This window comes from Microcaecilia unicolor, chromosome 5, assembly GCF_901765095.1.
Source record: "Microcaecilia unicolor chromosome 5, aMicUni1.1, whole genome shotgun sequence".
NCBI classification, from domain to species: Eukaryota; Metazoa; Chordata; class Amphibia; order Gymnophiona; family Siphonopidae; genus Microcaecilia; species Microcaecilia unicolor.
The window spans coordinates 334,768,300-334,912,478 of NC_044035.1; positions in this window are offsets into that span (position 1 = coordinate 334,768,300).

Here is a 144,179-nt window from a genome sequence, read left to right on the forward strand (position 1 = left end):
GTGTAGAGAAAAGGGCTATGAGGTCACTAGCTACATTACTCTTGATGTGAAGCCAACTGGAAGGTGGTTCTGTCGTTTTAATGTTATTGCTATAGAAAATAAAGTTCTTTAGCTACCACTTTTCTCTGTTCTATATCATTTATCTAATCTAGTCTAGACATTTATATTCCGCTTTACCTATAATACTCTGGGCGCATCCCATAGCTATGAAGTAAGTGAGTAGCTCCCACCAAATTACAATAAATTGACCAAACCAAATCCATCAACCAACGGGTCAATTGAATATTGGTGAAACAAAAAAGTTCTTATTACCTTTCTGAAACTATAATAACTAGTGATCTCTCTAAAGGGCCCTTTTACTAAGCAGTGGTGAGCCCACCGTGGGCTTACCATGTGCCAATCTCGAGCTACCGCTGGCCCAACAAGGGCACCAGTGGTAGCTCCACCCCCAGTGCATGACATTTCCAGCGGTAGCAGAAATATGTAAAAATATATTTCTGCAGGAGGTTATCCAGTGGTAATCGGGCAGCACCATGCGCTATCCAGTTACCGCAGGGTTAGTGCGGGAGCCCTTACTGCCGCCTCAATGGTTGGCGGTAAGTGCTCCACCCCCCCACCCCCCGCGTGGCCATGCAGTAACATCAATCTGACCACATGGCCATGTCTTTCAGCAAAAACAGCCCCCACCGCTAGCACAGGGCCCTTTTTACCCCAGCTTAATAAAAGGACCCCTAAGCTCCTTGGGTAAGGACCTCAGCCAATGATAGACCTATTTCTGATAAACATCCAATGATGCTTCAGCATAGGCTGAGAGGAGAACTATAGATGGTTGAGTAGAGGTAAAGGTGTGAATGACTTTGTTATATGCAGGGGCGTAGCTAGGTGGGGCCACGGGGGCATGGGCCCCTGCAGATTTAGAGCTGCCCCCCCTGCTTTCACCCCCCTGTCGCTGACCCTCCCCCACCACATTCGACCCTCCCTCCCGCCGCCGCCAACCCTCCCCTACCACCGCCATCAGGTACCTTTGCTGACAGGGGTCTATCAACCCCCGCCAGCCGAAGTCCTCTTCAGCGCCGGTCTCCAGTGCGTTGATGATCTGGATTCTGTTTCTGTGAGTCCTGACGTCCCGCACGTCAGGACTCACTGAAACAGAATCCAGATCAGCGAAAGCGCCGGACTCGGAGACCGGCGCTGAAGGGGACTTCGGCTGGCGGGGGTTGGGGACCCCCACCAACAAAGGTACCTAGCGGTGGCGGGGGAGGGTTGTTGGCGGCGGAAGGGGAGTCAAAAGGGACGGGGAAGGGCAGTGGTGCCGGGGGGGGGGGTCAAATTTGGCAGGGTGGGGGTCGGCGGTGCCAGGGGGGGGGCTAACATGTAGTCATTTGCATAAACAACACAGCACCACTCTAACACGTTTTTAGTTATAGTTTTATTTCCTATTTTGTGTATATACAGTATTCTCTACGGTGCTTTTCAATGCTTTATGAATACAACATGCTGCAGTGTATTAATTCAAAGATTTCCAAGGCAGGTATATTTTAGTGAAATGTTGGCAGATCTGTTGTCTGATATATCTGCAATTTTGTAGAGAAGCATAAACCCGATTAGAGAAAAGGAAAGGAACATCTACTTCAAGTCATGAATCTGTTTACGCATTTCACGAGGAATAATTTATAAGAGTGCTAGAAAGAGACTGTAAATACTGTTCAGTACATGCAAGCACTCTAAATTCAGATGTAATGGATAAATCATCTGGATCCTATCAATGAATTAATACCTTCAGTGACTATACAACCACCTTCACATACCCCACAATTTTACCTACTGCAAAATAGATGTATTAGGAGAATGAATTCATGGCAAGCATTCACTGGAAGAAAGAGAAAGTTCAGCCCATAGGCACCTCAGTCTCTTAAGAATACTCCATCACTTCCAGTCCTCAGGACTCTGTAGACAACTGTTGGTATTCAAAGAATACATAGGATTCATTGGCATGCATTGGATAAATATTGAAAAGACAGATACGCCATAAGAAATAGAGGAATTGCCTAGTTGTTAGAGCGCTGGGCTGACCTAACCAGGGAATTCTGGTTCAAATCCTATTGCTGCTTCTTGTGATCTTGAGTAAGTCAGTTACCTCTCAATTGACTCCGATTCAACTATGAAATGCAATTCTATAACTGAGTATGTGCAGGGCACATAACCACACCATAAAGCACCATTCCCCTAATTCTAAAAAGTTGCACACTTAAGTTATAGAATAAGGGGTCCTCAAATCCAGTCCTCGAGGTCCATAACCCAGCCTGGTTTTCAGGATTTCCACAATGACTATCTATGTGTCTATTCACATGCAATGGAAGCAGTGAATGCAAATAGATCTCATACATATTCACGGTGAAAATCCTGAAAACCAGGCTGGGTTGTGGACCCTGAGGACTGAATTTGAGGTCTCCTGGAAAAAGGTCAGTTGTACATAGAGGAGTGACCTAGTAGTTAGAGCACTGGGATGACAACCACAGGAGGAATAAGGTCAGTTGAGCATGGAGGAGTAGACTTGGAAGTATCTTCTGACATTACAGACCACTGTAAAAAAAAAGACCAGAGAACAAAGAGGAATGCGCTGACACAAACATTAACAAAAAGATACTTGGAAAGTGACAAAAATAAAGAGAATCATGTTTTGTATGCAATATAAAAAAAATACTGAAATAGGATACTACTGTTACCCTTTCTGTAAGTAAAGATTTCTAAGGGTTAAAAAATACCTATAAATTATAATAAGATCATGTGACTATGCTCTCGCTCCTGCCAGTTATATCATCTTTGAGCAAGAATAAATATAGTCATGCCTCAAGGCTTCGTGAAACAAATAAAAAGTATGTATGTATTTGAATGAATACATTTTTGTGGATATATCTGTGAATAGTATAGGAAATAGAACAGAGCATCTGCAGTGACTCTTCCTGAATTCTCCAAATATCAGGCAGTGAAGAAATGTATAAATTATGAACATCTCCACATATTAATCTAAGCATGTTCAGACTGGTCTCTGACACTCTTCAGGCTCAGGTTGCTTCCTTCTGAATAGATTAGATTTATTTATTTATTTATTTATTTTGTTTGTTTGTTTGTTGCATTTGTATCCCACATTTTCCCACCTATTTGCAGGCTCAATGTGGCTTACAATGCTCCATTATAGCATTCACCATTCCAGAGTAGAAGTTATAATTGGTTTTACATAGAGAATGGGTTGACATGATAAAATTAAGCATAGAGGAATAGAAAGGAATCAATCAAAATGGAGGTTGAGTGGTAATGTGTTGTGGTTACGGTTATTGAACGTTGTGGTATGCCTTTTTGAAGAGATATGTCTTCAGAGACTTTTCAAAAGGAAAAGAGACTTTTTTTTTGTAGAAAATGACCTTTCCTGTTCTGATTTTGGACATTTTACAAAAAATGTCCAAATTCAGACTTAGATGTCATATCCAAAAATGCCCCTTGTGCATTTGACTTGCCGAAAGTCACAAGGAGCAGCAGTGGGAATTGAGCCCATGTTGCCAGGATCAAAGCCACCTGCACTAACCATTAAGCCACTCCTTCTCTGTTTAGGACGTTTTGCATTTGGACGTTTTTTGTTCGAAAATGGACCAAAAAAAAAGCCTCCAAATCACAAAATGTCCAAATCATAAAATGTCCACAGTATTTTCGAACACAAAAGATAGACATCTATTTTTTTTTGAAAATGACCTTCTTTCCTGTTCAGAATTTGCACGTTTTTGTAAAACGGCCAAATTCTGATTTAGTCGTTCTATTGAAAATGCCCCTTCAAATAGCCTAATATATAAGTTCTGTATAGCTCAACTGCAATGAATCACAAAAAGCCAAAGGTCACTACAAAAAGAGAGATAACAATATAACTAAAGAAAAACAGACAATGCCTAAAAGACAATATGATTGAAATGGTGAAAAAAATGGGTAAAGTATAGTGAATCAAATACTGAAAGTGCTGTGCATTAATTAGGAATGAACACTTAAGTGAAATAAAGTGTTACTGATGCTCTATACTGTTTTCTAATTATAAAACATTACTGTAATTTCTCCTAACTGTTAACTGTAAGCCACATTGAACCAAAAATTGTTTTTGGATAATTGTGGGATATAAGAATGAATGAATGAAATAGTGAGATGAAGGTACAGAACAATTACTGTCAGTGAGGATACACATAGCACAAAACAAACCGAGAACCAAAGCAACAATAAGGAAAACAGCTGTGTCAGAAAAAATGTAAGCTGGATGATAAAAATGGACTATAAAGGACCGCATTAGAAAATTGACTGAGGGACACTGATCACCACAAGGAAGCACAAATAGCATTTATTACTAAAGATAATGCTTGTAGCAGGGATCCAGCAAGGGTGCACAAGCAAGCATTACTTAAAAGAATACTTTGAGAGCTGTGTCAGAAAAAAAGGTGCACCGGAAAAAAAGTGCCTGGAAACTGAATATAAAGCTCAAGCAGTGACCACTGCATTCTAATTAAATGACAACTACGAAAGAAAGACTTACCATAATTGTGAAACAATAATTCATGATGATATTCACACGCCAAAGTGTGGGAAAAGTCCGAGTGAATGGCATCACATCATTTAAAGTGAGACATGCACGAAAATGAGGTAAAGAGTGTAATGCAAGAAGAGTTGAAAATGAGACTAAGGATGAAGATGACACGCATGTGGGTAAAACAAAACTGTATGTGGAAGACAATGGAGATGCTATAAAAGGCTGGAATAACAAGTGTATTATTAGCAAAAAATCGTGTGAAGAAAGCAATTAGTATAGGCATCATTGAAGTGGTGAAATATAAAGAAGCATAAGAGATCCAAAAAGAACTAGTTACAAATTATTACTGTCATAAATGTCTAGATATCTTTATAAAATAGTTTAAAATAGATGCACACTTGGCCTGTCTACCTAAGCAACCTATTCTAAAATTAACTACATAGAGTGAACACACAAATTGACATCTTCTTCAGAGGAGGAACACATTTTATGTAAGAACATTTCTGTGACTGCTTCCAGTTGTCAATATTTTTGTTGCATTTATTAAATTGGCACCATTTGGATTTTTAACATAGACACCCTGTTACAAAATTAGCCTCACAGGGTGTATGTTACTTGTCTCACGTTCTAAACACTTGAAATTAATATATTGAATACACCTTATCAATTATCATGCATAGTGTAGCATATTTGCATCAATACAATATGTAGAGTGTTGATGACATTATAATGTGTTCTCTGTTAGCTGGGGAAATAATTTACATGGTATAATGATCTTTTATTTCATTCACTTGGGCAATATAATAAGTTTCTAAAGGATTTTATTCAATCTTTCCTGCCTTAGGGTACAAGAGGGATTTTGATTCTGGTTATACTTGACAGAGAGATGTCATTATGATATTCTTATCATTCAGGAGATACTTCATGAGCATTCAGTTAGGCTAAGAGTACTCCAGAGAGAAGAACAAATTCAGAGCTCATCTTAGGAGTCATTTGTTAGCAAAAGCAACCAGCTGGTTTTAGACAAACTCAACTTTTTCTCTTACAAACAGTAATACATTTGTAAAGCATTGTGGGTAATAAATGGTGATGCCAACTAAAAGAAAGAGAAGTCAGTTCTCTGTAACAGCTTTAAGCATAAACACGCACCATCTGCTGGCCAAACAGGAGAAATACACTTCAGAACATAATGCACGAAAATATCCAATACATTTTACAGGCATAAAAGACACAGGACCCCTTTTACTAAGGCGCGCTCACGTTTTTAGCGTGCTCTAAAATTGTGGGCACGCTAAATGTTAGAGATGCCAATGCATTCCTATGGGCGTCTCTAACGTTTAGCGCACCCACAATTTTAGCGCACACTAAAAACGTGAGCGCGCCTTATTAAAAGGGGGCTACTGTTTCTTCACAAGGACTTTATAAGACTGGAAGACTGAGCACCCAAATGACAGATGATGTTTAATGTTAGCAAGTGCAAAGTGATACATGTGGGAAAGGGGAACCCAAACCATAGCTATGTGATACAAGGTTCCACATTAGAAGTCACCACCCAGGAAGAGGATCTAAGTGTTAATGTTGATGATATGTTGAAACCCTCTGCTCAGTGCACAGTGGTAGCTGAGAAAGCAAATAGAATGTTAGAAATTATAAGGAAAGTAATGGAAAACAAAAATGAGGGTGTTCCAATGCCTTTGTATCGCTTCATGGTGTGACCATACCACAAATACTTTGTGCAATTCTGTCACTGCTTCTCAAAAAAGATATAGCAGAATTAGAAAAGGTACAGAGAAGGGCAACAAAAATGATAAAGGTGATGGGATGACTTTCCTATGAGGAAAGGTGAAAGCAGCTAGGGCTCTTCAGCTTGGAGAAGAGATGACTGAGGGGTGATATGATAGAGGTCTATAAAATACTGAGTGTAGTGGAACAGGTAGATGTGAATTGCTTGTTTACTCTTTCCAATAATACTAGGAATAGGGGGCACGCAATGAAGCTTCTAAGTAGTAAATTTAAAACAAATCAGAGCAAATATTTCTTCATCCATTGAGTAATTAAACTCTGGAATTCATTGCCAGAGAATGTGGTTAAAAACAGTTAGCTTAGCAGGGTAAACGTTTAGGATAATTTCCTAAAAGAAACGTTCATAAGCCATTATTAGGATGGACTTGGGAAAATCCATCGTTTATTCCTAGGATAAGCAGAATAAAATCTGTTTTACTGTTCTACTACTACTACTATTACTACTTATCACTTCTATAGTGCTACAAGGCATACGCATCGCTGTACATCATACACGAAAAGACAGTCCCTGCTCAAAGAGCTCACAATCTAAATAAGACAGACAAACAGACAGAACAACTAAGAGGTAAGAGATAAAAGGTACAGGGCAAGTGAGTAGTGGTTAGGAGTCAAATGCACCACTGATGTATACTGGGTTTGATGAAACTTCAGTCTGTCCCAGTATGGCAACACTTATGTTCTTATGTAAAGATCTGCCCATGATACTGCAGCATGTTATCAGACCTCTGTTCACAGTATAGAGTGCTATTAAAAAAAAAGTGGGACTTTTAGTTTTTTTAACTCTAAAACTTACTTTATTTTGAGAACAAACACTTGACAAATTGTTTCTTTTTTAAAGAATAAAGGTACATTACATCTGACATTTAATCTATCAAAATGGTAGAACTTTCCATTTTCTTTCCTGCTAGGGGATTATGCCTTCCAGCAATCTTCGTTAGCAATATTCTTTTGACTCCATTTGTTTGAGGACTCCATTGTTCTATTTGAAAGGAAAATGTAGACAACTAGACTCTCCAGCAAGATTTGAACTAGCCTCTGTCTTACTGTATTTTTGGAAAGAGTAAACAAGGGATTTACCTCTACTCATTCCACTCCACTTAGTATTTTATACACCTCTATCATATCTTTCCTCAACTGAAGAGCCATGGGGGGGGGGGGGGGGCATTTTCGAGAGGGACGTCCACATTTTGATTTGGACGTCCTTGCAAAATGTCCTGATCCAGGGGCGGGGAAACCCGTATTTTCGAAACAAGATGGACGTTGATCTTTCATTTCGAAATACCATCCGGGATGTCCAAATCCTTAAATTTGGTCATCCTTAGAGATGGATGTCCCTAGACATGGTTGTTTCTGATTTTTAGCGATTTTTGAAACCAAGGACGTCCATTTCAGAAATGACCAAATGCAAGCCATTTGGTCATGGGAGGAGCCAGCATTTGTAGTGCACTGGTCCCCCTGACATCCCAGGACACCAACCGGGCACCCTAGGGGGCACTACAGTGGACTTCATAAATTGCTCCCAGGTACATAGCTCCCTTACCTTGTGTGGTGAGCCCCCCAACCCCCCCCCCCAAAACCCACTACCCATAACTGTACACCACTACCATAGCCCTTACGGGTGAAGGGGGCACCTAGATATGGGTACAGTGGGTTTCTGGTGGGTTTTGGAGGGCTCACTGTTTCCTCCACAAGCTTAACAGGTAGGTGGGAGATGGGTCTGGGTCCGCCTGTCTGAAGTCCACTCACTCACTAAAATTGCTCAAGGGACCTGCATACTGCTGTCATGAACGAGTATGACATCTGAGGCTGGCATAGACGCTGGCATGAAATATTTTAATGATGTTTTTTGATGGTGGGAAGGGGGTTAGTGACCACTGGGGGAGTAACGGGAGTTTATCCCCTATTCTTTCCGGTGGTCATCTGGTCAGTTCGGGCACCTTTTGTGCCTTAGTCATAATAAAAACAGGTCTGGGTGAAAACGTCCAAGTGTTCATTAGGGACGTCCTTCTTTTTTTCGATTGTGGGTCAAGGACGCCCAAGTGTTAGGGACGTCCAAGTCCCGCCTTCGCTATGCCTCCGATATGCCCCCTTGAACTTTGGCCGTACCTGCGAAAGAGTGCAGTTGGGGACATCCAAAATCGGCTTTCGATTATACCAATTTGGACAACCTTGTGAGAAGGATGTCCATCTTTCGATTTATGTCAAAAGATGGGCGTCCTTCTCCTTTGAAAATGAGCCCACTAGCCACTTTAGCTTTTCCTCATAGGGAAGCTATCTCATCCCCTTTATCTCTTTCATCTCCCTTCTTTGTACCTTTTCTAATTCTGCTATATCTTTTTTGAGATGTGATGACTAGAATTGCACAGAGTATACAAGGTGCGATTGCAGCAAAAAGTGATGCAAAGGCATTATAATATTCTCAGTTTTGTTTTCCATTCCTTTCCTTATAATTTCTAATATTCTATTTGCTTTCTCCCATTCTCATAAGCTCCTGGACACATGAAGGAGGCAAGAAAGATCCTCTTCAAGAGCTGGATTAATGTCTGAAAATTTCACTTTCCTGAGCACTGTTTGTGAAACACTGCTCTAGATGAGGAAAGGTACAGCTGGGTTGAAATAGATTCATGGAAACAGTATTTTTTTGAAGGGCAAATTTCTCATTTAGGGGCATATGGATTTGCTTTAAAGTGGCTGGACACTTACACCATTACCTTTTTCAAAAGATGATAGAAGAGGACAAATTGATTTGCTAGCCAAAGAAAGAGAATAGAATAAACCCTTATGTTTTTCATCTTCTGTATACTTAGTGGACAGGTAAGTACAGTATATAACATCTCTGTTATTTATTCTGTAATAACAGGTTTGATCTTTGTTGTGATGGTCAGCTATTAACAAACACCCCTTCTTTGAAGGGGAAAGAAAATAGCTAAATTAATGTGTTATCCACTTTGCAGGGAGCCAGCATTCTTTTGCTTAATATCATGCACCATGTTGGTCTTGGTGCCAGAGATCTGAAGTATATAAATCTTGTTTGTTTTGCTTTCATATGTTTTCACTTAGAACATCAAACTATGCTCTCTCTCTTCCAAACTGGGTAAACATTTAGGGTTTCTTTTCAAAGAAAGTAGTTTGATATACTGAAATGAAAGGAACAAATTCATTGACTGACAGATCTTAAGAATAGCCATACTAGGTCAGACCCATGGTCCATCTAGCCCAGTATCCTGTTCCAAACAGTGACCAATCCAGGTCACAAGTACCTCACAGAAACCCAAATAGTAGGATTTCCATGCTACCAAATCCATGTCAGGCAGTGGCTTTCCCATGTCTGTCTCAATAGCAGACTATGGACTTTTCCTCCAGGAACGTATCCAAAAAATGTTTAAACCTAGATACATTAGCTGCCATTACCACATTCTCCGGCAGTGAAGTTCAGAGATTAACTATTTGTTGAGTGAAAAAATATTTCCTTCTATTTGTCTTTGTACTTTTTGAAAGAGTACAAAATCAATTCACTTTTACTTGTTCTACAGAAACCCAAATAGTAGCATTTCCATGCTACCAATTCCATGTCAAGAAGTGGCTTCCCCATGTCTGTCTCAATAGCAGACTATGGACTTTTCCTCCAGGAACGTATCCAAAAAATGTTTAAGCCCAGATACATTAGCTGCCATTACCACATCCTCCGGCAATGAAGTTCAGAGCTTAACTATTTGTTAAGTGAAAAATATTTCCTTCTATTTGTCTTTGTACTTTTTGAAAGAGTAAAAAATCAATTCACTTTTACTTGTTCTACACCACTTAGGATTTTGTAGACCTCAATCATTTCTCCTTCTCTCTTTTCCAAGCTGAAGAGCCCTAACCTTTTTAACCTTTCCTTATATGAAAAGAGTTCCATCCCCTTTATCACTTTGGTCACTCTTCTTTGAACCTTTTCAAATTCTGCTATATCTTTTTGGAGATACGGCAACCAGAACTGAATGCAATATCCAAGGCGTGGTCACACTATGGAGCAATACAGGGGCATTATAGTCTTCATGGTCTTATACCATCCTCTTTCTAATAATTCCTAGCATGCTGTTTGTTTTCTTGGCTGCCACTGCACACTGGGGAGACGATTTCAGCATATTGTCTACAACTTGCCCACATGATTCTTATTGACAATAGTCATATAGAGGGGCATAATCGAAAGGCATCGGCGCCGCAAGCAGGCGGAGCCAACCGTATTTTCGAAAAAGATGGCCAGCCATCTTTTTCTTCGCTAATATGTTTGGGCCCGGCCAAATGTCGGAGTTTGCCGGGGTTGAGATGACCGGCCTTGGTTTTCGGCCATAATGGAAAAAAATTCTGGCGATCTCAAACCCAGTGAAATCCAAGGCATTTGGTTGTGGGAGGAGCCAGCATTTGTAGTGCACTGGCCCCCCTTACATGCCAGGACACCAACCAGGCACCCTAGGGAGGCACTTCTAAAAATTAAAAAAAAAAAATAGCTCCCAGGTGCATAGCTCCCTTACCTTAGGTGCTGAGCCCCCCCAAATCCTCCCCACTCCCCACAACTCTACACCACTAGCATAGCCTTAAGGGGTGAAGGGGGGCACCTACATGTGGGTACAGTGGGTTTTGAGGGGTTTTGGAGGGCTCCCATTTACCACCACAAATGTAACAGGTGGGGATGGGGGGGGAGATGGACCTGGGTCCACCTGCCTGAAGTGCACTGCACCCACAAAAAACTGCTCCAGGTACCTGCATACTGCTGTCATGGAGCTGGGTATGACATTTCAGGCTGGCAGAGAGGCTGGCAAAAAAATGTTTTTTAATTTTTTTTTTGGGGGGGTGGGAGGGGGTTGGTGACCACTGGGGGAGTAAGGGGAGGTCATCCCCGATTCCCTCCAGTGGTCATTTGGTGAGTTGGGGCTCCTTTTTGAAGCTTGGTTGTGAAAGAAAAGGGACCATGTACAGCTGGCGAAATGCTCTACAAGCCTAGGGGGGTTGTTATTGGGCGAAGCCGGCCATCTCATAAGCACGCCCCCGTCCCGCCTTCACTACCCTACTGACATGCCCCCTTGATATTTCACCGGCTCCTCGACGGAAAGCAGTTGAACCCGGCCAAAATCGGCTTTCGATTATACCGATTTGGCCGGGTTCAGGAGATCGCCAGCCATCTCCCGATTTATGTCAGAAGATGGCCGGCGATCATGTTTGAAAATGAGCTGGACATTGACCATGTTTCCCATTATCCTTTTGCTACCCCATATCCATTCCTCTCCATCTTTCTATGCCTACCTCCCAACCTCCCAACGCTCATTTCCTTCTGAACTCAATTCCTCCTATGTTCAACTTACTTATCCGTTAACCCCATTAATTTTGCATTTACCACAAACTATATATTCTTCTTATGACTTTGTAATTCTTTATATTGTTACTATGTAAGCCGCATTGAGCCTGCCATGTGTGGGAAAGCGTGGGGTACAAATGTAATAAATAAATAAATAAATGACTCCTAGATTTTTTCCTTGGGTGCTGACCCCTAAGGTGGATCCTGGCATCAGTCAATTATGATTTGGATTATTCTTCTCAATGTGTATCACTTTGTATTTGTCTACATTAAATTTCATCTGACATTTGGGTGCCCAGTCTTCAAATTTTCTAAGGTCTTCCTGCAATTTTTCACATTTCATATGTGCTTTACAACCTTGAATAGTTGTGTGTCATTTAATCACCTTACTTGCGATTTCCAGATCATGTATAAATAAGTTAAATTGCACCAGTCCCAGTACAGATCCCTGTGGCACTCTCTACCCTCTGTTTTCTGTCCAATAAACAATTTCTAATCCACAACAGAACATTGCTTTCTATCCCATGACTCTTTAATTTTCTCAGGAGTCTCTCATGATGAACTTTGTCAAAAGCTTTCTGAAAATCTAGATACATTACATCAACTGGCTCACCTGTATAGTTGCGTTTATTCACACCTTCAAAGAAATGAAGCAAATTGATTAGGCTTATTTTCGAAAGAGAAGGACACCCATTTTTGACACAAATCGGAAGATGGGCGTCATTCTTACAGGGTCGCCCAAATCGGCATAATCGAAAGCCGATTTTGGGCGTCCCCAACTGCTTTCCATCGCGGGGATGACCAAAGTTCATGGGGGCATGTCGGAAGCGTAGCGAAGGCAGGACTGGGGCATGCCTAACACATGGGCGTCCTCGACCGATAATGGAAAAAAGAAGGGCATCCCTGATGAGCACTTACTTGGTCCATTTTTTGTTACACCCAAGCCTCAAAAAGGTGCCCAAATTGACCAGATTACCACTGGAGGGAATCGGGGATGACCTCCCCTTACTCTCCCAGTGGTCACCAACCCCCTCCCACCCTAAAAAACTTTTTAAATATTTTTTGTCAGCCTCAAGTATCATACCCAGCTCCCTGACAGAAGTATGCAGGTCTCTGGAGCAGATTTAATGGGTGCAGTGCACTTCAGGCAGTTGGACCCAGGCCCACCCCCCTCCCCCCTGTTACACTTGTGGTGGTAAATGTGAGTCCTTTAAAAATCACCATAAATCCACTGTACCCACCCTAAGGGGTGCCCCCCTTCACCCCTTAGGGCTATGGTAGTGGTGTACAGTTGTGGGGAGTGGGATTTGTGGGGCTCAGCACCCAAGGTAAGGGAGCTATGCACCTGGGAGCTTTTTCTGAAGTCCACTGCAGTGCCCCCTAGGGTGCCCGGTTGGTTTCCTGGCATGTCAGTGGGACCAGTGCACTACGAATGCTGGCTCATCCCATGACCAAATGGTTTGGTTTTGTTTGTTTCTGAGATGGGCATCCTCGGTTTCCATTATCGCCAAAAATCGGGGACAACCATCTCTAAGGATGACCATCTCTAAGGTAGATCTAAATGTTGAGATTTAGGGCGTCCCCGACCGTATTATCGAAATGAAAGATGGCCGCCTGTCTTGTTTCGATAATGCGGGTTTCCCCGCCCCTTCGCGAGAACGCCCTGCGAGGACGTCCTCAGGAAAACTTGGGCACCCCGTTCGATTATGCTCCTCTAGGTGGATCAAAACATTACAGGATCAATATTGAGCTAGCAGCAGTGAACGTTTTTTTTTAACCATCGCCAGTGTTTGTACTCAGATATTCAATGCTGGGCAATGTCCATATTCTGGCATTGAATATCCGGGTTTATGTGGCCAACTATCTCTTATGTAGTTAAATACGATATTCAGCACATAACCTCATAAGTGACTTCGCAAAAAAGATAGGACTGAATTTTATGCAATCTGATTTGATACCTAAACCTAGCTAGTTAAGTGTTGAATATCATCTGGAGCCATTTCTGACCAGTTAAATTGCTTGGAATATTAATCCCTACATGGTATATTTAGGGCCACCGAGAGACTGGTCACCGCCGCCGCTCCCCCCCCCCCCCCCCGTCCGCCACTGTGCTGGCCCCCCTGCATTGAAATCAGCCCTCCTTTCCTCCTTGTGTCCCGCCCTCGTGGAAGTTACGTCAGACGAGGGCGGGACACAGGGAGGGAAGGAGGGCCGAAGGGAGGTGTCCTGCTGCCTGCAGTGCTGCTTTCATAGAGGTGAGACTAGAATTTCAATGCAGGGGGCAGACGGTTGACGACGGAGGGCAGGTGGGACTGTGGCGCCAGGCCCCCCTTGGAGGCCCGGGCCTGGGGAATTTTGTCCCCCCTGCCCCCCCTCTCGGCGGCTATGGGTATATTCCAAATGTCATAAAGGGAATATATGGGTATGACCCAGTATTTGAACATTGAAATTTATGGCAGATCCCTTCCATGTATAGGTTTTTCTAAAGCGATTGTTTGGGTTAGCCCTTTATAGGAGGGATTAAGGAAATTTAAGTCCTCAATTCCCCATTGTTTATTTCGCCCTCCAAGTGAAAAATAAGTAAGAATTGCAGCATCTGTTGACAATTAGTTGTGCATCTACGTTTAGGATGCTAATATGGCAGGCATGCAAATGTAAGTGCCGGCACACGTGCAAAATATGAACTTACATTTCTCTATGTATTCTGCTGAGTTTTCTTTGTTCAATATTTTAACATGCGTCATTGTGAAATGGCTGCTTCCACTGCATGGGCAGGCAAATAAATGGATACTCCTGCATGCATTAAAAAAAAAAGGCTCTGGGGCATATTTTCAAAGCACTTAGACATACAAAGTTACTTGGAGGGGCATTTTCAATATGACATCTAAGTCCAACTTTGGACGTTTTGCTAAAAATGTCCAGAATTCAAGTGGGGAATATAGCCATTTTCAAAACAGAAAAACTTCTAGCTAGATGTTTTTGTGCTCTGTGCATTTATCTTTTTGGTCCATTTTTGAAAAAAAAAAAATAAAAGTCCAAGTGAAAAACACACAAAATCAAGTAATTGAGACATAGGAGAATCCAACATTCTTAGTAGACTGATCACACTGACATCCTAGGAGAGCAATGGGGCACCCTAAGGGGAACTGTAGTAGACTTCAAATAAATGCTCCAAGGTACACATCTCATCATTGCTCCCTTATCTTGTCTGCTGAGCCCCCCCAAAACCCACTACCTCTAACTGTGCACCACTACAATAGCCCTTAGGGGTGAAGGGGGCACCTATATGTGGGTACACTGGGTTTCCGGTGAGTGTAATCACATTTTTTGGGGGGGCGGTGCTTAGTGACCACTGGGAGAGTAAGGAAAGGCATCCCTGATTCCCTCTAGTGGTAATCTGGTCAAATAGGGCACTTCTTTGCAGCTTATCCGTTAATAGAACAGGTCTAGACCAAAACATCCAACTTATACCCTGGAAAGTTTTGTTTTGTGCCATTATAGCTGAAAAACATCCAAGTGCTAGGAACACCCTGATCCCATCCTTAACATGCCTCTGACATGCACCCTCGCGATTTGAACACATTTCTGATGGAATTCATAGAAAAACATCTAAAAATTGGTTTTGAAAATATCAATTTGGATATTTTTATGAGAAAAAACATCCAAATGCAGATTTATGTCAATTTTTGGATGTTTTTTCTCTTTTGAATATGGAACTTTGTAAGTCTAGGTGCTTTGAAAATGAGCCCCTTCTATGTCGGTAGATCCTATTCTAATACTACCGAAACTGCATATGTCCCAACCTAGACTAATTCTGATTTCTAAGTTCTTTTAAATATGGGGCTTCACCTGTTTTAAATGGGGGTCTTTTGCCCTGTAATATGATATTACCTTTGCCCAACTTGTTTTAGTTAGAATGAATATACTGCTCAATTATGACATATCTATCTAGTGTTAATGCATTACCAAAGGAATGTCATTAGTTTTTTGAACATCCAGTACTACAGCATAGAATTATTCTATTGGAATTCAACAAACTCCAGTTATTTGACCAAGGGCTTGGTATGTTTTAAATATCTATTATTTATTAGGGATTGTAATAATAAATTATCAAGTGTCATATCACTGGCTTTATACATAGAAGTACAATGTCTAGCATTCACTAGCTAGGTATATGAAATCAATTCCTTGATTACAATTTATTTCCACTAGGTTTTAACAGACTGGTTTATGAGTAAAAACAATTCAGACACTGTAAAATGTTGTTGTCACAATCTATCTGAGAGACAGATCTGGCTATGGATCTTAGATACAAATACCAAGGAAGAAATACATAAATCCACGTCTGCAATGATTGTTTCATCTAAAAGAAATATGCAGGCTAAAGTTTGTTGTGTATATCCCGTTCCATACTGATGTCCAATTATGGTGCTACAAGAAACCTTTCTAAATTAATAAATCATCCTTCATTAGTGTCAATAACTAAATCTAATGGTGCAGCTGTTTCATATCAGATAAGGGTGTTGTAAATTACCAGCAAAGAATCTTAGCAAAGGATAACTGTTTACGTTTGCTGTTCATTTATTCTAAGCCCCTTTTGCATCCATTGAATGTTAGAATTTTATCATGTGCAGGCAAAATATTTCTAATAAACATCCCTCCACACCTGAGTTTTGGCAGGTTTGCAATTGAACCCATTTTGTTTCTCGTGGCTTTTCTTCTCTCTTTTATGCAAGTAAAGGCTGAAAAGTAGTTATTAAGGGGCCCTTTGACTAAGCCGCGTAAGGGCCTATGCACGCCCAATGCATGACAATTCTGAGTTACCCCCCCCCCCCCGGCTACCGCATAGCCCGGGTGGTAATTTCATTTTTGACGCGCATCCACTATGCACGTCAGAAAATAATTTTTAAGTCAATGGCACTGAAAAATGGATCTGCGCACGTCCAAAACACACGCTTACACTAGTGCGGGCCAAAGGACCCTTAAACGGCTTACCTTCTGTTGAGCTATTGCACCATCACTAGGAATACATCATAATTTATTTATTTATATTTTTATTTATTTGTATTTTGCTGACACCTTTTTCAGTAGTAGCTCAAGGTGAGTTACATAAGAATGACTGACACATTTCTAGTGGGAGGAGATGGTTATGATCAAGGATCATCATGTTCCTGGCTTTAAAGAGACAATATCAAACATGCTATTGACATTAGAAATCCCAAAGAGATAAAAGAACACTTCATATTTCAGAAAGACATTCCTCGAGCACCATATCTGTCCATCCATTCATCTAATAAGGCAAGCAACTACAGACCTATTAGTCAGTCTTCAGATGAATCTGTGGAGACTTTGAGGTTCTTCATCACTGCTCAGCTATTTGGCCTTAAGGAAACAACTATTAGACATGACTGGGCTGGACTGGACAATTTTTCAGAAATATTTGCTTACAAAAATTATTATGAAAACTGCCCATCCTAAACATGGATAGAGATATGAACATTGTTCCACAACTTATGCCTGTTTATCTGCATTGTGTGGAGGCATTTCAAGAGGCAAGGTTAGGTAAGGAAAGGCAATAACGTATATAGTTTCTTTTGCATATCCAAAAATATGTGCATTGTTTTGTGTACCTGCAGAAAAAAAAAGAGAGGGGCATTTCTATGAGAGGTCTTTTCCTAGGCATTTATTAAATGGACTGCATATTTATTTAGCTATTAGAATGTTCTAATGCGTACTTATTAGATGTTTCAGTAGTATTGTGCTGATATCACATTATATCTCTATTTGAATTTCAGTGTTGTTAAATGTGTATATTTTTGTACTGTTTCATGGTAGACCTATTATTAATTTTAATTTGCTGTTCCCAGGTTTACCTCATTTACTTTATTTATATTTGTTCATTTTTACTATTGTTATGCTGTTAAAATTGTAAGTTTTTTTTATGTTAAACTGTAACTACTATACACAACCATGGGTGAATCTCTTCATAAAGATGGTTAATAAATCCCAATAAATTAATAAATACATAAAACAAATTGTCCTTTACCATTAAAAACTAGTATAAGATATACAGATAAAAACACTCTAGGCATTTCACAAATGAAGGAACTTTAAAAATTCACCCCTCCTCCCCAAAAGCAACAACCTGTGGACCACTCTGCCTAGCCCTCTGCCAGAAAGGGATATAGCCAAGCTTAGTGCAGGCTCAAGGACGACTAAGGCCCAGATGCACTAAACGTTTTTCATCATTAAATGAGCCCTCAAAGAAGAATTTCCTATCCTTTCCATGCACTAAAGCCTATTTTCCGACGACAGCAGCAGCTAATGAAAACTGAATGCAGATGAGCAATTCTTCTACAAATCCCATTGAAATGACATGCACTAACCTTTTCCGATTCGTTTAACGCAGGAGAACACCGTGAAATCTAACGAGAGTCTGTACTTCTCGTTAGGGCTGTCTGTCTGCTAGAAGTTTACAAAATCCAATAAAAAAAATAACTGAGGGGGGCGAAAATGCACCAGGGGCATCCTTTATTGATGCCCCAGGTCGCCGCTGCTCCCCTCTCCCTTAGCACCAAAAAAGAAAACAAAAAAAAGGATCGGGAGGGGGCAAAGGCACTCGTCATGAGTGTCCTGTATGGATGCCTTACCCCCCCCCCCCCACTGCTCCCCGCTTCCCCCCCCCCCGCACGAAAATTCTCCAATTTTAGCAGCCCCGGGCCAGCCCTCCTCCCTTCCTGTATTCTCCTACACTAGCTCCGCCTCCTAACATGCTCCGGTCCCGTGCCCTGCCCCCGCCGCCCCCCCCCTTTGGTCATGGCTGGAAGAGGGCTGGCCCGGGGCTGCTAAAATTGGAGATTTTTCGTGCAGGGGGGGGAAGCGGGGAGCAGCGGGGGAGGGGGGCAAGGCGTCCATACACGACGCTCATGACGAGTGCCTTTGCCCCCTCCCGAAACACACGTGTTTGTGGGTTTTTTTTTTTGTTTTGACGGCTGGGCCTTTGTGGCATGCGCAGAGCAGCCCAAGCGTTATGCTTTAGGCTTTAGGCGCTGATTAACGACGGGTTTAACGATTCTGTGATACATCCTACTTTGCAATACCGATCCGAACATTTCTGGAATGTTTTTGTAGTGCATTCCTCATTTTTTAAAAATCGTTAAGCACTTTTACGATTCTTATTTTTTAACGTTTGGTTGATGCATCTGGGCCTAAGACTGTAAATCAGACCTCTGCTGTATCCTCTTCTAGTACAATAACAAAGATTGGGAAAAGTAAATGGATTCCTTCTCATCATTGGCAAAAAACCCTTAAATTCTTTAATGCAAAATGCTAAAACTTCACAGAACATTTTTTTATCATTTTGCATTAAATAATTTAAGGGTTTTTTGCCAATGATGAGAAGGAATCCATTTACTTTTCCCAACCTTTGTTATTGAAAACAATTATTTGGGTTGGAGGTTGGGTCGGTTTCAGAGGCTTTTTTCCATTTTCTTACTTTTAAAACTTAATGCACTTCACAGAACTTTAGTTTCCTTAAAGTACTATTTTGCCATTATTTCAGAGAGATTATTGTGTCATACTATATGTAGTATTCTCTTTTCCTTGTTGGGATATATTCCTCTTCCAGTAGAAACAAGCAGTCAGATGCTTGTCCTGCAAAAAATCATCCCTGGGACAGGATTAAAGTTAATAAGGAAGCCTTATGAAAGATGACAGAAGCTCTCCCTCCCAAAATTCTGCCTAGGGATTCCCTAACAAAGGGAAAGATTTGGAATTTATAACTGGGCCTGTGCTATTACACATACAGTACCTTATGCATGTAAATGCATTAAATAGCACCACTTATGTGCCCAAATGCACTGCTTGTTTTTTTTTTGTTTGTTTTTCTATAATGTAGCATGAGCTATGGTGCATAACTTTAAGGGGATATACATGTGGGTGGAGCATGGGCAGGCCATGGGCACAGTGCCAACTTAGGGGTCATTTTACTAAGCTGTGGTAAAAAGTAGCCTACTCTAGTGCGAACATATGTTTTTGGCGTACACTGGGACATTTTTTTTAATGCGGCTGGGTAAAAAGGCTTTTTTCAATGGCTGTGCACTAGAATACAAGGAGGTGCAAGGCTATTAACTTTGAAAAGCCCTTACCATCACCCATTGACCTAGCAGTAAAGGCTCACACGCATACATACAGCATGTCAATGTGGCCGCACTGCTGATTACCGAAGGGAATACACCCACAGTAGAAAATATTTTCTACCATAGGAAAAAGCGCATACCAACTTCGACATTACCAACAGGTGAGCGCACTAACTGGGCCGTAGTGTCGATTTGGCGCCTGCTACATGTGCAGTAGTCCTACCACTGCTTTGTAAAATGGCCCCTTATGGAATAATATAAGCTACATGCACTGCATGGCACAATCAAGCATGTCAACTTATGCCAGCCATAGAGATGGTCACACCTAGCACATATGAACTCCTACTGCAGATGACTGAGGAGTGAAAGGGACACTCAGGGAAAACAAAGCCAAAGTGGAGAGAATAAATTAATTCTTTGTTTCGGCCTTCACCGAGGAAGATTTTGGAGAAATACCAGTGCCAGAAATGGTATTCAAAGTTGATGAGTCAGAGAAACCTAACTTAATCTCTATAAACCTGAAAAATGTTATGGCACAATTTGACAAATTTAAGAATAGCAAATCACCTGGACCAGATGGTATTCATCCCAGAGTACTGATAGAATTGAAAAATGAACTTGTGGAACTACTGTGAGTAATATGTAATTTATCTTTAAAATGAAGCATGGTACCGGAAGATTGGAGGGTGGTCAATGTAACGCCGGGTTTTAAAAAAAATGTTCCAGAGGTGATCTGGGAAATTACAGACCGGTGAACCTGATGTTTCTGCCAGGCAAAATGATGGAGGTTATTATAAAAAAAAACAAAATTACAGAACATATTCAAAAGCATGGATTAATGAGACACAGCCAACATGGATTTAGTGAAGGGAAATCTTGCCTCACCTATCTACTACATTTCTCTGAAAGGTTGAACAAAGATGTGGATAAAGGTAAGCCGGTTGATATTGTGTATCTAGATTTTCAAAAGGCATTTGACAAAGTGCTTCATGAAAGACTCCAGAGGAAATTGGAGAGTCATGGGATAGGAGGTAGTGTTCTATTGTAGATTAAAAGCTGGTTAAAATAAAACAGAGAGTAGGGTTAAATGGTCAATATTCTCAATGGAGAAGGGTAGATAGTGGGGCTCTGCAGGGGTCTGTGTTGGGACCACTGCTTTTTAACATTTATTTTATTAATATTTTTATTTAAAGCCTTTTTGAAGGAATTCACTCAAGGCGGTGTATAATTGATCATATTTATAAAAGATCTAGAGATGGGAGTAACTAGTGAGGTAATTAAATTTGCTGACTACACAAAGTTATTCAAAGTTGTTAAATCACAAGAAGATTGTAAAAAAAAAATTAGAAGAGGGCCTTACAAAACTGGGAGACTGGACATCCAAATGGCAGGTACTTCCCCGGACTCCTTTTGTGTCTTGGTATGTGGCAGATAAGTGTAGAGAGAGTTGGAAATGCTTGATGTACTGGTGTGTCCTGATCAGTAGTAAATTTAAAACAAATCAGAGAAAATATTTCTATACTCGATGTGTAATTAAACTGTAGAATTTTTAGCCAGTGAATGTAACATAGTAACATAGTAGATGACGGCAGAAAAAGACCTGTGCGGTCCATCCAGTCTGCCCAACAAGATAAACTCACATGTGCTACTTTTTGTGTATACCTTACCTTGATTTGTACCTGTCCTTTTCCGGGCACAGACCGTATAAGTCTGCCCAGCACTATCCCCGCCTCCCAACCACCAGCCCCGCCTCCCACCACCGGTTCTGGCACAGACCATATAAGTCTGCCCAGCACTATCCCCGCCTCCAACCACCAGTCCCGCCTCCCACCATCGGCTCTGGCACAGACCGTATAAGTCTGCCCAGCACCATCTCCGTCTCCCGCCACCGGCTTTGCCACCCAATCTCGTCTAAGCTCCTTAGGATCCATTCCTTCTGAGCAGGATTCCTTTATGTTTATCCCATGCATGTTTGAATTCCGTTACCATTTTCATTTCCACCACCTCCCGCGGGAGGGCATTCCAAGCATCCACTACTCTCTCCGTGAAAAAATACTTCCTGACATTTTTCTTGAGTCTGCCCCCCTTCAATCTCATTTCATGTCCTCTCGTTCTACTGCCTTCGCATCTCCGGAAAAGGTTCGTTTGCAGATTAATACCTTTCAAATATTTGAACGTCTGTATCATATCACCCCTGTTTCTCCTTTCCTCCAGAGTGTACATGTTCAGGTCCACAAGTCTCTCCTCATACGTCTTGTAACGCAAATCCCATACCATTCTCGTAGCTTTTCTTTGCACCGCTTCAATTCTTTTTACATCCTTAACAAGATACGGCCTCTAGAACTGAACACAATACTCCAGGTGGGGCCTGACCAACGACTTATACAGGGGCATCAACACCCCCTTTCTTCTGCTGGTCACACCTCTCTCTATACAGCCTAACAACCTTCTAGCTAGGGCCACCGCCTTGTCACACTGTTTCGTCGCCTTCAAATCCTCAGATACTATCACCCCAAGATCCCTCTCCCCATCCGTACCTATCAGACTCTCCGCGCCTAACACATACGTCTCCCGTGGATTTCTACTCCCTAAGTGCATCACTTTGCATTTCTTCACATTCAATTTTAATTGCCAAACCTTAGACCATTCTTCTAGCTTCCGTAGGTTCTTTTTCATGTTTTCCACTCCCTCCGGGGTGTCCACTCTGTTACAGATCTTAGTATCATCTGCAAATAGGTAAACTTTACCTTCTAACTCTTCAGCAATGTCACTCACAAATATATTGAACAGAATCGGCCCCAGCACCGATCCTTGAGGCACTACACTACTCACCTTTCGCTCCTCCGAGCGAATTCCATTCACCACCACCCTCTGGCGTCTGTCCGTCAACCAGTTCCTAATCCAGTTCACCACTTCGGGTCCTATCTTCAGCCCATCCAGTTTATTTAAGAGCCTCCTGTGGGGAACCGTGTCAAAAGCTTTGCTGAAATCTAGGTAGATTACGTCCATAGCTTGTCCCTGATTCAATTCTCCTGTCACCCAATCAAAGAATTCAATGAGGTTCGTTTGGCATGATTTCCCTTTGGTAAAACCATGATGTCTCGGATCTTGCAACTTATTGACTTCCAGGAAATTCACTATCCTTTCCTTCAGCATTGCTTCCATTACTTTTCCAATAACCGAAGTGAGGCTTACCGGCCTGTAGTTTCCAGCTTCTTCCCTATCACCACTTTTGTGAAGAGGGGCCACCTCCGCCGTTCTCCAATCCTTCGGAACCTCTCCCGTCTCCAAGGATTTATTAAACAAATCTTTAAGAGGACCACCAGAACCTCTCTGAGCTCCCTCAATATCCTAGGGTGGATCCCATCCGGTCCCATGGCTTTGTCCACCTTTAGCTTTTCAAGTTGTTCATACACACTCTCTTCCGTGAACGGTGCTCTATCCACTTCAATCTCATTTGTACTTTTTGCAGTCCATCGCGGTCCTTCTCCAGGATTTTCTTCTGTGAAAACAGAACAGAAGTAAAATGGTAGTAAAAGCAGTTAGCTTAGAAGGATTTAAAAAAAAAAAAGGTTTGGATAGCTTCCTAAAAGAAAAGTCCATAAGCCATTATTAAGATGGACTTGGGGGAAAAACACTGCTTATTTCTAGGATAAGCAGCATAAAATGTATTGTACTGTTTCGGGATCTTGACAGATACTTGTAACGTGGATTGGCCACTGTTGGAAACAGGATGCTGAGCTTGATCTGTCCCAGCATGGAAACACTTATGTATTTATGTAGCATGCTAACAGCTACTGCAGTGTGCACATTAATTCACTCATAAACAGCAGATTCTGTAAGGGGGCTGGACCTAGACAGGTCATGGGCAGTAAATGCCTGTAGATTGCATAATGAGGTATGTGTATGTTAACTACCATGCATTATCTTTCATTTGTGCATTTAGTGTGACTTCATTTAACACCTCCTCAATAGCAAGTGCTAAATGCAGCTGCTCTAATTACATCTAGGTTTTACATGCGCTCATGCATACAGTATGTCCATGTGTTAATTCCATAGGACATGCTGGTTATGCCCCCAACAATTAATGCACAACCTTTGCACCTAATACATGCTGTTTTTTTTTTCATGTTAGGATGCCTTAAGTGCAAAAAACTTAACATTCTTTAGTAAAGACCCCCTTAGACATAGTTACCATTATGAGAATGCATTGGAAAAAAATCTTTTTTTTTTTAAATTTCAAATGAACAAAAACAAGAGAAGAACATACAAAATGAAAATAAATAGTGCTTGGTCAGTCCCCTCCCCTTCACTTGCTAACCTCCAAAAACAAATCATTTTCCTCAACCTTGGATTATCACAGACCTTTTCCTCTGCCCCTGCCCTCAGCTTCTTAACCAACAAATGGGCTTAAGTTGGGCAGGAGGGATTCCAAGTCATTTTTGATCTGACGGTTTTAGGCACCATGTTACTAAGCTGCATAGGTGCGTACGTGCATCCAACATGCACTAATTCGGAACTACCACCCTGCTACCACGTGGCCCGGACAATAATTTTATTTCTACACGCACCCACTACACGTGATGGAAAATTTACGGTGCGCGGCACTAACTGGGCGGTAATCGGCATTGTATGCACGCTGACAATTGCCACCTGGTTAATGCATGAGACCTTACCACTAAGTCAATGGGTGGTGGTAAGTTCTCAGGCCTAAAATGGACGCACGCCAATTTTCATTTAGCTGCACATCCATTTTCGGCCAAAATAAAAGGTCCTTTCTGCAGATGTGCTGAAAAATGAACCTAAGTGTGTCCAATACATGTGTCTACACTAGCGCAGGTCACTTTTCAGCACACCTTAGTAAAAGGGCGCCCTTAATTTCTAAAATAGAATTGATGCAAGGTCACACATCTTCATCCGATAAAGATATCAGCTTCAAATCAGAAGGGAAGCAGTGACTGAGAACCAATTATGCCCCATTCTGACACATGGAAGGAAGTCTGAGGTAGGCCAGGAGATGGGGAGGGGGCAAGGTGGCAACTCTCTTTTATTTTGGGCAAAGAGAAAATTGATTTGGACCAGGAGATTTTTGTAATTGAAGTAGCTTGATTTCTTGCAGTAGCACTGGAACATTACTTCAGGGGCGACTAAGGATCACTTTTACTCGCTGGTAGAGCCAAGGGAAACCCACAGTAAAAGCCAAGGTAATACTGGGTATATATCTTAAGCAGTGTTGGGGGTGGGAGGAGAGTTCTGTAACATGGTGGACCCTCAGTAACTGCATTACAGGTTGCAGAGGCATACTTACCACTTCCTGCTGAGGCCACAAGTGCAGACATGCGTGCCTCTTCTCTTCCTCTTTCCCGTCCCCTGCCAAGTGCAAGTAGTTATCGCTTGAATTACTGCATGGTGTCATAGCCATCTAGTAACTGTCACTGTGATCATGCTGTACCTGTTAATATATGCTAATTTATGCAGTAACTACTTACCGCAGTTTAGTAAACTGGCCTCTTAGTGTACTGCAAATTATGACTGCATGTGACCATCCCAGACTATAATCTCTTCAGAAAAAAAAAATAATAATAAGAGGTTGGGGATAAAGTGTTCTTGGTATTAGGAGCACAGAAATAGCAACTAAAATAAAAAGAAGGTAATTTGCAAAAGCATCAAAACAATATTATATAATTAACTTTTTTTTAATTCCTTACCTGTACAGCTATGTGCAATGTATTAATATATATATATAGCTTCTCCTACATGAGCACGCAACTATGGAATGCACTACCAACTGACTTGAAGACGATTAATGAAATAACTAACTTTCGTGAATAACTGAAAACCCACCTCTTCAACAAGGCCTACAATGGGAATCCATAGCTTATTATAACACTTCACCACTTCACGACTTCATCCTATTCTGATAGTCATCTTTCGATAATGTGGTTCAGCTCTTTTTCTCCTCATCCATGATCTTGTTGTAACTCCAAGTGTATGTGTCTCCTGGAATGGCGATGCCATAACAGGTTTCTGTAAGCCACATTGAGCCTGCAAATAGGTGGGAAAATGTGGGATACAAATGCAATAAATAAATAAATATGTGTGCATGTGTGTGTGTGTATGGTGGGGGTCAGGGGGAGCTCCCAATAGCTAGGATTGGGTAGAAAGTACACTTATATGCATGTGTATTTCCAAAAGGATGTGCTTAAGGATACACGGGGAAAATATCCACACAAATAGGTCCAAATCTGTACACTTTCCCCTTGATTCTATAAAGGCTGCCAAAAATTGTTCTTGCAAATTTAGGCGCGGTTCCAATTAGTGAATACAATTTAAAAGAATAAGAAGCCAATTCATGTTATTACTTGACTTTTTAACAAGCAATTATTGACACTAATTAGATTTAATTGGGTGTTACATGCGTAAAGTTAGGCGTGAGATCCACACTTAAAATGTATGTGGGTTGCAGAACTGGGGCGTCATGGCCATTTTGGGGCAGAGCAGGCACATGGTTTTGAGGTATGGACACAATTACAGGGTTCTCACTTGTAAATTTAGGCATGGGCATTTGCATCACATTTTCGTTGGTGTAAATCATATCATATAAACACATGACTTACAATATTATAAATAAGGCCTAATATACACCTAAACTAAGAGGCGAATGTTCAGACAAGAATATCATAAAAGTGTTTACCTTTAGTATAAGGCTCCTGTTGTGTTTTTAAGTGAAAATACGATATTTTCATTGCGTAAAAGTTTGAGAAACGAGCCTTCAATGTTCCTTCCACACTAGCAGGAGACATTTGTAACATACTATTTGTAACGTATCTTGGTGCTTATGCATAGCACAAATATGTTCAGATTCTACTGCTCAGACATTACTGACAATCATGTGCACAGCATGAGTTCCCTTCCGAAATCAACTTCTCACAAGTTCACAAGGTGCATAATCAGGGCCCCCATTTTGACTGTATCCTCTTTTTTTTTTAACAATATGCTTTTCTGAAATATTGTGGATCTATTTTACAACAGTTTCTCTCTCTATCTCTCTCTCGTTTATACAAAGAGAGACAGAAAGACTGATTCAATATATTATTGTATCTGTGTTATGTGAACTTTCTTAATGGAATGTCCCATGTGATCATGCATTCATATTCTGATTACATTTATCAAATTGATTTATTTGTTACATTTGTATCCCACATTTTCCCACCTATTTGCAGGATCAATGTGGCTTACGTGGAGGGGCATAATCGAATGTCGCCGGCGAAATAGGTCGCCGGCGATCTATTTTGGCGGTGGCACAACAGCTGGCCGGAACCGTATTTTCAAAAAAGATGTCGGCCATCTTTTTTTTGATAATACGGTTTAGCCCGGCCAAATGCCAGAGTTCACCGGTTTTGTTTTTCAGCGATAATGGAAAAAACTGCCGGCCATCTCAAACCCGGCAAAATCCAAGGCATTTGGTCATGGGAGGAGCCAGCATTTGTAGTGCACTGGTCCCCAGGACACCAACCGGGCACCCTAGGGGGCACTTCTAAAAATGTTCAAAAAATACACAAATAGCTCCCAGGTGCATAGCTTCCTTCCCTTGGGTGCTGAGCCCCCCCAAATCCCCCCAAACCACTCCCCAGAACTCTACACCATTACCATAGCCCTTATGGGTGAAGGGAGGCACCTACATGTGGGTACAGTGGGTTTGGGGGAGGGGTTGGAGGGCTCAACACTTAGCACCACAAGTGTAACAGGTAGGGGGGATGGACCTGGGTCTGCCTGCCTGAAGTGCACTGCACCCATTAAAACCTGCTCCAGGGACTTGCATACTGCTGTCAGGGAGCTGGGTATGACATTTGAGGCTGGCATACAGGCTGGTAAAAAAAGATTTTTATTTGTATTGTTTTACTGTGGGAGGGGGTTGGTGACCACTGGTGGACTACGGGGAAGTCATCCCCCATTCCCTCCGGTGGTCATCTGGTCAGTTGGGGCACCTTTTTTAGGCTTGGTCATGAAAATAAAAGGACCAAGTAAACCCAGCAAAATACTGATGAACGCCGCTTTCTTTTTTCCATTATCCACGAAAGTCGGCCATCTGGTAGCCACACCCATGCCCGCCCATGTCCCACCTTCGCTACGCCACCGACATACCACCTTGAACTTTCACCGGTGCGGCGACGGGAAAGCAGTGATGGTGTCAAAAAAGCCGCTTTCAAATTTTTTTTTTTAAATTTGTACTCCGCACTTTCCCACTCATGGCAGGCTCAACGCGGCAGGCAATAGAGGGTTAAGTGACTTGCCCAGAGTCACAAGGAGCTGCCTGTGCTGGGAATCGAACTCAGTTCCTCAGTTCCCCAGGACCAAAGTCCACCACCCTAACCACTAGGCCACTCCTCCACCGATTTCGCTGCTTTTGAGAGATCGCCGGCCATCTCCCGATTTATGTCAGAAGATTGCCGGCGATCACTTTCGAAAATAAGCCTGATAGTATCGTAAAGGCGATCGCCAAGTCCGGTGTGGAAACAAATACAATTTGATGTTAGGTCGGGTAGTTTGGTATATTCAGGTACATAGGGATCGAGGGTAGGAAGGAATATATAGTGTCCAGTACAGTCTAAGGTCTTGCTGTGTTGCAGAGTTGATGCATCTAATTTATGTCGGTGGGGAATGCTTTTCTGAATAAGTACGTCTTTAATGATCTCCTGAAGTTTAGATGGTCGTAGATTGTTTTCACAGATTTTGGCTGTTATTCCTGTTATATAATTGTTTTACATTGCTGTTAATTGTTTATGTTTCTGATACTGTTTTATATTAGTCCTACTACTAGGATTCCATTTGCCATCTCCAAGTTTACATCATTGATTGTATTCATGCTCATTTTTGTTCATTTTACTATTGTTTATAATTTTAAGAACAGTTTAAGCCTTATATCAAGCTGTATACTACCTTGGCTGAACCTGCTAATAAAGGTGGTTAATAAATCCCAATAAATAAATATGCTAGACACTGATGCAGAAAACTACCACAAGGCTAACCATGCAGTTACCGCCGGTTTAATGTGAAGGTTACTTTGCATGCATGTGACTTGAAATACATCAGAAAATATTTCTGAATCTTTTTGACACATTTCCGTGGTCTCTAACTGCATTTCTTGGTATTTAAGGATCTTCAACCTCTCAACCGGATTCAGAGTAGTCATTTGGAACTGACACCTCTATAATCAATGCCTTTCTAAAGTTTTCTCCTTTACCACAGTGTCTGGTTTTCTTGCATCAAGCTTCTTATTGGTTGGAATTGGAATGTCCCAGGTGATCAAAATCTGCACCTTAACTCATAAAATCATTCATGGAGAGGCCCCACCATATATGTCAGACCTAATTGACTTATCAACACAAAATACCAAAGGTTCATCACGTACTTTCCTAAACCTGCACTACCCCAATTGCAGAGGTCTTAAACACAAATCAATACATGCATCTAGCTTCGCCTACCTCTGCACACAATTATGGAATAAACTACCGAATACTATAAAAACTACGCACGACTTGACAACCTACCGGAAGTTATTGAAGACGTACCTGTTCAAAGAGACTTACAAAAAGAATCTTCCTTAATGACTTGTTTCCTAATCTATACCAGAACCAACCAATATTGATCCCTTCTGATTTGATTATTTTATCATATAATAATTATTGAACATTACACCCTACCTACCTGTTATTCTTGTACATTAATTGTAACAATATGCTGAACCTCTTACTCTGTTAATGGTGATACCATTGCTATATAATGTAAGCTACATTGAGCCTGCAAATAGGTGGGAAAATGTGGGATACAAATGCAGCAAATAAATAAAATAAATAAATAACCTCTTTAATTCTTACAATTATTTTAGGGTGGTGATCCCAGTGCTTCTCTGGGACAACAATGTCATGTTTACAAAGGGGCCCTTTTATCAAACTGCAGCAAAAAGTGGCTTGTGCTAGTTTGGATGAGTGAAATTGGTGCACTGGGACATTTTTTTACCACGGCTGGGAAAAGGGCCTTTTTTTAATGGGGCAGTAAATGGGCAAGCACTAATATGAAAAGTTGCATGCGACTATTTACTGCCTGAGCTCTTGACGCCCCCTATTATTTAGGCAGAAAGGGTTCACGTGCTACTCGTACGATAATCAAGCAGTGTATGGCAATGTAGCTGCACTGCTCAGGGGCGGAGCCAGACTTCGGCGGGAGGGGGGTCCAGAGCCTGAGGTGAGGGGCACATTTTAGCCGCCCCCCCCCCCGTTGCTGCTGACCCCCCCCCCAATCATTTTTGGCCACCACCACCATTGACCACCCACGTCAACCATTTCGACTATCCTTCCCGCCGCCGCAAACCCTCCCCCGCCACCACCGTCGGGTACCTTTGCTGGCGGGGGTCCCCAACCCCCACCAGCCGAAGTCCTCTTCACCGGCGCAGCCGCATTGCTGATCTTCAAGCAAGGCTTCTGTTTCTGTGAGTCGGACATCCTGCACATTGTACGTGCAGGACGTCACAGAAACAGATGCCTTGCTTGCATATCAGCAACGCGGCCGCGCCGGTGAAGAGGACTTCGGCTGGTGGGGTGACCTCCGCCAGCAAAGATACCCGATGATGGCGGCGGAGGAGGGTTGGCAGCGGGAGGGGGGGTCGAGAGGGTCTGTGGTGGGGGGGCAGGACCAAATCTATGGGTGCCCATGCCCCCCCCCCCGTGGCCCCACATAGCTACGCCCCTGGCGCTGCCTCTTACCACTAGGAGCAACCTCGCAGTAGAACATAGAAAATGATTTCCTATCACATGCGCCAACTTCAGAATTATCACTGGGTGCCTGCGCTACCCTGGTGGTAGTATCAATTTTGTTGCATACTGCCCACACTTTAGCCCTACCATGGCTTAGTAACAGGGTCCCCAAAGTTTTTAATGGATGAGACGTGCCACCTTATTGTGCCTTTCTTTAGAGAGGATTTCTGCATCAGAATTTTGCAGTCAACCACAAGATAAGTAACTGTTTCCAGCTCTTTCTTACAGAATCTCTCTCTCTCTATATATATATATATATATTTAGATTTTGCTCACACCTTTTTCAGTAGTAGCTCAAGATGAGTTACATTCAGGTATACTGGATATTTCTCTGTCCCAGGAGGGCTCACAATCTAAGTTTATACCTGAGGCACTTGAGGTATAAGTGACTTGCCCAAGATCACAAGGAGCAGCAGTGGAATTTGAACCAGCCACCTCTGGATTGCAAGACCGGTGCTCTAACCACTAGGCCACTTCTCCACTTTGTTTCCCAGCTTTTTCTGTGCTTTCTATGATTTGCTTTGTGGAAGACCTAGGTTCCCAGCTCAAATCCTCCGTTCAACAGGGCGACTGGAGACGGTTATGCTGGGAAAAAGAGAGTCCCTCTCCATGCACAATGGCAACCCCTCAAGATGCACCAATCAGTATCGCCATCCCAGAAGACAACTACAAAAACATCCCATCAAGAAATCTTACTGGTTAACCACCACTGATATAAAATGTTTTCAATCTGATTGTAAATGTCTAATAACAATGTAATCCACCAGACGAATGAATGTAAGCCACATTGAAGAAAATAATTCCTGGGTAGTTAATAGCGCTGGAACGCAGTCCCTGTTCCAAGTGACCTGGAAGCCCTAAGAAGCAGGAAAAAACGGTTGCCCCCCTCCTCACCTACTCGCTCTCTCCACATACTTCATCTGATTATGGTTTTTCCAAATGCCTTAAGACTTTATTGTTCCAAACATTTCTTGAATGTTAAATTTGTTATTTTCTAATTGTAGTTCAGTTGCTTTATTGCAAAGCCTTCGGGGGAGAAAATGGTCTATAAATGCAGGATTAGATTAGATACTCAAGTATCAAGAGCTCAATATGATCACTCAGTCTCTTCATGTCAGATGCTGTAAAGGTGTCTCAAGGAGGCTGTATGGATTTCTTCTTTATCAAGTATGATTAACCTATTAATAACTGTCATATATTTTTCTGCCCGGCAGTTTGCCTGTGAGTTTTAAGATTATAAGATTTGTTTTAAAATAAACCTGTCCAATATGTTCATTAAGGTTCCAACTAGCAGAAACGTTGACAGTTTTTTATTGGCAGAAAGAATATAATAAGGAGCAACTTATAATAAATCAGTAGCTTGACATTGACTTGATTTACAGTAGCATTCAAAAATCCTTGAGGTTGATACAGATTGTGAGCCTGTGCTATTTCACATTATTCTTCCACTGTACCATGAATAAGATATGGTCTCCAACTGAGAGTTAAAACTACAGTAGACAATAACACTTTACAGTATTTTCACTTTAAATATGATTATCATCATTGTGTGATACATTTGTAAGGATGTCACAAAAATGCATCTTATCAGTTGCATCAATGTCCCTACTAACATCACCCTCCCACCCCCCCACCCCCGTTTATAAAGCTGCGCTAGCGGCTGCCACGCAGCGATGCCGACACAGCAAAGTGAATGGGCTGTGTCGGCAGTACCGCACCGCTAGCCAGTAGCATGGCTTTGTAAACAGGGGCCTCAGTGTTGAGGCCAGAAACATAGGAACATAGAAAAGGATGGCACAATATTCAAAATGATTTAGGGCTACTCAGGCATTTTCTGCAACAATTAACTGGATAGTTCTGCTGAAAATGCTGATTAGCACTCAAGCTGAAACTGGCTATTTTAGGGCACTCCGTGGCTGGAGTGGACACTCAGAGGCCCTTTTACTAAGCCACATAAGCGTCTATGCGGGCCCAACGTGCACCAAAATGGATTTACTGCCTGACTATCGCATAGCTCTTGCGGTAGTTTCATTTTTGGCGTGCATCCGATACGCACATCTGAAAAATATTTTTTCTTTTCGGGCGCACGTAATGGATGCATACCAAGTGGCATCTGGTGCGCATAGGTCATTACCACATGAGTCTTTACCACTAGCTCAATGGCTGGCGGTAAGGTCTCAGACCCCAAAATGGACACGCGGCAATTTTCATTTTGTCACTCGGCCATTTTCAGCAAAAAAAAGGGCCATTTTTACAGGGGTGCTAAAAAATGGATCGGCGCACAGCCAAAACCCGTGCCTACACTACCGCAAGTCATTTTTCAGCTCACCTTTGTAAAAGGACCCCTTAGACGGTTGTGTCAATATTCAGCAACTGGTTAAGATATCTGCATAAATAGGACCACATAAAATGTAGACCTATCTTTATGCGGTTCTTCATAACCTATTAAGTACTGAATATCACACTTGCCCAACTATATTTTAGCCAGCTATCTATACCCAGAAATTCAATGCCTGAACCCAGACATGGTCCAACATTAAATTTCCAGATTTAACACTGATATTGGGCTCTATATGGCCTGTCCAGACAGCCCATCTATCCTATTTAATATGTCTAGAGAAGGAATGTGTTATATTTCAGACATTTCTCATTGAGAGGGATCTTCAGATGAGTGTGCTTCTGTAAAACTTATATCCACTTTGACTTAGGTTTTTTTTTTTAGTAGCCTAGTGGTTAGTGCAGTAGACCTTGATCCTGGGGAACTGAGTTCGATTCCCACTGCAGCTCCTTGTGACTCTGGGCAAATCACTTAACCCTCCATTGCCCCTGGTACAAAATAAGTACCTGAATATATGTAAACCACTTTGAATGTAGTTGCAAAAAACCTCAGAAAGACGGTATACCAAGTCCCATTTCCCTTTCCCTTCCCTTTCTCTTTCTTCATGTCCTAGATGCGTGCTAACCTTATTTATTTATGAACCAATTTATAAAACACATTTCCAGGCAGAGTTGATTGGAGCAGTTAACAAAAAAATGTCATTACCCCTCCCCATAAAACATAAGAACAAGACACCTTTCCCACCCTTCCCTCCATTCCTATCACACCACCCAAAGATCTCTTTTCCAAATAGAGGTCCTCTAATTTAAAGCCTAGCCTAGTTTTAATAATGCACATTTATGTACTTACAAAATTTCAAACAGTCCCCTTCCATCTTAGCTGTCACTGATAGGGTTTACCCAAGGCTATCTGATGCCCTAGGTGAATCTACAGCTATACTTCTCTCCTCCCCCCACCCCAGGGTGACTAAAGCAATATGCTGCCTGATGCAAGGGAAACGATGGTGTCCCCTCCCTACCAAAGGTATCCAAAAGAGAAAGCCCCCTCATAGATCTGGTTAGGGAGCAAAGAACCTTTCACCTGACTGGCTGGGATGCCTCTAGGATCAGATTTGAGATTCACTATTCTACTACTACTACTACTACAAGTATTTTTAAGATCCATCTCTCCAGGTCTTGTATTTCCGTGGTCAAACATCCTCTTCCATACCTGTGTTCTCCCGTGGGATGTTCGAGTTCTCCGCTGAACAGCGGATATTTTTTGAACACATAGGTGTGATGCAAACATCAGAACTTTGAGACCACCATGTGTGTCTGCATGCATTCTAAAATCTTGTGTCATGACCAGAGATGTTGTTGATACTGGGACTTACCTAAAAACCATGCATCCCTCAGGAGACCGTTGGCAAGTCCTGCCCCAGCCTGGACTGATCCAGGATGAAGGCATTGTGGCAGGGCTGGGGAATCGGGTGCACACATCAGTGATGAGGAGTCTTCCATTATAGACTACCTGCATGTTCATTGAATGGAACATCTTTCTGTTCCGGTAGGCTTGCTCATCCTGTACAGGTGGTTTTAGGGCAAAGTGTGTGTATTCTATCACCCCTAACACTGAGGGAAGCCCAGTGATGCCATAAAACTCCCTCGTGGTCTGCCTCTGCTCAGGGGTGCATGGAAAGGCGATACTCACGAAGGTGGCTGAGCAGAGCTCGCAGAAAGAAGTCTATACAATGGCACCAAGGACGTGCTGGAAACTGCCAGTGGGAGTGTTCAGGGGAAGGCGAAAAGTTGGAGATTTACTTTCAGACACAAGGAGATAATGGACACAGCATAAAAGTAACGCGGATACAGCATGACTCAGATAAGTGTTCATTAAATATTTTAACATTAATTGCCTTAAGATATCACTGATATTGACGAACATTGGGGCAGGTTACACTTTTTTGAATTGCACGTAAGGCTGGTAGGACATTGTTATTATATCAATAGAAGAATTATACCAGTCTGCTAGCACTTATTCAGTGATTCACCATGAAAAAATGAGTAACCCGATGAAAGAAGTGCTACACCACTAAGCAACAGAAATCTGTTGTGCTTTCTATAGTGGGAATATCTGAGGGTGCTCTCAAAAAAATTACAAAAGAAATGATACAATTATTAGGTTTATTACAGCCTGGTTATAGCAGTTTGTCATCTTTGATTTAACTACCATAGATTAGAGGATACCTAGTATTGGTTGGAAACTGCCAGTAGCCAGAAAGGTCAGGGCTGCAGTAACCCTAACAGTTTCCGGCAAAGGCACAGCTCCTCAAAGTGAATATTAGCTTTAGCTGCCAAACTCATAAACATACCCCCGTCACACCTCCAATCTTAGCTGGCTTGTGAAAGCCAGTCTTCGCAAATATCCGCTTGTGTGTCAGTGTCGGTTTTGGCCGCTAATCTGTCAGCTAAATTTTTCAATATCGAGCGGACAGAAAATAAGGTGAAACCATTTTATTGGACTAAATACCTTTTAAAACTAGATTTTGGAGATCAAAACCTCTTCCTTCAGGTCGGAACACTATTCTGCTATTTTAGTCTGTTTGTCCTGATTTAAGGAAGGAGGTTTTGGCCTCCGAAAACTGGTTAAAAAATGTAATGTTAGTCCAATGTAAAGGTATCACCTTATTTTTTTTTGTTTTTGTTTTATTTGATAATTTTAAATGTAACAATCGGAATATGTCAGTTTTTGAAATTTACATCCGCTATCTTTATATTTTGTCCAGTACAGAGGGATATGTGCCACTAATTCTGTCTGGCTTCTTGGGGGTTCAGTTTAATTTTTGTCTACATACTTCTATTTTCCATTTGTGGTTATTTATTCTGTACTTGATGAGGGTCTACCTGTGTTCATGTGTGAAGAGGCAGGTTTTCTGGTAAGCATTGAATATCTATGCAGGGTTGATTTGTACTAATCCAGCTTATTTAGTTTTTCCATACAGTGGGGGAAATAAGTATTTGATCCCTTGCTGATTTTGTAAGTTTGCCCACTGACAAAGACATGAGCAGCCCATAATTGAAGGGTAGGTTATTGGTAACAGTGAGAGATAGCACATCACAAATTAAATCCGGAAAATCACATTGTGGAAAGTATATGAATTTATTTGCATTCTGCAGAGGGAAATAAGTATTTAATCCCTCTGGCAAACAAGACCTAATACTTGGTGGCAAAACCCTTGTTGGCAAGCACAGCGGTCAGACGTCTTCTGTAGTTGATGATGAGGTTTGCACACATGTCAGGAGGAATTTTGGTCCACTCCTCTTTGCAGATCATCTCTAAATCATTAAGAGTTCTGGGCTGTCGCTTGGCAACTCGCATCTTCAGCTCCCTCCATAAGTTTTCAATGGGATTAAGGTCTGGTGACTGGCTAGGCCACTCCATGACCCTAATGTGCTTCTTCCTGAGCCACTCCTTTGTTGCCTTGGCTGTATGTTTTGGGTCATTGTCGTGCTGGAAGACCCAGCCACGACCCATTTTTAAGGCCCTGGCGGAGGGAAGGAGGTTGTCACTCAGAATTGTACGGTACATGGCCCCATCCATTCTCCCATTGATGCGGTGAAGTAGTCCTGTGCCCTTAGCAGAGAAACACCCCCAAAACATAACATTTCCACCTCCATGCTTGACAGTGGGGACGGTGTTCTTTGGGTCATAGGCAGCATTTCTCTTCCTCCAAACACGGCGAGTTGAGTTCATGCCAAAGAGCTCAATTTTTGTCTCATCTGACCACAGCACCTTCTCCCAATCACTCTCGGCATCATCCAGGTGTTCACTGGCAAACTTCAGACGGGCCGTCACATGTGCCTTCCGGAGCAGGGGGACCTTGCGGGCACTGCAGGATTGCAATCCGTTATATCGTAATGTGTTACCAATGGTTTTCGTGGTGACAGTGGTCCCAGCTGCCTTGAGATCATTGACAAGTTCCCCCCTTGTAGTTGTAGGCTGATTTCTAACCTTCCTCATGATCAAGGATACCCCACGAGGTGAGATTTTGCGTGGAGCCCCAGATCTTTGTCGATTGACAGTCATTTTGTACTTCTTCCATTTTCTTACTATGGCACCAACAGTTGTCTCCTTCTCGCCCAGCGTCTTACTGATGGTTTTGTAGCCCATTCCAGCCTTGTGCAGGTGTATGATCTTGTCCCTGACATCCTTAGACAGCTCCTTGCTCTTGGCCATTTTGTAGAGGTTAGAGTCTGACTGATTCACTGAGTCTGTGGACAGGTGTCTTTCATACAGGTGACCATTGCCGACAGCTGTCTGTCATGAAGGTAACGAGTTGATTTGGAGCATCTACCTGGTCTGTAGGGGCCAGATCTCTTACTGGTTGGTGGGGGATCAAATACTTATTTCCCTCTGCAGAATGCAAATAAATTCATATACTTTCCACAATGTGATTTTCCGGATTTAATTTGTGATGTGCTATCTCTCACTGTTACCAATAACCTACCCTTCAATTATGGGCTGCTCATGTCTTTGTCAGTGGGCAAACTTACAAAATCAGCAAGGGATCAAATACTTATTTCCCCCACTGTATGTGTATTGATGTTCTAGTGCCCAATACAATGTTTACAGTACAGCCTTTCCTAGGAAGACCACTGGAAGTCAATTATGTTATGGTATGGTATGGTATGGTAGAATTGCTTTATAGACCCTGAGTGATTTTGTAGGATTTTGTATTACTTCATAGTATGCCTGGTACTAGATTTAGCTCATGCCTCTTTCAATTGTAGCTCAACTGCCAGTTACATTCAGGTACATTAGTTATTTTCCTATCTCTGAAGGACTTGCAATCTGTTTGTACCCTGAGGCAGTAGAAGGTTAAGCGACTTATCCAAGATCTCAAGCAGAGGTATTGGGACTTGAACCTTGGCTTCCTTGGCTCTCAGACTATTGGTCTGAGGATTAGGTACAGCTAATACATATAAAACATAAGAACATAAGTATTTTCTCTGATTGATTGAATATTTTAACACCCAACAGACAGGACTTAATAAGGATCTGGGTTTTCTAACCCATTATAAACCATAAAGTTGTATTTCTCTGTTTATTTCTCTGTTTGTTACCCTCCTCTCACCTACCAACACTCATCCTGTTATAATATCAATGAAATGCTTTGATGTCCCCTTGCATACCTCCTACCCACCCCCACCCTCCCACTCTGTCAGAATGTCAAAGTAATGCTTTGATGTTTCTCTTATATATACTATCTGCTACCACATTTGCTTATTTCCGATCTGACGAAGAAGGGCAACCTTCGAAAGCTAATCAAGAAATGTATTAAGTTATGTCCAATAAAAAAGGTATCATCTTATTTTCTTTTCCATGTTTTCTTTTGTTTGATTTCTATTTGTTTTAAATTTACTACTTTGTTGCTTCATTGTGTGCCCCCTAGTCTTAGTATTCCAAACACGTTTGGTAACTCAACAATAAAGGCCAGCAGAGCTGAAGTCTAGCAGCCATTTAGCAACTTATCAAAAAAAAAAAAAAAAAACCCTAATAGGAAAATTATTTTATAGTTGCTATTAAGCACGAAATTTCTGTTACAGTGCTGCTGAACACCACTGTTCACATGGCCAACAGTAAGATGCTGGACTAGAGAGCTAGGGCTGACTGGGAGCCAAGTGTTGAAGTACCTGGATAGATTTCTAGAGTACTACAAATATTAGTCTGTTTAATATGCTGTATTATTTTGGTGCATTATTTTTTGGCATATGAATCCTGAAGTGTATTCAGTGTGCGCATAACCACCAGTAACAGTGGAACTGGGGAGACAGCTGATATAAGTACATAAGTAGATAAGCACCGCCATACTGGGAAAAGACCAAGGGTCCATCAAGCCCAGCACCCCGTCCCCGACAGTGGCCAATCCAGGCCTCAAGAACCCGGCACCCCCCCCCCCCCAAAATAAAATAAATAAAATAAAATTCTTAATAATGTTCAATGGACTTTTCTCCTCAGGAATCTGTCCAAATCCCCTTTAAATTCCGTAATGCCAGCTGCTGTCACTACATTTTCCGGCAATGAGTTCCAGAGTCTAACTACACGCTGAGTAAAGAAAGACTTTCTCCTATTTGTTTTAAATCTACAATATTCTAGCTTCATCTTGTGTCCCTTGGTTTTCTTGTTGTTTGAAAGTGTAAACAAACACTTCACATCTGTCCGCTCTATTCCGCTCATTATCTTGTAGACTTCTATCATATTATCCCTCAGCCGCCTTTTCTCCAAGCTGAAGAGCCCTAACCTTCTCAGCCTTTCCTCATAGGGAAGTTGTTCCATTCCCTTTATCATTTTCGTCGCTGCACCAGAACCATGAAGTGAAGGCCTCCTTCCTTATTGTGCCCCCCACTCAAAAGATTTTAATTTGCTCCATTTTCATTCACTTTGCCCCACACCCCACCCTAGCTCTTCCCTATAACCTCTCCCTAGCCCTACCACCTTTGGCCTCCCCAGTGCCGTAGCGAGGGCGGCTGACACCCGGGGCTGGTCGCATGGCGCCCCCCCCCTCGGTGTGCACCCCCCCTCCGGAACACACCCTCCCCCCCGGAGCGCATTCTTAATTGATTTAGAAGTGAGGGGTGGGCGGCAGGGCCGATCTGCCCCCAAGTCCACGTCGCTGGGAGCTGCGTCGGCTCCGTTGGTTCCTTGCTCTCTCTGCCCCGGAACAGTAAGCAACCTGTTCCGGGGCAGAGGGAGCAAGGAACCAATGGAGCCAACACCCCCCCCCCCCCCAGTGGCGTGCTCCCAGGGCGGACCGCCCCACCGCCCCCCCTCTTCCTATGCCACTGGGCCTCAACAAATAGTGGGGTCACTGACTGCCTATCACACTTTCCTTCTGCCATGGTCCACCTAAGCAGAAACATGAAGTTACATCAGAAGGGGCATACAACAGCAGAGGGGAAGTGCTGAGGGGGCCACAAGCAACATATCAGAATCCCTGCCTTGCTTGTGACCCTATGTGAAGAACAATGCATTTTAAAGGTAGTCCTGGAAGGCAAGGGAGACGTTGGATGAGGGTAGAGGAAAAGGGAATAAACGCCGGTCCACAGAGGGTCCTCTGGAGCTGAGGGACCCAAGGCAGCTGTCCTGTTTGCTCCCCTTCCCCCAAATGCCATCCCCGGTTGTCTCAATGACCGTGTCCTGCCAGGTTTCAATGACCATGTCCTTGCCTTCTCTTTTTCAAATTGCCTTTTTTTCACACTTTAATGTCTTGAATTCCCTTTCCTCCTATTTCCTTTGTGTTAACATTTTCAGTTTTCCTTCTTCTCTCCCCAGGTTCCACTGTCCTTTTTAGCAGCCTAAAGCAATTAAATATGGTATAATTCATACTTTAAAAAAAAGTGCAAATGCGATGAAAGTAAATTTGCTGGAAGATATTTTGGTATCGCAGACTTTTGCATTTGCACTGCTTGATTTTTCAGTAGAGGTCATAGTAGAGAAGAATGGGAACCTGGCTCCCAAGAGGGAAAGCAATATCCCACTGATTCTATAAAGAGCATTCAAATTTGGGTGTGATCCTGAGACGTGTGCACAACTAAATTGGCAAATGAGACAATTAAGAGCAACAACTGGGGGCTAACTATCAATTATTGAAAATTAATTGGCAGCAATTTGGACTTGCAGATGCATCTTGCAAGGTGCTATTCTATAACATTGCACACTCATATCCCATAGTGCGCAACCCAAAAGGGAGTGCAGCCACAGGAGGGGCATTGGTGGGTCAAGGGTGATCCAGAAATTGTGGGCAGATTTATAGAATACAGCAGACGAATGCCAGGAATTACACTTACTTTCAGCAGGTGTAAGTCCTGCTGCCCAAATTTGGGTGTGAAATTGGAACTATGCGTTATTATATAAAGGGCACTCAACCCAGAGTGCCCTTTATAGAATAGCACTGGGCAATATATTTTTTTCCAGTGCCCAAATTTGGGTGCCATTTATTCAGGGCTTTTTTTGAGGGGGTATTAGGTGTACTCAGTACCAGCACCTTTTTGATTGTCTGCTAAAATTGACCCATGGTCCCCAAGTTTTAATGAAAGAGCTCAGGCTCTACACACACCAATTCTGCCTTGTCATAGGTTCTGTGATTGGTTGTAGGGGGTCTGGCTATTGTGGGCTGGGTCCCTCAGTGATCACCCCACCCCTGAAGGATGGCCTGGCATTTGAGTACCGGCCCCTTTTTTGCAAGAAAAAAATGCACTACGTTTATTCAGTCTGGTCCTATGTGACCATGGTTGGAGAAAAGTGTGCATTCATCTGTTCAGAAAGAACAAGGATGTAAAAAGTATGTGTAGATATGACTTTTCAGAGCTACGCTGGTGCCACGGATATAACGCCACCTATCTACAATAGCGTCAGGCACAGGACCATTATTGACCTTCACTCGGGGCGTCTTTTACTAAGGCGCTTTAGTAAAAGACCCTCTCAAATTTTAAAGACAGCCTTTTTTTTTTTTTAATGAGTTAACATGCCAACAAAGAGATGGACAGTTTGAATCACCACTGTCACACTTTCAGCCCTGCTTGAACAGTGCGATAAAGTATAAGCCAGAAACAATACATAAAATGCACGTGAAAGACTCAGAGAGACAAAAAAAGATAAAAGAAATAGGAGAGATGCTGTTAGTAAAGGAGGAGGGGTGGAGAGAGATGGGGAATTGGAAGCCAGTCTGAGTTTGACAGGCAGGAACACACAAGGTGAACTTGAGTAGAGGAAAATGTTTACAGCTGCTGATAACAGTGAAACTAAGCCAGCTGCACGTAGTGAAAATCAACTCTTAATATGTATTCAGGCAGTGTGACGGTGTCTACAGGGAACGGTAGTGGCAGACAGACTATGTCTCTGTGTGCATGTGAATGTGTGTGTCTCTAAATGGGTATACATGTGTGTGCATGTGTAAGTGTATAGATAGATACGATCTTATCTGTAGGTGAAATCATGCCCATAGTAATAGTATAAATTGCAAAATCTTGGTAAATTTATTCCCAAGGGAGAAGTTTTTGTCATCTCACGTCTCTTTCATTTATCTCGGCATGTGAAGAGGCTCTCTGACCCAATTTAGCACAGATAAATGACCCACAATGTGAAATTTCCCCCAACAGTTTAATAATGCATTTAACTCAAAGTGACACTTGCTTGCAGTTGCCTTAAAGCGCTTTCCAGGCTATATATGTTTCTTTATAATGATGTACGACAAGCAGGCAAACCTTACTGAACAGAACCCCAAACCCCATGGGTAAGTCACAAGAAAATCCTTTTAGATTGCCAGCAGCAAATTCATAATTTAGTGGGTCTTTATTTAATTTTGTCTCTGTTTCCATATTATTTACAGCTATGGCTATCAGTCTAACTCTTGTCTAAACTCTGAAGTGATTCCAAGCTTTCTTCTTTTTTTTTTTTCTTTCATTTTAATCGAAATATAGTTTAAGGCTCTTATTGATTGTATTTTTCTTCTCCTTATGCATTCAAAGAATCGCAAGCCTGGGATTATCGGTTTAAATGTTTCCACAATCTGTGTGATAATTCAAAAGTGGCTCATTTTTGGTTTGCATTACATTCAAAATCCATGCAACAGAAGAGAATAATTTCGATGATGCTTCTTCAAAGAGAGCTACTGCAGGCAGATATTAGATTAATATCGTGTTGATGAGTTTTGATATTTGTATTACTGCATTTATCTGTGACATTTGTGAGCCCTTGTCCCAGAGGTTGCCGCGTGAGGATCACTCAACCACCTCTGGGTAGACGGAGTCCCAAGAGTATCCCAAAGAACTGGACTGGATTGCAAGCGAGGGTGAACTAAGGTAGCTTTAATGGCAGCAAGAGAAATACAAAGCAAAAAGTAAACTAATGGCACAGCAACAGTGGCGTTCCTAGGGGGGCGGACACCCGGGGCGGCGCCCCGCCCCCTCGGGTGCAGCACCCCCCCCCCCCCCGATGCACACACCCCCCCCCCCCCGATGCAGCGCGTTCGCTGCATCTCCCTCTGGCCCGGAACAGGAAGTAACCTGTTCCAGGGCAGAGGGAGCTGCAGCGAACGCGCAAAGTAAGCGAACTCAGAGCAGGCGCGCGCTGCGGCACCCCCCAGCGACGTGCACCCGGGGCGGACCGCACCCACCGCCCCCCCCCCCCTTGGTATGCCACTGCACAGCAATAATGTAAGAGAAGAGAGGACAATAAGCAGCCTAGCTGCACATCCTAACACTAGCTAAAGCAAAACAAAACCTTAAACATACAATATTGGCAAATAGTAAGACAGCCTAGCTGTACAAGAGAAGCAAACATAAGAGCACAAAGACCTGCCCTGGCGGGCAACAGAAAACAGTAGCACTTAGCAGGAAGTGGTGAGACCGCTGGCAGTCAGATAAAGGTTCATTCTGTCAGGACTCTCATGTAAGCCGCGGGACCTCTGCGGCAAGCTCTCTCAGATGCAGAAGGTGAACAGAAGAAAAGCAACAGAACTCAAAACAGTCTCATGTAGAAACAGACAGTCTCTCAATCAGTGGCGATCCTAGGTCGGCAACCACCTGGGGCGGATCGCCGCTGCACACCCCCCCCGGGTGCAGCGGGGTCCGTCCCCCCAGGGTGTAGAATGACACACACCCCTGGCGCAATGACACCCCCCTCCACGGCGCATCAAGCCCCCTCCCCCAGGTGCATTCTTGGCTGCTGGAGGGTGCACAGGGAAGCCGCGTGCCTGTTGGCTCTATGGGGTCCCTGCTCCCTCTGCCCCGGAACAGGAAGTGACCTGTTCCGGGTAGAGGAAACACGGAACCAGCGGAGCCGACAGGCGCGTGGCTGCTCTCTGCACTCTCCAGCAGCGTGCACCTGGGGCAGACCGCCCCCACCGCCCCGCCCTTGCTATGCCACTGCTCTCAAGTACCTGAGCCAAGTACTCCCAAGGCAAGCATATCAATAACAGTCTCTGAAGTACCTGAGCTGAATGCTCTCAAGGCTTGGAAGCAGGCTTCATTGGAACAGAGCAAGAAGGAGACAGCTGCAGCAATGCTTCAGGCCACGGCCTGACAGTGAAACAGCAGATGGAACTAGTAGAGCCTCAGACAGGCCTGAGCTCAATTAGGGGTTTTTGCCAGAACACTGAGTGCACACAGAGGCCAGCTAAAGAAGGGCTCAGCACTGATGACATCACCAGCTTGGCTTTCACCACTCTTCAGTGACCCTACTGACTAGAACTGCAGGTAAAACTAATGGGTCTAGAAAGAACAGAGCACTGATCAGCAAGGCACAGACGTCGACGACCATTACATTATCTAGGGGAGAGCTACCGTTATACAAAGAGGGCTGCATTGAATTTCAGTGCTACCCCTAGTGGGCTGCAACATTATGCAATGTCAGATTTGGAAATGCACAGAGTTCCATAGACCTTCTGTGATAAATAAATAAGTAACCTTCTACCCCAATATACAAAAGCATTTAACTGCCCAGGATCGGCACCTGGTCGTTAAATGCCTCATAAGCTATCCAGTGATATTCAGCATGGGATAGCCGGATATCTCCTGCTGAATACCGTTGGTTAGCGACTAGCTGGTTATATCAGTAGATATAACCAGCTATCCGCCAATTTTCAACCCCACTTTAGCAGCTATGGGCTCCTTTTACTAAGCAGCAGTAAGCCCAATGCAGGCTTTCCACTTGCTATACATGAAGCATTGTCGGGCTACCACAGCAGCCTAGCAGTACTTCACACCCCTAGCATGCTGTCATTTCCGGCGCTACAAAAATGTATTTATTTTTGTAGCACTAGAGTGTACCCAGCGGTAATCGTGCAGTGCCATGTGCTGCCCAGTTACCACCGGGTTGACGTGGTAGCCCTTACCACCACCTCAATTGGTGGTGGTAAGGGCCCCCCTCCAAAAAAAAAAAAATGGCTGTGTGGCTAGTGCTTTACTTGCCATATGGCCATTTCCTGTAGGAAAGTGAGACTTCCCTTTTACCAGCTGCGGTAAAAGGGGGCCTTGACGCATGTGTAAAACACGCACTGATGGTAGCACCAGTCTCCTTTTGCCGCAGCTTGGTAAAAGGGAAGTCTTGCTTTCCTACAGGAAATGGCCACACGGCAAGTAAAGCACTTGCCGCACAGCCATTTCGGGGGGGGGGGGGAGCCCTTACCAACACCCATTGAGGTGGAATATCTTTGGCCAGCTTGAACATAACTGCCTAAGCATGAATATCAACTTAGCCGGCTATGTTCAAACTGGCCAAAAATAAATCGGATATTCAATGCCGGTCACCGAAAATGGCCTAGCATTGAATATTCAGGTTTAGCGCATGATCATGAGATTTAGTCGGGCTAACTCCTGCTGTCTGAAAATCGGCCCCTAAAATTTTAACAAAAAATGAATCAAACTGCTGTAGTGACTATTCTGAAAATATTTACAAAATGCAGTATTTTAAATCATCAAAACTCTGATTAATGATGTTTACTGAGTATACTTCCTATGGCCTTGGAGGCCCACATAAAATTCAGTGGCGGGTCGCAGGTTGCCTAATCCTGATCTAGCTAAAGCAGGATGAGAAATAACCCAATGCATTGGAGCCGTCTCTGTGGGGGGTGCTGTGGGTGCTTGAGCACCCCCAATATTGAGAAAATTCCTTGCTCAATATTGAGAAAATGCCCTTGCTTGCTGTGCTGTATGTGTCCAAGGAGGGGTTATTTTCATTGGGCTTAGCACCCCCAATCATTTTGAAAAGTTGGCTCCTATGACCCAATGAGTTGGATTAGGACCTCCAAACAGGGAATGACCAAAGGCTCTCTTTAGAACTTGGGTGATGTGGCAGTTCTGGAGAAATGTTACAAGGTTAGAATAAATTCAGGGGCCCTTTTACTAAGATGCATAGGTGCCTCAATGTGTATAAAATTAGAACTACCGCCCAGCTATCGCATGCCTCGGGCGGTAATTGTAATTTTGACGCGCACCCAAAACACGTGGCAGAAAATAATTTCTATTTTCTCCTGCGTGGTGCTAACCAGATGGTAATTGGAAGTGTACGTGTGCTGACGATTACTTCCTGGTTAATGTGTGAGACCTTACCGCTAAGTCAATGGGTGGCGGTAAGGTCTCAGGCCTAAAATGGATGTGCGCTGATTTTTAATTTGTTGCACATCCATTTTCGGCAAAAAAAGGGCCTTTTTTGAAGTCGCGCTGAAATATACTACTACTACTACTACTGCTTAACATTTCTAGAGCACTACTAGGGTTACACAACGCTGTACAATTTAACAAAGAAGGATATTCCCTGCTCAAAGGAGCTTACAATCTAAAGGACGAAATGTCAAGTTGGGGTAGACTAGATTCCCTGAGTAGAGGTATAGTGGTTATGTGCCGAATGCGACATTGAAGAGGTGGGCTTTGTGTAAGGATTTGAAGATGGGGAGGGAGGGGACTTGGTGTATGTGCTCTGGGAGTTTATTCCATGCATAGGGTGAGGCGAGGCAGAAAGGGAGGAGCCTGGAGTTGGCGGTGGTGGAGAAGGGTACTGAGAGGAGGGATTTGACCTGTGAGCGAAGGTTTCGGGTAGGGACGTAAGGGGAGATGAGAGTAGAAAGGTAATGAGGGGCTGCAGATCGATTGCATTTGTAGGTAAGTAGGAGAAGCTTGAATTGAATGCAGTACCTGATCGGAAGCCAGTGAAGTGACTTGAGGAGAGGGGTGATATGGGTATATCGGTCCAGACGGAAGATGAGACATGCAGCAGAATTCTGAACGGATTGAAAGGGGGATAGATGGCTAAGTGGGAGGCCAGTGAGGAGTAGGTTGCAGTAGTCAAGGCGAGAGGTAATGAGAGAGTGGATGAGAGTTCGGGTGGTGTGCTCAGAGAGGAAAGGGCGAATTTTGCTGATGTTATAGAGAAAGAAGCGACAGGTCTTGGCTATCTGCTGGATATGCGCAGAGAAGGAGAGGGAGGAGTCGAAGATGACTCCGAGGTTGCGGGCAGATGAGACGGGGAGGATGAGGGTATTATCAACTGAGATAGAGAGTGGAGGGAGAGGAGCGGTGGGTTTGGGTGGAAAGACAATAAGCTTGGTCTTGGCCATGTTCAGTTTCAGGTGGCGGTTGGACATCCAGGCAGCAATGTCAGATAAGCAGGCCAAAACTTTGGCCTGGGTTTCAGCAGTGATGTCTGGTGTGGAGAGATAGAGCTGGGTGTCGTCAGCATAAAGATGATATTGGAAACCATGAGATGAGATCAGCAAGCCCAGGGAAGAGGTGTAGATTGAAAAAAGAAGGGGTCCAAGGACAGACCTGTGCACGTCCAATACACGCATCTACACCAGAGCAGGCCATTTTTTGGTGTGCCTTATTAAAAGGGCCCCACAGTTCTTTATAAGTGATAATATTACAGCGTGGTATACAACCCTAATAATTCACTACTGTATGCAGCATAGGTGAAACATAATGAGTCCTCTGATACTTGAAGACTAGGCTTCTGTTATTAGTTTTAATGCATGTGCAAATCAGAAAATCCTCACTAAAAGATTACAGACTGTGCAGGCAAGAATCTGTAAGGTGCTTCCTGCTGTGCTGAGCTACTGCTCAGGATAAAATCCTTATTTAATAGCAGCTTAAGTATTCAACTACAAATTAAAAATGCATTTCTGTGGAACTTATGACAGTCTACATTTCCATTTTTCCTCTGTTTTAAATTTCTTTTGCGAAGCAAATCAGAATAATTTAGACTTATATTAATTTCAGCACACCTGCACTATCAGATTCTTTATCGTGGCGGCATCCACACTTTCATTATTAAATTGTTAATTATCTTAGTGTTTGAGAGTATACTTTCATTTAGTATTTGCATATTCCTTGCATTTCATTAAGACAGATTTACAGATAATGCAGTTTACACCTCTGTGACCTATTCAATCAGATTTCTAGTATATTAAATTTCTAGTATGAAGTGTTTTTTCCTGTTACAGTATTATTCAGCATCAGAGCTATGTTGGCATACATATGATTAATTTGGCATTGGTATTTGTATTAGTCTGTGCATTTTTTTTATAAAATCACCAATGTTATTTACCCCGACCCCATCATTTATTCCCCCCGTTTTTCTCTAACCCATAAGCATATTTGATACCTAAAATATTATGGAAGGGGAGTTTTAATAAAGAATAGAAAAGCTGTATCAAGGGTTAGGATGCCTTTCCTATCAGCACCAGTGACCAGGCAATATTCAGCTAAAGGTTTGCTGAATTGTGATGCTAATACAGCAACATGAATGAATGACATAAACTGCTTTGCCTGAGTTCCATGATATAAGAGTAATAGCCATGTTACAGATACTGGGGAAAATTCTATATATGGCGCTTTAAAAAATTGGTACCGTAAAATCATGTGGTTAGTGTGATTCTATAAACTTTCACTAAAGTTACACGTATTTTACAGAATATGCTCACGCATTGTCCTTGTGATTAAAATTTAGGCGCACCCACTTAGGCCACCTAAAACCAGGCATAACCACCTGTATCTAAGTAGGCGCAGATCGGGTGTATTCAACAATAGTGCGCATAGTTTTTTGAAATGCCCACAACCTGCCCCTTCCATGCCCTTGGCCACGCCCCCTTTTGACTGTGTGCATTAGAATTTATGCACACCGTGTTATAGAATACATCTAGAAAGTTGTGCGTGTAAATGCTAATTAAAGCCAATAAGTGCCACTAATTGGTTGTTAAATACCAATTACCAGCACTGAGTGGCTTGTTAATTAAGTTGTGCGTGACCAAATTAGCACGCACAACTTAAGGCACCCTATATAGAATTTGGGGGATTGTTTATACCTGACACCTATTGAAAATTGAAGGGAGAATATGTGAAATAGGAGGAGTTCAGCATGCTCTGTCCACCCAAAATTCCAGTTCTTTCTTGCCTTTAGCCTAATAGTCTCTGCTCTACCTCTGCAGTTCAATCCGCATTTGCTCCTACCACCTCAACACTCATCCCCCACTTTTTTCAAGCTTTCCATAGCTCTAGTCCCTGCTTCACCAATTTAACTTGAGCACCACTCCCATCCACCAGTCTGAACCTAGAAGTCTATTGTCCAAGTATCCTTCCCCTTGCCCTCCTCTTAAATCTCAGGATATGGAAGTTCCAGCACTCCCTAGTCTAACCCCAGCACTTTCCCTCCTCTACCCCAGCCTGATCCCAATACTTTCACCCTCTCCAGCTTGATTCACCACCTCATCATTCTCTCCAGTTCTACCACTCTTTTCCTTTTCCTCCTTCCCCCAGCCCAACTCTACCACCATCTATTTATACATAAGGTCTTATGGTCCCATTGTTGCCCTGCTTGAGCCTGGAGAAAGAATGGGGAGAGGAGAATAGAAAAGGCATGCTGCCATGTTCCTCATATTAAAGATCATGGTCTTTTAATTCCACAGAGAATCAGTTTGATTAAGCTTTATCTCCCAGCTTCATCTATTCACACTCTTTTACTCTCTCTCATTATCACTCACCTGGATTACTGCAATGTACGCATTTCTAGACTACCTCTATCTTCACTGAAACAGTTACAACTTCTGCAGTCTCCTTCCGCATCACTTACAAACTTCTCCTTTTGGTTCATAAAGACCTCTGTCCATCAGATCCAACTTATCTCTCTAACTTGTTTATTCCTTACTCCCTTTCCTGATCTTTACATTCCTCTCAGCAAGCTCTCCTTCACCTTCCTGCTCCTTCAGTCACCCGCACCACAGTTTTTGCCTATGCCAGACCCAGATTCTGGAACACCCTACCTTCTTACCTGAAATTGGAAACCTCACACAACACTTTCAAAAAGCTTCTTAAATCATGACTTTGTAGCCAGGCCTTTCGCACATAATGCATGGCACTCTTCACCTTTCCTATTATTTATTTCTTTTCTTTTCTTTTTTCTCTTCCCTTTCTCCCTTTCACTCTTTGAGCATTTTATTGTACAACGCTTAACTGCCATTTGGCACCTCTCTTCCAACGTATACATGTTGAGGTCCATGAGTCTGTCCCTGTATGTTTTATGACTGAGGCCACTGACCAATTTTGTAACCACCCTCTGGTTTATATCTTTCCATAAGTACAGTCTCCAAAAATTGCACACGGTATACTAAATGGGGCCTCACCAGAGGCTTGTACAAGGGCACTATCACCTCTTTTTCCCTGCTGGTCATCCTTCTCCTTATGCACCCGAGCATCCTTCTGACTTTGAGCATTACCTTTTCTATCTGTTTAGCCACCTTAAGGTCATCAGACATAATCACCCCCAAGTACCTATCTTCTTTCGTACACAGAGCTCTTCACCCCCTATACTGTACCGTTCCCTCGGGTTTTTGTGACCCAAGTTCATGACCCTGCATTTCTTAGCATTAAATCTTAGTTGCTGATTTTTGGACCATTCTTCAAGCTTCACCAGATCCTTTCTCATGCTATCCACACCCTCCAGGGTGTCTACCTAATTACAGAGTTTGATATCATTCGCAAAGAGACAAATCTTATCAGACAGCCCTTCCGTAATATCACTCGCAAACATGTTAAAAAGAGAGTGGAGAGGTACTGAGGAGCTGCAGAGTGAATGCACTTATAAGTCAATAAGAGGAGTTTGAACTGTATGCGGAAACGGATAGGCACCATATGCCTGGAATAGACTTCCTGAGCCGGTACGTCAAGCTCCATCTCTGGCCATCTTCAAATCTAAACTAAAAGCCCACCTTTTTGATGCTGCTTTTAACTCCTAACTTTTATTCACTTGTTCAGAACCCTTATTTTATTATCCTCACTTTTATATTCCCTTATCTCTTGTTTGTCCTGTTTGTCTGTCCTAATTAGATTGTAAGCTCTGTCGAGCAGGGACTGTCTCTTCATGTTCAAGTGTACAGCACTGCGTACGTCTAGTAGCGCTACAGAAATGATGAGTAGTAGTAGTAGTAGTAAAAAGAGCCAGCACAAGGACCCATCCCTGAGGTACATCACTTGTAACATCCTTTTCCTCGAAGCAAACTCCATTTACCACTATCCTCTGTCTCCTTCTGTTTAACTAGTTTTTAACCTAGTCAGTCAGTTTAGGTTCCATAAATAAATAAAATAATATAAAAGGGTCTGTAAAATTAAGTGCCAATCAAGAAAATTAGCAACTAAGATATTACTTTTATTTGCAATTTGTTTTCTGGTATATTCATTTTTCTTCCTGAAGTTTAATGAATGGAATCTATAGTGAGATGATCCCCTATTCTCAAACTGTTTAAGCGAACATAGTTCTGAACTTGTAATGTTTCATTTACCTGGTCCTTAAGTGCAGCCTGAAGGAGCCATGTCACATACCATAATTACCCAGATTTCAGATTTGTAATAAATAAACAAGAGAGCTTACCTCTTTCGTTCATGTCTTATATTTCATGTGTTCCATTCTAATTACAGAGTAATTAAATAAGAGATTATGAGCTGTATGAAAACATCAATAAACCACTTTTTAATTCCCTTTTCATATATTATTTCATTAAATGCTAATACAGGGGGTTTATGCTATAATTAGAAAAAGGTTGTGTGAAAATAAATAAAGGTACAGACATCTTTAAGTAGTACAGGCTGTTGACAATTTTCTAAAAGTAAAAATTTGATGTTCATAGGCCCATATTTTTAGGTATATATTTCTTGAAACTCTTACGGGTCAATATTAAAAAAAAAAAAAACTTATCCTGATCACAACACCAGCTATCTGGATAAGTGTTACTGCCGGAGATGTTCAGAGGCACTATCTGGATAGTGCCTCTGAATACCCTAAAGACAGTCTCTATAACAGGTCCCTTAGAATTAGGTGCCCAGAAGGTTCCTGGAAGGAGCCTATTCTCTAAAGGAACATAGGGGCCTAGTTCTCTTTTAAGAATATTAGCTTAACCAAGTATATACATGTTTAATATTTACAGTAGGTTTGAGCACTAACGCCAGCCATAGAGTTGGTGTTTTAAAGGCCAATAATCAAACTGCAGGAGGCAGTCCGGTTAGCTCTCACGGTCAGTGGTGAGCCCAGATATTCAATGCTGGGGTGTTTCCAGTGACCTGCATTGAATATCCAGTATATTTTTGGCCAGTTTAAAGTTATCTGGCCAAGTCAATATTCAGCGCTAGCCAGTTAAGGTTATAGCACCCAAAGATAGGCCTGCTATTTGGGTGGCCCGATTTGACTGCCAAACTTAGACGACAATGTTTTGTATATTTGGAGATAGCTAGCTATATTGTGCAATATAGCTGGTTAGCCGCTATGCTCTGACTGTGAATATTCAGCAGGAAATAGCAGGTTATCTCCTGCTGAATATTGGCAGATAGCCAGTTAAGTGCTATTTAACTGACCAGGAGCCGTTCCTGTATAGTTAAATAGTGCTGAATATCGTCCAGTTAGTGTATAAGTCAGGGGTGGGCAAATTCTGAATCTTGACTGAGTTGCAGCCCTCAAGGACTGAGGTTGCCCACCCCAGGTCTAAGTGATGCAGAAACTCATGTAACTTACAGTATCGTATAAATTATGAGTGAGTCTGAAACCCACCCACATAAGAACATTAGAGTAGCCATACTGGGTCAGACCAGTGATCCATGTAGCCCAGTATCCTATTTCCAACAGTGGCCAAGCCAGGTCACAAGTACCTGTCAGAAACCCAAATCGTGGTAACATTCCATGCTACAAATGCCAGGGCAAAAAGTTGCTTTCCCTTGTCTGACTCAATAGCAGACTATGGACTTTTCCTCTAGGAACTTTTCCAAACATTTTTTAAACCCGGATATGCTAACTGTTGTTACCACACCCTCCAGCAATGAGTTCCAGAGCTTAACTATTGGTTGAGTGAAAAAAATATTTCCTTTTATTTGGTTAAAAGTATTTCCATGTAACTTTCTCGAGGGTACCCTAGTCTTTGTACTTTTGGAATGAGTAAAAAATCGATTTACTTCTACTCGTTCTGTTACAAGAAATTATTTAATTTGGGGAAAATAGCTCTAGAGCAACTCGCCACTGCTTATAATTTAAGAGCAGGTGCTGTATTTATATTGATTTCTCCACCAATCACCAAAGGTGATAATTGCAATAAATTAAATAAATTAAGTATACTCAGAACACAAAGAGACCGTATTTTTAGCTTCAAAAAGATTGATTTAATATACAATTGCACACGAGAGGTAGGTTTTAAGAGATCTTTACAGGTAATCTGTGCATAAAATAGAACAAAGTAGCAGGTAGGTTAACTTACAAGTCCTTGTTACAAGCATGCTGTGGTCCAGCTGGTTGATGAGCACATGTTTCAGGAGCAAGGCATCAGCAGACCCCAAAGAGAGCAGCAGGTCCCAAGAGAGGCAGGTCCGAAGAGGAGGCAGGTTCCAAGAGAACGAGCTGGGCTGTTTCCAGGCCTTTTATAATGTTAGCAGAGAAGCATGGTGTGTGCATGTCTTGGATATTTTGCAAGGCATTATGGTTAATGTAGTCTGTTCACATGACCACATTATAAGTCCTTCCTTTCTGCACATGTCTGAAAGCTGATGGGAGGGGCAGGTATACCTTTGACAAGCAAATGTCCTGTTTATGGCCTCCCCTCTGAAGTCTTTGTCTTCAATGGGCTCTTCACACCTTTCCCACCTGTCTGTCTCTTTGCATCCTCTGGTTAGGTCCAATCTTTGTTGTGTTGATCAGAGGAATAGAGTCAATTTAAAACTTTAAAGCAGTCTTGAGTCTTTTGTTTAAGGAATGAGAAAAGGCAAGGTGAGGCCCCAAAGGGAGAGGGAAGAGGGCTTTTGGAATGAGACTATTTTCTCTGCTGCAGTGTCAGATATATATTTTTAAAAGATACACAAATATATTGGTGTATATATAATCCAGCAAATATGCTACATATTTCAGTAATAAACTGATACCATTACAGTTCTACACCATGCAGGATTTTGTAGACCTCAATCTTTTCTCCACTCATCCATCTCTTTTCCAAGTTGAAGAGCCCTAACCTTTTTAGCCTTTCCTTGTATGAGAGGAGTTCCATCCCCTTTATCATTTTGGTCGCTCTTCTTTGAACTTTTTCTAATTCCGCTGTATCTTTTCTGATATATGGTGACCAGAACTGAAAGCAATACTCAAGGTGTGGTTGCACCATGGAGTGATACAAAGGCATTATAGTATTTTCAGTCTTATTCACCATCTCTTACCTAATAATTCCTCGCATCCTATTTGCTGTTTTGACCACCACCACAGACTTTCAGAAGATTTAGTGTATTATCTACAATAACACTTAGATCTTTTTCTTCAGTGCTGACCCCCAAGGTGGACTCTAGCATCAGGTAACTGTGATTCAGATTATTCTTTCCAATGTGCATCACCTTGTATTTGTCCACATTAAACTTCATCTGCCATTTGGATGCCCATTCTTCCAATTTCCTAAGGTCTTCCTGCAATATTTCACAGTCCGCAAGTGTTTTAACAACCTTGAGTGATTTCTATCATCTGCAAATGTAATCACCTCACTCATCATTCCGATTTCTATATCATTTATAAATGTGTTAAATACCACCGGTCCCAATACAGATCCATGCAGCACTCCACTGTTCACCCTACTCCACTGAGAGAAATGACCATTTAAACCTACCCTCTGTTTTCTGTCCAATAGCCAATTCCTAATGCACACCAGAACATTGCCTCCCATCCCATGACTCTTTTATTTTCTTAGAAGTCTCTCATGAGGAGCTTTATCAAATGTTTTCTGAAAATCTAGATACACTACATCAACCGGCTTACGTTTATCCATATGTTTATTCATGTCTTTAAAGAAATGAAGCAAATTGGTGAGGCAAGACTTCCCTTGGCTGAACCCATGCTGACTCTGTCCCTTTATATCATATTTGTCTATGTGTTCTGTAATTTTATTCTTTATAATAGTTTCCACTATTTTGTCCGGCACCGACATCAGGATTACCAGTCTGTAATTTCCCGGATCACCCCTGGAACCTTTTTTAAAAATCGGCGTCACATTGGCCACCTTCCAATCTTCAAGTACTATGGACAATTTTAACAACAGGCTGCATATTACTAACAGCACATCAGCAATTTCATGCTTGAGTTCTTTGAGTACCCTTGGATGTATACCATCCGGTCCAGTTGATCTACTACTTTTTGATCTGTCAATTTAGCTCAGTACATCTTCCAGGTTCACCGAGATTTCTTCCAAGTCCTTCTTAACTTCACCCTTTGAAAACCATTTCTGGTACAGGCAGATCTCTTACATCTTTTTTCCATAAAGACCAAAGCAAAGAATTAATTCCGTTTCTCCACTATGGCCTTGCCTCCCTGAGCGCCCCTTTTGCTCCTTCATGATCTAACAATTCCAAGGATTCCCTCGCAGGTTGTTACTGAAGCTTCACCCATTTATACAGCCCCTTACAAATATGCACTCTGGGGTTCTTTTACAAAGGCCTGCTAGTGTTTTTAGCGTGTGCTAATAATTAGCGTGTAGTAAACGCTAGAGACACTCAAATTCCTATGGGCACCTCTAGCATTTAATGTGTGCTTATTTTTTGCACACACTTAAAATGCCAGTGCGCCTTTGTAAAAGGACCCCTAAATAAGTTAAGCGACTGTTTACAGATGAGCGCTTAGGTGGAAATTTTGTCACTCCACATGTGTGTAAATGTCATTATGCTAAACATTTTGCAAATAATTGGTTAACAATGAGGGTAATTCTATGACAATGCACCAATTTAGGCACTAAGGAAGTGCTCAAATACCTACCAGACAATATTTAAAATTATCTAACCAGATAGAAATGGCCACTGACCCGGTTAAGTTGCTTGATCACGGATATCTGGTCATTTTCGGTGGCATTTAACCAGTTATCTCCACTGAAAACGACCGGTTAGTGCTGAATTCAAAGCTCATGGTTAACTCATGGGTTTTCCAGATGGTTAACTCATGGGTTTTCCAGGGGTGCAGTAGCCCCTGATTATATGAGTAAACTGTTTAAATTGTGCCACATAAATAGCAGTCCCATCTTTAAGCAGTTTGGCTTATGTGGTGAGGGGCTGAAGGCTCCAAGAAAAAATGTTTTTTGAGCGCTGAAGCTTGGACAGGGCCCAGCATTGAATATCCATGAATGACGCTAGCAACGGAAAACAAAATGTGCACCGCTGTCGGCTGAATACTGAGAGGCTACTTTTCGTGATAGAATATAGGTGCCTGGAGGAGTAGCCTAGTGGTTAGTGCAGTGGGACTTTGATCCTGGGGAACTGGGTCCAATTCCCCCTGCAGCTCCTTGTGACTGGGCAAGTCACTTAATCATCCATTGCCCAAGGCACAAATAAGTACCTGTATATACAATGTAAACTGCTTTGAATGTAGTTGCAAAACACAGAAAGGTGGTATATAAAATCCCATTCCCCCCTTTACAAGGAAACCTTTCAATGACATGCAGAAGTCTTCACATATATATATAAATGACTTTACAAGATGAGGCAGCACTGGAAGAAAGTAGTGCTTTGGTAACAGGATTATTGTCCTGATGTAGCAATGGCAAAATGTGGCCATGTTGACGCAGGTCATGATTTTCTGAAAATAAAAAGGGTTTCTGGAAAAGTATCCTGTGTCTAAGTGATTTCTGAATTGAGTTGTGCACTGGTATAAGAAAACATTGATTGTGAGCCCCCACCAAGTCGGAGTGAGACTGTTTGATTTATGATGGAAAAAAACAGCACACTAGTTGTGCATATTTATTTATTTATTAGGATTTTATTTACCGCCTTTTTGAAAGAATTCACTCAAGGCAGTGTACAGTAAGAATAAATCAAACATAAGCAGTAGACAATTACAGCAACAAAAATATTCAAATAGGAATACAAAGCATGGCATAGTATACTACTTACAATGTCAACACTATGTAATAAAACATTTTAATAGACAGCGTAGGGTATAAGCAAATATTTAACATATAGATAGGTAAGAGAGTTAGAGGAGTTAGAAAATAAGGTGACTAATTTAAAGAAAATTGCACATTAGATCAGAGAGTAAATGTTATCTCAGCTGCAGTATGTGCAGCCTGTGTTACTCCGTTTGTGTGTGTGTGTGTGTGTGTGTGTGTGAAAGACTAAAAAGGTAGTTACTTCTTCCAATATATGACCTACCAAATGTCCGGAAATCACTAAAAACTAACTTGTTCAAAAAGGCATAACCTAACGATCCAACTTAAATGCCTGATTCCTGCAACACAATGAAACTAATACTCAAAATGGACATAACTTAACTCTTCCTCCTTTCGATTCCCTAATGTGTCTGTTACACATGAACTTTACTATACCATAACTAGCTGTTAAACCCATTAAAACGGGCGAGATTTCCAGCTACCCTCCTCGCTGCCGCTCCCTCCCCCCTCTGTGCCGGGCCCCCTGCACTGACCTGACAGTGCCTCTCACCTCCCTGTGAAAGCGCTGCAGGCAGCAGCAGATCGCTCTACTGCTGCCTGCAGCACTTCCACATGGAGGTGAGAGGCGCTGTCAGGTCAGTGCAGGGGGCCCGATATGGAGGGGGGTGGGGGCGGCGGCGGGGATGAGGGGGGAGGTTGGTGTGCGCAATGTTCTTTTTGAGGCTTCAGCTCCAGCGGCAGCGGCCGACTCCGTTTCCCTCTCTGTTCCGCCCTCTGACATCATCACGTCTTGAAGAAAGGGCAGAGAGGGAAGTCTCTACTGCGCATTTGCAGGTGAGTCGGTCACTTGCCATTTATATGTTTGATATCAACTCTGTATTTGTCATACCGGAATGGCGATTGCCTCACGGTACTATGTAAGCCACATTGAGCCTGCAAATAGATAGGAAAATGTGGGATACAAATGCAACAAATAAAAAAAAATAAAATTAATAAAATTAAAGGCCTGGTTGAAGAGCCAAGACGTCATCTGCTTCTTGAAGTAGAGATAGTCTTGTGTTAAGCTGAGCCTTCAGGCAGTGTATTCCAGAGTGTAGGGGCTACTCTGGAGAAAGCTCACTTGTGGGCATCATATCATGTAATGTCTTTTGGAGAGGGTGTGGTTAGAGATGCCCCTTGGGAGGACCTTAGTGTCCTTGGAGGTGTGTAGAGGGTCATCCTATTCATCAAGTACTCAGGGCCATTTCCTTTAAGGCCCTTGAAGAGTTTTGTATTTAGCCCTGTATTGTACTGGTAGCCAATGAAGTTTTTGCAAATATGGTGTGATGTGGTCACATCGCTTGCAACCTTCTATAAGTCTTGCTGCAGCATTCTGAATCAATTGGAGCTGCTACAGACCCTTTGTAGTCAGAACATTGTAGAGTGCATTACAGTAATCCAGCGATTGAAGCTGAACTATGGGTTGGATGATTTTCCTCTGTTGAAGTAGCTTTAGCTAGTTCAGACCTAGTTTGGAGGATCTTATTGGTGAAATGATCAGCTAGGTCTTAGGTTATCTGTGAATGTTCATCATCGTTAGTGGAAGTTAGTTTTTTTTATCTAAGGATAAAAGTTTTTTCTTGTCAATATCATCGTGACCTATTAGGCTGCTATAGTACTGACATTTTGAATCAGCTACCTTCTTTTTATAGCGTAGGAAGGCTGACTTCCATTTGGATTTATCAGAAGTATCTTTGTTCTTTCTCTATTGCTTTTCAAAGCATCAGCATTCCCTTTTAGGATGGATAGTACCTCTGTAAACCATGGTGAATTTCTGGACATGGTGACCTTTTTAGTGGTAAATGGAGCAATTTTGTCTAGTATGGTTTTCACCTTGGTATCCCAGTTAGATTTGATTGAAACATGTGTAGGAGATGAGGTAGTGAGGGAATCTGTTAGCTCAGACCAGAAAGTGACCTTGTTGATTTTACTCAGCATTTAGTTAGACTCTGGAACTCGTTGTCGGAAAATGTAGTGACAGCAGCTGGCCTTACAGAAATTAAAGGGGGTTTGGACAGATTCCTGAGGGAAAAGTCCATTGAACATTATTAAGAATTACGTTTTTTTTTTAGTTGGGGGGGGGGGGGGCGTTGCTGGGTTCTTGAAGCCTGGATTGGCCACTGTCGGAGACAGGATGCTGTGCTTGATGGACCCTTGGTCTTTTCCCAGTATGGCGGTGCTTATGTACTTATGTACCTTTGGTGGAGATGAATTTGGAGGACTTTTACCTGGTTAAAATATCAATGGTGAAATCCAGTTGCAAGTGGTCAGACCACGATACTGGCACGATACTGGCTTCTATTTGAATGAACTGATCAAGCTATTGGGATAGAAAGTCATGAAGTCTAGCGTATGGCCTTTTTCATGAGTTGCACCCTCGGAGAATGTAGTTAGTTCTCGGTCCTTCAAGAATGATTTGAAGTTGTGGACATTGTGTCCACATCATTTTCCAAGTGTAGGTTTAAGTCTCCCAGGAAGATAATCCTAGAAAATTGGGACATAGCAGAGGAAGTAATCTCTACAAGTCGAGGTTCTGCCTTGGACCAAGCTCCCGGAGGATGGTAAATGAGGAGTAGGGTGATTTGATTTGCCTCTTTTTAATCATCGCAAAATTTGCACAACATATATTCCAGTTCAGGGAAAACCCCAGGACTAACTAAAGACATGTGGAAAAAAACTCTTAAATATAAGAGCAAGTTTGCCGCCCTTTTAACCCAGTCTTGGAGAGTAAAGAATACCATAACCAGGTGGATAGGTGTGAGGCGATATCAGACTATCGGCTTCTGTGAGCCATGTTTCTGAGATAAACAGAAAGCCCAGATCAGAAGATTCTAGCAGATCCCTGAGTAAGACAGCCTTGTTCCCCACAGACCTGGCGTTGATATAAATGGTGGGGACAGGAGTAAGCTGAGACTTGTGTTCTAAAGGGGAGACTTATATTTTTAATTTCAAAAGGTAACGAAGAGGGAGGCAGTGTAGTTGTTGCAAATAGTAGAAGCAGCTCTTGAAGGTTGCTTGGATTTGAGGAATCAGAGTAAGTGTTGAATCTAACTGTATTCCAAGGTGCCTGATGTTTGATTTGAGAGGGTGTTCATACTTCCCAAAAGAGATTTTGGTGTCAAGTACGTGTCCACATATGTACATGTACACTCTGAGGTTTTCCCTCTCCTACGGTTAATTTTGCCTTGTTGCACTGTTTCTTAATGTCTTTTAAATAATACAATTATCTATTAGAATAGATGACTACTAGGATCACAGAGGTGAAGAACAAACAGGTAGGTCCTAGTCTGTAAACTTTCTTCAAAATATGCTAAGAAACAGGCATTGAAAAATCAGAACAGATATTTTTTTCCTTATGGCCTGATATATTCCGAAACCCAGTCCCTGAGATCCTCTTAGGTCAGGTTTACAAGGTAACCACTATTTGTAATATATTTGCATGCACTTGACCAACCACTCACTCTTACCTTCAATTCAGACCTGATTGAAGTCTCCAGAAATGTGTCCAAAAATAGAGTTTATAGTCACAAAAGACAATAGTTGTCAGATTAAATAGGAGTTGGGTGATTTAAAATTGTGAATTTTGGAGAACAGAACTGAAATTGGTTTTGATTTAATTACCTTCCTTGCCAAAGCTGTGTTCAAGAGTTAGAATGAGTATGTCCCTATTCAGAAAAAGCTTACAATCTAAGTAGCATATATATATTCATATATAAGTCAAGAAATCTAGGGGTCCTTTTACTAAGCTGCGGTAAAAGGGTGCCTGTGCTAGTGTCAGCATGCGTTTTTGACATGCACTGAATCCCCCTTTTACTGCAGCGGGTAAAAGACTGCTTTTGTTTCCTGAAAAGAAATGGCCGTGCAGCTCATGGCACTGCCCAATTACTGCCAAGTAAGCACTGGCACTACAAAAATCGAAAATATTTTTATAGTGCCAGAAATGATGCATGCTGGGGTGGGAACTACCACCAGGTTCCTGCGGTAGCCTGGCTTTAGTTCTGGATTGGCATGCAGAATGCCTGTTGCCACATGCCAGCCCTTTTTTAAAAAGGCCCCTTAGACTTTAAGATGTCATAATTAAAACAGGAGTTTGACTCTTATATATCCTGATAGTGTGGAGGTGTTCCTTTAAATTGGTGAAAAACAGATAGATTCACCCTTAAAGCTATTAAATCTTAACAAAACGAACCTCAAATCTCCCAGCAAAGAACTCTGCAACAATATTGTCAATCCCCTGCATAAATGGGAGTGGAATACTATCATAGGTTCTGTTCAAGAGAGAATAGAGAAAAAACCCCCAACGTAAAAACTCATCAACAAGATGAGAAAACCGAAAGGGATAAAAAACTCTCTTTCTCTCTTGAGCTTTGTATAACTAATATATTTAAACGAACACCAGTATACCCAAACTATCCCAAAATAACTGACTTCAGCCAGTAAAGGACTGCCTACCTAAGTCCCATACGGGGGGGGGGGGGGGGGGGGGAAACTAGAAGTTGAATTGTTATACAGCTTTAAATGATTTTAAACAGTATTTACAGCAGTATTGAGGAAAACCCTCTTTCAAATGCCAAAGAAATACTAATACAAAAAAATATACTTAGCTTGAATCGAATGAAACAACTTCAAGAAAACCCTCAGTCAAAAGGACCCCCCCACGTAGGAACTCCGGAGCCCTGAGTAAACGCTGCGGCAAAAAAACCGCCAACCCTCTTGAAGCAGTAAAAAAGGCCCTTGATGAACGTTTTCGTCCTCATGTGGTACCTACAGATTTCCTTATTCATCTCACTCAGCTAGCTCTGTATAACAATCATTTCATCTTTAATGAGGAGCTGTATTTACAAATATCTGGGATAGCTATGGGAGCGTCTTTTGCCCCTTCAGTTGCAAACATCTTTATGGGACAGTTTGAAGAACAGTACATCTATACCAACACAGGATTTGCTCTGGTGCAATATTGGGGCCGGTACATCGACGACGTGTTTGTAGTGTGGCAGGGCTCTGAACAACAATTGAAAGATTTTGTTTCCACCCTTAATGAATGTCACGCCACTATCAAATTCGAATGTAACTTCCATTTACAGAGCATTAATTTTTTGGATGTTCTTGTTAAGAAAGATGGGGGGGTTCTAAAGACGGAAGTTTTTGTGAAACCAACGGACAGGAACTCTTTATTGAAGTATGACAGTATGCATCCTCATCATCTTAAACGTAGTTTACCCTATTCGCAATTCTTGCGGTATCGCAGAATTTGTGACACTACCCAAACATTTAAACAATCAGCAGGGGAACTTCAACGTAAGTTTAAAGACAGGGGATATCCGGACAAGCTTGTAAAACAATCTTACAAAAGAGCTCTGTATCATCACAGAGATCTCTTAATTCAAGATGAATATCAAAGCAGAGCTAACAATATGGATAGGGTGATCCCTTGTGTCTTGAAATTTACAAATAGATCTTCTCAAATTTCAGCTATCCTTAGGAAACATTGGAATATTATGCTTACTCAGGAAGCATTTCAAGATCATCATCTTAGATTAACTTATGTTCGAAATCAAAATCTACAAGATCAATTGAGTATGGCAGATGTATGGTCTGAAACCAGGCAAACAGAGGGATACCATAAGAAATGTGGACATTGTTCAATCTGTTCTGTTACAGTTGAAAGCACAGAATTTAAGTCTACCAGTGGCAAGACATGTAAATTAAAACATAGAACTTCATGTGAATCAAAGAATGTGGTTTACCTTTTTAGGTGTCCGTGTAATTTGCTCTATGTAGGACATACCACTCGCCAATTCAAAACTAGGGTCATTGAACATAGACATTGCATTACAAATTCTAAATTGGAAGCACCTATGACCCGCCATTGTGAACAAGCTCAACATCAGTTTAATCAGTTACAATGTATGATTATTGATCAAGTACATATGGGTAAGAGAGGGGGGGATTTAAAAACAATACTTTGGCGTAGGGAACAGCGTTGGATTTACACACTTAAAACAGTCGCTCCTCAAGGGTTAAATAGGAACATTGAATGGAATGCTTACTATTAATGAGAATCCTCTAGGGAGGCGTGGTGTTCTTGGCTGTTTAGACATGAGGATAGGTTACGTTTTGGCGTCATGACGTTTTTACGTTATGACGTCATGACGTTCCGTTACGTTTTTTAAAATAAAAGCTGTATTTCACTCGGAGTTTTAGTTCCTGTGCCATCTTTGGGATTTACTTCACTGCTAGTTTAGTTCGCAGAGTGAATTGGGTTTTTCCAGATGGATTTTTAGCGCCCTTCCTGAGGCAGCCACGAGGGTGGCGAAACAAGGCGCTTTTGTCGAAGGGTTGGCGGTTTTTTTTGCCGCAGCGTTTACTCAGGGCTCCGGAGTTCCTAGTGGGGGGTCCTTTTGACTGAGGGTTTTCTTGAAGTTGTTTCATTCGATTCAAGCTAAGTATATTTTTTTTGTATTAGTATTTCTTTGGCATTTGAAAGAGGGTTTTCCTCAATACTGCTGTAAATACTGTTTAAAATCATTTAAAGCTGTATAACAATTCAACTTCTAGTTTTCCCCCCCCGTATGGGACTTAGGTAGGCAGTCCTTTACTGGCTGAAGTCAGTTATTTTGGGATAGTTTGGGTATACTGGTGTTCGTTTAAATATATTAGTTATACAAAGCTCAAGAGAGAAAGAGAGTTTTTTATCCCTTTCGGTTTTCTCATCTTGTTGATGAGTTTTTACGTTGGGGGTTTTTTCTCTATTCTCTCTTGAACAGAACCTATGATAGTATTCCACTCCCATTTATGCAGGGGATTGACAATATTGTTGCAGAGTTCTTTGCTGGGAGATTTGAGGTTCGTTTTGTTAAGATTTAATAGCTTTAAGGGTGAATCTATCTGTTTTTCACCAATTTAAAGGAACACCTCCACACTATCAGGATATATAAGAGTCAAACTCCTCTATTTGGGTTTATATATATTACATTGGGTTTGCTTTCTCCTACACTAGTTATAATTAAAACAGGGTCATCTTATTCATGGGCAGGCAATGTTCCTTCTACTCCCCCTCCCCCCACTATCTGGCATTCCACCTCTTTCCCAAACCCCCTCCCCTCCCACAGTCCAGCCTTCTTCCTCTCTCTTAACCTCCCCCAGCCTGAAGTCCGAAATCCCCCCTTGCTCCCTGGTCTACCTTAAAATATCTTTGTCTCTGTCTTTAGAGGTCAAGCACTGATACACATACCCTGTCTGCAGCCTGACCTGGATCTTTTCCTGTACAGGAAGATGCATCAGAGGGAGCTGGACACATCAAAGGAAAGACGCCAGGTCAGGCCATGGGCACTGTATGTGTATCACTGCTACTTCTAAAGATATAAAGACATTTTAAGGTAGACTGGGGGTGGGGTGAGAGAGAGGGGGTATGACATTCTTAGGGGTGAAGGAGAGGGAGAGAGGGGCGCTGGACCAGGGATGGAGGGAGGGCTGGAGTGGAGCCTTGACTTATACCTTGCTCTAAGCTGTTCTGGCCATTTTTACTTCCAAAACTACTCTTGACTTATACACGAGATAGACTTATACATGAGAATATATGGTAAGTACTTGGTACTTGGTAGGTGGAACAATGAAGGCAAAGTCACTTGGATAAGGTTACATTACATGGGAGAAGCTCAATTTGAACCCTGCCTTCACTGGTGCTCCGTTTACTACTCTAACCACCAGGACACTCCTTCAAATAATTAATAAATGTTAAACTTACCATAAAATTCAAACCTGGATATTACAGCATGCTATCCTGCTATATGATTTAAAAACAACTCTCAATATTTACCTAACTGATGAATTACTTAATAAATTGGCTGAAAACTGTAAATGATCTACAACGCAATTAGAATCACAATTCTTTAATACTCACTAAAACACCTGGAGTGAAATTTGAAAGGTAATTATATTGATTGTAAATGTATGTGCTGTCCATATCTTTTAGAACATTTTGAAGAAAACAGTACATGAGACACAGGTGCCTAAATTAATAAACGCTAGAAAATTAGCAAGAGGTTTAACTACATTGTTTATTGTTTTCAATTATTAAATCATTAGTTTGAACATCTCTTTGCACCTGGTCCCAAATCATGGGATTCAATTAGTTTGAATGGTTTAGGGCTCTTATTTGATCATTTAATAGTGAATTTGCATAACGTTAGGTGGAAGGAATTGCATTTGTTATAGAGTATTTAGCTTTCAGAATCATTTTGAAGGAAGTTCAGAATTCAGAATCATTTGGGTTTTCTCAATGGTGATTCTAACTAGGAAATGGGAGGCCTAAGAACTCTCTGTGATTGTTTGAAACTTTCAGAAACCTTTTTGAAACTTCCAGGTGCCATAAACCACTTTTCTCGATCTTTAACAAATCGTAAAGATGTTTTTGTTTCATTATATACTTGTGAAAAAAGAAACAGCTTTGTATGAACAAAGTGACTCTGATCCGGCTCTTCTGTTCTTTCTCTTTGTGTGTAATTGAGAATCACGAGGAGCCATCCCATTTTGCAGGGCATGAAACTCATTTGGAAAATGTCCCAAGGGCATCTATACTACTGACAGACTGTAAATGGGAGCCCACAAAGCTCTTGCTACAAAGCTTCGAAAAAAATTGCAAATCATACTATTATTTTTAACCAAGCGACCCCAATACATTTATGATTTTCTTTTGAAAATTAGGGGCATTATTTTAGAAACATATACACATGTAAATAGCAGCATTTATACATAAAGATTGCATAGATGTATAAATGATGATTTCAGAATGACGCTATTTATACTTACTGATCCACACCATGTATGGATTTCAAGGGGGGGTGTTGGGGAGGGGTTTGGGCATACCCTGGGAGAGAAAAAATCTACAGGTGTATTCCACATTTTACAAAGGCAATAGCCCCTGGATTCTATATAACGTGACTTGTGTGCACAATTTAATTACTTAACAAGCCAATCAGTGCTGACAATTGCCCATTAACAATCAATTGTTGACACTAATTGGCATTTATTAGAATTTGCACGCAGAACAGTCTAAGAATATTCTGTAACGTGATTAATGTAAATTCTAAGTCACGTGGAGGGTCATAATCGAATGGGGGTGCCCATCTATAAGGGCGGCCATCTGTAATGATGGCCCCGTAAAGCGGCGTGCCCGACCGTATTATTGAAACAAGATGGGCGGCCATCTTTCGTTTCAATAATACGGTTGGAGCCAGACAAATCTCAACATTTGGGCCGCCCTTAGAGATGGCTGACATTGGTTTTCGCCGATAATGGAAACTAATGGTGGCTATCTCAAAACTGGCCAAATCCAAGCCATTTGGTCATGGGAGAAGCCAGCATTTGTATTGCACTGGTCCCCCTGACATGCCAGGACACCAACCGGGCAACCTAGGGGGCACTGCAGTGGACTTCACAAATTGCTCCCAGGTGCATAGCTCCCTTACCTTGTGTGCTGAGCCCCCCAACCCCCCCACCAAACCCACTCCCCACAACTGTACACCACTACCATAGCCCTTAAAGGGTAACGGGGGGCACCTACATGTGGGTACAGTGGGTTTCGGGTGGGTTTTGAAGGGCTCACATTTACCACCACAAGTGTAACAGGTAGGGAGGGATGGGCCTGGGTCTGCCTGCCTGAAGTGCACTGCACCCACTAAAACTGTTCCAGGTACCTGCATACTGCTGTCATGGAGCTGGGTATGACATTTGAGTCTGGGTGTATTCTATAACAACATGGCTCCTCCCATGACCAAATGCCTTGCATTTGGTCGTTTTTGAGATTGGCGTCCTCGGTTTCCATTATTGCCGAAAACCGGGGATGACCATCTCTAAGGTCAACCATCTCAACATTTAGGTCGACCTAAATGTTGAGATTTGGGCGTCCCCGACTGTATTATCGAAACAAAAGATGGATGCCCATCTTGTTTCGAAAATAGTGGTTTCCCCGCCCCTTTGCCGGGACGTACTTAGAGATGGGCGCCCTTAGAAATGGTCATTCCCATTCGATTATGTCCCTCCACGTAGAATACACCTAGGTTTATTTCATTTTGGCACCAATTGTTTAGGCATGATATATAGAATCTAGTCCTATATGTTTATGAGAAAATAAAATCCCATCAGGTTTTATATCACCTTAAATGTACACGTAAAATTTTTAAAAATGCTTGTTTTGACCATGTTCTTGTGCGTGGGAACAAAGGAGTAATTCTTAATCCACTATTTTTTATTTCTACCTCCAAAATAATTATATGTCTAGAATAATAGAATCAGACAGCTGCACTTGGAAGCATCACAAAATTGCCACTTCCACATTGAAGATAATGGGTCCAATATTCACAAAATGCTGATCTCTTAAATTAACTTCTAAATTTGTATCCTATTTTCAACCAAATTTAGGCATCATAACTTTTCAGCTGAAAATTCAGCTTAATTTAGGAGCGTAAAAGCTAAGTTAGTAAATTTAGGCCTGCCATTAATTTGCCTAGGTTTATGAGATTAATTTATGAGACAAGTTCTGAAAATTAGTGTAAGTTCTTAACTTCTTTTCTCCACCGTAATTCTGACTCTTTTTCCACCCACTTTTTATTCTCCTAAATTTCAGACTGTAGTGAAATTTTGTGTAAAAATGTATGCATGCAGCCCTAGTAAATTTTGCATAGAAACACAGAGGAACATTTTCGATTTGATGTCTAAATCTGATTTTGGATGTTTTGTGAAAATGTCCAAAAATCTAGTAATGAACATGGCCATTTTAAAACAAGAAAGCTTCCAACTTTTTGTTTCGAAAATTGTCATTTTCTAGACGTTTTCTACCAGTGTGTCTATCTTTTACGACCAATTTTGGGGGAAAAAAAAGTCCAAGAGAAAGACACATAAATGGGTGGGGGGGGGGGGGGGGGGGAGGCAGCATTCTTAGTAGACTGGCTACATGACATCCCAGCAGAGCAGTGGGGCACCCTAGGCGGCACTACAGTGGACTTCACATAAAAGGTCCTAGGTGCACATCTCACTGTTACCTCCTTATATTGTATGGTGAGCCCTTGAAAACCCACCAAAAAAAAAAAATGTACTCCACTACAGTTGCCCTTACACCTGCAGGTGTCACAGGTACAGTAGGTTTTTGGTGGGTTTTGGAGGGTTCACACTTTCCACCACAAGTATACCAGTTAGAGTGGGATATGGGCCTGGGTTTCCTTTTCTACAGTCCACTACACCGACCAGTAAGCTACTCCTTGCAGCTGTAATGGGACTAGCCATAACATCTGAAGCTCTCATAGAGGCCAGTATGTACTGTTTCTTTCACAGCTTTGAGGGTGAAGGGATCAGTGACTACTGGGGGAATAAGGGGGTCATGGCTTTAATCCCTCCAGTGGTCATTTAGGGCACTTTGGGTCATTCAGTCATGATTGAAACACATCTAGCCAAAAGCATCTTAATTTTGGCTCTGGACATTTTCATTTTGTTCCATTATTGCAGATACACATCTATCTTTTGGTGCTGCCCACATCCTGCCAAAACACCTCCCCCCCCCCCTTGAAATTTGGATGAACTGTGGAGCAAAACATAAGTACATAAGCACCGCCATACTGGGAAAAGACATGGGGTCCATCAAGCCCAGCATCCTGCCTTTGACAGTGGCCAATCCAGGCTTCAAGAACCCGGCACCCCCCCCCCCCCCCCCCCAAAAAAAAAAAAAAAGTGTTCAATGGACTTTTCCCTCAGGAATCTGTCCAAACCCCCTTTAAATTCCATAAGGTCAGCTGCTGTCACTACATTCTCCGGCAACGAGTTCCAAAGTCTAACTACACGCTAAGTAAAGAAAAAGTTTCTCCTATTTGTTTTAAATCTACCATATTCTAGCTTCATCTTGTGTCCCCTGGTTTTGTTGTTGTTTGAAAGTGTAAACAAACGCTTCACATCTGTCCGCTCTACTCCGCTCATTATCTTGTAGACTTCTATCATATCACCCCTCAGCCACCTTTTCTCCAAGCTGAAGAGCCCTAATCTTCTCAGCCTTTCCTCATAGGGAAGTCGTTCCATTCCCTTTATCATTTTCGTCTAAAATCAGGGTATTGAACATTGCAAACTTGGATGTTTTTGAGAAAAAGACATACTTCTGCCATTGTATGACCTTTTTTGGACATTTATTTGTGTGGAAAATGAGCCCCAGAGTAATTTACATGATGACAGATTAAAACTGGAAGAGGGAGGGGGTGAGGGGGTGTCCTGAGACCAGAGAGGTGGGGGTGGAAGGGGGTTCTCATACCATAAAGGGGGAGGGGGTACTGAGAGAGGGGGGTGGGGGCACACACTTACTCGCTCTCTGTCTCTCACATACACTCTCTCTGACACACTCTGTCTATCACACTCTGTCACACACATAGTCTCTCACACATAGACAATCTGTCTCTCACACACTCTCTCTCTCTCACAAACATACACACACTCTGTCTCTCTCTCTCATTCTCTGACACACACACTCCATCTCTCACACATACTCTCTCTCAAACATACACTCCGAGGAAAACCTTGCTAGCGCCCATTTCATTTCTGACAGAAACGGGCCTTTTTTACTAGTATAGTAATAAATCATACCTAGATGAGAACTATGTTGCTAAATGATAAATGCAAAACATAAAGGCATGCAAAAGCGCATATATTCATCTTTATATAATGCAAGCAGTTAGCACACCCTGAGTCCTATGCACTGACCAACATTTAGGGGTCCTTTTACTAAATGGATGTAAAAGGTGGCCCACGGTGGCATCATTGCACGGGATTGCCGTATGTCGAGGCCACCTTTTACCACTGTGGGTAAAAGGTAATTTTCTTTAAAGGACTAGTAAATAGTCATGCGCTAATGAAACACATTGGCACACAGCCAATTCTTGGGAGAGCTCTTATTGCCTCCTATTTAGGAGGTAGTGAGGGCTCTGGGGCTGCCCGATTACCATTGGGCATGCCGTTGGTGCTAGAAAAATTTTTTTTTAATTCCTGGATCAGGAACAGCAAACAGGAAGAACTTCTAACTGACCAAACCAAACAAACAAGAGTAGAAACTGACCAAAAGATGAATCCAAATCAGGAAATAGTGCTTGAAAGAAGTGCTGTTTGGACAAAGGACCCGGCATGGTCCATGTTTCAGCTCACAAAACGCCTGCCTCATGGGCCACAATGGTGTTCACAGGATATACTGAACAGACAAGGTTGCCAAAAGGCATGTGCTCGAGAGAAGAAACTGGACAAACACGCGTGCCCAAAGGGGTCTGCTCACTGTTTATCCTGAAAACCTGACTGGCTGGGATGCCTCATAGTCAAGGTTTGGGAACCACTGACCTAGGGTATAGATGGTATACTCATTTTTTAAATAAATAAAATTTCAAATATATATATATATATATATATATATATACATGGTTTCTCATAATCCATCTGTGGACATTGCTGTGTGGCACTTTTGAATCCCTGAAAGTGTAAGCAACTTTTCAAAGTGAAACTGCCTGAATTGTTTCTTTAAAAAAAAAAAAAAAGAAAAAAATTGTGTACCTTTCTGCTACGCAGCGCTATGGAAATTACCACAAATAGGTACAATAAGCATGCTGTACTAGAATATCCCAAAAGGACTTAATATTATTTTTCCAAAAGCTTTACTCTGACTCATATTCCAATATTCAGTTGAAAGTCTCAACATTTTCCAATTAAAACAGAATCTATTCTATTCCCTATGTGCAACTTCAGAATAATATTGAGTAAGTCCTACTTGGTCAATTGTTTTCATGTTTGCAGATTTGAACATTCATTTTCAGCACAGCAGGATTCCTTCATTCTGCATTGCATGCTTCAAACCAGCATCTAATAACCTACCCGAAATTTTATGAACAAATGAAATCTAATTTACAATGTAAATACAGGTGTCAGGCACGTCTGCAGAGGATAGTGTGAAATTGTGAACTGCACAGAGTACATTTTGGTAACCGCAAAGGTTTCTTAATGCACAGCAGAGACAATATATGATTTCTTAAGGGACACACTTTAGTGCTCTGCTTGTAACCGGAATAATAAGGGAGCTATCTAGAACAGTGAGAGCATGAGTATAAATTTTAATCCTGCGTGCTCTCTCTGCTGGGACCAAATCCTCAAATGAAACAGTACATTGTAATTTATGTATTTCAAAACCGGTATTGCAATGTATATTGTGGTATTAACAAACAATGAGCATGCACAGTGGTCAAAATTTCAAGCAGAAACAGCAGCTGGTATTCAAAAATGCTACCTTCTTAAAAATTAACTCACTTGAATGCCACAATGAAAGCTTGTGTATAGAACAGAAGTGTACTGTAATTAAATGAGCCACTCCAGAGTTGGCAAACAAGGGGTGAATTACTTTTTTTTGCACAAATGCTGAGTAAAACCTAAGGGTATTGAGTAGAACCTAAGGGTATTCATGCGTCATGATTTTAAGGTGGCAAAACGGGTAGAAATGGTGATGGAAAAAGTCAGAAAGATGCTTAAGTGCGTAGGGAGAGGAATGTCCAGAATGAAAATGGAGGTGATAGTGCCTTTATGTAGGTCTCTGGAGAGAACTTATTTGGAGTACTGTGTATAGTCCTGGAGACCACAGCTTGAGAAAAATATTGACAGGATGGAGACAATCCAGAGGGCAGTTTCAAACATGGTCAGTGGTCTTCGTCATAAAGCGTATGAGGACGATTTCAAAATGTATTCATTGGTAGAAAGATGACAGAGAAAGATACAGAGATATTTAAATATACCCTTGTCTTGTTCAGAGCTAGTTCTGTCTCTCTTGGTAAAGCCTGCATAACTCCAGTGCCATACCACAGTCCAAAATAATCCATATCTTTGCAATTTTAGTCCAAGGAATGATTAATTTTAGTTAATATAATTTAACAACTTATATTTAGCCAAGAGACCATGCATTCAAAGTTGATCATAACATAGGACTGAAATACAAAACAACCTACGCATCCGGCTTCTCCTACATCAGCGCACAACTATGGAATGGCCTCCCCAAAGCTGTGAAAACAATACATGACCACCTGAACTTCAGGAAATCACTAAAAACCAACCTCTTCAAAAAGGCCTACCCCAACGATCCTACCTAAACCTCTTCACCCGAAACACAGCATGCCTAATGATCGTACTGGACAACACACAATCTTCATCCCTTCCGACCCTCCACATATACCTCATTCGATCACTATACAACCTTGTATTTGCTATCAACTGACTGGGCAAATGAAGGTACTATGTAAGCCACATTGAGCCTGCAAATAGGTGGGAAAATTTGGGATACAGATGCAACAAATAAATAATAAGATGCATACAAAGACCATCAGTTATGTATTAAAAAACAAACAATCATTATGCAAAAAATAAGCCCCCCCCCCCCCCAAATTGCAACGCTTAATTACAATAAAAATATAGAGAAGAGCCAGGCCTTCAAACCCTGGTGGAATGATAGATATGATGGGGCTGCCCTCAGCTCCTTCTGTATCTGATTCCACAAACTAGGAGCTGCTCTTCTTGACTTTAGGAAAAGAAGATTTTAAATTAGGTCCATGGTGGAGGCAAAGCAAGTTTAATTTCATGCACAGAACGCAAAGCATTTGAGAGATTATAAAGTACCGCGACGTCAGACAAACAAATAGGATTATGCACACAGCAATCAGTCATTTAAACTGTACCCCTTATTCAAGAAGGTAACCAGGGAAATGGATGGCAAATTGGATAGCTCTTTTCTCCTGGACCCCCTCCCCCCCCCCCCAATTACTCCTACAACTTCAAGTGTTTGTGTTCGTTTTGATGCCATGCATTTCCCACCACCTTTCAATTGGTATGTTCTTTATGCAGTTATATCGCCATCACATACCTTAATGTTGCATATTTATTTATTTATTTATTTATTATTTATTTATTTGTTTGTTACATTTGTATACCATATTTTCCCACCTATTTGCAGGCTCAATGTGGCGTTTGCCAGTTCCGGTATGAACAAATACAGGGTGATATTGTGGTAGTATAGGTTCATGTGTGGTAAGTGTTCATGTATGGTACGTATAGTGGGGGAACTTAGGGAAGGAAGAGGGAGAGATAGAAATGTCCATTTCGATCTTTGGTTTCATTGTGTTGCAGGTGTCCAGGTTTTTATGTTGGGTCGGTGGGGTATGCCTTTCAAAAACAGATTGGTTTTTAGTAGTTTATGGCAGGGGCGTAGCCAGACACCCAATTTTGTGTGGGCCTGGGCCCAAGATGGGTGGGCAGAGGAACCCTACCCCATCCCATAGGTGATTTGGTCTCTCCTCTCGCCTGCATGCCATATGGTCTCTCAAATATCCCTCCTCTCCTGCACACCTTTTAAATTTCAGATTTTCAGTGAGGAGCAACTATACACACTACTCATGTAGGCCCCACATCCTTCCCACTGATGCAGCTTCCTGTTTCTGCATAGGCAGGAATACGTCAGATGGAAGGCTGGGGGGCCGGTGTAAGCAGTATGTATCAGTCGCTGCTTCCTGCAGGCGAAGATCTGCTATTTATAAGGTATGCAGGAGGGACAGTTGTTGGAAGTTTTCAGCTTGGGAATCTGTGCTGGCCACATCATAGGTGTGCTGCTACTGGTGGGCCTGAGCTCAAAGTGCAGCACACCCTTGGCTACGCCACTGGTTTACGGAAATTTAGGTGGTCAAACTTAGTTTTTACTGCATTTGGCAGTGTGTTCCATAGTTGTGCGCTTATATAAGAAAAGCTGGATGCGTAAGTCGATTTATATTTGAGTCCTTTGGTGCTTGGGTAATGGAGATTTAAGTATGATTATGCTGATCTTGTAGTGTTTCTGGTTGGCAGGTCTATGAGATCTGTCATGTATCCTGGGGCTTCGCCGTAAATTATTTTATGGACTATTGTACAGATTTTGAAAGCAATACGTTCTTTAATTGGGAGCCAGTGTAGTTTTTCACGGAGGGGTTTGGCGCTTTCAAAATGCATTTTTCCAAATATAAGCCTGGCTGCTGTGTTTTGGGCGGTCTGAAGTTTCTTTATGATTTGATATATATGTTTTCATTATCTTTAAACGATTCATCATCTTTTAATAGCATATGAAGGGCATTTTCAATATGTCTAAATTCCCCCCAAAATGTCCAAAAATTCCAGTAGCGAACAGGGCCATTTTCAAACCAGAAAAACATCCAACTTTGTGTTTCAGAAATGTCCATTTGCCAGACATTTTTGTGTTCAGTGCATCTAACTTTTAAGACCATTTTTGAAAAAAAAAAAAAAAAAAAGTCTAAGGGAAAAATGAACAAAAACAAGCAATCAGGATGTAAGGGGGGCTCACACTTTCCACCACAAGTGTACCAGTTATAGTGGATTATAGGCCTGGGTCATCTTCTCTGCAGTGCACTGCCCTGACCACTAGGCTACCCCAGGGACCTGTTTACTGCTCTAATAGGACTGACTGTAACATCTTAACCTGTCATAGAGGGTGGTACGCAATGTTTCTTTCATAGCTTTTTTTAGGGAGGTAAGGTTATCAATAGAAATCAAACAAAATAAAACATGGAAAAGAAAATAAGATGATACCTTTTTTATTGGACATAACTTAATACATTTCTTGATTAGCTTTCGAAGGTTGCCCTTCTTCGACAGATCGGAAATAAGCAAATGTGGTAGCAGATGGTATATATAAGAGAAACATCAAAGCATTACTTTGACAGTCTGACAGAGTGGGAGGGTGGGGGTATGCATGGGGACATCAAATCATTTCATTGATATTCTAACAGGATGGGTGTTGGTAGGTGAGAGGAGGGTGATAAACAGAGAAATAAACAGAGAAATACAGCTTTATGTTTTATAATGGGCTAGAAACCCAGATCCTTATTAAGTCCTGTTTGTTGTGTGTCAAAATATTCAATCATTCTTATTTATTTATTTAATTTAATTCTTTATTTAATAAGGATCTGGGTTTGATTTCTATTGATAACCTTTAAGAGTGGACTAACACGGCTACCACACCTCTCTATTTAGGGAGGTAAGGAAATCTGACCACTAAGGGAGTAAGGGGGGGGGGGGGGGGGGTATGTCTTAGTCTCTCCAGTCATCGTTTAATCATTTAGGGCACCTTTTGGTCACAGTTGTGATTGAAACAGGTCTAGTTACAAAATCTTAATTTGGCCTTAGATGTTCATTTTGTTCTGCTATTGCAGAAAAATAGCTATCTTTTGGTGCCACTCATGTCCCACCCAAATCACACACCCTTGAAATTTAGACAAACTGTGGACAAAAAGTCTAAAGTCAGGGTGTCAAAAATTGCACTTTTGACATTTTTGAGAGAAAAACGTCCTACTGCCACCTTATGATCTTTCTTGAATGTTTTTTTCTCTTTTGAAAATGATCCCTTATATGTTTTATATGTTGGTATTCTCATACATATTTTTAAATGTGTTTTTATGTATTAATATATTTTAGTTTTTCATGTTTATGTGTTTAAAGAATTCTAAGTATTTATGTCACTTACAAATTGTATTTAGTTTCAACAGTAGAACTGATGTAGCCCTTAGTTTGGGCAAAACATGACCATATCAGGTTAAGTGTTTTTAGTTCACTAGAATTCTGATGTCCATCGTTGTTGTCTAAAAGATGAGGATAGTTGACAATGTCAAAGGCTGAGTAGAGATCAAGGGAAATGAGAATGAATAGTGACCTGCTATCTAGTATACTCCTAATATCAGAGACCAGAACAGTTTCAGTACTGAAACCCTACCGAAGCCCGACTACCTCTGGTGCAATGTGTAGGCGTTCTCTTGGAAAAAGGAGAATTGGAAGACTACTTCTTTTTTTCCATTAGAGATAAATTACATTACATTTATTCTTATAGACCACAACCTCCTTAAAGTTTTATGTGGAATACAAGACAAGAGGTCCAGGACAAATCATGAAGAATTACAATCAATTATAATAATCCCTTAAAAAAAACCTGAATTATCATACCAAAAATTCCTTGAACAGATATGGAGATTGGTATTGCTTTGGGCTTGTTTTCTGATGTGCTGTTTTTGCCTTCAGAGTGGTGATCCTTGTCTTCAGGCTCTTCTGCTCTGCCCACAGGTGTCAATTCCTCCTAGTGCTAATGTTCTCTGGGAACCACTGGCCTATTCATTCCTGATTCCCTGCTCCAGTGTCTAATGACTCATTTCAGGATGTGTAAAATGGACCAAAAAAAAAAAAGCTTAGGTATGGAGTAAAATGAGACTGTTAAAATGTGTAGACCCATGGATGCCCAAGAATTGATATGAGTTGTGCAGTAAAACTCTTATTTTCAGTTCATCGGCTGTGCAAATCTACATAATAGACTTTAGCTATAGTATATAAGTACTCTTGAAATGTCACATTTGGTTGAAGTGCCAAGCTTGTGCCTTTACCTCCCAAGAGACTGTCAACATAAGAACATAAGAGTGGTCATACTGGGTCAGATCAATGTCCCATCTAGCCTAGTATCCTGCTTCGAACAGTGGCCAAGCCAGGTCACAAGTACCTGGCAGAAACTGAAATCATGGCAACATTCCATGCTACAAATCCAAGGGCAAGCAGTAGTTTCCCCATGTCTGTCTCAATAGCAGACTATGGACTTTTCTTCCAGGAAATTGTCCAAACCTTTTTTTAAACTCAGAATCGCTAACCGCTGATAGTACATCCTCCAGCAACTAGTTCCAGAGCTTAACTATTTGTTGGGGCAAATGGTGGTGCCTACATTTACACGCAGCCTCTCTGCTTAAGCATTATTCTGTAAATCACGCCAAAATCTAGGTGCAGCTTGTAGAATATTGCCAATTGTTTAGACGCCATTTATAGAATCTAGCCCTCAAGAAGTGTAAAGAAATCAGTGTAAACCCCTTACAGGCCGATTTCAGTCTAGCTAGTTTGATGAGAAGCAATTCAAATCCACCAGAGGGTCTGCATGATTTTTTTTTTTTTTTAAATCTTGAATAAAAGTAAAGCAGATTTGAAAGATGAATCTTTCCATATATAAAGTCAATAAATGTGACTACTCATTCACGATGCTAGAATTATATGTACTCAGTAGATGTGGTGTGGCACGTGAGTGTTTTAAATAGCCCAAAATAGTCCACTCTTATTGTTTCTGTCCTTTGTAAATTAACATTAGAATCAGAATTCTCTAGCGTGTTGCAGATAAGATCGGAAAGATGTTCAATTTTTGCTGTATTTCAACATTACAAGAACTGATATTGTTGCATTATTTCTTGAAGAATAGCTCCAGAAAGCTTACTCTCATTTTTTATGTCGCAAGTCCATTTTCGCTCCCCCCCCCCCCCCAAAAGGCTCTTTTGCAGGTGCACTGAAAAATGAATCTGCGCGTATCCAATACACACATCTACACTAGCGCAGGCCACTTTTCAGTGCACCTTAGTAAAAGGACCCCATAACCAGTCAGTAACAGCTTCTTCTCAGCAAAAGTCATCTGTTTGGGACTAACCAGGGGTGTAGCCAGACTTCGGAGGGAGGGGGGTCCAGAGCCCGAGGTGAGGGGGCACATTTTAGCCACCCCCAGCACCGCCAACACCCCCCGCCGCCGCCACCACCATCAACAACAACAACTTTGACCCCCCTGCCAATGACCCTCTCGACCCCCCTCCCGCCACCAACCCGATCGTCTCTCTCTGCTACCTTTGCTGGCGGGGGACCCCAACCCCCGCCAGCCGAGGTCCTCTTCTTCATTCGTTCTTTCTGAGTCTGACGTCCTGCACGTTGTACATGCAGGACGTCAGACTCACAGAAACAGAATGAAGCCTTGCGATCTGCAGGGCTTCGTTCTGTTTCTGTGAGTCTGACGTCCTGCACGTTGTAGCAGACAGCAACGGCGGGTTGGTGGTGGGAGCGGGGGTCGAGAGGGTTGTCGGCAGGGGGGTCCAGGGCCAAATCTATGGGGCCCAGGCCCCTGTGGCCCCACATAGGTACGCCCCTGGGACTAACCACTAATTTTCAGCAGCACTTAAATGGTTAGGACCACAGAAAATAACTGGACAATAATGAACTGAAAAACAGCTATTTTGGGGGCATCCCGGAGTCGGAGTCAGCACTTAGTCGGTTAAGTGCCGATATTCAGCACTTAACCAACAAGGTTAACTGCATAAATAGGACCACATAAAAGGCAGGCCTATCTTTGGGGCCCTTTTACAATGCCAGGGTAGTGCCACCGCAGCATTGGTGTACACCAGTCCGGCACTACTGCCAGCCCACCGCTGGAGCCTGTGGTAGTGCTGCCCCCGCTGTGTGTCATTTCTGGCATGACTGGAAATATTCTTTATTTTTACAGCTGGGTTAGTGTGGCGGTAGGGGCTCCCCAGAGAAATGGCCATGTGGCAACTATGTACTTACCGCACAGACATTTCCTTTTAAAAAAATGCTGAGGTAAAAGGGGCCTGTGTGCATGGCAAATCCACACACTGATGCCACCACAGAGCCCCTATTACCGCAGTTTGATAAAAGGGTCCCTATATACAGTAACCCATAGCTGGTTAAGGGGATCCTTTACAAAGGCGCCCTAGCATTTTTAGCTCACGCTAATGATTAGCGTGCGCTAAACACTAGAGATGTCCTTAGGAATATATATATGGATATAGTATATATGTGTACAAAAATTGAAAAATTGAAAGTAATAGGCTGAAAATGCTAAAGAGTACTAAAACATCCTATCCTATATAATAAAACACACCTCCAACATTCTGAAGCTGACTGCATGGCTGAGGCATTCCTGCTCTCTGTATCCATCTCCTGAATTGACATCACGTACTTCCGGGTTCGTCACAAGCAGAAGTGACCAACCACACAAGGTTTCTCAGCTTCAGAATGTTGGAGGTGCATTCTATTAAATAGGATTGGTCAGTTCCTTGAAGTACAGCCAGAGTTCAGACACCAGAGAGAGAGAGGGGGGCCTGACACCAGAGGGGGGGGGGGGGGGGAGGTATCTCTGTCACACACACACTCTCTCTCTCTCACAGTCAATGTCTTTCTCTCTCTCACTCTCACACACTGTCTCTCATACACTCTATGTCTCACACTGTATCACATTCACTCTCTATATGTCACACAGTCACTCACACACACTCTCTTGGTCTCATACACTCAGTCTCACAGACAGTCTGTGTCTCACACACACTCTCTCTCTCGCACACACTGTATCTGTGTGAAACACACTCTCTCTGTCTCACACTGTCTCACATATGCACTTGCACACACTCTCATTCTCACACAGACACACACTCTCTCTCACAGACACACTCGCACCCAGACTCATTCTCTCTCTCTCTCTCTCTCACACACACACACTCGCACATTCACTCTCTCTCACACACATAGTCACTCTCACATACACTCTCTCAAACATACACACTCCGAGGAAAACCTTGCTAGCGCCCGTTTCATTTCTGTCAGAAATGGGCCTTTTTTACTAGTTATAAGCATAAAGAGTAATATCTCAGGATTGATGAGGATTGCGATACTACCCTTGAAAGAAACATGCTTGGCTCATTTTAGCCAAAATAGGGGTATGTATGCTGATCTGATAGATCCTACTATGATTCCTTGACTCAATTAACCTTTTGAATGTTTGTGGTTAATATGATGAAGCAGAGCGTATTTTGAATGAGTTGACTGTGAGCTCCCTTCAATTGTAATAATATTTGGTGCCTATTGCATACTTAGGAATATATGGGCATCTCTAGCATTTAGCACACGCTTACTTTTAGCGCATGCTAAAAACATTAGCGCGCCTTTGTAAAGAACCCCTAATTGCTGAATATCACACTTAACCATCTTATCCGGCTCCACAAACCTGGAGATTCAATGCTGGTGCCCAGATAAGGCCCAACATTGAATTTCTGGGTTTAACACCAGGAATGGTCAGCAAAATGCTGATCATTGCCGGCTGAATATCAGACCCTCTATTTATATCATGCAAGGTATGAGTGGTTGGGAGCTATCACTATGAAATAGCCCCAGTTAGAGAAGTACATTATTAAATTATTTCATTCCTGAAGGAGAGCGGGTCTACAATTAAACAAAGATTACAGGGGAAATAATATATTGTAATATATTTCTTCATTATGATGAAGTCACAGCAATATGAGGGCCCTCTGAAAATCATCCAGTTTGTAATAATGCTACAGAAGGAAAAACATTTCTGGTGTTCTGTAATGTACCGTAATTGACATGAGGTTGTCAATTATCCCAGCAGCACCATGTTGCAGGCAGCGCTGGGCATTATTCTAAAGAACTTTAATAACTGTGTAGTGACCTGAAGAGTGATAATAAGTTCTATCAACTACTATGTTCTGGCCCAGGGTCTTCAGCTGATCATAACATTGAGGCATAGGAAGGATTTCTTTTTCACTATGTATTATGACTACAAATGAGCATAGTTTCATCTGTCCTATCCTGAGGCTATCTAGAAAGAGTGATGGATTAGGCGACTAGAACATTATTGAACTTGAAATGACTGGTCTTCTTTGATGCTTTTTGAGTATGTATTTCGCTGTGCTCTATGGTCCTTGATTCTTTTAGGTAGTAAAACTATAACTGCTCGTTATTACTATCCCCAAACTCTCAAACTTTTCAAAGTGTGCACAAGTCTACAATAGTATCCTGCAGCTGCAGTAGTTATCCAGATGTTTCCATTTGCCACAACTGTCCAGGAATAATATCCAGATAGGGGGTAATTCTCAAAAAGTTGCCTAAAGTTAGGCACCGGGATGGTGAACAGTAAGCAAGAATTCTGTAACAGCAGTTACGTGCATAACTGCCCTTATAAAATACTAGTGTAAGTCCAAAGTTACATGGATAACTTTAGGCATGAGAACCTACGCTAGCTCAATGGCTGGTGTAAATGCCACATATCTGGTAGCATTCCATAACCCATTTTCATAAGGGTGAGGAATGCCCCCAACCTGCCCATGCTTCTCCCAGATCCACATCTCCTTCACAGTTGCGCGCTATAGATTTTGCATGCGCGTAAGGTCAGTTACGCACTTAAATACTAATTAGTTACAATTTGCACCAATACTAATTATAGCCAATAATTGGTTGTTAATGCCAATTGGCATCTAATTACTATATTAAGTTATGCAAGTAACGGGCAGTATTCTATCACTAGCGCACACAAGTGTACAGAATTCGGGTGATGGTGCCACTGAATGTCCTCAAGGGGCTACTTCAGAACTATCTGGACAGTGACTCATTCCAAAAAAGGGAGCACGGAAATGGGAGGGTCATGGGTGTTTAGAGGTGGAACGGGTCATAGCGTTGAGTTAAGTGCGTAATTATAGAATAATGGTGCTCCACATGTAAATTTAGGTGCAGGCATTTGCACCACAGTTTCATTGGTGCAAATAGCAATGCCTACATTTTTGCACGACTCTCCACTTATTCTATAAATAAGTGTGGCTTATAGAATACAACTGAAGCAGTTGTTTTCAGCGCTGATTTGTTAGGTGCCATTTATAGAGTTTACCCCAATGCGTGAGTGGTCTTGAAAGTTTTCTGGTTAGCAGCAATATTCAGACCACTAACTAGATAGCTATCATGATAAAATTAGGTTCGTAATTTTATCCTGATAACTATAGGACAACAAAATTGTTGTCATGACTGTATCTTGTTATTTATCTGGACAGTGGTTTGAATATCACCACTATCTGGATAGCATGGGAACCGGCAGCTATATCCAGTGCTGTTTGACATTCAGATAGCAGCACTAAATATCCAGGGGTAGATACCTAGCTGGTGGTGGGCAGTGTTTTTATGTCCGCTGTCGGCTGTATTCCTGGATAATCAATGCCGGGTAATGTCTGGGCGCTGGCATTGAATATCCAGTTGTATGCTGGCTGCTAAAACTCACATGGTCAATGTTCAAAGTGATTTAACTGACTGGAAATGGTTCATGGATGGTTAAATCGCTTGTCCGGGGCTATCCATTAATTTTCAGCTTTACTTAGCCAGATATTGCCACTGAAAATGAGCACTTAGGGCCCAATTCTCTATATGGTGACTAAAATTAAAATGCAGTAAGTGATTATGCCTCAGCGTACTCTAAATACCACAGGTAAATCTATGGGCGGCATTTAGAATACGTTTAGGTGTAGTTTATGTGACTGAATCTACATGTGTCCATTTACGCCAATGACAAGTTGGTGTAAATAGCGGCACATAGATTTACACTCACTAGCCCGTATTTCATAACAACACACATAGATTTTGGAACACGCATGAAATGCCCATTTCTGCACCCTTAACTACACCCCGTTTTGCCTGTGTGCATTAGAAGTTATGTGTAGTACATTACAGAATACGCTTAGCAATGTGCGCATGTAAATTCTAATTTTTGCCAATTAGTGCTTGTTATTGCTTGTTAAGAGCCGTTAACAATGCTTAACAGTTTGTTAAAACAATTCATCTACACACACAGTTATAAAATACGCCTGGATTTATGTGTGTAATCGCACGTAAATCTAGGTGCGCTACAGGATATAGGATCCGGGGGTTAGCGCCTAAGTGAAAACTGACTATTTTCGGGGCATTTTCAGATGGAGTCAGCACTGGGCCAGTTAAAGTGTTGATATTCAGAACTTAACCAGACAGGTATACCAGATAAATGGAACCACATAAACGTCAGTCCTATCTTTATATAGTAACCCATAGCCTGTTAAGTACTGAATATCGGACTTCATCGGCTATGCGTTAGCCAGCTCCATAATGCCAAAGCTCGGACAGGGCCCAGCATTGAATAACTGGAAATAATCCTGGCAGGAGTCAGCAAAATACTGAGCACCTCTGGCTGCATATTGACCCCCCTGTGCAGTTATGCAGTATTTAGGCCTTAACCACATAAGCTAAACTGCTATTTATGCAGCCCGATGTAAGCAGTTATCTTATGTGGTTAAAGGCTGAATATCATCACTTAACTGCATAGGTGCCAGCTCCATCCCTGGAACACCTACAAGTTAGCCGGTTTCAGTTCAGGCGGTTCCTGTGAATATTCAATGGCACTAACTGGTTAAGAGCTGCTGAATATTCGCAGTTAGCCACATTTAAATGGCCAGGAGCCTCTCCAGATCTCTTAAATTGCTTTGAATATCAGGCATTTGGATTTTATGTATTTTAGATTTGCTCACACCTTTTTCAGTAGTAGCTCAAGGTGAGTTACATTCAGGTACACTGGGTATTTGCCTGTCCTTGGAGGGCTCACAATCTAATGGACCCTTTTACTAAGACGCACCCAGAAGTGGGCTGTGCTGGTATAGGCGCATGTTTTGGACATGCGCTGGTCCATTTCCTCAGCGCACCTGGAAAAAAAGGGATTTTTTTTATTGTGACGGAAAATGGATGTGCGGCAAAATGAAAACCAGCACATGTCCATTTTTGGACTGAGACCTTAACGCCGCCCATTGACTTAGCGGTAAGGTCTTATACGCTAACCGGGCGGTAAGTGTCCAGCACGTGCCAACTGCCAATAAATGCCAGGTAAGCGCCCTGCAGTGTTTTGGGCATGCACCAAAAATAGAATTGCAGTAGCCAGACAGTAGTACCAATTTGGTGCACATAAGCACCTTAGTAAAAGGGCCCTTTAGTTTGTGCCTGAGGCAAGAGAGGGTTAAGTGATTTGCCCATGATCACAAGGAGCAGCAGGGGGATTTAAACCGGCCACCTCTGGATGTCAAGACCAGTGCTCTAACCACTAGACCACTCCTCCACTCCACCATGGCTGCAATAAGAAAAGGTGACCGTGGAGTTTAAATATTGACCTATACATATTTAACATTCTTCTTTCCACTCAAACATCAGTATATATTGTCAATAATACTGATTAAAAGATATAAATACTTTTCTGAAAATTAGATATTAGATTGTGTGAAATATTGAAACCAAAGGAATCCATTATAAAAAGAAGAAAGCAAAATTAAATTTTTATCATTACAATTAAATCATGGTCTTAAATGTTTTACATTAATATTGGTTAAAATGCTAACAAGTGGTTTTAAGGTACAAGAGAAACACAATTCAGGAATACCATTCGAAAGTAATGGAGCAGGATAAGATACTTCTCTTCAAAATTCAATAAAAGAAATAACTCTTACCAATAATGCATTCAAAATTCTTATCGAGTGCATTGTACTCTCCAAAACTAGACTCAAACTTTAAAAGCCCCTTCAAAATGTTCATGACACTCCTGCCGGACAAACATATCTGTTGCTTATTGAGTATACATCAAGAAAAAATGTATTATGAAATACTTAGTATAACAGTTTGAAAACTCAGGACAAAGTTACTATTTAACTATTGACTCAAAGCTTCTGACAACTAGCAATAAGGTAATGAAACTGATTACTGGATGGGAGAACCTTGATATAACTGACAGTGTTGGTTATCTGAGTCATCTAGTAGGAAATAATGTCCTCTGGAAAGATGAAGGGGTGGGGGTATGTGGGTAGCAAAAGGCAATACATAATTTGCTTCTAGAAATGTGTCTCATCAGCAAAGAAGGAGTCAATGCAAAGAACTGGTCTAGCAGAGACTGGAGCTGCATCCTCTGCATCCTTGATTTCTTTTCCCTGTCACCATTTGGATGTCTTGACTATTGTTTTTGTTTACTTCACATTTGAAAAGTGCATATAGGAAGGAGTTACTTGCAGGAAGTGGCAGAGGAATAGTAGGGGCATGGGCTGAAAGATCAATATTTTAGTAAATAATTGGGTCCATGACCTATTTACCCTCTCCACATCAACTGGTACTGCCAATAGTGCTGATGGGCTAACATGCATGTAGAGGACCCATAGAGCTCCGGATTCTGCAAATAGGCATAATAGTTCTTCCTGCAGGATTTACTATCCAGCATTAATAACTATGGGGCTAATATAGACCATATAATGGTAGAAAATTAACTGTACCTCAAGAGATGTAGCTAACTTTCTAGTCATGTATGGCCCATAATAGCATGGTTTACCTATGTTTCTGTACTATTGTAGCAGATGATCTCTATTCCCCAAGGCAAAAAGGCAAAAGACCCCCAAGGCAGAAGAACCAACCTACACCCTTAGGCAGAAATCTTCCCTTAGATTATCAGATTTGTGAGTTCTTGAACCAAGTAGAGCACTGCTGAGCCCAGTATTTGGACCAGGTTCTGCTTGGCGGCTGGACAACCCCGAGTTTCACCTGCACTGACCGCCGTTCCCCAGAGGTTGAGCCCCTAGGTGCGGGCGGCCTACAGGACTTACGGGACGGAGCTGGAAGTGGGGTGATTAATGTATCGGCCAGGCAGGCAGCAGGTCAAGAGAATAATCCAGGTACAAGCAGCAGTCAGTAGGCAGGCAGCAGACAAGAGAGTAATCCAGGTACAGGCGAAAGTCAGTAGGCAGGCAGCAAGCAAGAGAGTAATCCAGGTACAGGCAAAAGTCAGTAGGTAGGCGGCAGGCAAGAGAGTAATCCAGATGCAGGCGAAAGTCAGTAGGCAGGTGGCAGACAGAAGGGTAATCCAGGTACAGGCAAAGTCAGCAACGAGGGACCAGTAGATAAGAAGCAGACTACAGAGCTAGAAACACCTACCAAAGTAGAAGCCAAAGCATGGAGTCCAGGGAGAGCTCAGCTGATAAAGTGCTGGTGTCTGACATCAGCAGGGAGAAGGGGCACAGCCATAGGACAAGAGAAGGGGAAGGAGGAACCGGAAGACTAATAGGATAGAAGCAAGGGAAGCCAGGCAGAGGAAGAGCAGACCCAGGTGGGTAGAAGCAAAGCAATCAAGGAGCCTGGAAGCCAGGCAGAGAGAGAGAGAGAGAGTAGAAACAGGTGCATGGAAGCAAAGCAATTAAGGAGCCTGCAACCACCGCTCTCTGAACAAACCCAGAGAGGACTACACACACATGGCTCAGGCAGTGCCAGTCAAGTGTGCATGTCGACAGGACCCCATGTAGCCCGAGGACCCGTTTGTGTTGAGGTAGGGGACATGACATAGATAGAAAACACTTCCAAGGCAGAAGATTCCCATTCACTCTCAACTAAAACAGAAGTCCTCCCCAAGATAGAACCTCCTATCCTAAGAAAGTTCTACAAGGTAGAAGATGCCTAACCTCTGGATCAAACATCATCCCTTCTACCTTCAAGAATTTGAAGTTCCAGTAGAAATAAAACCTGGATGTTGAATATGATTGTGAGGTCAGAAGACCTTTTGGATGCTTCAGGGAGAGTGGAATCTTGGACTCTTAAGGACGGTCTTCTGCTTTAGAGGATACTGTGTGCTTCTGAGGGTGGGAAGTCTTCTTCCCCACAAGGGTTGTTTGATTAAGTGGGTTAGGTTGCTAATTCTTGGGATTAGAGTAGGGTGCTCCATGTTAATCTCTCATTTCAATTTGAGACATCATGGGAAAATCTCAGCTGCCAAATTTAGCAGTTTTGCTATGGCTGTTCTACCTTTAACACAGTGATAGTAACACAGGCATAGTCTGCATCTCATTATCTTAGGAGATCAGAAACCTGGATTTCTTTGCTGGTTCTAACATGCCTTGGTAAATAGACTCATTAGTCTGAGTTTTAATATTTATAACATTTCCTATCATCTCGCTGATGGCACTGAAATCTGTTTGTCCTTGAAGTCTTCCCTGTAAAAGTGTTATTTGTAAGTCTTTTGTTAGCTCTGAATACCTTACAGAATGCAATCAGTTGTACTAGAAATCTTACCAAACAAATGTATTGTTTTTCAGCTTTTACAATCAAGTAAAAAGCCTAATATGATGCATCTTATTTAGCATTTTCTGTACTTTAATTAAATTCTTATATTGTAATTCTGCTTCCAATCTTGTCTAATCAAAATTGTGTTGATATCCATATTTCCAAAATAGCTGCTTTATCTCACCTTCATCTCAAAGAACAGTGAGGCTTTGACCTTTTTTTTTCTTGCCTTTAAAATTGTTCCATTTAAATATATTATTCTAAATAAGTTTACAATGAGCTCTATTTGCTACAAATCATTGTTGCCATTCTTTAAATGACATACCTTAGAATTCCAATGCACAATGGTTTTTAAAGAAGATACAATTTATGAATGATAAATATTTGTGTTGGCTAGCTAGCATGCTAATGATACCTCACTTGCAGAACTGTCCTAACTTCAATATACGACAAAATCAATCACTTATGTAACCCGGGTCTCACCCATGCGCTACCTCTGGCCCCAGGCCACAAAACAGAGTTCAGTTCAGTTTAGTTCAGTTTCACATTCAGGGCCAACCTCCCCTCCCTCATCAGTTCCAGCACACGTGTAGTTGAGCTTGGAAGTGGATCTGTGGTCCAGAATGGTGATCCAGGGTTTTGGGAGGCTATGATTTACCTTCTGGAGTCGGTCGGTTTCCCTCAGCTCTCTCTCTTCCACAAATCAGACAGTACTCCAAAATTCTAAAAAAAAAGCAAACTCTTTATTGAACTCTGCAACAGGCAAACGGCAAGTGGAAAATCATCAATCCACTACTACTACTACTACTACTACTTAACATTTCTAGAGCGCTACTAGGGTTATGCAGCGCTGTACAAATTAACAATTAAGGACGGTCCCTGCTCGGAAGAGCTTACAATCTAAAGGACGAAATGTCAAGTTGGGGTAGATACGTTTTCCTGAGAAGAGGTGTAGTGGTTAGGTGCCGAAGGCGACATTGAAGAGGTGGGCTTTGAGCATTGATTTGAAGATGGGTAGGGAGGGGGCACGGCGTATGAGCTCAGGGAGTTTGTTCCAGGCATGGGGTGAGGCGAGACAGAAGGGGCGGAGCCTGGAGTTGGAGGTGGTGGAGAAGGGTACTGAAAGGAGGGATTTGTCTTGAGAGCTGTTATTCCCAAAAGGGAACTCCGTTTTCCACTTCTTCCCTGAATTATATTTACAAAATACATAATATTGTATTTACAGGTATTTGTAGCTTCTCCTGTCCATGCCTATCCTGTAGAGAGATGTGGAGGGGCATAATCGAACGTCGCTGGCGATTTATTTTGGCGGCGGCGCAACAGCTGGCCAGAACCATATTTTCAAAAAAGATGGCCGGCCATCTTTTTTTTTTTCGATAATACGGTTTAGCCCGGCCAAATGCCAGAGTTCGCCGGGGTTGAGATCACCGGTTTTGTTTTTCAGTGATAATGGAAAAACCTGACGGCCATCTAAAACCCGGCGAAATGCAAGGCATTTGGTCATAGGAGGAGCCAGAATTCGTAGTGCACTGGCCCCCCTGACATGCCAGGACACCAACTGGGCACCCTAGGGGGCACTGCAGTGGACTTCGGAAAAAGCTCCCACATGCATAGCTCCCTTACTTTGGGTGCTGAGCCCCCCAACCCCCCCCCCCAAACCCACTACCCACAAATGTAGAACACTACCATAGCTCTTAGGGGTGAAGGGGGTAACTACATGTGGGTACAGTGGGTTTTGGAGGGCTCCCATTTACCAGCACAAGTGTTACAGTTAGGGGGGGATGGGCCTGGGTCCGCCTGCCTTAAGTGCACTATGGTACCCACTAAAAGTGCTTCAGGGACCTGCATACATGCAAGCCTCTAGGACTTGTTGCTGCTGTATAACCTTGGCACACCACTTGACACCTGAAGACTAATCTCTTTGAAAAAGTCCTTTATTTGAAAAGGTATGTTTACTCACAGTTAACTGCAGATCAGAGGTTGTGCCCCACTGGCAAAGAGTCTCCCTGGTACTGAGATTAGCAATAGGTCAGAGCTGGCAGAATTGTGTACAATGCCCTCTTTCAGCAACATTCAAGGTAATAACTAAGTTCTCTAACATGGGTAACACATGAAAGGGATCTAAAAGTGACTGACAAAAATGGCCACTACCTCATGGACTACCGGAAACAAAACAGGGCACACTCTGACCCAGTTAGCAGGGGGGAAAGCACCATGGGAGTAGAGCCCACTACCCAATGCATTGCTGATGTGACTCTGCAGTGCACCTAACAGAAAAGGTGTCACACTCACCCGAGAGCCAAATCACAACCAGGGAAAGGCTGTCAGAGGGTAGAACACATTTTGCTGTCATGGAGGTGGGTACGGCATTTGAGGCTGGCATAGAGGCTGGAAAAAGTTTGTAAAGTGTTTTTTTTTTTGGTGGGAGGGGGTTAGTGACCACTGGGGGAGTCCGGGGAGGTCATCCCCGATTCCCTCCAGTGGTCATCTGGTCAGTTGGGGCACCTTTTTGAGGCTTGGTCGTGAAAAGTAAAGGACCAATTAAACCCAGTGAAATACTGCTGAACGCCACTTTTTTTTTCCATTTTCCGTGAAAGCCGGCCATCTGGTAGCCATGCCCATGCCCACCCATGTCCTGCCTTTGCATTGCCACCGACACGCCCCCTTGAACTTTCGCCGGCGAAGCGACTGGAAAGCGGCGATGCTGTCAAAAAGTCACTTTCGATTATACCGATTTGGCCGCTTTTGCGAGATCGCCGGCCATCTCCCGATGTATGGCCGGTGATCACTTTCGAAAATAAGCTTGACTATCTCCAAGCGGTACTCCTCTTCTTTATACTGACTTATTTTTGCAGACTCAATCCCCCTGTAGAGGAGTAACCTAGTGGTTAGTGCAGTAGACTTTGATCCTGGGGAACTGGGTTCAATTCCCACTGCAGCTCCTTGTGACTCTGGGCAACTCACTTAACCCTTCATTGCCCCAGGTACAAAATAAGTACCTGTATATATGTAAACTGCTTTGAATGTAGTTGCAAAATACCACAGAAAGGTAGTATATCAAGTCCCATTTCCCTTCCCTTCATCAAACCTTCCTCCAGCAGTGACTCCACCTTTGGTCCAATCTGGTTCTGGGATGAGCTCTCTCTCTCTAGCTCCGGTCCCTTGCTCCCAGGCTGGGCCCTCTTCTACCCACTTGTAGCATACTATCAACCGGTTGCCACTTATTGGAGCCGCTACTTACCTCTCACATCCAGTGGATCTCTTCAAATTTTTAGGATTTCCCTTTCTCTTCTCCTAGTCAATGTCATGGGATGTGCAGGCACTCCAGACCTGCAGGCAACTGCAAACCTGTAGGCAACCAAATACCCCTCCTAAAGGGCACAACTCTAGCTTTATCTCCTTCCAAACTCCTCCCCCCTGTCCCTGTACTGGGACACTATTTCTCTGCATTTTATTTCAAACTACTCCCCATGGATTGGGCTTCCTCCCACCCAGGGTCATCCTACCTTCTATCCCTCCCCCCCAGGGCTCTGGAAAAAAAACTAGTAATCCCCATTCCATGGGGTACTATACTTAAGTTAAAGCCAATGCATTTTGTCTACCAAAAAAGGTGCTGGTACTTAAATGTCAGGCAACCCTTCAGGGATGGAGTAATCATTGAGGGACCCACCCCACAATAGCCAGGCCCCCTGCAACCAGACACAGAGTCTATGACAAGGCAGAGTTTGTATGTAGAACCTGAGTGGAGGAGTGGCCTAGTGGTTAGGGTGGTGGACTTTTGTCCTGGGGAACTGAGGAACTGAGTTCAATTCCCGGCACACACAGCTCCTTGTGATGCTGGGCAAGTCACTTAACTCTCCATTGCCCGCCACATTGAGCCTGCCATGAGTAGGAAAGTGCGGGGTACAAATGTAACAAAAAAAAAAAAAAAACTCTTTCATTAAAATATGATAACCATGGGCCAATTTTAGCAGACAGTGGAAAAGGTGCCAGTACTCAGTACCCCCAAGCACCCCCTCAAAAAAAGCCCTGGTTAAAGCACAGGCAAAATTCTTTCTGATCAAGTCATGAAGTTGATTCAATAAAATAGTTCTCTACTTTACTGGATTAACCCCCCCCCCCCCCCCCCCCCCAAATAACAGAATCTAAGGGGCCCTTTTAAAAAAGCAGTGGGAAACCCAATACAAGAAGACACACAGATGTTGTTTCCCAATTTTTTCTACAAATGTTCATTTTGTTTGTTTGCTTTTTCATTCATTCATTTAAGTATTTATATACACTTAGACCTAAGCAGTTTACAGTTTCATTTTACAGGTACTGGGTCTGTTCCTAGTGGGCTCACAGTCTAAGTGGTACATTGACTACTGTTGTACCTGGAGCAACAGAGGGTTAAGTGACTTGCCTAGGGTCACATAGAGCTCCAGGATCTCAACCCACTGTCAACCATTAGGTAGCAGGGGGAATCAAACCCAGTTACCCAGATCTGCAACCCACTACACTAATCGTTAGGACACTCCTTCACTTTTAATAATGTCATCATGAGAGCAAAGTTGTTAAGAGGATGCAGAAGAGGAGTGGAAGAGTAGCCTAGTGGTTAGAGCACCGGTCTTGCAATCCAGAAGGGGCAAGTTCAAATCCCACTGCTGCTCCTTGTGATCTTGGGCAAGTCACTTATCCCTCCATTGCCTCAGGTACAAACTTAGATCATGAGCCCTCCTGGGACAGAGAAATATCCAGTGTACCTGAATGTTACTCACCTTGAGATACTACTGAAAAAGGTGTGAGCAAAATCTAAATAAATTAAATCAAAAGAGTGTGCACTATTCACAGAGAATGTACTCTTTCCCAATAGTGAACACACATCCAAAGGTTCAGGCACACAACCACAATTATATTATAATTAAAAGCCAGTTGCAATTAAAGTATAAATGGAACCCACAATTAATTAACTTAGGGGTCCTTTCACTAAGATTCACTGAAAAATGGTCTGTGGTAGTGTAGACACATATTTTGGGCACGCTCATAATCATTTTTCAGTGCACCTGCAAAAAATGCCTTTTTAAAATTTTTGATGAAAATGGAAGAGCGGCAAAATTAAAATTGCCGCACATCCATTTTGGGTCTGAGACCTTACTGCCAGCCATTCACCTAGTGTTAAAGTCTCACATGGTAACCGGGCGGTAATGACCTACACATGCCAAATGCCACTTGGTGCGCGTAGTTGACACACGCCAGAAAAAAAAATTAATTTCAGGTGCGCGTAGTGGTCGCACGCCAAAAATGAAATTACCACAAGGGCCACACGGTAGCCGTGTGGTAACTCCATTTTGGTGCACGTTGGGTACGCATAGACACTTACGTGGCTTAGTAAAAGGGCCCCTTAGATTCAAAACAAAAATGAATGTAATGTTTGGATACATAGGGAAAATGAATTTTAGAGGAAAAGAAACTGTAGGATATATTAAAAAGTTCTTTAAGCATTTTTTTTTCTGATTTACAAATAGAAGAATCATTGAGAACTGAAAGTCCTTGGCAATTCCCATCTTTAAACATTAGATTCAGTCTGGGTGCAATAGATTCATCCATTTTAATCATCCATTTACATCCAATTCAATTCACTGCGGAGAACAAAATCAAAGTCTTTGTCATATCATTTATATGCATCACATTTTTATTACCAGATTCTTACTAGCATGGTACCTTTATCTTGTTTTCATCATCCACTAGTCTTTCTAAAACGAAAGCTAAAATGAATGTTAATCAATAGGAAGTTTTAAATATTCACTTTTATTTTTCTTTAACTTTAACCATTCTTTAGAAATGCAGACATTAGTACTGAATAGTATGAACCAGGACAAAATTAAGTGAATATCTTTATCTGGTCATCTTTATGCAAAATACTGAAATGCATTTATTTTTTTTTAAAAATATATATATTCCACATTATCCTACAATTCTAGGTGAGTCACAGTTATACACAAATAATAAAATATTCAAAAATATAAAAAACAAATAAATATATACACAGACCTCAAAAGCTCATATTATAAAAACAGTGGTTGTAGCCAGGCAGTTATCATCGGCATCTTAGAGGCAGGTAAATGTATTTATTTATTTAATAGGATTTATTTACCAACTTTTTGAAGGAATTCACTCAAGGTGGTGTACAGTTAAATGTACAGCTAAATATCTGTAAAAGCTTGATTTAAAAAAGTATGCTTTTAGGTATTTACAAAATTGAAGCAACGAGGATATATTTTGCAGTTCAAGTGGCAAGATGTTCCACAGTCTAACAAAGTGCTTTTCACTCGGAGGCCATCTTGTTGTTGTTATTGTTCATCTATATCTTATGTTAAAGGTTAGATGAACAATAACAACAACAAGATGGCCTCCGAGTGAAAAGCACTTTGAGAAGCTCCCCAGCGCCCCAGCTGATTCTTGCCTGGATCGACCCGCTGGACCCCGATCGACCAGTCTCCTGAAAGGCAGATGCCTGAAGAAGGATCCACCAAATGATCGCCGAGCTCCACTTGACCTGAATGGCAGGAGCGGGACTCTACACAGGGGGTGATCTCAGCATTGCCGGGCAGCTGGAACAGATGAGCACATGGTACAGGGTCCCTCCCCATCTCCAGCCTTCCAGTTTGAATATTCTGTGACTAAGGTGTGTAGTTTTTGGCCCCTCTTACAATTACGGATGGAAATAACCTTCTTGCCAGGCTGTTGTGGAATTTTTCATCTTCATGCCGCTGCTAAGGGCTAATGCGAGCCATACAATCCTTCCAACATGGTGATCCCATTTCCTACCGAGTCGGGAACTCTGGCCAACAAAGTCCTCAAGGTGAAGATTTCTCCTTGTCTTTATTGAATTCACTGCAGCTTCTCCCCTAACCTTCCTGAAAAACCACTGCACCCTCTTTAGGGGAACATGTTCATAGAGGCTTAGAGAAGAATATTGTGGTTCTCTCTATGCGATCCAAGAGGGGATAAGTGCTCTTGATCCGCGACATGAGCTTACCATGTCAGACTGCGGCTGCACAACCATATGCATGGGAGTGGAGGGTAAGAGGATCAAGTTTGACATGGAACTAACTCCTATGGAGTCCCCAGCCTGTGATGAAGATTTGGTAGTTACTTAAGGGAGAATACATATTCATTAGGGAAATCCTGAAAACCTGACTGGGTTGTGGCCCTCAAGCACCAAGGTTGCCCATCCTTGGTCTAGCTCATTGGTTCCCAAACCTGGTCCTGGAGGCACCCTAGCCAGTCAGGGTTTCAGGCTATCCATAATGAATATTCATGAGAGAGATTTGCATGCAATATAGGCAGTGCATGCAAACCTCCCTCATGAATATTCATTGTGGATATCCTGAAAACCTGACTAGCTGGGGTGCCTCCAGGACCAGGTTTGGAAACCACTGGTCTAGTCAGTAAAATGGTTAGAAAATATTTATCTGGTTAAGGGGTCAATTTTATAACCAAAGGTTTGTCCAGGTAATGTTTCTAGGACAAATCTTGTAAATACTGGTCTCACATTCTTTTGAGAACTGAATTTAACATTTCATGTAAAATACATGACCCTGACATTTGATACCGAAATAGGAGCTTCAAATTATTTTGGATTTAATACTTTGGTTTTTATTTTTAAGGTATTTATTTATGTGTTTATTTATGCATTTGTTTATTTGGATATATATTTACCACTTTTTTGAATATACGTTTACCACTTTCTGGAAGAAAATCACCAAAGGTTGTGTACCACAGTTATAATCCAGACATAGGCAATAAACAATTACAACAATTAAATACTCAGGTAACAATACACATCAGGGCATAGTGTGCTACTTAGAATGTCAGTACAATACAATACATATTAAAATATTAATAGACAGCATAGGGTATAAGGAGAGGTGAAAGCTATAGACAGATAAGATAGAGGAACAGGACCTAGAAATAAGAACAAAGGAAAATTAGCAAGTGAAAAAAGAAAAGGGACATGCAACTGATCACAACTAAGGTATGTATGGTAAGCAAATCTTGAGTGTGGGACTATCTAGTAACATAACTGCCCCTTCCATTAAAGGCTTGGGAGACCATCCAATCTTTCACATATATTTTGTATTAGGCAGAGCCTTTCTGGGAAGGTGGGGTTTACTCCTGAGAAGGCTTGCTGGCAGGTGCCACATTCCTTGATCGTCTAGGGTTGTCCATTTTTGGTGCCAACCATAGCACTGTGTTCTCTAAAGATCTCAATTCCAGTTTATATTAACGCTTGCTTTCATTTAAATATGTATTTACTTAAAACATTTTGTAGCCCACCTGTCAGAATACAGTAGTAGCCAGTAAGCATGACACAGAAGAAATAATTGAGGAGCCCTTTTAGTAAAGGGTGTGGAGCCCCAATGTGCAATTAGTGCTCAAGAAAAAGCTTACCACAAAACACAGCTAAATATTTTGTGGTAATTTTCTGGTTTGAGAGCACTGAGTATTAACTATTATCTAAAAATATTTTTGAGGGGGTCGTGTCATGGATACAGAGTGGGCATTCCCTTGTGATCTAGCTAATGCATTAGGGAGTCCTTTCTCTAAGCTGCAGTAAAAAGGGAGCCTGATGATAGAGGTATATAAAATAATGAGTGGAGTGGAACAGGTGGATGTGAAGCGTCTGTTCACGCTTTCCAAAAATACTAGGACTAGGGGGCATGTGATTAAACTACAGTGTAGTAAATTTAAAACAAATCGGAGAACATTTTTCTTCACCCAACGTGTAATTGGAATTCATTGCCGGAAAATGTGGTGAAGGCGGTTAGCTTAGCAGAGTTTAAAAAGGGGTTGGACGGTTTCCTAAAGGACAAGTCTATAAACCGCTACTAAACGGACTTGGAAAAATCCAAAATCCCAGGAATAACATGTATAGAATGTTTGTACGTTTGGGAAGCTTGCCAGGTGCCCTTGGCCTGGATTGGCCGCTGTCGTGGACAAGATGCTGGGCTCGATGGACCCTTGGTCTTTTCCCAGTATGGCATTACTTATGTACTTATGTACTGCCACCCATTGAGGTGCACGTAAGGGCTCCCACACTAACCCAGCGGTAACTGGGCAGTGCACAGCACTGTCCAGTTACCACTGGGTAAGCATGAGCTGGGGGGGTAGGAACTACCACTGGTCTCCTGCAGTAGCCCAGCGGTAGTTCCATATTGACGCACAGCAAGTCTGTTGCCACACGCCAACTCTTTACTAAAAGTGCCCCTAGGATTACTGTATGCAAATTGGGTAACTCAGGGTTAACACAGGAGTGCTTAGCACCTTCTACATGGGAGGCTGTAAGTGCTCCCACATTATTTTTTTTTGCAGGTGCTGACACTAATGGGAACATTAGCGCATGACCTGCACATTTTTTTAAAGGAAATACCCGACTTTACTGCCATGGTAAATCTGGATTTAACGCTGAATGTTCAAACGTGCCCAGATTTCACTGCACTTTAATAAAATGGCCCCAAAATTCACAACCTATGGTGATATGTTTTTTTAACGTTTGTTCTCTGACAATACTGAGCTATTTATTCTTTTTTAACTCTGACAAGATAATCTCCGTATCTTCCTGCCTGTTTAATATGGTGAATTCTCATTCTTTCTTTGGTTGCCCAATTGACACTGACTTTTTCATGGCTTTTTTTTTTCAACATTCTATATCTTGGTAAGCATACAAATAAGAATTTTAGGAAGTTTTAATGCAAAGAAAACATCTATATTTTTATTTTACATTGGCATTATAGTTGGAAATATGCAAATCAGGGGTGTAGCTGCTATGGGGCCACGGGAGCCTGGGCCCCCGTAGATTTGGTCCTGGACCCCCCTGCTGGTGACCCTCTCAACCCCTCCTCCCGTCGCCTGCTACCTTTGCTGGCGGAGACCCCAACCCCCGCCAGCCAAAGTCTTCTTCCTTCGTTTGGTTTCTGACTGAGTCTGACGTCCTGCATGTGCAACGTGCAGGACATCAGACTCACAAAACAGAACGAAGCCCTGCAGATCGCAAGGCTTTGTTGTGTTTCTGTGAGTCTGACGTCCTGCACATTGTACGTGCAGGACGTCAGACTCAGTCAGAAACCAACGAAGGAAGAAGACCGGCTGGCGGGGGTTGGGGTCCCCCGCCAACAAAGGTGGTAGGCGATCGCGACGGCGGGCAGGGGTCGAGAGGGTCATTGGCGGGGGGGGTCAAAGTTGTTGCAGGTGTCGGCAATGGCGGGCGGGTGGGCGGGCGGGGAGGGAATGGTGTCGGCAATGGAGGGGGGGGGGGTCGGCCTACCGTTGAAGTCTGGCTGCGCCCCTGATGCAAATGCTTTTATTTTATATAACACATAGAATCAACCTTTACCCTGAGGCATTCTGAATTTAGGTGCTTTCATGGCTAATATTGTTTTTAGTTTCAGTGTTAAACTCCCTGCAGCTTTGTGTTAGTCAAACCAGTGATAATGATGGAACTGATAAATACTGTTGAAATTAATTTATCTTCACATGATCTTTGCCAATCGTTACTGCTTGAAAGTTGAAGGAATAGTTTGAAAAATGTAACCAGCTAGGTGTTAGGAATTCTTAGTTCATCATATCAACATGACAAATGTATCTTCAGGTGATTTACTATGCAATAACAATTAAAAGAAAAAAAATGTGTACTTTAAAAAAAAAGTGCTGAAATAAAACTTCCCACTTTAATTTCCCAGTAGAAAATTCTGTAGAAGGAAATGTAACTGATTATAAAACTGATAATGAAGTTTGATTTTAAGCCTAAATACATAACAGTAAATATTGGTGCTTCTTACCGAGAGAAGATTTAAGTATTACTGTCCCAAAAGAATTAAACAAGCACTGAAAAAAGAAGGGTAAAATGTGAGAATTCAAAATTATATATTACCTTTCTGTTGCTAAGCTATACAGTAATGACAGACTTTCATTGAAAAAAACTGTATGAGAAACAGCTAAAAAAAATAACTTGAGGGCCCAATATTCAGCCAATGAAGATCAGCATTTTGCTGATCGCCGCAGGCATTAAACTCGAAAATTCAGTGCCGAGCCACATCTGGGCACTGGCATTGAATTTCCAGGTTTCCAGAGACAGCTAACGCATAGCCAGGTAAGGGGCCCTTTTACTAACCTTGTATGTGCCTACATGCATCCTACACGTGTCAGTTTTGAACTACCGCCTGACTACCATGTGGCCCAACCGATAAATTAATTTTTGATGAGCGTCTGCTACGCACGCAGGAAAATCTTTAACACTGCTTTTGACTCCTAACCTCTACTCACTTGCCCTGTCCTTTATCCTCACCTATTTATTCCCTTACCCTTAATTGTTCTGTCTGTTTACCTGTCTTATGTAGATTGTAAGCTCTTTGAGCAGGGACTGTCTTTTTTGTGTATGGTGTACAGCGCTGCGTATGCCTTGTAGCGCTATAGAAATGTTAAATAGTAGTAGTAGTAGTGTGGCGCTAACTGGGTGATAATCAGCATTGTACGCATGCTAATGATTACTGCTCGGTTAAAGCGTGAGACCTTACCACTAAGTCAATGGGTGACGGTAAGGTCTCATGCCTAAAATGGATATGCGCCCATTTTCATTTTGCCGCACATCTATTTTCGGCCAAAAAAAAAAGGCCTTTTTTGCAGGTGCGCTGAAAAATGGACCTGTGCGCGTCCAGTATTTATTTATTTATTTATTTATTTGTTACTTATATCCCACATTTTCCCACTCATGCAGGCGCAATGTGGCTCACAGAGAATTAAATAATAGTACAATCTTAATAGCTTAGTCAAACATAAAGAGTAGGTTGGAGGGAAGAAACTAACAACGTGAACTAGGTAGGGTAAGGGACAAGGGATGTTTTATACAACATGGCAAGTTGAGTGGTAAGTCTTGGCAAGAGGAATGTCTTTAACAACTTCTTAAAAAGGGCATGATCCTCTTGAGTTTTAAGGTGACGAGGTAGTGCGTTCCAGTATTTGGGACTCCAATAACAGAAAGACGAGGCGAAGATTTTCTTATACTTGACTCCCTTACAATTCGGAAAATGGAGGTGGAGATAGGACCGAGCAGCAGGGTTGCATTTCTAGGCGGAAGGTCGATCAAGGGGAGCATGTAATCCGGGGAGGTCCCATAATGATTTTATGTGTTAGGGAGCAGATCTTAAAAGCGATGCGCTCCTGTACAGGCAGCCAATGAAGTTTAAAGCGCAGGGGTTCAGCATGTGCAAAACGCCTTTCTTTAAGGATGAGCCTCGCCGCAGTGTTCTGAGCCGTTTGGAACATTTTCAATAAGGAGGCCTGGCACCCACATAATACCACTACAATAATCCAGGTGGGATAGGACAAGCCAGTGGACAAGGGTACGGAACAAGTCTCTGGGAAGGAGATATCTGATCGCCGAAGTCTCCACATGGCCTGGAACATTTTTTTGGAGACTGATTGTACGTGATCGGCCAGCTGGAGATGTGAATCCAGATGCACTCCTAAAAGTCTCAGGCTTTTAGTAATCGGGAGGGTAGAAGCCCAGAACTGGAAGCATTGAGTCAGATATATTAGAGTGCGTGGACGAGAGGATGAGACAATGAGTTTTTCCCTATTTAGCCTGAAGCGGAACACCCTGGCCCATGTTCTAAAGTGGAGAAACGGCATCTATGAGGTTGGTAACTTCTGATATTGTGGTTTGAAAAGGGATGTAGACTGTATATCGTCCGCATAGATGAAAGGGTATATGTGACTACACCAGCTCAAGCCATTTTCGGCTTACTTTAGTAAAAGGAACCCTAGTGCAATATTCAGCACTTAACTAGCTGTAGGTTATCACGTAGAGGGGTCCTTTTACTAAGGTGCACGCTAAATGAGAGTGCCCCATAGGAATATAATGGGCGTCTAATCATTTAGCATACGCTAATCATTAGTGCATGCTAAATCTATAAACACACCTTAGTAAAAGAATCCTAATATATGTGGTCCTAGTTATGTGGTTAACCTAGCTGGTTGTTTAAGTACTGAATATCGGCACTTAACTGGCCAAGTTCCAACTCCACCACCGGAACACCCCCAAAATAGCTGGATTTCATTTTGGCACTAACCAGCTATTTGCAGCAGGACAAATCAGTTAACTGGTTAGCTGGAAATTAGCAGTTAGCCTCAAACAGGTAATTTAGCCAACCAGGAGCCAAATCTAGCTGGTTAAATTGCTTTCAGTGGCGTAGCCAAGGGTGGGCTTGGGTGGGCCCAGGCCCACCCAGTTTGAGCTCAGGCCCACCAGTGGCAGCACACCTATGATGTGGCCAGCAGAGATTCCCAAGCTGAAAACTCCCAACAACTGTCCCTCCTGCATACCTTATAAATAGCAGATCTTCACCTGCAGGAAGCAGCAACTGATACATACTGCTTACACCGGCCCCACAGCCTCCCTTTGACGTATTCCACCTATGCAGAAACAGGAAGCTCATCAGTGGGAAGGATGTGGGCCTACATGAGTAGTGTGTATAGTTGCTCCTCACTGAAACCTGAAATTTAAAGGTGTGCAGGAGACGAGGGATATTTGAGAGAACATATGGCATGCAGGCGAGAGGAGAGACCAAATCACCTATGGGATGGGGTGGGTTCTTCTGCCCACCCATCTTGGGCCCAGGCCCACCCAAAATTGGGTGTCTGGCTATGCCCCTGATTGCTTTATCAACCCTGAAGTTTTAATTGAGGAGTAGGTTGAGGTCTAGACTAGTATTCTGAACTCAGGATCAGTCAAGCATTCGGTATATCCATAATGAATTTGTATTTATATGCACTATCTCCATTGAATACACATATGTCTCAAAAATTCATTGTGATAACATTGACACTCGCACCACTTTGTTGCACTATCACCCAGATTCGGGACCTTCTTGCAAAAATGAGAACAGCAAAATATGGGCAAAACAGTGGGGCCCAGCCTTGTTGTTAAAGCAATCTTTTTGAAATTTAAAAAGTCTTTATTAAACACTCAGAGACACTTAAAAAAAACAAGAATACAGTTACAAAGAAAGACAAATTGGAAATCAAACAACATTGAATTTCCCAAAAGGAAGCAAGTCCCAAAAGCAATTATCTGTACACAACCTAGAAACTTCCATAATTTATAGTAACTTTAAGGAAACAAAAACTCAACCCACCCAAAAGAGAGAGAGAGAAAAAAAATCACCCCTCAACCCCATCATATTACCCCTTAAGCTTCTGCAGACTACAATTAAAAAGAACAAAGTGAAGTAAAAGGTTCCCAAACCACCTCCCACTTAGATAAGGTTTTACCACTAATAGCTCTCAACCTTTCCATTTCACAAATATACCACAACTTATTTAACTACTTAATTAAAGAAGGGACCTGAGGGGACTTCCAAGAAGCAGCTAGTGTAACTCTTGCAGCCGACATGGCATGACGAACCAACAATGACTGAGGCATTGTAAGTCCTGGAGGTTTACTAAAAAACAGAAAATATTCGGGGGACCACTTAATAGGTTTGGAAAGCCAACCCTGGAATCTATATTGAATTGCTTTCCAAAAAGTAAATCTTTTTATATTACAAATCATACATAAACCCACTATAAAAGCTTCTCCTCCACCTACTGTACCCTAATTTCCACCTTAATCAGATAGGTGGTAATGAGCTAGCTTTTCAGTGACGCAACCATGGAACATATCAAAACATTAACTGTATGACCCGAAATGTCACTGGGCTGCACCTCAATTCGTGGCTGTGATACACACAACCTACAAGCATCTCTTCTCTCTCCTTATCATCCCCTCCCCAACACACTCTATAAAGCTGTGTTTGGGTCAAACAGCTCATTTTTAAGCTAGCAGTAACTAACCCCATCCAATAAGCGCTACCTGAAAAAAATAATCACATATCACCCATAACGTCATTATCTTTTTCCGTATGAATACAATACACCAAAAACACCTGAACACAATTCCCAAGGACAAAAGATGGGTAAAAACAACTCGCACACAATTTAAATATTGTTCACACCAAAAACTCTTCATACAGCCTCCACTACTTGAGTGCAAAAAAAGAGGAGACAATGCACGCCACTGCCTAGCCCCTCAATCCAATGAAAAGGCCTCAGAGTACCCACCATTCACCCTAACCTCACCCTCAGTGTAAAGTATAACATAGAATCCATGGTTTCCAGTGCCATCCATAAAAAAGGGCCATTCAATGTGATTGAACACCTTTTTGGTATCTAATACTACAAAGGGTGTCTGGGTATGCTTAATAAAACCAATTCAGTTGTATCGTCTGCCAGACTTTATCCCCATAGACTTCTGTGTTATAAAACTGCATTAGTCTTCTCCTATAAGATCAGGAATATATTCATTTATTTGCTTAGCCAAAATACTAGCTAACAATTTACATCTAGGCAGGGCCAGATGAAGAGAAAGTAACGCCCTAAGCCAACTTTCTTTGGCAGCACTGTCCCCTCATCGCATCACTTCCAGCGACCTCCCAACCTTCCACTGGATCCAGTCTCTCTCTCTCTATCTGTTCCCCTTCCTGCAAGTCTGGCAGTGCTCCCTAGTCTCTCCCCCTCCCCTGTGATCCTGTAAAGTCTACATCAGTTACTGCTGGCAGCAGCAGCAGTAGCAACAGCAGCAAGACAGACTTCCGTCAGCCAGCCCTTAGATCTTCCCTCTGCTATGATCTGCCCACAGGAAATTGAATCAGAGGAGGAAGGACATGGCAGAGAGAGGACCCAGGGGTTGGCTGAAGGCAGCCTGTTATGCAGGACCATGGGGGGAGGGAGAGAGATGAGGGAGCACTGTTGAACCCAAGGGGAGAGGAAGAAAAGACTTAACCTGCAGACCAGGTGAGGTCAGAGGATGGGTATTTTGGCGCCCTGGGTCAGAGCTTCATCTGGTTAAACCAGCCCTGCATCTAGCTTGAAGAGGGAAATCGGCCTGTATGAGCTACACAGCTTCACATTCTTACTGGGCTTGGGCAGTGCCCAGCAGAGTAACACCTGCATCTAACATATACAGTAACACCTGCCAATAACATATTAAAAATCTTAGCTATAAGAACATAAGAATAATTATACAGGGTCAGACCAATGGTTCATCTAGCTCACCTGTTTCCAACAGTGGCCAAGCCAGGTCACAAGTACCTAGCAGAAACCCAAATAGTAGAAACATTCCCTGCTACCAATCCCAGGGAAATCAGTGGCTTCCATGTCTGTATCAATAGCAGACTACGGACATTTCCTCCAGGATCTTATCCAAAATGCTTTTAAACCCAGATACGCCAAGAAAGGAGCCAAAAGTCCAGCAAATGTTCTATTAAAATCTGGAGGTCAGGCCAGGAGACTTGCCCTGTTTAAGATGTTTCATAGTTTTATGAATCTCCTCGACTTGGATATCACCATCCAATGCTTCACTCTGGTATTGCATGAGGCCAGGCTGGGATGAAGATGGGTGGAGCTTGTACACTGATCATGATAGCCACTTGATCCCATGGCCCTTTTCAGGACCAACAATTACCTGAATATATGATAGTTATTTGATGCTGCCTTAAAAATAACCACTTCCATGATCAGCATTGATTTTTTGGTAGGCTCCAAGTAACTGCACAAGGCATGTGTGAAGCATTTTACAGAAAAGCACTGCTCTGAAACAGCTAACAGTGTTTTTTCTCTCTGTGGCCTAGTAAAGCTGGCAGGCCTGTGCAGCTGCATATCAGAGAGTGAAGCAGCGCTGCTTATGGGAGAAGGCAAAGAGGTGATCGTCTTATGTACAGTGAAGTGATTAATCAGTGACACAAGGTACATAAACCCTGGAGGTGGTAGCCTGGTTTGAGTATATCTATACTGCACACATCGGAAAGATAAAGCACTCATGTAACCTATTGCATCCCTTGACATGAGGTATCTGCGGGAAAGGTTTAGTGATTGTGCTCTGCCATTGCATAATGTCTGAATAAAGACAGGTAACTGGATTTCAAACTGTCAGGGAGGCAATATTGTGCCCTCTTTTCTAAGCATAATCTCCTGGAGCACTTGTAATTGTTTTCTCTTAGTGTTTGTTGCTACCAAGAGTCTGTGGTTCTAATTCTGCCACTTTCATTTGGGGGCTTTAGACTTTCCTCTCAGAGAATTTGAGTGTACTGTTGTAAGACAGGCTGCCGTCTTTAAGCTTTTGCTGCTTTGAAAATAAAGCCAAGCTTCATCTTTTGAGCTCACTTCTTGCTCAACTCATTTCAGCTTATTGGTTTATATAATAAAGGCTTTAGGGGTCAATATTTAAAGTGATTTAACTGGCTAGAAACGGCTCCTGGCTGGTTAAATTACCTGTTCAGGGCTAACTGCTCGTTTTCAGCAGCACTTAACTGAAAATCCACTACTTTGGGGGTGATCTGAGCATGGAGTTAGCACTTGGCCAGTGAAATACCGATATTCAACACTTTAACCAGTGGCGTAGCTACAGGGGGGTCACAAGGGCCAAGGAGGCCTGGGCCCCCCGAAATTGTCTCTGGGGCCCTCGGTTTGGCTGATGGGGTCCCCAACCCCTGCCAGCTGAAGCGTTTGCACTGCGCTGGTCTCACCACATTGCCTACCCTGCTCTTCTCAGTCACGCCGTGTACACTCATTTTAGTGAAACTGAGCATGTGCAACACTTTGCACGTGCTCAGTTTCATTAAAACGAGCGTGTAGGCAATGAGAGCCCAGCATGGGACAAATGCTTCAGCTGGCGGGGGTTGGGGACCCCACCAGTCAAGGTACCATCTTGCAGCGGAAGCGGGAGGCGGCGGCAGGGGGCCACAGCAGGGAGGTAGGACAAAATATCCATCCCCCCCTCAACATTGGGCTCTGGCCCCCCCCTCTCGTCGAGGTCTGGCTATGCCCCGCTTTTAACCACATAAATAGGACCACAAAAAAGTCAGTCCTATCTTTATGCGGTATTCCATAGCTGGTTAAGTGCTGAATGTTGCACCTAACTGGCTATAGATTAGCCAGCTCCAGAAACCCAAAACTTCAATGCCAATGTCTGGATATGGCCTGGCATTGAATTTCTAGGTTTACCGCTGATCGCCACTGGCTGATATGGGACCCTTTCTGTTTCATGGTTCTTCTACTATATAAGAGGTCTGTGGAATCTGGGCCCAGCTGTATAGCAGCGTTTTTCAAATTCAGCCAAGAGTAAAAGCTCATAACCACTAGTATCTGCTGACATGGCTTCTGCAACTGCTTTTTCATTTGGAGATTTACCAGTCACTTAATCTGATCTGGTGGAACCACTTATTGAAATTAAGATGCTGCTCATGGATGTAACTAAAATGATTGGAAATTTTAAGTCAGAACCTTATGACCCCGGTTGATCCCATCTCCGAAAATGAAATGTAATTTGTTGTATCAGGGATTGCCCAAAGTACATATGAAATCACTTCAAGTAATTCAAAACAAGGTGTTTAGGGTGATTGCTGGCATCAGGAAATTTGATTATGTTGCTCCAGTTCTGTTTAGCCTGAGCTGAGTTCCTATAAAATTTAGGATGTAGTTGAATGTTTATCGATAAACTCCCATTTTACATAGTAACTACTACTACTACTATTAGCATTTCTATAGCACTACAAGGCATACGCAGCGCTGCACAGACATAGAAGAAAGACAGTCCCTGCTCAAAGAGCTTACAATCTAATAGACAAAAAAATAAATAAAGTAAGCAAATCAAATCAATTAATGTGAACGGGAAGGAAGAGAGGAGGGTAGGTGGAGGCGAGTGGTTACAAGTGGTTACGAGTCAAAAGCAATGTTAAAGAGGTGGGCTTTCAGTCTAGATTTAAAGGTGGCCAAGGATGGGGCAAGACGTAGGGGCTCAGGAAGTTTATTCCAGGCGTAGGGTGCAGCGAGACAGAAGGCGCAAAGTCTGGAGTTGGCAGTAGTGGAGAAGAGAACAGATAAGAAGGATTTATCCATGGAGCGGAGTGCACGGGAAGGGATGTAGGGAAGGACGAGTGTGGAGAGATACTGGGGAGCAGCAGAGTGAATACATTTATAGGTTAGTAGAAGAAGTTTGAACAGGATGCGAAAACGGATAGGGAGCCAGTGAAGGGTCTTGAGGAGAGGGGTAGTATGAGTAAAGCGACCCTGGCGGAAGATGAGACGGGCAGCAGAGTTTTGAACCGACTGGAGAGGGGAGAGGTGACTAAGTGGGAGGCCAGCAAGAAGCAGATTGTAAAGATCAGAACTGATATGTCCAGGTCCGATCATGCTCAGTTCTAGAAGTGTTTTATACAGTATGCCAACACAAAGCCTTTTCTACATTAACTGCAGGAGTGCATGCATAGTTGCTGGCATGTACAGTGGGGAGCAGCCATTGCACACACTGAAAAAATGAATGGTATCAATCTGACAGCTTCCACATAGAAAAATAGAAACTGAGAAAACTGAAGGCAGATAAAGTCGAGTTCCTAAACCTGGTCCTAAGCTGCGGTAAAAGGGACCCTGCGCTACGGTGCTGGTCATTTTTGCCGCACACTAGGGCCCCTTTCACCTCAGCGGGTAAAAAGGGCGAAAAAATGAAATAGCCATGCAGTAAGCCCGCGTTTTGGGGAGGGAAGCACTTACAGCCACCCATTGAGATGGCGGTAACAGCCCCGTGCTAACTCAGCAGTAATCGGGCAGCGAGCAACGCTGCCCGATTACCGCTGGGTAAGCCCTGTGAAAATATTGTTTAAATATTTCTGCTAGCACTGGAAATGGCACATGCTGGGGGTGGAACTACTGCCGACACCCCTGTTGGGCTGGCAGGAGTTCTGGGTTACTGCGTGGCAATCCTTTAGTAAAAGGGCCCCTTTATGCAGTTCCTCAGGCTGTTGGCAGACTGAAAATCACCGCTAAAACAGCTGAACTTCCGCTCTGCCCAAACTCCACCCCCCTGACTACTCACAAACTATCCAGTTTCACCACGGGTGATTTAGAAGGGATATTTAGGGGCACTATCCAGTTAAATGCCACCGAATACCCTGGATAGCCTTGTACAAGTGTTTTAAACAGCTAGGAACCTCTCATGGCCTTTAAAATGCTTTTAATATCTACCCCCTAAGAATGTGTAATGAGTTATTTAAAAAAAAAACCCAAAACAGATGTTTACCACTTTTTTTTTAATCACCAAACAAAAGTTTTGATCACTGTACCCATCAGTTCCAAGAAAACAATAATTACTTATACACATGTATAATATCAATATGTTAATTATAATATGAATGTTTGTTAAAGTCTAAGTTCAGTTTTTTTTTATTCTTTTCTTTCCATGTATGTTTCAATTTGTCTGCGAGTATGTCAAAAAAATGATAGAATCTCATTTAAAAGCCGCGAAGACAGCTGACAGAAAGTGCATTAAAAATTAGATTTTGAATTCAGAGAGTGAAAGCTTTGAATCACTATAGGCATGTCTGTAGGACACGATTGATACCAGATGCTGTTTAGTAGATGTTATTAAGAAACCGTTCAAGCCTTGAAGGGACCTTGTCACTACATAACTTCTGTCTATGTAAATAAGATTGAAGCAAGAATTTACACTGCCAACAATTTCAGGGAACCATTACATTAAAGAACAAGGGACAGACAGTACTGTTCAAGTTGTACATGTACATATGAATATTTATTTATTTTTTTAAACATGACTTTCTATTGACATTGTTTGTAGACATAAATCATACGGACTACAGCACAAAAAGCGAAAGTGTTACATTTAGAAAATCTAAAGGGGGGCAAGGTTGAGCATGTATTTCTGTAGGCAGTATTTAGAAGCTCATTTTCAAAAGCCATTTATCAAGGTACATATTGATTTACTCAGGTAAAAAGGGCTTTTAGAAAATTGGCCAGCTTTAAAAGCATATGTGCGTGAATATGCGTGGGTTTACTTGCAATGTACTGAGGCAAGCCTGGGGGGGGAGGGGGTTGCTGAGGTGAGGACAAGGGAGGCAACAGTGGAGATCATTTTGTTAAGGAGATGCCTAGATTCAGAAGGTTAAAAAGTGATCAAATGTCAATAATTAGGGGTCCTTTTACTAAGCTGCGTAAGCATCTACGTGCACCCAACGCGCGCCAAAATGGAGTTAACTGCCCAGGCTACCACAATGCTCTTGAGGTAATTTCATTTTTGGAGCGTGTCTAATATGCGCATCTGAAAAATAATTTTTATTTTTGGATGCGCGCCAAGTGGCATTTGACGCTCGTAGGTCATTACCGTTTGGTTACCACATGAGACTTTACGGCTAGGTCGATGGCTGGCAGTAAGGTCTCAGACCCAAAATGGACATGTGGAAATATTCATTTTGCCACAAGTCCATTTTCAGCAAAAATTTAAAAAGTAATTTTTTTGCCGGTGTGCTGAAAAATGATTCTGCGCGTGCCCAAAACACACGCCAACACTACCGCAGGCCATGTGTGGGCTCCTTTTGCTGAGCTCACTTTCATAACTACACAAAGTAAAATCAATGATGTGCCTTCTACTGTTGGGTGTAGAACTGGAAGGAATTGGGGCAGAGTGTGGGCAGATAGAGCACCATGAAAGTACAGCGCAACTGGGAACTGGTTGAAATGGTAGGTTGTTGGGTGGCAGACTCAAAGTAGCAAGGTCCCTCAGTTGCTGCACTCTCTCCTAGCGATGCTTGAATAATGGTCCTGGGCTTGAACTGACCACCTTTCTGCTTACTCCCTTGACCCCATCCCTATCGCTTCCTAATTGGATGTCTCCTCTCCTGAAGCTCCCTCCATATCTACCAACTATCCTATCCTATTCCTTTTCCCCTCTTTCCTAGCTTGTCCCTCCTAATATCCCTTGCAGCTCAGCACCTCCCCCCTCGTGCAAGCTCACAATGATAGGTTGCTAGCCCATTCCTTTCACTCCTGCTGCTCTTTACTTTCCCCACCAATGGTAAGGACTCTCCCCTCAACAATGGTGGCTCAAGTATCACCGATGCTGATGATGGCAATACTTCCAGGTCTGCAGGAGACATCAACCAGCACTCACCAGGTCCAACCCTGGCACCCTCAATGGCAACTGCATCAAGTGCCTGCATTGTCTCTGGAGGTGGAGGGGTAGATGGTCTGCTAGGGCTCAATGAAACCTCATTATCCAAGCTGGGCTCCTTCTTCAGCCCAGCAGCGGATTCACCAATAGTAGCTTGACTCATGAATGATGTTATGGATGCTTGGTTTTATGAAGAGGTAACCGATTGGGCCAGAAGGTAGACCCACTGTTTCTCCTAGCGTTTCAGCATGAAATGGCCAATCACAAAAGAAAGAAAAAGGTAACAATTCACCCAAGTCAGAGGAGCCTGTACTCCAGTTTCTCACTCTGACACCATCTTGGTCCCCCCTCCTCATATCCAGGTATATAAGCACATATACACTTAGGCATGACCAATTACACCAGCTATTGAACTGGCGTATGTGTGCCTCAATGCTGGTGATATACACATAACTTATAATATTTATAGTTAAATGTGTAAATGTGCACTCCACCCATACTTTGCCCAGAGTCCACCCATGTGTGCATCCACTTGTAAATTTTGTGCTATCACATATCAGGCACATACATGCATTTGAAGAAATCTATGTGCATATATGCTAGTATTATGAACATTAAATGTTTATGTTATATTGTTATGCAAAATTTGATGTATCACCAAATTTTGGAGAATACCACGTCAGGAGATTTACAGCTCAAATAAAAACATGTAGATAGAAATGAACTCCATCATAGTACATGACAGAACAGAGTCACACAAGAATAAAAAACATTCATCTAACACAGTGCATAGTAACCTAAGCGGCAACCGTCCACTGCTGTAAACCTGAGAAAGCAACAAGGCAAACAGTTCAAAGATCCAATATGGTAAAAAGAAGAGAAGCAGACCATATGAAGAAAACAGTCTTTATCTTTATTACCACTTCAACTCCCAGGTATAAACAAGTTCGTCCAACATGGCCATGTTTTGACAAAGTGGCTGCCTCCAGGGTGAATACCAGCTGGTATAAAAGGTTAAAACATCACCAAACTAGTAAAAACTGTATCTGTAACCTGGTTAGGTTGTAACAAGGTTGTCTGGCTCACTGCTTGCAATACCCAGGTAGGGATACACAGGCCGATATTCAAAATGATTTAAATGAACAGGACCCTTTCCAAGCCTGCTTAAATCAACCTTGAGGGGGGGGGGGGGGGGATATTCAGCATCACTTAACTGGACAGTGCCTTCTGAATATCCCTACAGACCTCCCAACAAAAAAGTGGACAGGTCAGGGAAGGCAGCTGGTAGGAGCTGGTAGTTATGCTGGTGCCTGGCAGTGAATATCAGCTCAAAGCTGTCCTAACTTCACCTACCTAGCTATGCAGGCCCCGGCACTGAGTATCAGCCAGGATCTGCATAGCTATTTTGCAACTAAATTAAAAAAAAAAGGCTGAGACCCTCTCAGCCTCCAAAACTGCTCCCCACCCCCCCCCCCACCCAAGCCAACCTCTACCCCTGGAGGTCCTGCCCCCGACGATCCCACTAGGAACCACAAGGATTGAAGGCAGCCCCAGGGGGACTTACCTAGACTTCAGGGAGTTGAGGATGGGGGGGGGGGAGCTCATTCAGAGGGAAGGGGTTTTGCTTCCTGAGAGCTGTGGGAGTGGGGAGGAGAGAGGAGCCAGGATGTCAAAAAAAATGGAAGCGGTGCAAAGAAAAGCTACGAGGATGGTATGGGATTTGCGTTCCAAAACGTATGAAGAGAGACTTGCTGACCTGAACATGTATACCCTGGAGGAAAGGAGGAACAGGGGTGATATGATATAGATGTTCAAATAGTTGAAAGGTTTAATCCGCAAACAAATCTTTTCCGGAGATGGGGAAGGCGGTAGAAACGAGAGGACATGAAATGAGATTGAGGGGGGCAGACTCAGAAAAGATGTCAGGAAGTATTTTTTCACGGAGAGGGTGGTGGATGCTTGGAATGCCCTCCCGCGGGAGGTGGTGGCGATGAAAACGGTAACGGAATTCAAACATGCATGGGATTTGCATAAAGGAATCCTATGCAGAAGGAATGGATCCTCAGAAGCTTAGCTACAATTGGGTGGCAGAGCAGGTGGGGGGAAGAGGGGTTGGTGGTTGGGAGGCGAGGATAGAGGAGGGCAGACTTTTATACGGTCTGTGCCAGAGCCGGTGATGAAGGCGGGACAGGTGGTTGGGAGGCAGGAAAAAACTGCTGGGCAGACTTATACAGTCTGTGCCCTGAGAAAGACAGGTACAAATCAAGGTAAGGTATACACATATGAGTTTATCTTGGGCAGACTGGATGGACCGTGCAGGTCTTTTTCTGCCGTCATCTACTATGTTACTATGTCACAGTGTTAAAGGCAAGCATATATTCTGCATCCACAGAAGTCTTCCTCATACAACAATGGGTGCAGAGCTGAACTATAGCATTTTCCTATAGAATTCACCATACCAAGAAAATAAAATTCTGGGTCTGGTTTCATCTCAGTATCAGCAACATAAATCATCTCCAGTAGTAGGCATATTGGGCCTGATATTCAGCCAGCAGTAGTCAGTGTTTTGCTGACCATTGCCAGCTTTATTCCTGGTTATTCAATGCCAGGCAGTGCTGGATGCCAACTATTTAAAAAGTAGTTTAAATTTAACTATATTGCTTTACTAAAAAAGTAGTATATCTACCTGGTTAACTATATTATTCTTGTACACTATAAATCACTTCTATAGCGCTACCAGTCGTACGCAGCGCTTTACAATTGAACATGAAAGAAAGACAGTCCTGCTCAAAAGAGCTTACAATCTAAATCAGGACAAACAGACAGGATTAATAAGGATAAGGGAAGGACAGACAGAAGGACACAATGATAAGATAAAAGTGACAAGTCAGGAGTCAAAAGCAGCATCAAACCAGGTAGGCCTTTAGCCCGGATTTGAAGGCTGTGAGGGATGGAGCTAGACGTAATGGCTCAGGAAGCCTATTCCAGGCATAGGTGCGGCGAGATAGAAGGAGCAGAGTCTGGAGTTAGCGATGGAGGAGAAGGGTGCAACTAGGAGAGATTTGCCCAGTGAACGGAGTTCTAGGGAAGGAGCGTAGGGAGAGATGAGGGTGGAGAGGTAGTGAGGGGCTGCAGAGTGAATGCACTTATAGGTCAATAAGAGGAGCTTGAATTGTATAAGGAAATGGATAGGGAGCCAGTGAAGCAATTTCTTGTAAGGTTTAACTACATGAAACAACTACCACAAAAGTTGTTAACTAGTAGTCGACTACTACAATGGCATTTTAATTTGCCATATAATCAATTGTACACCATTACACTTAGGAAGAAATATGTTTAATGTTTAAAAATAGAGTTGATAAATTTTCAGCAAATCACTAATTAATACTAATACTTATGATTAGTACGTTTCATGTTTAAAGTTTCATAATTCTCAATATGTCACATCAGTTATGCCACACAAAAACCCATTTCTCAAAGTTATCGTCATGCAGCATTGAACTTGATAAAAGCATTTGCCACTTTTCGAAATGCAAGCAAGCTGTTTGTGGAAGTGTCTGAACATTGCAGGTAATGCTCAATCTCTTCCTTTTGTTCCAGATTTAGCTGCTGGAAGGTTGTTCTTTGCAGTGGACAGAAAATCAATGAAGTATTCACCTCCACTAGCAGTCTTTTCCTTGGAGGCTGACTGTAACTCCTGCACAAATTAAAGTGGAACTACACCACTAACTCTGACTTCGGTCTCTCTTGCAACCGCAGCACGAATGAGCAGCTGTGTTTACTCATCCCGATTTTGTTCTGGTGGCTATCTCAACTTGAACTTCAGAACAAGCATCGTTGTAATATAGTAGTCATCATCTTCAAAAACTGTATCAAACCTTGAAGCAATTCCTTTTCTCAGAGCTGTGATTAGTGGCTGCATTCTTTTATCCAAGTTGACATCATTACAACTACTACTACTATAAATCACTTCTATAGCGCTACCAGTCGTACGCAGCACTTTACAATTGAACATGAAGAAGACAGTACCTGCTCAAAAGAGTTTACAATCTAAATCAGGACAAACAGACAGGACCGAAAAGGATAAGGGAAGGACAGACAGAAGGATACAAAGTTACAAGTCAGGAGTTGAAAGCAGCATCAAACAGGTAGGCCTTTAGCCCGGATTTGAAGGCAGCCAGGGATGGAGCTAGACGTAACGGCTCAGGAAGCCTATTCCAGGCATAAGGTGTGGTGAGATAGAAGGAGCAGAGTCTGGAGTTAGCGATGGAGGAGAAGAGTTCAATTAGGAGAGATTTGCCTAGTGAACGGAGTTCTAGGGAAGGAGTGTAGGAAGAGATGAGGGTGGAGAGGTAGTGAGGGGCTGCAGAGTGAATGCACTTATAGGTCAACATCATCAACCAATACCTGTAATTTTGACTGAATTCTCATTATCATGGAGATTACATGTCCACTATAGCAGTCATTTTCAGCTTGCAGAATATAAATTGTGTATGACAATAGGTTCATGGCACTGACATAGTTCCTCAGGAACATTATCTCAGTATCAGTCATCAATTCTAACCCTATTTTTGGTGGAATTCTTATATCTTCTCCACTCTAATTGTAGCCAGTTGACTGATGGCTAAGTAATCTGAAACTCACCTGTTGCAAGTTGGATTGGGGAATATAAGACCAGCCACCTCTTCAACAATATGTGCATGTGTGGTACTCTGATTGACTACATTGCTAAGAACCTGTACTTTCCCCTTGACCCTGTCAAGCTCATTTTGTGCTTCATTGCTGTCAACAGCTGCTACATGATTGAGTGTTTGATTGGCACATCTCTTGTGCTTGTGAAGCCAGTTGGGATCAATGTCATCAGTATATGATTCATCTTCAACTGCATCAAACAGAGATCTGACATCAGCAGTTTCAACCACCTCTGACTCGGAAAGCGACTGACTGTTGGTCTCTGTTGAGCATCAACTGCCATTCTCTTCATTACCACTAGAGCAAATATCATTCAGAAAATGCAAGGCTTTTGTCAGTAATGCAGCAGATGATCTTAGCAGTTATGTAGAATTCCATGAACAGCCCAGCCATCATTTGAGAAACCTTCTCCCCAGTCAAAGCATGGGAATAGTGCAATAATGTCTTCCTGTTTCTGTAATGAACTGTCACTCCAAGAAAACTGCATTTGTAGCTGTTCCAAAGATCTGCTGTTACAGAATCATATTCCATCTGTTGTAATTCTGTAATAAGCAAGTTCTTGTGAATGTTATACAGTTTATTTAAGCTTTGTGTTAGATTGCATCTATTTGGAAGTTGGCCAGTAGGCATTTGTCGCTGGCAAAACTTTCTGAAGCCACTTCATTCGACTGTTGCAAGTGGTGTATCTTCTGCAATCATCAACAAGACTTTATGATCAAACTGTTTCTGTGAAATGGCTCCTTGTCTGGGCAGAGAATTGTTGAGTGGAACTTGGATACACTTTTTCACTAGTGGCTCTGGTTGCTTGGATAGATCACCTCTTTCAGCACTCTGCTTCTTGCCATTCTTTGTTGCCATTGTTGACTGCATGGCCTTAAACCTTGCATGATGACTAAGATGTTCTTCCTGTTTCAATGCAATATTTTGTGCATAAGTTAATTTATGGAAGTTAAACATCTTTAGTCTTACTGAAGAGAATATAATGTATAAATGAAGGAACACAATTAAGGGGGAGATTACGAGGCTTATTTTCAAAGTACATAGAGGGGCATTTTCGATATGATATCTAAATCTGAATTTGTACATCTAATATAATAAAACTCACCCTCAACGTTCTGAGGACACGGACGTCACTTCCGTATATAAAACTCACCCTCAACGTTCTGAGGACAGTGACGTCACTTCCGTAATGAAGGGTTCGTTGATGAAGGGTTCGTGGTGGTGAAGCCACCGAAAGCACCAAGTCGCTGGGCCCCGCCCTCGCGTAAAACGTGATGATGTCGAGGGCGGAGCAATGGCGTCACGCATCGAGGGCGGGGCAATGGCGTCAGTGGCTTCACAACCAAGAAGCTGATGAAGGTGCATTCACGAGGTGCGGACCTATGGCGTCAGTGGCTTCAGAACGACGAACTGGTGGGTAGGGAGGGAGGGGTGTTGGGGAGGAAAACCTTGCTAGCGCCTATTTTATTTGATCCAGAAACGGGCCTTTTTTACTAGTTTTACATAAAACATTCACATTCTGAACAGGAAAGAAGGTCATTTTCAAAAATACTATGGACATTTTGTATTTTGGACATTTTGGTTTTTGGTCCATTTTCGAAAAAAAAGTCCAAGTGCAAAACGTACAAAATCAAGCCATTGGGAAGTAGGAGGAGCCAGCATTTTTAGTAGACTGGTCCCCCTGACATCCCAGAACAGCGATAGGGTACCCTAGGGGGCACTGCAGTGGACTTCATAAAATGCTCCCAGATACACATCTGACCATTGCTCCCTTACCTTGTCTACTGAGCCCCCCCAAAACCCACAACTGTACACCACTACCATAGCCCTTACAGGTGAAGGGAGCACCAATATGTGGGTATAGTGGGTTTCTGGTGGGTTTTTGGGGGTGTGAGGGGGTTAATGACCAATGGTGGAGTAAGGGCACCTTTTTTTCTGTTGAGTGGCAGAGTAGCCTAGTGGTTAGTGCAGTGGACTTTGATCTTGGGGTAGTGGGTTCAATTCCCACTGCAGCTATTCATTATAAAAACAAGTCTAGCTCAAAACATCTAAGTTTTAGTCCTGGACATTTTTGTTTTGTTCCATTATGGCTGAAAACATCTAGGTCTTAGGAGCACCCAGGTCCCACCTTGAAGATAGCACTTGAGATTTAGTCAAACTTCTGACGGACTTCAGAGAAAAACGTCTAAAAAGTGGTTTCAAAAAAGTCCAAATGCAGACTTATGTCACTTTTTGGATGTTTTTCTCTTTTCAAAATGAGCCTGAAAGTCACATAGGTTATTATAGTAACATTTAACAAAGCAGGCACATCTCAGTCTTTAAAAAGTATTAAAACAAAAATATCTTTGTTGTCTGAGCATTTTATTTTTCTAATTGGGCTCTTCCATTTCCATGTATCAATCTTCTCCTAAATTCTTTTCTAGATTGACTTTTCAATTTCTTCTTTTTCTTCTTCCTTTCTTTCTCTACATTTGTCTGTTACTGACCTTTCATTTTATGTTTTTCTCCACTTTTCTCTTGTCTGTGTTTATCTCCTGTTCTCTCACACTCTAGCCCTTAGTCTTCATTTCACTTCTTATCTACTTATTGGCTTTTCCCATCTCCCTCTCATTCCTTCTCCAGCATTCACTTCCCTTGTATTTCCAGCATTCCTCCCTCTGTCCCTTCCCCATTTTTCTATCCCCCATCTTTCACCCATTTCTTTTTTTTTTAAATTTTTTCTTTATACTTTCCAAACTCTACAATACAAGACAAACATGCCAAGCAAATCAGACAGAATACAATGAAGTGATCACATTCATCCTACAAAGATACATTAATGCCTTTTTTATATCACAAAAAAAATAAGACCAAGGCGTTACTAAGAATAAATGGGGGGAAAAGTATAGGTACATATAACTAAAGAACAGACTTTGCACGTATCATTCTTCCTTAATTTCTTACAGCTTTAAACATTAGTAGAATGTAGAAAAATCATAGCTTCCTAGTGTCAATGAATACTCAACTGCTCTGGCTGGAAAAATATATATTTTAAACCTTGATGTTTCACCACACATTTGCTTGGGTAGTTCAAGAAGAAAGAGGCTCCCAATTCCTGGGTCTCCTTCCTCATGCTCAAAAAAGATTTCCTAATATCCTGCGTTTGTTTCGTTACATCCTGAAATATACGAACTGTTTTACCATAAAACAAATCATTTATTCGACGAAAGTATAGTCTTTTTATAGCTTCAACATCTTGCAAGAAAACAAATTGAACCATTAAAGTCATTCTTTCTGATTGATCCGATATAGTAGCTTCCAACAGTTCAGATACATTGAAGTTTGTTTGTTCCATTAAATTTACAGGTTTATCAGTTAGGGATCCTGCTTCCAAGGAGATCTTATTCATTATATAGTAAATTTTGTTAACTGGAGGTAAAGTTTCTGGGGTATATTTCAAAATTTCAATTAAGTATTTTTTAAAGGCATCCAACGGTGTTACTCCTTTCTCTCTTGGAAAATTCATAATCCTCAAATTGAGTCTTCGATTATAATTTTCAATTTGATCAATCTTTCTTGCTATTATAGTTTTGTCTTTTATCATTTCTGAAGATAGGTCTTGCAGTTTTTTTAACATCTTGATTGAGCTTTATAATTTGAGCTGTAAACTCCTTTTTTATGCCAGTCAGAGATTCAGAAAAGGCATTCATTGTACTTACAAGAGAAGATAGTTCTTTCGTAGATTTATCCACATTCACCGCTAATTGTTGGAGAACACTCCAAATGTTCTCCAACGACACCGACCCAGGTGCAGATTTCAAAAGCTTCCCTTCTAGGCTCAGGCCCTCAGGCCTTTGCGACCCGTCTGGTATCGCTGCTCCAGCCTCTTCGATTAGGGGTTCACCATCGATACCCTCTTCGGATTCGAGGGAACCTCTCTGGTTCCGGTGTCCTTCTGGGTGGGGTGGTGGTTTAAACGCCGGAGGAGAAAGAGTGACATCGAGTCCCAAGTCCTCCATAGCTCCCCCGCTATGGGGGACAGCGGGAACACTCACGGTGTCTTGGGAAGAAGTTCGCGAGATGAACTGCTCAATCGAAAGCTGTTGCGGGGATGAGGTCCGGGGTATCGAAGCTTTACCCCGGACCGTACCCTTCTGTTTAGTATGAGGCATAAACAAAGAGATTTAGTTTTTAAGACGCGATCAAATCGAGGAGATCAGAGCTCAGTCAACTACGTGCCGCCATCTTGGAATGCCTCAGTTCCTCACCCACTTCTTTAGTCCCTCATTCCCATCCTCTGTACTTACCCTCTTAGCCCTCATCTACCCTCCACTGCATCTCATCACCCTATCAGTCCCCAGCTCTGTCCCTGTCTCTCATTCCTTTCCTTGCTTCCAAGGTCATTCTTCTATCTCTTGCACTATAGTCCATGTTCTATTTCTTCTCTTTCACAATATTTTTAATCCCATTTCCACCATAATTCAACCCCTTCACAGACCCAGCCTCTCCCCTCCCCCCCCCCCCCCCCCCCCCCATATCTCTTCAATGTCTCTCATCCTCTCTTCAGCCTTTACGGACATTCACATTTTGTCTCAACCTTTTTTTCCACACATTATCCACTTTTCTTGCCCACAGAAAGGTGGTATATCAAATGCGTTACACTTATCCCTCATTTTACACCCTCATTCATTATCCCAACTCTTCACTATATCCCACTCACATCCATAATTTCTTGCTCTGCTCTCCAACACTCTCCCATGAAATCATCCAGCCATTTTCTGTTCTGTTCTCCTTCTCCACCCTACCCAACCCCTAGTCAATATCATCTTCTGATCTATCCTCCTTCTGCAGATGCTAGTCATCTTCTGCTCTATTTCCCTTATCCCCTTCAACCCTAGTCCCATCTATCTTCTCCTCTGTTCCCCTTCCCCTTACTCTACCCCACATTCTAGCTCCATCCATTTCAGCTCCATTCACTTTCCTCCTTCTCCATCACCTCTTAGCCACACCTACCTTTTTACTCCAATCTCCCTACCACCCACATGCTTCTTCTACTTCATTGCCCTTCCTCTCACCCACGCCCCTAGCCATATCCATATTCTGTTCTATTCCCCTTCTCTCCATGCACACCCCCTAGTCCCATCCATTCTCCCCTCCCTTCTAACTATCCAACCACACACCTAGTCCAATCCATCTTCTGTCTTCCAGTATCTCCTGTCCATTTGACTTTTCTTCTTTCTCCATGCACACTGTCATTCCCTGTGCATCTCTGTCTGTCCTGTCCAGCACTTCTCTTCTGTATCTGACCATATTCCGCCCATGTTCAGTATCTGCCCTCTATGTCCCCATCTCTCCCTCTGTGTCCACGTTCCTCCCCTGTCCAGCTTCTCTCCTTTCTTTCTCCTTTCTTCCACACCCCCACTCCAGGGCCAGCATCTGTCCTTCTTCTCTCCCTTGCCCCTCCCCATGGTACTGCCTCTCCCTCTCTGCTCTCCATGGATCTAGCATCTTTCCCAATCTGTCTTCTCCATATGTCCCATCCATAGACACAGCATCTGTCACTCTCCCATGTGGGTCCAGCTTCTTTCACCCTTTCCTCATTTGAGTTTTTGATTCCCTTCCCTCCTCCCCTACTGTCTAGTATCTCTCTTTCTTACACAAAGTAAGGGAGCCATGTACCTGGGATCAATTTATGAATTCCATTGCAATGCCCCCTAGGGTGCCCGGTTGGTGTCCTGGCATGTCAGGGGGACCAGTGCACTATGAATGCTGGCTCCTCCCATGACCAAAGGGCTTGCATTTGGTTGTTTCTAAGATGGGCATCCTTGGTTTCCATTATCACCGAAAATCAGAAACAACCAAGTCTATGGACGACCATCTCTAAGGATGACCTAAATGTCAAGATTTGGGCGTCTCTGACCGTATTTTCGAAACGAAAGCTGGACGTCCATCTTGCTTTGATAATACGGGTTTCCCCGCCCCTCCACTAGGACATTTTGCGAGGACGTTCTCAGCAAAACTTGGGCGTCCCTTTCAATCATGCCCCTCCACATCACTCAATTCTATTTACTAGATTAATGGAAATTGGGATATATGATGTTGCGCTACTCTGGTTTAGACCTTTTTTTACAGAATAGGTTCCAGAGTGGGTTGGTTGAACCTGAACTTTTTAAACTTGCTTTACGAGAGGATCAAATAGGCAATGAAGAAAGAGAGGGGATAGCTCACTGACACAATGCAGATTAAAAATGTGCCTTTAGGCAACAAACCTGACCAAACAGCGGTGGAATTGCTAGCAGTGTGGGAGGCAGCAGTGTGAGCCATTGGAGCAGCAGGCAAAATGGTGATTTTCCTTTGCAAATGCCACCCCTTACTGTTTCCTGTGGCCACCTCCTGGACTTACTCTCTTGTTACTTGCCTCCCAGTCCTTTTTCAACCCTTGCTACCTGCCCTTTTCCTATTTCTGACCTGATTTGCTTAAACCTACAAGCCCTTGCATACCTCCCCTCACCCCTCTCTCCCTATACCCTCTTCCTCTGGCTGTGCTGAGCTGCCATCTGTTTGTGCTTGTGACCACCTAAATATCTGGGTCACTGTCCTATTCTTTCTTCTTTGCATTGGCTTCCAATTAAAAAATGGGGAAAGGGAAATGATATACTGCCTTTCTGAGGTTTTTGCAACTACATTCAGAGCGGTTTACATATATTCAGGTACTTATTTTGTAACAGGGGCAATGAAGGGTTAAGTGACTTGCCCAGAGTCACAAGGAGCTGTAGTGGGAATTGAACTCAGTTCACCAGGATCAAAGTCTACTACACTAACCACTAGACTACTCCTCCACTTGCACACTGGTATTGGCTTTTAAACTGTTTTATGGCATGGCACCTGTGAAGGACCTGAGAAATCCAGCAAGGCTCGGAGTGAGCTAGAGACTGTATGATACCAACCTTGTGACCTGCATAACTGGTGCAAATACCTGTGGCAGATATATTGGCTCTGAATACCAACGGAGCAACGGAAATCTGCTTGGTTGCTGAGTAAGACCTGCACTATATCTAAGACACAGACAGCTTAGATAGCGTCTGGGGAGATTCTGCTCCGGTCTCATCTGAAGCCGTCATCAGGACAGCGTGGTAAGATCACAGTGATATATTTCCTAGTCTGGGGTTAGGCAGTGGTTTTATCTAAGTATGACTGGTTTATGTCAGCTCTTGGTCAGGGACAGCTGCTAATGTGTTTTGCATAAGATGTGATAAGTTTTCATAAGGATCATTAGGATATCATTTGTACTTTTCTAATCATTACTGTACGTAGTCTCAGGATAATCAGAGTGTAGTTAGACAATATATTTTGTTAGTGTGCATATCAGTAAGAGATATTATATTCCATATAAGCTATTGCAGAGTGTTTCTATTTTTCTACCTGTAATAAATAATAATAATAATTATCATCTGTGACGTGACTTTGGTTCTTTGGCGGGGAACAAAACACTGGCAGGGTGCCAGCGCCAAGGTTCCTTTATAATATCCCCTAGACTGAGCGGGAACCTTGTAATAAGTATTATCAGGGAATAATTATTGCCCTAATTACTTATTTTCACCCTACAATATCACCCCTGTTTCTCCTTTCTTCCAGAGTATACATGTTCAGGTCATCAAGTCTCTCCTCATATGTCTTGTAACGCAAATCCCTTACCATTCTCGTAGCTTTTCTTTGCACCGCTTCAATTCTTTTTACATCCTTCACAAGGTACGGCCTCCAAAACTGAACACAATACTCTAGGTGGGGCCTCACCAATGACTTATACAGGGGCATCAACACCCCCTTTTGTTTGCTGGTCACACCTCTCTCTATACAGCCTAACAACCTTCTAGCTACGGCCACCGCCTTGTCACACTGTTTTGTCTCCTTCAGATATAGATAGAGAGAGAGAGAGATATAGATAGATATAGATAGATACACACATATATATATATATAGATAGATATATAGATATATTGGAGTTGTGTAGTGTCTCACCCCTTATACAGATGGAGAATCAGGTTGTAAAGGCGATTGGGACAGAGCCCGCAGGGATGGGGTGGGAACAGAGTCTGAGGGGACAGAGACAAACGTTGTCATTGTGTCATTATCTGCTTTGAAGGCTGTTAATGAATTGGACAGTTAGCTATGTTCGAGTGATGCAGGCGATGATGTTTTCATTTTTTGGAAAAACAAGCAAAAGTGCTGGCCACAACTGGAAAAATTTGCAAGGGGGATCCTGTACATTTCTGCTACCAGCACGTCTGAGAAAACATTTTCTTTTGCAGGAAGGACTGTGGAAGACAGGAGAGCTAAACTGAATCTTAAGATTGTTTATAACTTATTATTCACCCACAGATTAAAAGAATCACAACAGTGCTTCATAGGGCATATTTCTTCCCCACTAAGACATACAGAATGGGTTGTATTTTGTTCCCCTTGACATTTTAACAGAGTAGATTAGGGTTCCTTGAGGTAGTAGAAGTCAGCTATTGTGGTTGGAAGGGTAGAGGTTGGTGGTGGTGATGTTAATATTGTTTTCTATTTGTGATTTATAAACAACAGTTGCACAGTATATTGTTCCTTTTTATACTTTAATAAAAAGCAGGGGCGTAGCCAGACCTCGCTGGGAGCGGGGGCCTCAGCCCTAGGTGGGGGGGCATTGTTTAGCCCCCCTCCCACCGCCACCCCCCAGCCGCCGCCGACACCACATTGAACCCCCCCGACGATCCCCTTGAACCACCCTCCCACCACCAACCCTCCCCTGCCGTCGCCGCCCGCCCCGCCACTTCAAATACCTTGTTGGTTGCTGGCCCCGCCAAAGAGAATCTAGTTCTTCGGCGCCGGAGTAGAGCCTTCATTCAATGCAGTTCCTGGCATGATCAGCTGTTTCTGACGCCGTACGTCACATACGGCATCAGAAACAGCTGATCACGCCAGGAACTGCATTGAATGAAGGCGCTACTCCAGTGCCGAAGAACTAGATTCTCGGCTGGCGGGGCCAGCAAACAACAAAGTATTTGAAGCGGCGAGGTGGGCGGCGATGGTGGGGAGGGTTGATGGTGGGAGGGGGGTTCAAGGGGATTGTCGGGAGGGGGCCAGGGCCAAATCTATGGGGGCCCAGGCCCCCTCAGGCCCCACGTAGCTACGCCACTGATAAAAAGATTTAAATGTAAAATCATAAGAGTTTGAGGCTTCATAAAATGAGAACAAAGTCCGTGGGGACGTATACAGAATCTGCAGGGACAGGGCGGGGATGGAGAAAGAGCTTGCGGGGATGGGGTGGGAACGAACACAGAGCCCACGGGGAAGGAGACAAACTTTTTCCCTATGTCATTCTCTAATGCAGAGTCTCTCAGAAGCAGCACTGGAGGCAGTGGTATTGAATCAACTCATATTCCGTCAGTTTATGAATCCTGCTACAATGTATGATGAGGCTGGAAGCTGCCTCCACCACTGCAGTTGAGAGCAAGTCTAACTATCTTTTTCTGCTTTTTCATGTTCTGCAAACTTTTTTAAGAGTGGCATTGATCAAACAGGAAACATAGGGCCAATATGGCCTGGGCATACTAATACTGTGATGAAACTGTTTTGCTCTCTGGCTTTTTAAGAAGATGTAATGAAAATAACAATAGAGGAAAAAGCAAGGGAGGAGAGAGAAAGTGGTCCCATCTAGCTCTAGCGAGTACAGCATTGTATAACAATTTTTTTTGGCTATACCAATGATTTTGTAATGCATTAGTAATATATGTTTTTGTTTTAGGTGTGTGGTGTATTTTGTTTTAATTTTATGGAAGGTATTGTCATCATAGTAACATAGTAACAAAGTAGATGACGGCAGAAAAAGACCTGCACGGTCCATCTAGTCTGCCCAACAAGATAAACTCATATGTGCTACTTCTTGTGTATACCTTACCTTCATTTGTATCTGCCATTTTCAGGACACAGACCGTAGAAGTCTTGCCCAGAACTAGCCCCATTTTCAGGACACAGACCGTAGAAGTCTTGCCCAGAACTAGCCCCACCACCCAAACACCAGCCCCGCCTCCCAATCTCGGCTAAGCTTCTGAGGATCCATTCCTTCTGCACAGGATTCCTTTATGTTTATCCCACACATGCTTGAATTCCGCTACCACGGGAGGGCATTCCAAGTATCTACCACTCTCTCCGTGAAAAAAATACTTCCTGACATTTTTCTTGAGTCTGCCCCCCTTCACTCTCATATCATGTCCTCTCGTTCTACTGGCATCTACAAAATTGTAATAACTGGTTTTATGAAATAGTCAAACAAACAAAAATAAATTCAAAGTGCTGAAAATTGGCATATAACCCCTTGTATGAAGACAATTAAAACACAGATAATGGAAAGAAAACACTAATGCAAAGATGAATCACTAGAGAAATTACTGAAGAACTGTAGCATACCAAAACAGGTGACATGAAGAAGTAAATATTATAACTTCAATAAAAGCAGAGTATTTAATGGACTGAAAATGGACATGGGAATTATGTAGTTTGATGGATTTCAGACCCTAGAATGAAATCTATAATTTCTGTTCACTGCAATATATTTTAGTGCTTGTGGTTGCCTTGAGGGTCACCTTTTAGGAATAATAGATCTATAAACTTCAATATGACTAAATAGTCTGCTTTGCCTCCAAGAATTAATTTTGAATTGTTCTTTTCAATTCCACAGAAGTAAGTTAGCTGAGACTTCAGAAATACTAGATGACTTGGGTGTCTGAAAAGTTTAAAGGATACGGATACCTGAATCCAGCAACTCAAAGAAACCCAAACTTGTTATGAACTTAATGAACTTTATATAACCTCCCTCTCTATGTTTTCCTAATGTGTCTGTACACATCTATTTCATTTAAAATAACGCCACTCTATATTTGTTTCTTCACCGGAGGAGGCTTTCGCCCCACGGCGCTATGTAAGCCACATTGAGCCTGCAAATAGGTGGGAAAATGTGGGATACAAATGTAACAAACAAACAAACAAATAAATAAATAAATAAATACATAAATAAATAAATATACTGCCACAAAGGTCAGTCCCAGAGTGCATTACAACTTCACATTTCCAGATTAGGACCCCCTCAAAAAGAGTACAGATGTGTCTGGTCTATCATAGGGTACAAGCCTATACGTCCAAGGGGTACTCATTAAAAAAAAAAAAAATCCAAGTCCCAGATCCTCTTTCTGACCTCAACCCAAGATAGATTGTATGAAAGGGGAAGGAATATATCCATCAAGGCCAAGAAAGGCAATTCTATAAGCTGCTGCCTAATGTTAGGCCCTAGTACAACACTCAGTTTACAGAATAGCAATAATTGGCAGTTACACACATAAATGTGGGCCTTACCAAGGTGGCTGCTTGGAAGGGGGGGGGGGGGGGTTCTATATATGGGGTTAATCTTCAAGTCTTTACTTGGATCCATTAAGGTTTTAGTTAATATTATTGCTTCATTTCTGTTTCTGACACACTAGCTTCGAGAGCAGAGGTCTTGCTGGGTCCTTATCTATCTTGTAACAACGCAATGTTGTCAAGAAATGTAGCTACCATGCCAGAAGGCTGAATTGTCATTAGTTCAAGAGATGGTGCCAGTGGTCTACATATTTTGAAGAGTCCTACCCTGTGGAAGGTGAGTTATGTATTACATGGAGGCATATTTTCAAAGCACATAGCCTCCCAAAGTTCCATAGAAACCTATGGAATTTAGCCTACCAAAGTGCTTTGAAAATATGCCTAGTAACATAGTAGATGACGGCAGAAAAAGACCTGCACGGTCCATCCAGTCTGCCCAACAAGACAAATGTATGTGTAAACCTTACCTTGATTTGTACCTGCCTTATTCAGGGCACAGACTGTTCAAGTCTGCGCAGCAGTACTTCCCGCCTCCCAACCACCAGTCCCGCCTCCCATCACCGGCTCTGGCACAGACCGTATAAGTCTGCCCTCCACTATCCTCGCCTCCCAACCACCAACCCCTCTGCCCCCCACCTGCTCCGCCACCCAATTTCGACTAAGCTTCTGAGGATCAATTCCGTCTGCACAGGATTCCTTTATGCATATCCCATAGTACTTTGATGTGACAAAATTAATTTACACTGGATCATTTTGCTATGCTAGATTTTTAAAGTACGGATTCCACTCTGTTCATGAAAGTAAGACTTGCAGGTCTCGCTCATGCAGATATGTTTGCTTTAATGGTAAATCTTACGTAACAATGCTCTACAAATTTAGCAGAATTCCAAAATAAGTGACTCTAATAGATGGGATAGCAGAGTAAGACCTGGCTCTGAAACTGAGGGGCCTGTGCTGAAGTCATAGACGGTCAGTAGTCAACTGTTTTGGCGAGGCTAAAGGGGGCGGAGCTTACCTCCGTGGCAATGTCAATGACGTTGCGTCGCTGCCAAGAGGGCGGAGCTGACCTCCGTATTCTCAATGACGTCGCTGCCACGGAACTAAAACAATTAAACCGCACATGCGAGGGGGGGCGGGTAGGGCGGGTGCAACACCCGGAAGTCGACCATTGGGCTGGGGAGGCTTAGCCTCCCCAAGCCTCTTATACGGGGCTCCTATGGCTGAAGTCTGACTTGTCTGTGCTTTTCTGTGATTTAAAATTATTCCTCCATGCAGAAACTTCAGGCTCTATAACAGATTTGCAAATAGAGCTAAAAACACTGACTATACAGAACAAGCCGAGCTTCATCTTGGAGAGCACATAGTTTGTACTGCTCTATTCTATGCAAATATTAGATCTTTAGATTGTCAAGAAGGTAGGCAGAGAGAGTCCTGAGAATTTAGGGGTCCTTTTACTAAAGTGCACTGAAAAATGGCTTGCAGTAGTGTAGGCGTGGGGTTTGGGCATGCGCCAATCCATTTTAAGCGCGCCTGTAAAAAAGGCATTTTTTAAAAACTTTTTGCAGAAAACGGACGTGCGGCAAAATCAAAATTGCAGCTCATCCATTTTGGGTCTGCGACCTTACCACCAGACATCGACCTAGCAGTAAAGTCTCATACAGTAACTGGGTGGTAATGACCTATGCACGCCAAATGCCACTTGGCGCGCACCTGAAATAAAATATATATTTTTGGCAGCACGTATCGGATGCACGGCAAAATTGAAATTACCACAAGAGCCATGGGTAGCTGTGAAGTAACTCCATTTTGGCGCACGTTGGGCACACATAGACGCTTATGCAGCTTAGTAAAAGGGCCCCTTAGAGCTGGTAAGAGCACACTGTTGCCAAAGCAGAAGAGTTTTGGTTGCCAAAGAACCTTGTGCCATTGCTGTTTGTTTTCCTTCCTATCTAGACAAGCAGCTTTTGTTGATTAAAGCTAGCGAAAAGTTCTTGTCAAGTATAAAGAAACTGCAATTACCATTTTGCAGACTGATCTGATCAATTTACAGAAAAAGAGAAGCTTGTACCCTCTTGTACATGGCTATAATCTAATCTTATTAAGTAAAGATGGAGATTTCCATTTCCTTTGCACATTAATTATCAATATAAGGAATGTCATCTGATATGTTTGAAAGACTATCTGGTTATTCTAAATAGGCTTTCTGGAAAGAATCAAGAAGGGTGATTGAATGGAAAGAATGAGATTTCATAGCATGAAGCTTGCTACAAGAGAAGAAAAATACCAACTAGCTTATGGAATAATAAACAGAAATAAAACAAAACTATGGGAAGTGTTGGCTGCCATTTTGAAAACATGATGGCATTGGGCAGAATAGCAGTAATGGACAGGAAAGACAGGGGTTCTTTCCTGCCCCTGAAGAAGCCACTAGACCACCAGGGCCCTTCAAGGTAGGACCAGGAAGGACCCACTGAGGCTCGGGGGACTGTGGTGTGTGGAGGGGGGCAGCAGCTGGAGCACTGTGTGTGAGGGGCGGTAGATTGTCAGTGTGTACGGGGGGGGGGGGGGTGGAAATCACTCTCAGTCCACCCCTGATACAATGAATTCAATGAAGAGTCAGACCCTTTTGGAGCCAGAGAGAGCAATAAGGAGGCAAGTCCCTCTGAGCTAGAAAAGCCCCAATAGTGACTCCTGAAATTGTGGTAGAACAGAAGGGCTTTTTCCCTTGGGGAAAAGAAGAGTATGAACAGGATAATGTTTTACTTTTGGGAAGGGAGAGTTGTCACAGATCTCCAAGAGCTGCAGACACAGAGGTTGGCGGGATCTATAAAGACTACTACTACTACTTCTTATCAGTTCTATAGCGCTACAAGATGTACGCAGCGCAGTATATTTGAACATGAAGAGACAGTCCCTGCTCGACAAAGCTTACAATCTAATTAAGACAGACAAATAGGACAAATAAGAGATAAGGGGATTACTAAGGTGGGGATAATAAAATACGGGTACTGAACAAGTGAATAAGGGTTAGAAGTTAAAAGCAGCATCAAAAAGGTGTGATTTTAACCTAGATTTGAAGATGGCCAGAGATGCAGCTTGACATACTGGCTCAGGAAGTCTATTCAAGGCATATGGTGCAGCAAGATAAGGAACAAAGTCTGGAGTTAGAGGTGGAGGAGAAGGGTGCAGATAAGTGATTTATACAGTGAACGAAGTTCCCGGGGAGGAGTGTAGGGAGAGATAGGAGTGGAGAGGTACTGAGGAACTGCCGAGTGAATGCACTTGTAAGTCAATAAGAGGAGTTCGAACTGTATACAGAAACAGGTGAAGGGGCATAATCAAAAGGGACGCCCAAGTTTTTCTGAGGACTTCCTCGCAGGACGTCCCCGTGAAGGGGTGGGGAAACCTATATTATCGAAACAAGATAGACGTCCATCTTTCGTTTTGATAATACGGTCAGGGACGCCCCAAATCATGAAATTCAGGTCGACCTTAGAGATAGTTGTCCTTAGACTTGCTCATTTCTGATTTTCAGCGATAATGGAAACTGAGGACACCCATCTCAGAAACGACCAAATCCAAACCCTTTGGTTGTGGGAGGAGCCAGCATTCGTAGTGCACTGGTCCCCCTCACATGCCAGGACACCAACCAGGGAGACCTGTGAGAAGCAAGTTGCAATAGTCTAAGCGAGAGGTGATAAGGCTGTGGATAAGGGTTCTGGTAGTGTGCTCAGAAAGGAAAGGGCTAATTTAATTTTGGTGATATATAGAGAGAAAGAGCAGGTTTTAGCAGTCTGCTGATTATGTGCAGAGAAGGAGAAAGAGGAGTCAAAGATGGCCCCAAGGTTACGAGCTGATGAGACCGGGAGGATGAGAATGTTATCCACTGAAATAGAGAACGGGGAAGAGGAGAGGTTGGTTTAGAAGGAAAGATAAGAAACTCAGTCTTGGTCATGTTTAGTTTCAGATGGCGGTGAGACATCCAGGCAGCAATGTCAGATGAGCAGGCTGATACTTTGGCCTGGATTCCTGCTGAGATTTCTGATGTAGAGAGGTAGATCTGGGAGTCATCAGCGTAAAGGTGATACTGAAAACCATGGGTTGAGATCAGAGTACCAAGGGAAGAAGTATAGATGGAGAAGAGGTCCCAGGACAGATCCCTGAGGTACACCAACTGATAGTGGGATAGAAGTGGAGGAGGATCCATCAGAGTATACTCTAAAAGTACAATGGGAGAAATAAGAAGAAAACCAGGAAAGAACAGAGCCCTGAAATCCAAGTGAGGACAGCATATCAAGGAGTAGGCTGGGATCAACAGTGTCAAAAGCAGCAGATAGATCAAGAAGGTTGAGGATAGAATAGAGACCTTTGGATCTGGCCAGGAACAGATCATTGGAGACCTTAGTAAGCGCTGTTTCAGTTGAATGAAGAGGGCGAAAGCCAGATTGAAGTGGATCAAGAATATCTTGAGATGAAAGAAAATACAAAGAACCACAACAATCTAACCAATCAAAACAGCCTATGAAGCCCCGAGTTTCCCTAGTAACTAGGGGAGCGGGTATGGCTGATATTCTACCCTGTAAGACACACCAACAGATGTTACAGCCTAGGAGAGAGAAAGTAGAAGCCATTGAGCTGACACTGACTGTATTTTGCTTTCCTTACAGTTTAAAAGTAGAAGTTTGTCCAGAGGAAGCTTCAAACCAAAATCCTGAAGAGGAGATGGACCGTGAGAATATAAAAGTTAGCTTAGATTGTTTGGTTAAATCTCTCTGTCTTGTTGCTGGTTGTTTTAGGAAGGCCAATGGGATGGAAAGCAGTTATTTGTTGAGGGAGGGGCCTTCCCCTTGTCGTCTCACAGATCCACAGAGAGAGAAAGCAAGATGTGCATGTTTTATTTTGTCCTCTTTTGGGTTTTGCTTTGTTACACTGACTGAAAAAATTGCACTAAACTTAGAGAAATGTGCACTAAGAGCTAATGAAGTAAAATACTGTGGTCACATATGGGACAATTTGACAACATAGACATTAGCATATGTGCACATATAGAAGTGTATCTGTCAACATAACACTGAGCACTATTCTGCACATACTTAACCTACATTGTGCCTATTTGCAAGGTGGACATACACAGAGCAAAGCTTGGGCAGACCATGGGTGGATCTCAATCATTATGTATATTAACTATTGTAGCGGTGGCGTAGCCAAGGGTGGGCCCAGGCCCACCCACTTTGGGCTCAGGACCTTCCAGTAGCAGCACACCTATGATGTGTGGCTGGCAGGGATCCCAAAGCCCCACTAGCCAAAAACTCCCAACAACTGTCCTTCCTGCATACCTTTTAAATAGCAGATCTTCACTTGCTGCGAGCAGTGACTGATACATACTGCTCGTACTCAGGGGTGTGCTGGTAAATTTTTAATAACGGGCTCTCTCTCCGGGCATACCCGGCCCTAAAATTTTGGGGGAGGGGGCAATACATGCCTCTCTCTCCCCTTCCTTGTGCGGGCACGCTAGGCATAACTTTGCTGAGCCCCACTAGCCAATAAATGGACTGCCACCATTCTCTGCTGCTTGTTTCTGGCTCTGAGCAGCATGATGGAACCTTCTTGCGCTTGCATGAAAAGTCCCAGCCTGCTGCTCAGAGTCAGAAACAAGGAGCAGGGAGCAGCAGCAGTCTATTTACTTAACTGGTGGGGCCAGCATCACTGCCAGCAAAGTAAAAGAGAATTCAGGAGGGGCCCAAGCCCACATTTTGGGAGTCAGTTGTTAAAGTAGCCATGGGGAGGCCTACTTTAACAACCGGCTCCCAAAATTCTTAAAAACTTAACAAACGGCTCTCGCGAGCCTGTGAGAGCCCGCTCCAGCACACCACTGCTCGTACTGATGTATTCCCACCTATGTGGAAACAGGAAGATGCATCAGAGGGAAGGCTGTGGGGCCAACATGAGCAGCGTGTATTAGTTGAAGCTCACTGCCAGTGAAAATCTGCTGTTTAAAATGCATGCAGGGGAGGGGGACGTTTGAGAGATCATATGGCATGCAGGTGAGAGAGGGAGATACCAAATCACTTATGGGACAAGGCGAAGTTCTTCTGCCCACCCATCTTGGGCCCAGGCCCACCCAAAATTGGGTGTCTGGCTACACCCCTGTATTGTAGACATTTCAAAATATGAGCCTCTAAAAAAATAGATGAAATCTGAAAAGATTACATACCTTAGTGCTACTCTAGCACCCTTTCGAGCGCTTTTAAAGAAAAACCTCATATTTTTAGTTAGAGACACGGCAAGAAGCCTGCTTGCACACTAACATATGATGACAAGAAATGACGTGACAATTCAGGTTGAAGTGTCCAAACAAGAACTTGGAGCAGCAGTACTGCAAGAAAAGAAGGCAGTCATTTATGCATCTAAGACACCGACAGACACTGGAATCAACTATGCCCAAATTGAAAAAGAAATGTAAGCCATTGCCTTTGACTGGAAGCCTTTCATTATATAGCTATCAACAAAAAGCATCTATAGAACTGGATCAAAAGCGTTTGGATGTCACCATGAAGGAGAGTCTGGCAGTGGCACTAGCCAGGTGGCAAAGCTTGATGTTAGCACTGCTGCAATTTGACATTCTTGTAAAATACAAATCAAGGAACACCAATCCAGTTGCTGATACCTTAAGTATATTGCCCCTGGAAGATGAGGGCTTTACTGAGGAGGCATTTGAAGCACAGGTGCACTTAATCATGTGCACTTTACCCATGTCACACAAGAAAATGAGCCATAGGAAGACTCAACTGAAACAGACCTTCAGCTGTCAGCTTTATGCAAAATCATAATCATTAGTTGGCCGTAATCACAACATTCATGCCTTCTGCGTGTGGCAGAATTCTGGAATTTTTTTTTTGTAGAGAATTAACTATTATGGACAATCTCATCTGCAAGGGAGAAAGACTGATAATGCCAAAATCTATGAGGGGATGAATTAGTAAAATAAATCCACCAAGGGCACATAGGAGTTGAGAAATGCAAATCGAAGCCAGAAATTTGTTTTACTGACCAGGAATGAATGCTAACAGGGTTTATGGTTTATGCCGCTCAAGGGTATATGCTGCTCAGAGTGTGGGGGCTACTCTGGAGACGGCTTGCTTGCAGGTCTATTTTATTTACAGCATTTTACTTCTAACCTCAAAGAACTAGTGCTTCTACATACGTTGCCATCATGACCATGACACCAGAGCTTTTTGTGTTTGGCGTTGCAAACTACGGGCCCTATTGACTAAGTTGTGCTACAGGCGTGCTAACATTTTTAGCGTGTGCTAAAAATTAGCATGTGGTAACACTAGAGATACCCATAGGAATATATGAATGTCACTAGCATTAGCGCATGCCAATTAATAGTGCACGCTAAAAACGCTAGCGTGCCTTAGTAAACAGGGCCCTATATGTATGTGGACTATTATAATCATTATTTTAAAATATGAATGCTGAAAACCTCTTGGCATCTGGTATAATTGACAAACTTAAAGGAGGTTTTGCATGCCATGGAATTCCAGAATAATTCGTTTCAGACAATGGTTCTCTTTACGGTTCCGTACGATATGAAATGTTTGCAAACACATATGGCTTTTGACATACAGTTAAATGGGCAGAGTGAGAAGATGGATAAAACTATGAAGTGTACACTGTTGAAGCCATAACAAATTGGATTAAATGTTTTTGTTATGCTTGAATATAGGAATACATTTATTGATTGCACTGCCTCACCAGAGCGTCTGACGAAGTAGCTGCTGATGCAATCTCTGGTCTTGGTCCAGGGACCTTAACAGCTTTTTTAGAAGACACTCATGATATTATTTCATCTAGAGCTACTCTTTTAGTGAATTTTCTTCTGAAAGAGAAAAGTTATTGATACTGAAATCTTACTTTAAAGTTAAAAAGGTTGTGTTCTGTGGCAGAACCACACAAGTTTTACAGATTTGAAAAGAGTCACTCAAGTGCGTAGAAAACAGATTTTGCTATTGAATACCAGAGAAATTGCTTTGGGTGCTTCTTTTTATTTGCATTATCCGTGTAGATGTTTGGTTCACTACTAGGATAAGAAATACATTTCCTTTGATCCTATGCACCTGGAGAAATGTGTTTTGGAACACGAGAGAGCTTGAGATTGGGGGCAGATTAATTAAGGGCTCCTTTTACCAAGCGATGGTGAAAGGGGCTCTGTGCTGGGGTGCAGCATGTGGGTTTCCCACACAGCAAGGCCCCCTTTTACCGCCACCAGTAAAATGCTTTAAAAACAATAAAACCTTTGATGCACCGGAAATGGCATGAGGTGGGGGCAGGAACTACTCTTGGGTTCCACTGGAAGCCCAGTGGTAGAGACAAATTGTTTCCAGACCAAACCAGAAGGAAGGCTGGCTTGGATCATTTGGCTCCAGAAAAAGGAGGACACATTGATCCAGTCCGGGTTTTGCTTCCATTGAAAGCAATGGAAGTAAAACCCAGACTGGCTCAATCTGTCCTCCTTTTTCTGGAGCCATATGGTAACCCTATAGGAGACTGGGCATCCAAATGGCAGATGATGTTTAATGTGAGCAAGTACAAAGTGATGCATGTGGAAAAGAGGAACCCAAACTATAGTTACGTGATGTAAGGTTAGTACATACATTGCCATACTGGGACAGACCAAAGGTCCATTAAGCCCAGCATCCTGTTTCCAACAGTGGCCAATCCAGGCCACAAATACCTGGCAAGATCCCAAAAACAAACAAAACATTTTATACTGCTTATCCCAGAAATAGTGGATTTTCCCCAAGTCCAATTCAATAATGTTCTGTGGACTTTTCCTTTAGGAAGCCATCCAAACCTTTTTTTAAACTCTGCTAAGCTAACCGCCTTTACCACATTCTCTGGCAATGAATTCCAGAGTTTAGTTACATGTTGAGTGAAGAAAAATTTTCTTTGATTCGTTTTAAATTTACTACTTTGTAGCTTCATCGCATGCCCCCTAGTCCTAGTATTTTTGGAAAGTGTAAACAGACTCTTCATGTCTACCCTTTCTATTTTATAGACCTCTATCATATCTCCCCTCAGCCGCATTTTCTCCAAGCTGAAGAGCCCTAGCCGCTTTAGCCTTTCCTCATAGTGAAGTCGTTCCAGCCCCTTTATCATTTTGTCACCCTTCTCTGCCCCTTTTCTAATTCCACTATATCTTTTTTGAGATGTGGCAATATTCGAGGTGCGGTCGCACCATGGAGCGATACAAAGGCATTATAACGTCCTCATTTTTGTTTTCCATTCCTTTCCTAATAATACCTAACATTCTATTTGCTTTCTTAGTCACAGCAGCACACTGAGCAGAAGGTTTCAACATATCATCAACGACGATGTGGAACCGTCACCGACCGGGAAAGGGGTCTAGGTATGGTACATTGAAACTCTCTGCTCAGTGTGCGGCCATGGCTAAGAAAGCAAATAGAATGTAAGGAATTATTAGGAAAGGAATAGAAAACAAAAATGAGGATGTTATAATGGCTTTGTATCGCTCCATGGTGCAACCGCACTTCGAATACTGTGTGCAGTTCTGGTCAGTTCTGGTGGAATTAGAAAAGGTACAGAGAAGAGCAACAAAAATGATATTTCCCTATGATGAAAGGCTAAAGGCTCTTCAGCTTGGAGAAAAGACGGCTGAGGAGAGATATGATAGAGGTCTATAAAATAATGAGTGGCATGGAATGGGTAGATGTGAAATGCTTATTTACTCTTTCCAAAAATGCTGGGACTAGGGGACATGCAATGAAGTTACAAACTAGTAAATTTAAAACAAAATGGAGAAAATCGTTGCCAGAGAATGTGGCAAAAGCAATTAGCTTAGTGGTGTTTAGAAAAGGTTTGGATAGCTTCCTAAATTAAAAGTCCATAAGTCATTATTAAGATGGACTTGGGGAACATCCACTGCTTATTTCTTGGATAAGAAGCATAAAATGTATTGTACAGTTTAGGGATCTTGCCAGGTACTTGTGACCTGGATTAGCCACTGTTAGAAATAGGATGCTGGGCTTGATGGACCTTCAGTCTGTCCCAGTATGGCAACATTTATGTACATATGTACTTATGTAAGAAGAAGAGAGAGAATATGAGAAGCAAAACTCTTAAAAAGGTGAGCTGGCCAGGGATCAGAGGCTGAACCAGAAGAATTAGTAGCAGCAAAAGCATGCTTAAGGGAGGCCATGGAGGAAGACCTAAAAGAAGATGAGGAGGAGGGACAACAGCAGAGGATTATTGTTAGGAGGGAAACGACTAAGTGCAGAAGGAGTGGTAGGAGGAGAAGAAGACAGAAGAAAGGAGGAAAACAGAGACTGAGTTTTATTTTGCCAAAAAAGCCCCTAGTATAGTCGGTGAGAGAACAGAGGGGTCATAGGAAAAGTTAACTCAGAGGTTCAATAATGGAGGGGAATTTCAGCAAATATGAACAAAGTGCCTTGTGCGGTAGTACCGAGCGGTTCAACAATGGAGGGAAATAGCAGCAAATATGAGCAAAGTGCCTGAAACAAGAAAACCTGAGAGCAAGGTTAAAAAAAAGAGAGAGAACAGTGGCAGTATTAAGTGTGCAAACCCTTTAAACCCTGCTAATCTAACTGCTTTTACCACTTTCTCTGGCAACAAATTGCAGAGTTTAATTAGACATTGAGTAAAAAAATATTTCTATGATTTGTTTTCAATTTACTATTTAATTGTTTAATTGTGTATCCCCCTAGTCCTACTCTCAATTTCTTTCTTGAAGATTTCCTATTGGGACATGGCAACTTAGATTATCTTTCTGAAACCAAAAGAGTGTTGCATCCCTTGTCCTCGGGCGGCAGCCATATTCGAAGGATCATCTGGTCAGCAACCATTTTGGGTAGAACATCTGAGCAGCAGCCATCTTGGGAGGATCGTTTGTGGAGCAGCCATCTTCGGTAGCTCATCTAGGAGGCAGGCATCTTGAATGTCTTTTGGGCGTGCCCTATGAGATCTCTCGCCTCTCAGCTGAGACCAGGATCCTCTGATTGGAGACCTATTTAAGAGCTGGCCTGCTTCGGCTTCTATCTTGTTAGAGGTTTGGTGCTGGTGATTTAGCTGTCTTCTGCCGGTTTTCCTGTTGATGCTGACTTGGATTGAACCTGACCATTCTCTGCTTGCTGCCTGCTCTGACCTGTGGATTGAACCTGACCATTCTCTGCTTGCTGCCTGCCCTGACCTGTGGATTGAACCTGACTATTCTCTGCTTGCTGCCTGCCCTGACCTGTGGATTGAACCTGACCATTCTCTTCTTGCTGCCTGCCCGATCTGTGTTCCAGATCTTTTCTACTCCTGCCTGCCACGGCTGGTGGCCGTCCGACCCCCACCATATCCGGAAGTCCTGGTGGCCAACTGCACCTGGGAGCTCAACTCCCGGGGAACGGTGGTCGCTTCCTAGGTGAAGCTAGGGGTTGTCTGGCTGCTTGACTGAGTGCGGCGCTTCGCAGATCCTCCGCGCTCTGTCAAGGCGTAAGGGCTCACTACTGCAGTGGCAACAAAGAGGTCATTACAAAGTTTATTACCGGCTGCCAGATCTGTAGTAATGAGATTTTGAAAAAGATCAAACACATCAATTTGGCTCAACTGTTGACAGAAAGTATGGGAGCTTGCAAATTTGGCAAAGTTAGCATTTTCTTTTATGAAATAATTTGAAACATTATTGGAATAATTGATCCTCTTTTTTAATTATTGATAATTTTCAAGTGATTGAATCTCTGTGCATTTGGGTGTATTTTGTTTTTAACTTTACCTTTTAATGGCATTGAAGGTTGTTCTTTGTTGATGTTTTTGTTTTCTTTGATCTTTTTGTATACTTGAGATAAAATTAACATTTATTTGCAAACTATAAATTAAAAAGCAAAACAAACAAAAATAAAAAGCAAAACAAAACCTATAAAATACTGGAGTTAAAGGGCTTTCTAGGGACCTGATTTAATTTGATTTTTCTCCAACCCTATCTGTATGGGAATAATACAATGAACCTGGCCCAAGATGTCACTGTTGCTTGACTGCATGATCAACTTTCTGCATTTTAGTTTTCACCAAATTACTTCTCATTCCTTCTAGCCCCACATTTTAAGAAATTATGCATTGCTGCACACCTAGTAAGACATTTCTCTTCATCCAGTCAATTCCCTTGAAACTGGTTTCATTGGCTTAATTTTTCTTAGCATTGTCACTTTTTCTATCATGGGAAATTGAGGTCAGTTTAATATATTTCAGTCCCCTTTGTTCTACTGTCTTTTTCCTTAGAGATGGCAATCCTAATTCTAGGAAATTGAGATGTTTAGATGCTCAGTTCTTAATGTATGCAGAAGAGCTGAAATATTGTTTAGGAAAGCAAGGTTTATGGCTGTATTTCCTTCAGCTTTTAGTGCTGTCTAAATCAAGTTTAGCAGTTTTTGGAAACTACGGATTGTAAAACAAATGATAATGACATCAAAAGTCCTAGAGAACTGATGCATGTTTTCTATACAAAGGTAGATATATCATTCTCCAATAAATCACGGAAATTAAAACTATGGAGCTCCATGAGTAATTTAAAGATGAATATTTGAATAATATAGGAAACATTTTATTACATCACTAAAAAAGTAGGGTAACAGTACAGAAGCAGACATTCCCGTTAGAGAGAGATGAATAGTAGAGTGCCCCACAAGATCTGTACTGGGACCAGCTCTGTTTAACTTATTCATTACCGATCTGGAAAAGAAAAGTAAAATGAGTGAAGGAAACAGATTTGTAGATGGCACAAAATCACTCAAAATAGTTAAAACCTGAGCAGATTTTGAAGACTTGCTGGAAGACATTGTGGAACTGTAGTAATATCTATCTTAAATGATAGATCAGGGGTGGGCAATTTCGATCCTCAAGGGTGCAACCCAGTCGGGTTTTCAGGATTTCCCCAATGAATATGCATCATCTACTCATAAACTGCACTAATTATATTAATTATAAACAACATTACCATAATAACCACTTTAAACATTTATTACATCTCAAAATCCCATCCAACCACATACAATCTCACATATCACTCAATACTGTGTTTCAACAAAATGACAAAATTTCATCTACCCCAACTGTCCAACATAGTTCCAAGAGATATACAAAACAGAACAGTCCATAGCGAAGTAATCACTCCGCTTTAGCTTCACACACAAATGTCCTGATGATCCACTGTTCAATCGATGACGATCTTACAGACGAAAATCTATTCTTTCACAACTGAAGAAACCTCAGCAAATGAGCAACAACAACGAACCCCATTACAGGGTCAGTGTGCAATAAACAGGCAAACAGTCCTCCCGCTGTGATTTCAATCTTGCCCACCAGCGAGTATATAATCTTCTCAGCTTCTCATCCTTATGGGTATTATATGTGGTTGAATGTGTTCCTTTCATTCACCATTCAACTCTCAATCTGATCTCGGTCTCAACACAGGCCGTGTTTCAATTTCTCTTCATCAGGAGACCTTTAACAGCCCCATTAGAGCTCCTAGGCACACCCGGGATCCCCTTTGTCTCCGGTTACACCAACTGCGTGAATATGCATGAGATCTATTTGCAAACAGTCAATATTCAGCCAGCAGTAGTGAGTATTTTTTTGGATGATGACAGCCACAGGATATTCAATGCCAGGCCATGTTGGGGCATAAGCACTGAGGGCTTCTTTTACAAAGCCATAGTACTAATTCTCGGTGCAATAAATGAGAGAAAGCCCATTTAGTTCCTATGGGCTTCCTCTCATTTGCCGAATGGGAATCTCCCCAAACCGCTCCCCAAACCCCCCCCCCCCCCCAAACCCACCTCCCCGCTCCCCCCGTTTTCTATTTCTGTTGATGGCTCTCTCATTCTCCCTGTCTCCTCAGCTCGAAACCTTGGGGTCATCTTTGACTCTTCTCTCTCCTTCTCTGCTCATATCCAGCAGACCGCCAAAACCTGTCGTTTCTTTCTTTACAACATCCGTAAAATCCGCCCCTTTCTTTCCGAGCACTCTACCAAAACCCTCATCCACACCCTTGTCACCTCTCGTTTAGACTACTGCAATCTGCTTCTTGCTGGCCTCCCACTTAGTCACCTCTCCCCTCTCCAGTCGGTTCAAAACTCTGCTGCCCGTCTCATCTTCCGCCAGGGTCGCTTTACTCATACTACCCCTCTCCTCAAGACCCTTCACTGGCTCCCTATCCGTTTTCGCATCCTGTTCAAACTTCTTCTACTAACCTATAAATGTATTCACTCTGCTGCTCCCCAGTATCTCTCCACACTCGTCCTTCCCTACACCCCTTCCCGTGCACTCCGCTCCATGGATAAATCCTTCTTATCTGTTCCCTTCTCCACTACTGCCAACTCCAGACTTCGCGCCTTCTGTCTCGCTGCACCCTACGCCTGGAATAAACTTCCTGAGCCCCTACGTCTTGCCCCATCCTTGGCCACCTTTAAATCTAGACTGAAAGCCCACCTCTTTAACATTGCTTTTGACTCGTAACCACTTGTAACCACTCGCCTCCACCTACCCTCCTCTCTTCCTTCCCGTTCACATTAATTGATTTGATTTGCTTACTTTATTTATTTTTTGTCTATTAGATTGTAAGCTCTTTGAGCAGGGACTGTCTTTCTTCTATGTTTGTGCAGCGCTGCGTATGCCTTGTAGCGCTATAGAAATGCTAAATAGTAGTAGTAGTAGTAGTAGTACTCTAGTGTGACTTTGTAAAAGAAGCCCTGAATATCCATGTCAGCAGGAATACCAGGAAGTTTTGTGGGTACGGTCGATATTCAGTGCCATACCCTCATATCTAAACTCGAGTTTGGACTGCTATTTAAACAATCTTACTTGCCTAGTTAGCCATGCAAGCACTGTCACTGCAGTAGTGTAGCCAGACAGCAAACTGTGGGTGGGCTTACAGGAAAAATGAGTTGGCATGAAATGTCCTCTATGCCCCCTCCCCGGCACCCCCAGATCAGTTTAAAATATAAATGCCTGAACGTGCATGGGATGCCAACTATGGCATCTCAGGTAACACTGCTACTGACTGCTGAATTTGGCATCAGAAAGTTCTGGGTGCCTTTGGAGGAGGTCTTCAGCTGGTGAGGCTTAAGAATCTCCACTAGCTATCCCAAGAGGTGTGCTGCTAGGTGAGCCTGAGTCAAAGATGAATGGGCCCTTGCCTACCCAGGCCCACCCATGGCTATATCACTGAATATTGTCAGTGTCCACATAACTTCTAGGTACACCCCAACTCCATCCTCGGACAGACCCAGCTCCACCCAGAAAATGCTGCCATGGTCAGAGGGATTATTCAGCCACATTGCCTGGTTAAGTGCCACTAAATTTAACCTCCGGAGGCTCTCAGCCTGATTTAACTGGGCAGGAACCTCTCCTACCTGGTAAAATACTTCTGAATAGCTGGATCTTTATTATTATCTAAAATGTCTACTAGTTAAATAGTGAATACTTTCTAGCTTATTTTCGAAAGGGAAGGATGCCCATCTTCCGACACAAAACGGGAGATGGGCGTCATTCTCCCGAGGTCGCCCAAATTGGCATAATCGAAAGCCGATTTTTTACATTCTCAACTGCTTTCCATCATGGGGATGACCAAAGTTCACGGGGGCGTGTCGGCAGTGTACCGAAGGCAGGATGAGGGTGAAGTTAAGAGATAGGCATCCTCGGCCGATAATGGAAAAAAAAAGGGCATCCCTCAAGAGCATTTGGTCAACTTTACTTGGTCCCTTTTTTTCACGACCAAGCCTCGAAAAGGTGCCCAAACTGACCAGATGACCACCGGAGGGAAGATGGGATGACCTCCCCTTACTCCCCCAGTGGTCACCAACCCCCTCCCACCCAAAACAAAATTTAAAAAACATTTTTCCACCCTCTATGCCCGCCTCAAATGTCATACCCAGCTCCATCACAGCAGTATGCAGGTCCCTGGAGCAGTTTTTAGTGGGTGCAGTGCACTTCAGGCATGCGGATCCAGGCCCATCCTCTACCCACCTGTTACACTTGTGGTGGTAAATGTGAGCCCTGCAAAACCCACTGTACCCACATGTAGGTGCCCCCCCTCCATCCCTAAGGGCAGTGATAGTGGTGTACAGTTGTGGGGAGTTGATTTTAAGGGGGTTTGGGGGGCTCAGCACCCAAGGTAAGGGAGCTATGCACCTGGGTGCAATTTGTGAAGTCCACTGCAGTGCCCCCTAGGGTGCCCGGTTGATGTCCTGGCATGTGAGGAGGACCAGTGCACTATGAATACTGGCTCCTTCCACGACCAAAGGGCTTGGGTTTGGTCATGAGATAAGCACAGAGAATTAGAAGTTGGGTAGTCGGTTTGAATAGACAGACTGGATGGGCTTTTTTCCCCCCTACTCTTTTGTATTGACAACTTCCAGAAGATCAAACAAATCATGGTGCACAACATAACCCCCCTGTTTACTAGCTGCATGGCAATGCCGACACAGCCCAATCAAAGTGAATGGTCTGTGTTGACGTTAGCGCTTGGGAGCTGCTAGTGCAGCTTAGTAAATGGGGGGGGGGGGGAGGATGATTTTAAGTATTGTTACCAGTAATGATGCAGGGTTCTAGTAACCATATTTGTACAGGATGAACCTTACTGCATGTCATGTGCATATTTGAAATACTTCTGACTACTGTCGGTTAAATTTTGAGTAATCATATTTCAGCCTTGCACTTTTTCTATTAGTTTCATATACTAAGAGAAATACTATACTTGTCTAGTGAAATTAGAAAAACTGAAAAACTCCACTGCTTACCATGCTGTATAGGAAAAATGCTTTATGCAGGCAGTTCTCTGCTGGGACATAATGTCTTTTGTAAGAAAATAAAGAAAAGAGCTAATAAGTTGCAATCCCAAATCTATGGCCTACGAGCGGAAGGCGCTGCCTCGGGTTTGCAGTAACTGTAAATTTAGCTTTACTGGTCCCACTGGAGCCTTAGGGAAATAAGAAAGTAACAGTAAATGTGAAAAATAAGGTAAAAACCAAATGGAACACAGCTTTGGGACTTTACTACAGAAAGATTTGTAATGCTGAGAAAAGAGGTACCCACCATAAATGAAAATGAACGCTGCTAGGTGTGGTCGCTACAACCATGAAATCCAATAAAGTAATTGGGGTTCAAAATACTAAAGGGTCTTTTTACTAAGGTTTCACTAAAATGACTTGCGATAGTGCCGAAAATGGACATGTGGCAAAATTAAAATTGCCGTGTGTTCATTTTGGGTCTGAGACCTTTCTGCCAGCCATTGACCTAGTGGTAAAGTCTCACGCGGTAAACAAGCGGTAATGACATACGCGCGTCAAATGCCACTTGGCGTGTGTAGCTGACGCGCGTCGGAAAATAAAAATATATTTTTGGGGTGCGCGTAGCGGACATGTGCCAAAAATGAAATTACCGTAAGGGCCACGTGGTAGCAATGCGGTAACTCCATTTTGGTGTGCGTTGGGCACGCATAGATGCTTTCGCAGCTTAGTAAAAGGGCCCTTAATATAATAAGAATAATTATTTATTAACTGATCTTAATGGCTGCAGAGATCTGGATTCCATCTTGTTAGGCTGTTATAAAAGGTACATTTTTACTCTGGGTTCATTATAGCTGCCCGCTGGAGAGCAGGGTAAAAATGTACAAATCCCTGAATACTCCCTGCTTGGGACCTCCAAGAAAAAAAATCAGTCTTCTTGACCCTAGAAAGAAGTGGATGATATTTCTTCTGTATATCACCATCTGCAATTCTAATTTCTATAACTCCTATGGTTCATTAAATTGTTGTCCCATGGAAAAAAAAATATAGAAATTATTTTAAGGTGAAATCTATAACTTGACTGTACTGTGTCCCTGAGAACTGCACTATATTTCCACTTCTTAAAAGTCTGAAGAAAAATAAACGTTGTCATCAATTCTAAATGTTTAAATTAAATAAAAATCATGTGTCTACAATTTGCTGTCAAATATTTTTCCTCTAGCTAAAACAGATATATTCCTAGTTTTGTGTCTGTTCTCTTCACATCTCTTACATTACTTCTCGTTACCTCTCCTGAGGTGAGATACACATGAAAAAGTATTGAGCAGCTGTTGGACTATTATCTTCTCATGGTTACAGTGAAATTGTTCTATCAAAAAACTTTAGAAAAAACAAAGAAAAGTATTTGTGGAAGAGGAAATGCCTGCTTCTTTTTTAAAAATTGGAATGTATTTAAAGCCTATTTAATATACCACATCTAGGTTAGAAATGGAATACCCTAGTTTACAAAAAGCCTGCTGAATGAGAACATTTTTGTAATATTCTGAGAAAGATGTATTTCCTCTAAACATACGATAGGAACAAGCATTTTCTAAAAGTACCTGTTTGTAGCACTTTGTACATGCAAGCACCGTTGATTACAAGTGTAAGGGCTGATTTTCACACTATGTAAAAAAAAAAATATATATATATATTCCTGAAAATGACACGTATAAAAGCAGCCAATTAAGCAACCAAGCTCATAAATGTCATTTTAAATATCAGAGAGCTAAGTGCAATTACCCATTCCATTGCTTTCTGAAAGCCCTACAAAAACAAACATTTTCTTTTCACTTATACATTCCCTTGAGGATGTGCAATAAACAATGATTTTTGAAAAACAAATATGCATGTATTCCTGTGCAAGATCCAAAATAACAAAGGGGCAGACGATCTGCAAACTCCAAGATGGAAAATATACAAAGCAGATCTGCTTTGTATATTTTCCAAGATCCAAAATATGCATTTAGAGGCCCTTTTACAAAGGTGCTGGATGGCCTACACGCAAACAGCGTGCACTAAATTGGTACTACTGCCTGGCTTGCGCATGACCCAGGCGGTAATTCCAAATTCAGCGTGCACTGAATCCTGCGGTGGAAAATAATTTTCTGTTTTCTACCGTGGGCCACTTACTTGGCAGTAAACCGCAGTTGGCTGCATGTTTATCACGCGGGTAGACCTTACTGCCGAAAATGGACATGCGCTGGTTTCAATTTTAGCGCATGTCCATTTTCCATTCTCTTAAAAAGGGCCCCTTTTCCTAGACGCGGTAAAAATAATGGCCCGGCGCATACCCAAAAGATGCGCTTGAACTACCACAGGGCACTTTTTACTGCGGTTTAGTAAAAGGGCCCCATAATTTATTGGAGTGCCCAAAGCATGCCAAGAATATGCCCCATTCAAATCTGTGTGTGTCTCATGGCAACTACACATTGTAACCAGGTATCTCTAAGTGCAGCCAAGGATAGAACAATCTCCTCCAGCCACGGGATCCCGGTACAGTCAAGAAATAAATGTCCACCAGGACTTTATTCC